The 105,994-nt window shown below is 42.0% G+C and overlaps 3 protein-coding genes across 4 annotated transcripts in view; 1 reads left to right on the plus strand and 2 right to left on the minus strand.

Annotated features, from left to right (window-relative positions):
- Positions 1 to 13,262: 13,262 nt before the first annotated feature.
- MOGAT1 (monoacylglycerol O-acyltransferase 1) lies at positions 13,263 to 45,215 on the minus strand. Of its 2 annotated transcripts, none has more exons than XM_027650654.1 (7): positions 44,880 to 45,215; positions 34,654 to 34,832; positions 34,036 to 34,237; positions 31,283 to 31,457; positions 27,840 to 28,039; positions 21,756 to 24,780; positions 13,263 to 13,273 (listed from the first exon to the last, which is right to left on the minus strand). In XM_027650654.1, the coding sequence occupies exons 1-6, from the start codon at positions 44,971 to 44,973 to the stop codon at positions 24,626 to 24,628; spliced, it is 1,005 nt and encodes a 334-aa protein (XP_027506455.1). In that variant the 5' UTR covers positions 44,974 to 45,215; the 3' UTR covers positions 13,263 to 13,273; positions 21,756 to 24,625. The 2 variants fall into 2 exon arrangements, with proteins under 2 accessions (XP_027506455.1, XP_027506454.1); XM_027650653.1 differs by having other exon boundaries at positions 34,138 to 34,237; positions 44,880 to 45,062.
- Positions 45,216 to 46,168: 953 nt separating this feature from the next.
- On the plus strand, positions 46,169 to 83,141 carry FARSB (phenylalanyl-tRNA synthetase subunit beta). The gene is made up of 17 exons (XM_027650637.1): positions 46,169 to 46,255; positions 47,201 to 47,256; positions 48,186 to 48,340; positions 48,864 to 48,936; positions 49,405 to 49,520; positions 49,958 to 50,108; positions 51,314 to 51,422; positions 53,653 to 53,723; positions 55,047 to 55,108; positions 55,192 to 55,243; positions 56,797 to 56,858; positions 57,259 to 57,466; positions 57,891 to 57,971; positions 59,882 to 59,974; positions 61,210 to 61,327; positions 66,580 to 66,732; positions 82,463 to 83,141. The coding sequence occupies exons 1-17, from the start codon at positions 46,198 to 46,200 to the stop codon at positions 82,612 to 82,614; spliced, it is 1,770 nt and encodes a 589-aa protein (XP_027506438.1). The 5' UTR covers positions 46,169 to 46,197; the 3' UTR covers positions 82,615 to 83,141.
- Positions 83,142 to 90,153: 7,012 nt separating this feature from the next.
- SGPP2 (sphingosine-1-phosphate phosphatase 2) overlaps positions 90,154 to 105,994 on the minus strand; it is a 35,331-nt gene continuing 19,490 nt past the window's right edge. Inside the window, exons 3-5 of the mRNA XM_027650744.1 lie at positions 99,509 to 99,688; positions 96,950 to 97,039; positions 90,154 to 90,961 (exon numbers count right to left, since the gene is read on the minus strand). Of these exons, the coding sequence (XP_027506545.1) occupies positions 90,419 to 90,961; positions 96,950 to 97,039; positions 99,509 to 99,688 (813 nt within the window). The 3' untranslated portion in view covers positions 90,154 to 90,418. The remainder of the gene's footprint in view (positions 90,962 to 96,949; positions 97,040 to 99,508; positions 99,689 to 105,994) is intronic.

Consider the following 105,994-nt stretch of genomic DNA (forward strand, 5'->3'; position numbering starts at 1 on the left):
CAGCCGCGGCCGGGCCGCCCCCCGCCGCCACCGCCGCGCGCGCTCATCCCGTATGCGCCACGGCGCCTCCTGGTTGGCCCGCGCCGAGTGGCGCGCGGGGCCGGGCTCCCGCGGCGCGGGGTTACTACAGGTCACCCGCGGCGGGGGCGGAGCCAACAGACATGAGGGGGCGGGGTCGGGGCCGTCCCCCCGCGCCCGCCGCGTCAGCCCCGCGGCCTGGCCGCGCTGCGCATGCGCGCCCGCGGGGCGGCCGGGGGCGCTGAGGCACGGCCGCGGTTCGGAACGAGCGGGACCCTCTTGGCCCCCCAGGGCTGCTCAGCTCCGTCACCGCGCCTCGTAATGGCCCCGGGCACGCCGCTAACGCCGCTGTCCGACGGGCGCTACGGTGGCGCCGGTACCGCGCGCAGGCGGGTGATGCTCCATGTGCCGCCGGCGCGCGTTAATGGGTGCTTTTTGACACGTGCCCCGGTCAAAGTCACCGCGGCAGAGCGCTGGACGTGCCTCGGCAGCTGCCCGGCTTGGGTCCAGAGGTGCTGCAGGAGCGCCAGGGCTCGAGGCTGCCGTTTGGGCTCCCCTGAAGTTGAGGTTTTAAGTGGCGGTGTTACCCGTGGCAGCTGCTGCAGAGGTTCTTGACCTGGATCTCTGCTGGCGGGACTGAGCAAAGATCGCTCCTTGCACATCAGAGCTGCCGTCACCTGCAGCGAGTTTCGGTCAGTGCTGCTCGAGGCTGGGTCCCTATTTAACAATTACTGAGGAGCCTCTTCTGTCAGTATTGATTTACCCGGGCCCTGCAAATGTTCCTGCAGAATTAGAGGTTTTCATTTAATCGCCCGTAATACAACGCTGAAAGATAAAAGAAATGAGCACCTGCCAAAGATAAGCAAAATAAAAACAACGAATGGGAGGAAGGTTCCAAAGCCCCGAGGAAAGATTTAGTTACGGCAGGTGCTGGGGTTGCCTTTGCAGTGGTGGCAGCCAGCATTGACACAAGGGGTAGGTTTGTTTTGAACAGTCTGTGCAGGTCAAGTGTCCCTGTCACAGCCCTTGGAGCTGAGCAGCCCAGAGGTCTGAGGAGAGGAGGATTGCAGTGCTGGCGACAGGAGCCTGAACACAGCTGTACCTACAGGTCATCGGGCAGTGAATTACTTTGTACCACCCCATAAACTGTGCAGGTGACACTGCCCATGGCATGTGTCCCACCTCCTTGCCCCTCGCTGACCCCATGTTTCAGAGGAAGAAGCACTGTTTGCATCTACAGTCATCTGCAGGGCACTTGAGTGGCAGGGAATATACTCACTCTTGCTAAGAGCAGATTAACAGGGTATATACTTCTAATCCAAAGACCAACTAAGTCAGTCACCTCAATGACTGGAAAAAGCGCTTCCAAGTGTTTAGAACTGGAACAGAAGAGATGGCCACTGACTGCTTTGAAAAGCAGGAAAACAGTAGCCACAGGAGTTGTCTGAGCTATAAAAGCCATGAGCTACTGAAGGTAGTGATGCTACCTGGATTATGGGTAGGAGCATGGAAGTGTTATATTTCAGTCTCACACTCACTGGAAAAAATGGAAAAGGATAAGAATCTCCTTCTCACGTGGAAGGAGAAGAATCTCATTTCTCAAAGATAGAAAATGTGGCCATTTGTGCAACAGGAGGGAATTCACGGGGCTTTCTGCCAAAATATTTACTTATATTGGTAGAGACAGGATAAAGTAAATAAATACGATGTGGATATTAGCACAAGGAAAGGAGTCCCAGATTTGTGTCACAGAATCACAGAATTACAGAATCACACCATCTTTCATTCAAAGCAAGGAAGGTTCAGAATAAAACTAGAAAAGCAATTTGATGTAAAGGAAGATTGGAGATAAAACACTGGACAGCACAGAGCTCATCTGCTCAGTGTCAGATCTCACACTGAACCCTCTGTTCTTGTTTGCTCCTGGGTAATCACCAGTGACTGACTGGTAAAACATCTCGGCAAAAGCCTCACTGTGAGAAATACATGGACCCCACAACTTGAAATTAAATGTGATCCTTATTAAACTGCTAGATCTGAATACTGTCAATTTTTATGAGAAGGAGATTCCAAAGAAACTTTAACTTCAAATACAGATTTGTCATAAACTTTGTATTTCAGTCTTACCTTTATTAGAGGGTGCATCTGTGTGCATGGTTTAAGTTTGCCTGAACTTTTGACTGATTTGAAATCCAAATGCTGTGTAAGTAGCTGTATTTACTCCAAATAGACCCAACTATTGGCTGTATCCCTAGCAGTCTTCAGGGTAAATAAGGAGTTCTAGGTGACATACCACCCCAGAGGGATGCTTTTTGAAAAATTGTGAGGCCTTTGGTGTTGATACCCCCCAGTTCTTACTGCTTGTCTGCAGGAGATAACAGCTACATCAGCCAAACTAGTACTCCAGGCCTGTAACTGGGGAGTGGGCAAACTGTTACAGACACCAAAGGACCTGAAGTACTTTAATTGCCCTCCCAATACCAACCATCCAACCTGCCAGGGTCTTCCTGTCCAGGACCACAGATAATCATCACAGAGCATCTCTTTTGTCTCAAAAAGCTGTCCAGTGCATTCCATATCTAAAGATAATTTAGGTATGAGCAAGACATTCAAATAACAATAACATTAGAACTAATTATTAAATTCTAAGAGGTTTTCAAGCTTTCTTTTTCAGCATTTAAACTAATTTCTAAGGAGTTACCATTAAAAAGACAAAACTGTGTTCAATCCACTAGTCTGCAATGACATTTCTTAAGCTTCTCCCTGTATCATTTGGTGCTGGTGGATGCTGGACACAGTACTCCTGACTGGATAGCCTGGTCCCTGGCAATCCCTGTGGTTCCTAATTCAGCTCAGCATCAGAAGTGAAACATAACTGCAGCCTACACTGATAAAGCAACTTCAATTTTACAGACCCCTAAGGCTTAAAAACGTACACACATACACAGAAACAACAACTTTGTTGTTAAGTATTGATTTAAATGGATTCCTACATGTATTCACTATTTTCTTGAGGTTCTTCATAGATTCCTGATGTTTACATACAGCATAGGCAAAGCTTTTCACGATATCAGAGATTTTACCACACCTTTTGCTTAAATGTAGATTTTACAGAGCAGAGCTTGGAAGATACTGGTATAATGTGGCACTTACACTAGCAATTTTCTTGTACAAGTCCATGCTGGGTATCCCATAGGAAAACCAAAGAATTTGGGGATAGGTAGTACACATAACAGTCACCAATAAAATTATGGATAATGTATGTTTATAATTGGAAATTTAAACTGCACAAGACACATGCTCTAGTGACTGTGAGATACAGTAACTTTGGCTACACAAGCCATGCATAGTGATGGGAAATTAAAACAGTATCTGATTTATCTTTTCATTAGAAAGGCAGCTAACAGAAATAAAGGAAGCAAATAAGTAGTTGTATCATTCTAGAGCATTCAGGCAGGGAAGGAGTATCAGTGAAAATATTCGTGGCTCCTACTAACCACATTCATGTATTCACAAATGCTTGTTTGGTTAGGGTTTTTGATTCCCAGAAGGAGAAGCTCATTAACTATTCTCGTTTTCCCTTTTAAAAAGTTTCAGGCATGCAGTCAAGGGGAAAAAAAACCACTGCCATATGTTTTGTTCAACAGTGGAGAATGAGTAGCAAGCAGTAAATAGCAGGGAAAATTGCAAGTGATCCTATGAAAATACTGATTTGGAAGTACAGTCAACTGACTCATTAGGAAAGAGAACACAAAGCCCATCTTATATTTGGCCAATTCTAACTAGTATCTAGAGGGAATTAATAAAAACAAAACCATGAACCACACTGAAAGAGGAGAGTCTGAATGGGTAAATGTGTGGAAGGCTGGCATTAATCCTTGATGAGCAGGCTGCTGCCCACTGATTCTTGGGAAGAAGCTAGAAGGTGAAAACCCAACAGTGTCACAGATATAACAGATGCAAGAGCTTTCAGCTAAAAATCCCTAGAGGGACACAAACAAAATTAAGTAGTATAGGACAGTACATATGGTTAAATTACAATCAAATTGACTTCTTATGTGAAATAACAGAGACCATTAAAGAAGGTTTGGAAGGAACAAAGCTCATGGTCTTGATGGAATATATGTCAGTGTACGCCTTCAGACCTGTGAAAATGAATGACTCTATAATTAGCAAACTTTCTCCATGACTCATTAAATAATTGAATGCTACAAATTAATACAGTGCTAGTCTAAATTAAATTAAATGTAACCGAAGAGAAGATAATATTTTTAAACTGTTTGCTTAGAACTTATTTTGCTTTAGCTACAAACAATACCAGTTCAACAAAGGGACAGGTATCCCTGGTAATTTTTAATTAAACAATCAAACTGACATTGTAATGTTTTATTTCTAGAGATATCCTGGTAGTGTGGCATTTTTAAACACCCTCTTAAAAGGTAGAGAGGGCTGAGTTACTACTGAAGGGGCAGGGAGAGCCAGCTGGGATGTGAGTTCTGGCAGCAGAAACAGCTTGTGTTCCTGATCATTCTCACAACTGTTAATTTTGGGGTGTTGTTTTAAAAGATGGAAAAACATTTCTAGCGCAAGCTAATGTACACGTGTACATATCAGTATATTTGACTCATTTTTATCCGTGAAGCTTTTTGTTTCTGAATAAAGAAATGAATGAGTAACTTGCTAAAATTAAATTGGAAAGCAGTAAACTCTGGCAACATGACCCAGTGATTAATTATTTAGCAGAACATCTGGTCATATGGGCATGCCCAGAGCCACTTCTTACAGAGAGAGATTGATGACATTAATAACAAGGTGATCAAGGGTATAGTGGAAAATTTATCACCACTTGACACAGTTCAGCTTTGTTAATGCTTGAGTACTTCTTTAAATTCCTAGCTTGTATTTTTTCATCCCACAGATCTGTTGCCAAGCCACTGCGATAAATCAAAGTGCCATTCAGGTATTAATAGTACAATAACCCCCAAACCTGAAATTTCCAAGTAGGGGAAAGCATGTAAACAGGTCAGGAACTGTAAAACAGGCTGCAAGGCAAGCTCTGTGACACCACCACACCCTGGAACTGCCATGCTGCGAGAAATTGTGTCACCCATGGAAAATGAAAGGAAGGATTAAAAATAGAATTTATTTCTGCTCTTGAACTTCCTTGCTCAAAAAGCCACCTGTCATTTTCCAGGCCAGCAAAACGTTACAGTAGAGCTGACAGCGCCAAAGGCAGCCAAGGGGAATCAAATCATCAAACAATGAATGATGACTCAAGCCTGCAGAAGAAAGGTGATCCCTGTGGGCTCCAAAGACAGTGGTGTCCTGAGAATCTTACAATACAATTTAATCACCAAATAGACCTTAAAAACATCTAAGCCCAGATCCAAATCCATGTCTGAGCCTTCCACACCGCTTGTGCCCCAGCGGCTGCCCAGACTGGACTCCCCCAAAACTTGCCCTGTGCTCAGATGTTATTCCATGGGCATGGATCCATTGGGCTTGCTGCAGCCCAGTCCAACACCCCTTCCAGCCTTGGCACAACACAAATTTAAGATTTGCTTCTTCATCCAAGCAGCACCAGGCACAGAGCCCTTTTGCTTTTTAGACCAGCATAGTTAAGACTCACCAGGTTTGTCTGGATTACCTTGCGTGCATTGATATTTGAGAAGGAAGGAAAAAGACACTTCCCAGGACAGACTTGCTTTCTTCTGCAATTCTGAATAACCATGGTAAACAAATACTATTACAGATAAAGCTGGCAGTTATAAATCTTGAAATGTGACACTAAGTGGCCAAAACAATCCGAGTGTTTTCCTGCTGTGGCAGGGGAAGGCTGCAAAGGCTTCCAGTAGTTTGCTTTTATTTAATGGGCTTTGTTTAGTCAACCACTGCGCAATGTTTTCATAAAACAAAACCATTTTACTGTCTTAAGACTTCAACCAGGAAACAAATGTGGCCAAGGGTTTCCAAAACAGAAGTTTAAATTTGGGCTCTTGTGTGAGTTGGATATTTGGGGTTATTTGAGAAAATTGAGGTAAACAACCACATATTTGGCAGCTTGGGAAATATATAACTCAGGTGGGTGCCCGACTTACCCAAGATGAATTCCATGAAACTTCAAAAGAATGGCTTTCAGTGTGTTTTCTAGAGGAGGGAACAGCATCTTCCCCCTTGCAGAGATATGGAAAGGAAGCCATTCCACTGATTGCATTAAGCTGAACTAGGGAATTCTTCAAAAAATAAGGGATGTAGCAGAGGTGTCTGATTTTGCAGGCTGAGCTGGTCACTGCCAGGCTGTCTGCTGGTTGGTACCTACAAGGCAATGCTTCATGACTGTTTATTTAAGTTTTGACTGATGGACACACTCCTTTGCTTCATAGCAATTACTTAGGTATCAAAAATATGGTATCAGAAACAGCAGACAATGAAACAGAACTTCTCTAGCAGCTAGGGCTTATATGCTTAAGAAAGTAATTGTGTGTTAAATAAAGTAATTGCCAAATTCAGTAATTCAATAACAGTAATTGTAAAATTCAACATATTTTAAGGCTATTCCACTGAAATACTAGAGAAAGAGATCACTGATTTAAAAAAAAAAAAAAGAAGAAATCCAAAGAAAAATAAATTCTAAATTAAATACTAATATGCTTACATACACTAATATTCCATTCTATACCATGAAAACATACTAGAAAACATATTAGAAAGCATAGAGAACTGAGAACTTGCAGTAACAAGTACAATCAGAAAATAAAAAGAAAATATGCATAGCATAAAGGCAGGAGGATTAAAGAGTACAGTCTCATTCAGGAATTCAGAGCTGAAGGTGGAATAATGAAAGTATGATTTTATAATCCTCCTACGTCTTGGCATTATTCTAAAGTAAATCTACGAAGGCATAAATAACTGAAGACAATGTGATCTCTTTGATGATTAAAGTGATACAACACTGAGTTCAGATATAGGGTGGTCTGGGTTTAGGGAAACTAGGCCAGTGGTAGCTGGGAGCACTTAGAGCATTCACCCTCACCTGACACAGGAAAGGTCTAAGGATTAGAAGGATTAAGATTAAGGAAGACAGTTCATGCGTGAGGAAGATTAAAACCACACTTTCTTAACAACACACCAAGAGAATGGCTACGTCTCATGATCTGCATCACTGCAAAATGGTTACTTATCAGCTAATGGAACATATGTATGTTCTTCCAGACACTGCATTCTGTACCTTTTCACTCCTCTGATATTTCAAAGACATGAGCATTTCTAAGAAATGAAAGTAGAATATATGCAAATGTATGTAAAAATTTGAAACAACCAATGCTTTGCATGTGCTGAGAATATTTTTAAGGGATAGCTCCCCTAAATCTTTCCCATAGGAGACTAAAACGCTATTACATTCACAGGAGAACACCATAATTCAAAGAAGTCTTAAATCCTGTAAGGGTGGTCCAGCTTGAACACAAGCAGCATCTCCTCCTGAATAACGTATGCTGGACCTTCCTGAGACAACCCATGCCAAGAAGTTCCAACCCCAGTCCAAATAGTCATTACCTTTGGCAAGAAGGTGATGAACATGAATTTATCCTTTCAAACTACACACCACTCACAAAATACATTTAGGGCTGGTCTTTTCCAGCCAGTTAAATTACAGGGCCAATATGCTCAGTACTGGGACCATTGCATTCCTGTGCAGCCAGGTGTCAGCTGACACCACCACACTACAGGTATTCACAAATCTTGTGGATTTAGTACAAGTTTCCACACATGCCAGCTTGGGAAAAACTGAACATACTTTAGCTAGAGATCACCTAGTTACTAATTGTAATATTTTTTAACTGTATCTACATTTTGTTTAGTGCTATTTGTGTTGTTTTAAACGCATTTTGTCTCATCTAATTCTCTGCTTGAGACAAAAGCCTGGAATTTTAAATCACAGTCATTAGCACAGCTCACCAAGGTCATGTTCTCACATAACCTGTTTTGCTCCTGGAAGACAGTTCTGAGAGCTCGACTGCATGCACTGAGTCAGCTCCATTTTCTTCCAGAATAGGATGTTAACACAGCAACAGCATTGTTTTTAATTGAAGCAAGGTATTACTGTTCACCAGGGGAGGGTATGGCAATAATTGCTTCTTATGTAAACAAGCAGAAATTAATACTGTTTTCTGTAGACCTAGATAAAAGTCTTGTAAATTACTTGGCGAGATGGATGGATGTAAAATCTCAGACCAGATAAATATTAGATCACTATACACTTAAAGTTCTATTTCATCTCTTATGTTAAAGAAATGAGAGCAATAGTTTTGTAGTACACGGATATGTTAGAAATGTCTGCAAACTACAGGGCTGACTTAGCACACAGTATTCTTACAATACATTAGAGCATGATTTTTTCAAGATTTTAAGTGTAATAGACAATTAGACTACTCAACTGACACTGTAATTACCATAATATAAAGGTAATAGTGAATAATGAATGATGCTACTGAAAGCATCTTGTGGAATAACTAATCAATGTGTGAAATCTGGATGCCTTTAGGTTATGATCAGCTAGAAAAACTGTCACCAAGTGTCATTTGCTTTATTCCATCTGAGGCAAAGAAAGCATGATATAAACCATTAAGAACTAATATTTATTAATAAACTTATTTTAAAAGGCTTTAAACTCTCCTTATTACTTCCTTAAAAATAAGGAAGTGCAAGGGATACCAGACTTTACTGCAATATTAAGTTTCCTCTGATTATCTCAAAGGATAAAACTCCTGGAAAAAATCTGTTTAATTGATCCATCTTTATTTCTATGCTTAACAGTTTTCAACACCAATTCATGAAGCCCTTTATACCTTTTTATTACTCCATTCATCCCCTCCTCAGTACCCAGCACTGAAGGTAACAATCAGCATCACAGTCATTACACCATGAAAAGAAGCTGATACTTTTTTAAGCAAGAGAAAAATCTAGCTTGGAGTTTGATTTTAGAAATTCATTGGTACTATTCTGCAAACATATAATCACGCAGTGTGGAACAGATTACACCCCATCACCCTTATTTAATGGTTTGGTATTATATTTAGTAATACCTTTTGCCTGCTGAAAGCACCATTCCCAAAGTGCTTTTAGCCCTCATAGTCACCCTTGGGGAACCCATGGTTTTCTTATGTTTCATTTACCAGAGACAAATACAAAATGAAAACTAGACTTCGTCTATAAAAACATCCCAGCAAATAAGACATCAGTGTTTCTATAAACAAAGTCTGAAATCTTGACAGGCTCCAAATCCACAGTGCAAAGGATGAATCCTAGATCTGCTATTAACATTTTTGTGGTGCAAGATTTTTTTTTTTTTAGATCGAGGCTTACAGTGTGGCTTTCAAGAGACACTTATTGCTTACAGAACCCAGTTCTTGGTTTAGGAAATATATATATGCTATGATATCATAGGAATTGGCTAACCTAAGTTCCCAAAAAGTCACATTTGAGATGCCAGCTGCAGAATAGCCCAGCTGTGGCCAGCTGGAAATGCTGGCAGGGGAACTCCACTGGTATTTAAGAGGAAGATGTTATATTTCAATGACAGCTCTTTTAAGAGGACAACAAAACTGGTACCAGGGAAGGGCAGGCCAACACACAGGTAATCCTCTTGTTGAATTAAATGTTTAGGTCCTGTGAAAATTCTGAATTTTCCCTTTCTGCAAGAACTGTAGTCATCATGTACAACTCAGCTGCTGTGACCCCTGCTCTCCATCATCTTCATCACTTATTGTGGTACCTGGAACACAGCTCTTGATTTACAGCAGTTGTGCTAGACTAGGATCAAAGTCTAGAGGCTGGCAAATTAGCATGTGAGGCTCCAGCCACAAGGAAAAGGCCTTTTCATACTTGGAAAACAATGTGCATACTTCTGCTGCCATGTAACTAAAAGCATAGTTATGTTTAGACACATGATGATGAGTAACAATGATACAGATTACTTGAGTGCATGGAGATGTGCTCACATCATCCAAAATGCTGACTGTGCCAGGATTCATCACTTGCTGTTAGTGACACCTCCCCCTACGTGCTTTTATTTTTCCACCATGAGCTAAAATTTCAAAATGTGGCAGCATGAGCTAGTTACGGGTGACCTGAACTGACAAGCAAGTAGTTATTCACAGAAAGCCAGATATATTTTAAAAAAATCAGAAGTTCATGCATCTCTATCCTATTTCGTCATCATTGCTTGTGGTAAAAGCCTGTCTACATGACAGGTTTAGTGATCACCTCTCATCAGCTGCATTCCCTGACCCTTAGCCCAGCTAGGCAGTGGCTGACAGCTTCTGCTGCAATGAGACAGGGAGGGAAGGTAAAACTGAGCCAGGTTCTTCAGGCCTTGGTGGGCCAGAGCAGCTCTTGGTCTTGATTTTCATTCAGTCCTTCATGGGTGATAAGGAAGGCAGGATAGTGGGCCTTTGATGTCATTTGCAGTGGTAATTCTGGGACCTGCAGCCAGTGTTGGCAGGATGACAGTTCTCACTGGGATCAGTGGAGGCACTGCTGCTCCCCAAAGCCAGTTATTTTAAGTCACATCTAAACAAGGAATTACGAGCTTAAGATCAGCCTTTCTCCCCCGCAGGAGGTTCAGTTAGATGCAAGACTTGGTAACTAAAAACCCAAATCACATCCCTCTCGCTTGAGCCAGACTGCTGTTGGGTTAGGAGGGTGTTGGCTCCTGCTGAACTGAAGAATTCACAGCCTGGCCGTAGGTATGTGGGTAAATACCTGGGAGGCTGACGTGCCTGGTGTGCCTCTTTGTTGCTGGCTACCAGCAAAGGGGGCCACAGCAGCCTCACTGCAGACAGTTCTCTGCATGCTAATGACTGACATCCTTGCCTGTGAGTGGGCAGGTGACTCCTCACCATTTCTTGTACCACCTGCCTGGCACCACCTCACTTTCTGGTAGTTTTTATTTGAGTCCTCTCTTACTCATATCCTGAGCAAAAATAAACAAACACTCCACCAAAAACTACCACTGGACTTTACACTTCACAGCCTGCCCCATGCATGCTCCTTTCCCTTCTCCCCTCCATACTTTGCATTTTCAGTGGGTATTTGCTACTCCAGCCATTGTGTATTTAGTGGCAGCATATCTGCACCAGCAGTTTGCATCACTGTTATAATCCAAGCAGAGCCTAAGAGCCCATTTCAGACAAGGTCTTAGAAACATGAAGAGGCTTGCAATAAGGGAAACAAACCAAAAATGCTCTTAACGCATCCATGGTTTTTTCTATCAGTCTATTTCATTACTTTTCTTTTTAATCCATCGCTAGTTCCCTATACAGTATTATTGCCCATTAAATAAAAATATTTACATACCAAAACAAAAAGACAACCAAATCTCAATCTCTTTATTTTTGCCAGGTCTTGCTCAGGAAAGCTTTTGCTGGGCTGTAGGGCTGAGCACCAGCCAGGGCCACCACCAGACATTTAAATTAGAGCCATCCCTGGGCAGTGATGGCCAGTTCCAAAGAGTGAAGCTAGGCCCTCCTTTTCTCACTGCTGAATTAAAAACAGCATGAGTAAATCCCCTTCCCCACAAGTCAGAGCATTTCTGTTAACATCTGTTAGATAAAAACTTCACTCTGTATCCAAATACCTCTGGCGTTCAGGCGGGTGCAGATCCAGGGATGACTCTCATGTCTTACTGAAATCCATGGCATTGCTTCTCAGCTTCCTTGCAGCATCACCAGCCCACATCTAAGGCTCAGGCTCCACCAGGCTTCTCCTCCAGCAAGGGGTGACCCCCTGGAGCCCCAACTCAGCTGCTGTGTCCTCAGCCCTGGTCAGCCCCTCAGCTCCTCCAACTCCTCTGGGTATGGCTGTCTTCCCAGGCAGATTTCTGAAATGATTCAGTTGAGGGAATAAACAAAATGGAGCTTCCTCCCTGTGGGAGAGGCATGAGCAGCAGGTGAGCAGTGAGAATACCAGCAACCTGCTGTCACAGCCTAAGACTGCCATACCTTACATTGCATGTAATTAAGGCTGCAGTTCAGCCACAGTGAATTAATTTGTTCAGTCCTCATTCACTTGCTGCTGAAATCATGGCATGGGTCCACTAACTATGCTTGGACTTCATATGTGAAGTCAGATTTGCACTCTTCAGACTTAAAACCAGAAAACCTCCATCCAGATCCCCTCTCTAGTTCTTTGTGCCTATTTCTTCAATTGCAAGGATTTGTTTGAAATTGATGATGAATCAGGACATTTTTGAGGGAACAGGAAAGAAATCCAGGTGAATTTTGTGTATATATACATTTTTAAAGGTTTCATCTAATTTCATCAGTATTGCTGTACTAAATGCAATAATCTTGAGAATCCAGGTGTGCACTTCATGTAAAAAGGTGGAACAAGCCTAGGACTGATGATGAGAGTGCTGATGGAACAAATGAACATTTTAAAAAAAAAACAAAACAAAAGAAACCAAACTTCCCTTCAATATTAATTTGATCTGGGCTATTGTAGATCAATGACAACCCTCAGATTGCTTCATACTTCAGTAGGTTAGACTTCAGTGCTTCATGAGAGAACTAAGAAAGCTCATGAAAAGAAACACCATCATTCAAAATTTCTAAGAGCTAATAAGAAATTAGCTACAGAAAGTTCTGCCATTTTATTACATACATGCACACACGTGCATGCAGAATTGCTTATTTACTCATTAATGAACTTTTTACATCTCCCATCCACTGTAGCTCCTTTGCTGCGAGCCCCTAACCAAAATTTAGAGGTAGCTGCACAGCCCTTTTCACATATTAACAGAATGTGGACATTATGTTATAATTCTTTGTATTTCAAATGGTTATAAATTATTAAAATAGGAGATCTAGCTGACTGTGGTGTAGAGAAATCACGTTTTACCTAAGCTCAGATTGTTTAACAATATTGTTTATTTCAATACCTCATAAACTCGAATATAGTGCCAGTGCACACACAAGGAAAAGCTATTTTTCTGTTGGAAATTTAATTGAAGGTTATCCCAAGTAATAATGAAAGCCCTTAGCAGCATTGGCATTACATCAAACGTCTGTCCTGGTGCATTACAAAGGTACCTCTGTATTAATCATGATCAAAAAAAAGATTAAGTGATATAGAGGGTCGGTTGGTGCTGTTTTAATAAATTCTGGCAACAGAGTTACAGCTCTGGACCCTGGCCAAGAGCATGGTTTTCCTGTGCAATCAAGGGTATAGCTTAAAACAGAGAAGGATACAAATCCTCCTCTGCAGCCAGGGCTGGAGAGGGGACAAGCCAGCAGGTGGCCATGATGGAGCCTCAGAAGCACGACTGGGGACAGTTGTACACTATACTCCAATTAATTTTCATATATATTTTTAATGCAAGTGATTAAAAGCGCAGCTGTCCATCTGCACTGCCCAATGACAGCTGGTTTTGCTTTCTCACAGATTAAGTAAAGACAATCAGTCTCCGTAGCCCTCTGAGACCACTTCCCATTGATGTCAGAGCCTGGCTCAGCCCCATTCCCACTCCACCCTTTGAATGGGAGCAGCAGGTGACTCCAGTGAGTCACTACCATGGCAAGGGCAATCTAGATGCCTTTGCAGACAGGCCAAGCTAAGCAGGCTGTGCCTGACTGCTCCTCAAGCACCACGGGGCAGAGCAGCCCTCCCGTTGTGTAGATGGGGTCAGGAGTGGCATCAAACTGACCAGGAATTGTGAATGAAGCAGAAGACATTGTATCCCACACCCTGGCCTTTGAGGAGCATCTTAAATCTCAGCACACAGCTGAAATGATGCCCTTTTACAAATATGACTTTGCCTTAAGCAAAGAAGTTGCATTTATATCAGAATGTGTCACAGGGGCCCTGCCATACAAATCTTCGTTGGAAGCAGAATCAGATTCTTTTGATGCAACTGTGTAAAATGTGCAATGGCACTGATGGGCAATTTTACATGGAAAGAGTCAATTTCATGCTCCTCTCTATTTTTTCTAGCTCTTACCATCTTGCACTGTGAAATCTTAGACAAACATAGCAATAGTCAAGCAATATTAGAAGAATAGCCTTGCAATACTGAAAAGGATACATCACATCTGTTAGCAAAATTTGTAATAATGCCATATAAATATCAAGCACGTCAACATTATTATCCAGCTGCCACCATGAAGGACTGTAGACAAATAGTGTGATAAACACTTTGAGAACTGCAGATTTCCATGCAGGTATCCAGACAGATTACCTTTTTCCCAAGGGTTCAGAGTGCTATCGTCATACATACAAAACCAAGTGAGGAGATTCCTGTAGAAACAAGACATGGGGTTTAGGATTCCAGTTCTAAAACAATTAATTTAACTTCAAAGTCATTTGATGTTATTACATTCATACTTTTGGTTTTGTTATTTCAAGTGTGGATTATTTTCTTACGTATTTTGGTTTTTTATTAATGGATAAATAACAATAATAATTAATAATGTGTCCATTTAATTTTTCCAACTCTTATAGAAAAGGTCAATTATGGAGTTTATACCAGCTTTTAAACCAAAAATTTTTGTCTGAGGAAGGAATCTAGGAGCTCTCTCTTCTATGAAGGTAAACTTCAATGCTTAAAAAAGATCCAGGTTGATGACAATATCACTTACTAGTTTTACCTCCACTGACAGCATGCCCAGACCGAGATAAGAATCACATCCATGGGTGGTTTCCATCAGAGGGGGATGAACTTCTCAAGATATTCCAGGTAGAGCTGCTCACCTTGCAGTGAGGGTCAGTGTTTCAGCACTGGATTTTGAGAGACAAGAAAAATCAGCATTTGCTGGGATCAGGCCCCTAAAACAGCTTTTCTCTTCACTTTTTACACCAGTGTTTGTACAGACTGGTTATTACAAGTGGGATCCCAGGTGCTGCAGGGGAAGCAGCCTGTCACACTGCCTGTCACACAGCCATACCTGCCAGTGAGTGCCAGCAGGTTTTGGGATCTAGCTACACCTCCAGCAGTTTGCAGCAGCAGATACTTGGGAAGCATTAATTATGCTCTGGCCAAAGAGGTAAACCGAGGCACAGAGGATGAGGGCCTATTCTGAATCCCAAGGCAATCAGTTAATGAACTCTGATTTGTTTATTACAAAACGGTTAGTCCTTTGTGAACCTGCTCCCTGTTTGCCAATCCACTGTCCTGACTTCTGGATCACATTCAGGCTACTGGACCAGACCCACTGTTACCTGGTTAAAAGGATTGAGAACAATTTCCCCTTTTGTATTTGCTTTTGCACAGGCAAGTTGTTGCACCATCATTACCTGTAAGTGAAATCCTCTTGAGCTGATTATCTGTTGGTGTGAGTAACTTCTCCCAAGGTTACTGCAGGTTTTTAAGACTTAAATGTGTCTCTCTGAAGTGCTTCATTCCCACAGGGTTTGTGGCTTTGCACTGAGGTCCATCATACCTAAGGGTTCTGTTTACTTCAGCTGTATGCATTTTCTCAGTGGCTCCCAAGACACGTGGACTGCTATGGGACTATCTGGGTGATGAGAAAACTTTCAGTGCTTTGCTCTGAAATGTCCAAAGACAACACTTCCAGAAAGGCAAAAAGGTCTTGACAACACATTCCTGTGAGGCTTGCAAGAGGATCCTGAGTCTAAAAGTTAAACAAACAAGAAACCCACACTGTCTACAAGTCAGACTGGATCAAAACTTTTTTCTCAAGGTATAGAAATTTCAGCTGACCTGCTGGTGACTTCTCACTTTTGCCTCATGTAAAATTGAAACAAGCTTCACACATAAGACCCAGGATAACATGCTGTATAGTGGGGAAGTGAAATCTTCTCAAGTTTTCCTGCTGACTTTGAGACCTTTACCCTGGAACCTTATGTTTTCAAAGAAAGAGAAATTGCTACAAGCAAATGCATTTTAACCTTCCCTGCTGTTCTTCTGATTCAAAGCAGATCTGAATAAGCTGCATCAGATACATTTAAGAGTTGCCATACACCAGTGAAAAGATACATTGCTTTGGACTTATTTCGTTAGTGCTTCTTGGGATGAATGCCTTAAAATCTACAGACATTTGGTCACAGAGCAGAACCCAGCACATGAGGATAGTGGCTGAGGGAGTTTATCGACATATGTACATTTTAGTTCAGCTTAGGGTTGCTCATTTGAACCAAATCTTTCAAGCACAGCAGTTCAGAATTAGTTGAAGGTATGGTTTGTGATGACTAAACACTATAAAACTAAAGAAGTAAGTTCCTGGATACAGCTTCACTTCTCACCTGGGAATAACACAACATAGAAATGAAGCCCTTCCTTCCATAGTTGAGTTGGTTCAGAGAGAGCTGTGGATACCAGTGCCCGTACTGCCCTTTCAACACACCTGTATGATACTCAGCATACCTCGACTCCTGAAAAAAATGACAACAGCCATTTCAGCTTGACCCCGTGCTTTCTCTCTCCAGCTCACTGTTGGCGGCTGGAATTTCAGCTTCTGTTTTCTTCTCCCCAACTTCATCCCCCCTCCCCTCCCCGCCCCGTGCTGACCCCCAGCTTACAGAGACTCTGTACCACAATATACAGGATGCACTGCAATTCAAAGGCCAAAAGTTGCTAAAGCGCTTATGCAAGTTAATTACTGTGCCTGTTTAATCCTATGTAATGCAGATTAGCGCTGTCAGCTACCGTTCGGAGAGCACTTAATGTTACGGGCTGGGCTGTCAGCAGGGAAACAGTCAGGAGCGGCACAGTCACTTGGAGTGAGGAGATGCTGACCAGTGCTGGGAAGAGAAACCTGTCGCACTGTTCCCTGGTTGCTGTCAGGATGGAGGAGTTGGACACAAAAACTACATATGAAAAACAGGCAGGTTTAAAGAGGGTATTGCATCCCTCATTTCAAAAGAAGATTGTCAGCTTTGACCCCGTGCCGCACTTCTGCACCTTCAGATGAAAAATTCCAGCAAAGAGATCCACGAAAGAAAGACATCCTTACACCAAGACACGAGCCATGGTGAAGTCAAGCCACTAGACACTATTTATATATCAAAGTCCTAAAACATGTTTCCTTCAAATGAAAGGTCACAGAAAGCTGTCCAGTTTGAAAGGCACACCATCTGTCAGGCAGGAGAAGGTAGAAAGGTGGAGTTCCTGGGAACTTCTACTTGTCACAACTTGTGTCCAATCTAATAGGATTAATTTACAGTCATTACTCAGGTAAAATGTCCTTTGGCAGCAGTGTGTGTTTACATAGGGCCTGCTTGTTCCCCGAAGGAGTCCAAATACAGTGTGTTCAGATGGCTCATTCAAAAAATTATTGACATGTAATATTTCAGAATTTCCAGCACTGCTTTTCCTATTCTTAAGTGTTAAAAAATATGGGTTACCTTGATTTGTAAGTGGTAGCCAGGACTACAGCATTTCATGCGATACCATTGGTAACCCAGCTACAGTAATAATGCCAATTTCCTCCACCCATGCGTTATATTACAGTTAAGCAAATATTTTCCACCTCAGCAGATTTTACAATCAAATGACAGACTTATCTCTTTCTGGTTCATGGCTGATAACACTTTGATTGATGGAGGTAATGATGACAGAATACGTGATAAGGTTGTCTATCACTGGCTGAGACTCAAGGCATGGGACACTAAACTTCTACGTTGTTAAAGCCCTTTTTATTCCATGTGACTTACAGATGCAGTAAATTTTAATCATTATTTTAAAAAGAGTATAATTAATTATAAATCACATCAATACTACTTTTACATTAGAAATCTAAGTCATTTGTATTCTAAAAAATTAGATTTTGCAAGCAAAAGAGATAAGAGATTAAAAGATGAACCAAGTGTCTAGAAATGTTTAATACTGCACTCAGCATGCTTCAGCCATTAGCCTCAATGCCTGAGCATGGACATTAAACTTCCAGCCATCTACCTCAAGCTGAATCAGATTTCCTTAAAATCTGCCTGCCAGCACCCCCACGTGCAGCACCACAGTGATGCTCTCCTGGGATGATGCTCACAGGTGAGCGCACTGAGTCTTGGTAACAGCCAGAGATGTTCCTGCCCACACCTGCCTCTTCCTCATGCCTCTGCCAGTCGCTGCCAGCCTGAGTTTCAATGAAGGCTTGAGGCAAGATGCCAGGCTGAGATGTGGACATGCATCTTGTCCTACCAGCTCTCCTTCAGGAGTGCTGACGTCCATCAGGGAGATGAGGAATGCAGCAGAGGTGACGTCTCAGCCACCACGGCAGGACCTGCAGCAGCTCAGGTACCAGACACCCCATTCCTCTCTGCTCATCCCCAAGGACAGTGGGTATCCAAAGAGGGGGGTTACCTGTGACTACGTAGGAGATGGCAGACAAAACATCTTGGCCAATCATCAGCAAAGCCACTCACTTCACAGCAGTGGGACAGGATACTGCAAATGAGGAAGGCAAAAGTATCCACAGGGAAAGGTGGCAAGTACAGAAGAGCAGAGTGGGGTAGGGAAAGTCACTCAAAAGGAGGAATACACTGAAAAATAAACCCCGGTACAATGTAAACAGGCTTCCAATTTGAGAATATTAAACATTTTTTCATAGGGTCTTTTTTTTCTTTTTGCTGAAGATCAAAAAGGAATTATCTATTTCAGTAGCTTCCAGAGCAGCAGCAGTTCTGTTACCTTTTCTGTGCCTTCCTTCCTCCTCCCAGCTTCAGGAATTAAAATGTCGAGCTTCAGAGTCATACGTAGAATTTTTTTCAGGTGAAACACTGAACCGGAAGGAAAACAGCCAGGGAACGAAGGCATTCGAGCAGCAGCACCTTCCTCAGAGCAGAAAACAAACACGCCAAATCCGGGCAGTCGGGAGGCAGAGTCTGCGTGTTTTAGCTCCATAGAGCCTGAGCAAACTGCCAGCCCCACAGCTCCAGCAGGCAGGAGAAGTAAGACAAACTCATCTCCTCCGCTGTTGCCTCTCATCCCACCTGCGCTGGCTTCCTGCTCTGCAGGCGAGTAGAACAGGGAGTCACGGCACCGCGGAGCGCACACCTGCGGCGTGGCAGGGCACGCTTCCATCCCTCCCGCTCTAGAAGCGTGAGAGAGCACATGCCTAAATCCTGGTATCCAGGGACAGAATTCTAAGGGCATCCCACCCTCTCCTGTCCCTGGAGATGAGGACCGGTTGCTGGTTCCTCCCCGCATCCCGGTCCCGCCGCCCGGAGGGTGCGGAGCCGCTCCCGCAACGCGCCGCGGGCGTCACCTGGCGGAGAGGGGGCTCCGTGAGCCCGCACGGCTCATCCCGGCTCAGCCCTTCCGAAACTTGAAAAGGCAATGCTGTGTCACTTACAGAAACTGCCACCGAAACGAGAAACGGCACAGATTTTAGCAACAAATAAACCACCTGGCTTCTGTTTTAACGTGGACTTCCAGTGCATTTTAAAGCACACAGATGTCCATATTATTATGTGTGAGAATTAGTCCTAAGCAGTTTCCCCAGGAAAACACTGTAGTTCGTGTCTCTAGAGGACAATCTGTGCTCTGCAAATAGGGCGAATGAGAATTTTCCACTCAACACACTTATTCTCTGTGTCTAAATACTGCTGCTGACTACAGAAGGGAAAGATGAGACCACTATTGACTCATGTTAGCCAAAAAAAAGCTCACAGCCAACGTGCCGGGTTCCTGGTCTGTTAATTAAATTTCAGCATAGCCATTCCAAAAGCAATGGGGCTCCATTCATGCCAGAAGGAAATTTAACTGAAAATAAATTCACAAACAGAAAATGCCCCTTGGCTAACAGTTGTAATTGTTAGTACTGCCCAAGATGGAAAAGGATCCAGGTTAGATGCCTGCCCAACTGGGTAACAAGTATCTCCTGATCCCAGCATGCTGTAAGGGAAGCTCTCAGTCTTTGCACCGCAAAAGGCTTTTCTCAAGCTTGCACTATTTGTGAAACTTATTGTACGGAAGGCAACCAAAAAGGATATGGTTCCTCACCTTCTTTTAGCTACTTTTTTAGATGGATATATTTCTCCAGCATGTGACTACATTAAGTAAATTAATTGCCTCTCTTTTGTTTTCTTCTCTTCCTTTTCTGCAGCTCTATTCTGCCTGTTAAACTGGAAAAAAACAAGGCTCTTCTGGGATCTGCACTATAGGCACTGCTCCAGCAGTTCAGCTGACAGGAAACTGATATCACGCTTAAGAAACATCAACTGAAAAACCACCTTACTATCACTGTATCACTTACCTGTCACAAGCAGTTGTGATCAGGATTTGTGTTGCTGCAGCACCTTGAGAAGCATGAATGTCCAGCTCCTCTCCATTCCTTGTTTTTCTCCATTTCTTGCTTTACAGGTATAACATGCTTCTTTCTAGTATTTCAGCAAAAACAGGATGTGATCTTGATCCATCGATGAACCATGCCACACCTCCAATTTACACATGCACACACATAATGGGACTACTTCAAAGCAATCCAAGGCCACTTTTTATCCATTTTTCCTTTTTACAGTATACTGAGATGCAAGATGGGATCATTGCACAAAGAAAGTACTAAAATGGTAACAAAATACAATTACCTTTTCCCAGGCTTTGGAATTCACACTTGTCACTGCAGCTGTTAGTGCTGTGTAACATTGCCCTACTTAAAAAAACCCAAACATTAAGTACATCACTGTTTTAAGTGGCTTTCCTCTTCCCAAAAGACAAATGCAACACATTTTTTACTCCAAACAGCTATTTAGTTCTCCAGTTCCTAGAGTTAAGCAGAGCCTCTGCAGGGTTTGTTCTTTCTAAGGTACAGTTACTAGGATTTGGACTCCTTGATGCAAGTTTCATATAAAATTCAAACTTGTCTTTAAATTGAAGTTGAATTCAACTCCAAAAACTATTATTTCACCAGCTCCTCAGGGGATTGCCCACCCTCCCATGCTCCAGCTTCCCTGTTGTGCCCTCTTGGCATTGAGCTCCTGGTTGTGGGCTGCTGCAGCCCAGCCCTTCCCTGCTGTGGGTCACTTGCTCCTCAGATCCTTTGGAACCCCAGCAGGAACCTCGTTTCTGGTGATCCTTCAGGAGACTGCAAGCAATCCATCCACCTTCCCTGCCCCCCTGATTTCTCAGCATGTTATGAGCACATATGACCCCCTGAGGAGCAGTGGTACATATCTGAATTTCAGTCAACACAAGCCCACTTTGATACAAACCTTTATTATCTCACATCTTGCCACAGCTATCATTGAAACAATTGATGTTCATATTTTACAGGCACCATAAAAAGTTACAAAGTGTAAAATATGCTTTGTAGTTCACAAAGTAAAAATACTTGAGGACTGACTTTCTGTAAACAAAATTTGGCACAGAGATGTTCACACACAAGGGAACAGGCAGGTACTGTTATCCTGAGCATGTTGGGGAAGCAGCATTTGTGTGGTATAGAGGCAGAGCATCTCTGTCAATGAGATTACCTGTGGCATTAAAATCCCTTCCCTGGGATTACCTATGGCATTAAAAGGCACAAAGAGAAACACACCACGAAGCAGACCCCAGTCAGTGTGGTCATCCCATCAGAAATCTAAGCACCACCCAATTCTTCTAGTCACAGCTGGGGAGGGGGTGTCACCATTCCTACTGGCTCTTGCTTTGTCCAGCATGAACTGCAACTGAAGACTGTGTTACTCCAACAAACATGGGCAGCCTCCTCATGGCTGCAGCAGTGGTGGGATTGGTGCCTCCACTGGCCAAAATGAGTCTCTGGCTTCCAGGACTCTGGCCTTTAAGCTACACACTAACACAGTAAAATTTTTAGATGATGCCATGTCTACCAGGTTTAGAGATGGAAATTCTATTTTAAAGTAGTCCTATAGACAACTGGTTAATAAAAGGTAGTTTGGAAGGACCATTATAAACTATAGGCAGCAGTTATTGAGCAACAATAAACATTTAAGTAGCTTGGAGATCTTGTTTTCCTTTTTTCTTTTTTCCATCTCCCTGTGTTACAAAGCAATGACAATATGAGTAGTCATAGTAACACAATCCCTACTTGTTCTACCTATGCCAGTTATGGATGGTATTCAGAGCCCACAGATAATTTTCTCAGGGAAAACACAGGTAAGCCTGTTTTTAAGGTACTCTCCGGACCAGATATTGCCCCCAAATCAGTATCATAATAATAATAAATAATGCATATTCCCTAGAAGTTTTGGTTAATTTGATCAACAAAAGTCCATTGATACTTCCCATCGTCAACCTCAACATTAATGTTTTTAAATTTACATACAGTCTGAGCTTCTATATCATAAGGTAATTGAAAAAGAACAAACAGAGAATGAGAGGAAATATCTCATTAGAGCAGATGATCTAGGAGAGAACAGGCTGACATGGACTTCAAATTCTTCTTTCATGAATAATCAGCACTACTCATCAAGGCAGGCAGCAAAGAAACAGATCCAAAGGAAATTTCACACAGCTGGTTAATGAAAAATGACTGCTCAGGGCTCATCACTTAGTACAATGCTTAGGACCCTACAGACCTCTGCCCAGGAAAAAACCTGCTGTGTTTGACCTCCCTAGAAACACGCCCTTCCAAGTGCTGAAACAATCCTGATCTTAAACTCCTGTCAAACCCGTACAGTCACAGTGCTTCCTCTTCTCAAACCCTGCTCCTAAAACCCATTTCTGCTGAATGAGAAGACACCACTCAATATTTTGCATGCACACAGTCCAGAGATCTCAACCCAGGGAAAGATGGACAGAGAGTGAGGAAGTAAGATGCCTACACCACAGTGATCATCAGGCAGCAAAGGCACGGGAAGGGAGGGCAAACACACATGGCAGCAAGAAAGCTCAATTAGAGGTGAATTATGGGCACATTTACAGCAGTCTGTCAGGGAAGAGGGGCTTCTTCAGGCAGTGCAAATTCCAGCCCTGGTTCCCAGAAAGACTCTATTGTCCAAGAGAAAATGAGAGCGGGATTCACTGGTGCATTGTTGCCTACATCCATACACTAAAAGGAAGAGCTCTCCTAAGGAAACCAACTTGTTGCTGGGGGATTTTTGGAACACATACATCTGCTCTGTCTGGCAGATACTTGTTTGGCTTTGGAGCTTTGGTTCATTAGGAGTTCACTCTGTAACAGAGTTGAGATCTTTCCACTCTTTTCTTTAAACATTTTCATCTTGCTAAGATACTTTCTTTACAGAGTTCTACCTTGTTCCCAAAGTCCTAACTGTGTTTCTTCAAAGAAGCCTCCAGCCCAGCAAGCACACAATGTGCCCAGTCCTGCTATTCCTGGAGCATCCCAGTGCTGAACTCTGAACCATTTGCAGATGCCTCAGGCTGCCTGACAACCCTGTGCACAACTTGCCAGAGCACCTAATCGATGTAATATTCAGGCACCAAAACTGCTTAAAGCAAAACAAACTGTTCATTAATATCAGATCTGCAAAGTCCACATGCAGATAGAAAGTATGTACAAACACAAGAATTTATCTCATAAAAAAAATCAGTAATATAACACAATTCTCTCCACACGCCATAATCTCCATGCATTTTAACTGAAAAACAGTTTGGCTTGGATTTTTTTCCTTTTTCTGAAATGGATATCCACATTTAGGATACAATTTTAGGCACCTGGTTTATATACAAAGCCTCCTCTTAACCTGCTGCACCCTACAGCTGTGCTCACATGCCTTGGCATTGCAGCTGTGTCACACTGCAGCACAGCTTTACACATACTTCCCCACATCTGTCAGTGGGGAAGAAAAAGGCATTATCAAGTACATTTTCCTTGGTGAAGATTCAGAACCAGACTGAGCAAACCAGGCTCCCATTCCTTCTGTGCAAGTACTTGACATAAGATCATTTTTACTTTGCACAAGGCATAAAGTTCACATGATTCCCTCACTTCTCCTGTCCTGTGCCTGACATCTCCTCTGAAGCTGGAACTATCAAACAGATGATTCAAAACACAGATTGTCCCAAAAAGTCACATCATTCAGTGCTTCCCACCACCCAGCACACACACACACACAAAAGCTCAACACACTGTTCTCCTCCAAACAGAAGGTTTGCTTTGCTTCATAACTCGGACAAACCACTTTTGCCAATATCCTATTCAGGGCTGAAAGCTCCTATTTATTCTTGAATTCTCATGTAAATGGTTTACAATACCCATCTGCTGAAAACACACACCTTCATTTCTGTGGAAGAGCAGCAGGGGTTTCTGGGATTCAGAGAACAACCTGATGCCACATTTGATAAATGCTGGAAAGTCTCTTAACTTCTAATCAAAGACTTCTTGGGTTTATACTTTTCCTGCTCATGATCTCATGCTGGGGCAATTTCCTGTGCTCAAGCTATGGGTAGGTACCATGGTGGTACGAACATCTGTGTGGGGTGTCTCACTTGCATTTCTGGTATAGATAAACCTAAAAGGACAACTCAAAACAGCACTGGCTTCGAGGCTTATATCCCAAAGATTTCCCCCCCACCCAAGGGTAAGATAAAAATCAAAAAATCATCTAATAATCCCTTCTTAAAAGTATTCCTTGCATAAGGATAATTACAGATTGCAAAATATGGATTGCAACAAAGATATCTTTCAGCAGATACTGTTTCTTTCCATGAGATTTTGAATTTCAAATTGTTAATTTGCTATTCGAAGATGAGAGATTTATGCTCAGGGATCCCATAATTTCTTTTGTGTTCTTCAAACAATTGCCTTAGTTTCTGTAGATACAGTGCATGTAGCTCATCAATCTCTTCAGTGGTGGGGTTCAAGCTCCGTTTCACAGGGATGGGGCTTCCCACTGCAAATCAAACATAACAGCAGCATTAGCTTCATTGACATCCCTTTTAAATTAGAACTGCTGTCCCTCTTGTAAAAGATGCTACACAGCTCCCAGGGAGATGGCAGAATCACAGCACAATTCTCTTGCCGTGGGGCCTGATCCTGCCTTTCACAAACCTGAGTCCTGGGTCTGGTTTTTCACTTGCTTTTGCTGAAGTTCAGGTAAAATCAGTTAAAACCTCCAGCGTTTCAGTTTGGCAGCAAAAGAGCAAGTGAGAAGGGGATTAAGTTCTAACTTGAAGGAGCAGTTTACACTTCAAGATACAATCCCACGGGTTATGTGCTGTCCACAAGTTCAACATAGTATTTAAAAAATGTACTTTCTCACAGTCTTCTGTTCTGATGGGAATACTAAAGCTATTCAGTGTGTGGGACATGCCTAAGACAACAGTGGTGCCCTCAACCACACAGTCACAAAACAGGACTGAAGGAAACACAGTTACCTTCCAGTTTTTTTCACAAGGGGTATCACTGAACCAGAAATGTTGTCAGTGACCTCAGCCTACGGTAGCATGTAAACTCCCAGACCCTCTAAGGTGTCTCTGAGCCATCCATTGCCCACAAATGTCATTGCAACCAAAATGTTCTCCAGGCACTGCAAAGTCTGCTACTCGCTCCATCAGAGTGAGAGCAAGAGGGAACATGGAAGTCCGGAGGGCAGTCTCCTCCTCTACAAAAAGCTATGGTTAAAAAGCCTGTGACGTGCTAAGAGAAGCTTCCCATGATCTCAGTCTTCCCTGTGTTGTTCAATCAATCACTGCAGATTTTGACAGCTGTTCTGGCACTGGAGGCACCAAGACCTTAACAGACCCAAACCTGGATTACAAAGAAAATCTGTAGAAAAGCAGAGAGTTAAAAGCACCCCCAGGAGCTTTTCCAGAGGCACCTGAAAATCCCTTTCAAGAGATGTTGCCACTTCAAATTGGATGGTGTTGATTATAGGGAAGCCTAGCCAGAAACACAAAGAGGCTGAGGCTGCATTTTCCTGCTGCAGCTTCAGCTGCCAACAGCTCTCAGGCCCTGTGTGGTGCTGAAATTCAGACTTTACGTGGATAGGACTGGGAACTCAGCCCTGGATTGAGCAATACCTTAGGGGGTATGAAATCAATATACATACAATACAGGATTTCCAGAAGCAAGACTGGAAACAGCAAACAAACCCCAAGCCCTTCTGCAACAGCCTCTTCTCCCAAGGGTGGAGATTTCTTGTGGAATTAGAAACTACACTCATCTCCCTAATTTAATGTGCAGCTTTAAGAAACCTGCTTAATTTGATATTTGAGAGTTGTTTCTATTTCTGAAAAGCAGTAACAATTTTCAGGAAAAACAGAAGTACCTCACTGATCAAGCCCAAAACACTCAGACTGCACAAACCTTGGCTTTTAGCTGAATGGCTTTAGGATCCATGACTTCTGAACCAGGAGTAAAACGCTGTCAACACAGCTAACTGATGATCCTTGTGGGTCCCTTCCAACTCAGGATACTCTGCAATCTGTGAACCTGGCTCAGGTAGAGCTCACTGTGACTCTGCAGCTCTCAGGAGCAGAGCCAGTGCTTTCCAAGCCATGTTGAGCCATACCAAGAATACCCCACACAGGCCTCCAAGGACACAAGGACATCGTGATAGTTCTCAAACATGAGGAAAGATAAAGGTAAAGGATTTCATCAGATCTTACGAGTTCTGTTGCAAGACTCTGGTCTTGCTGATTTGTAGCACTCCAGTGCTCTTGCCAGGGACCACCTCTGCACTTGCAGTAAATATTACAATGATGATTTGACTCAGAGTAAGACATTTTAAGCTTCAGAACAGTCTCAATGTCATCAGCCAAAGGAAAAATTGCAGAACATACATTTTAGGTCATCCAATACATCTCATTCCAATGCTTTCTTAACTTTAAAATAAATGACATTTTTAGCCTACCTGTGAACAACGTGGGCTTTAAAAATTAAATATTTTCAAAATATTTAACAGCATGAAGTGATAAAACACAGATCTGCATGAAATTTAACATAAAAAGAGCTACATTTTTGTCTTAAACATTTTTATTTGCTTCATACTAAAATCAAATCATCCCTCCATTAAAAAGAGGGCCACCTTAAATGTCCCTTGTGGAACACCAGAAAAGCTTGATTTACTTTTCTTTAGAAAAAGGCTTCATTAGCTCACTCCAGTCAGAATCTGGCAAAAAATTATTTGCCACAAAGTGTAAAGACTGAGAAGTATTGCTTTTGCATGATGCCCAGCATCACTTTTTTTTAAAAAGTGTGGTTGTCAATAGCACTAGTTAAAGCCATTAAAAATATATTCAGTTCCTCACTCCAGTGAGAGTAGATGACCAGTAATGAAAACTTCTGGGGAAAAACGCTCTTCCAAACTGCCTGTTTTGGCATGAACACTCAAAAGTAAACATGACTGGATCTTTCCATGGGGAAAAAACCAAAAGGGAAGAAAACACCCTAAAGACCAGCAAAGCCCAAGGGCTGTGGCAGAGGTGCTGCGAGGTGCCCTCTCCCTTTCCTCCTCCATCTTTCCCTCTGTCCTGATTAACACCAGGTCAGGACCACACAAGTTCCTTCCAGTAGCCTTGCTCCAGAGCACTGCTGTGGTGGCATCACCCAACTGCTACTTCTCTGCAGAGCTAAGAAATGAAGGTTCTGGGCTTCTAACATAATAACAGCAGCATCCAGAATCCACGGCAACAGCTGGAGAGCTGTGGCATCCCTCTGATATGGACTGGACAACCCTTGCATTTCCTTGTGGATTGCTAAGGATAGAAGCCTGTGAGTAACTGAGAATGAAGAGTAAGATATGGCCTAGGGGAAAGGGAGAAGGGGAGAAGCAAACCTCCCCTTTTAACTGGGAAGGATAGCAATTAAAAAAAAAAGTAGTTTAAACCTCACATACTGGTTTTAGATGCACAATAATCAATTCTTTCTATTATAACAAATTTATAAAGCAGCACACTGATGAATTTCTAAACATTTGCAAAAGCATTAGAAAAGGCACAGGGAACTTACCAACAGTATGAATAGGTTGCCTGTAAGGTATTAAGCCAAAACTGTATTGAAATACTCCTCTAGCATGAAATAGGGGTAAAGCAAAGCCCATTATCTTTTGCATCTTCTCCTGTATGTTTCTGAGCCACGAGCCTTTGGGGTTTGCAACTTGTTTGAATAGTTCATTTTCCCCAAAGGAAAACACCGGAACCAGATGAGCCCTGTAAAACAAAGAAGGCACTGAGAACCCCACATCAGCCTGCACTCACACTGCAGTTCACATCAGCAGCGTGGAAACAGTTTCACAATACCCAGCACAGAAAGCTTCAGCAGCTTTAGATTTCATCAGCAACAGGCATTCAACTCTTCTGATGTGCAGCTGCTTTTTGGATGCCTTGGGTGGTTTGTGTTTAAAAAAAAAAAAAATGATAGGCATACAACTAGCAACTAGCTTTTGGCAGTGTTTGGTTGGTACCTATTGCAACTTGTTATGACTGTTCGTAATCATAAAAGTGAGTAATTGTATATATCATAAGTACAAGTTTATCCACTTCTATTTCAGCAAGTCCACACTTGTTGCACTACATTTTCTCCATTGGGAAGCAAAGAAGCCTCATTTCTAACCTTATAATGCTCCCAGCTGAGTGGCATCAAAACCAGATCTTGGCTTGCCTTTGTCTTTTGACTGGCACAATGCATGCCCTTGATTTCAGCTTAAAAGCCATGATAAAAAACAGACATCCTCACAGACATGACTACACTGCCAAAGTTCTCCTCTGCTGTCCAATTCCCAGTGAAATCCTGCTTCTTCCAGACTTCTTTGAAAACACCAGCCTTAATCCACTATTACCAGAGGTCAAATCCTACCCAGAGAAATTACATGAACTCGCTTTGGCTCTTGTACAGCCTAATGAATTCTCATTCAGTTCATGAATTGGCTTGGCAGGAAAGGCAGTGACTCCTGGACAAACTACTTGGGTAAATGGAATCAGTGCAGTTGTCTGCAGCAGGTAAACCCACCATTATATTGAAAACCTTGACTGCAGTATGCTTTTTGAATAATGCTTAGTTTCATTAAATATTCTACAGAGTTTAGAGAAAAAAAGAGCAGGATAATGCTAAGCAGTCTCTGAAGGATTCATAGATGTTTCATTTGCTTTACTTAAGTCTTAGCTTCTATATTTTAGCTCCATGCAGCCCACGTTATCTTTGAGGAAAACCTTACTGTAAAATAGCAGCATTGCTACAATATTGTCAGGATGAATTTCTGCATGGCTCTGAATGCCTGAGGAGGATGGAGGATGCACTGAGGACAGAGCTGGCAGGAAAATACTGTGGACAATCAAAACCCACCAGTACAGAAAAAAATCAACTGCTTCAACAGCTTCTTTAGCCTGAGGAATCACACAGACTATCATTCCCACCTACTATTCTCACTGGTGTCTGCTCGAAGTTTCTTTCTCCAGTGGAGCACATATCAGCAGCCACCTGTAAAGGAAATACTATAAAGCCTGGTACTTACTGTGGCCATGTAAAAACTCCACTTTTTATTCCAACACTAAGACAAACAGGAATATCGTGTGGTGCAATAGTACCCTGACACTGTGGGATTTGTTTTAATCTGGTGAAGGCTTTTGCAAGATGCTATGTAGGAGGCTGAGACAGAGAAATAAGTAACTTATGGTTATGAAACTAAAGATAAGTTAGCTGATTCGCTGTTTGTTTCATGTCTTTAAGATTTCTTCACTTCATATCAGATATTTGTACTACCTTGGACCACAATATCTTTTGCAGAAGTGCAGGACTTCTGCTGACATATTCAGACCACTTTTGACAAGTTCCTAGCTGAGGAACACAGCTTTTCTGTGCTGGCAGCACAGGAGCCAGGGGCAGAGAGGACAGCTTTCTGCATTGCCCCTTCCTCTCTTGGTATTTGATGCTGCAGTTCATGAGCACCAGGAATGTGTGCAGGCACTGATGGCAGGTGGCTCTTCTCATCCGCGTCCGGCAAGCCTCCCTTACCCTTTCATTGCCACATTAGTTGGAAGCTTTCTTCACATTTTGTTACATTTTAGAAACAAAACATTAAAACCCGAAGCAATTAATGGATGCAGAATCTTTGGGCAAGAGCTCTGTTAGAGTCATATTGTCCCACAGCAGCCATTCCTGTGTTTTGTAAGCGTCCTGATCTTCTTGTTGTGTGTTAGAGATGCTTTTGAAATCAAGGCCACGACAGGCACAGGTATATCTGATTTCTCAATCCAAATCAATTTAGATGAGAGATAACGACCAGCCTTTGTGTTCTGACAGACCAGACATTTATCAACATGCCAAAAAAAAGAGAGAAAAAAAGGGCACTTAACTATTCTTCTAAACTTTATGTTTAAAACAAGTAAAAGCTACTGAGAGTGTTGAGGATCCCACTGAATTAATCAGCAGCTGAGCAGAAAATAAGTAAAGACTCATTTAGGTGCTAAAGTTCTAATTCAAATACACAAGAGGTGTTTCTGGGTGCAAATTAGACTAAAATGTTACTTTCTATTGGCAAACAGGTCCTTTATGAGTCTCCTAGTGATACGTATAAGAAACTCTCTTGGAATTTTGACACAGAAGAGTTTCTAGAACAGACCTTAGCATCCTGTGTGAAAACTTCTTGTAGACCACCTTTTTCCAATTAATAGCTTAAAAAGCTGTTCCAGATTTCTCAAGACTAGTATTTCTTTCTCATTGCTTCACATGTCAATATATAATCCTGGGAGCTTTTCAGAAAGCTTATCACGTCCAAGTCATTGGTTCCAATATTTCTAATATACAAGCCATCTAGACCAGTCCAGAACAAACACAATAGCTTCTAATATGTAAATCACTCAAAAGATAATATCATCTCTGTTTAGTTACACACTGATGGCTGCTTGATAATAAAAAGTAAGCTAGTTTTTCACCAAAAATTCCCAGGAACTTACTTTTGCAAATAACAATCTTCAAAAAGGAAGTCTTTAGAATAATGGTGAAAGCAGATCTTCCTCGACCACAGATTTTCAGTGATTTAATAAAACAGGGCCTGGCTTTTCGATTTGTTTGTTTGCTTAAACTGATAAGAAAAGTCTATCTTAATGTAACTTCAATTTACAGACCAGACAACAGAATGTTTGTTCTACTCAGCAAAACCAGCCAAGGTTTACTAATATTGTTTCATAATTCTTACTCTTTGCTAGTGCAAGAAACAAATGAAACAAAAGATATGCTAGTAACACCTACTGTTTACAAATTATGAAAGTCAAAGGGAGTTTTCAACACTCCCAGATAGGATCTAAGTGGATAGGCTCACTCCTGTGTCAGATATCTGCATGTTCTTAGACAAGGAACTCCTTCAAAGTCTCTAAGTTTATATAACACAAACTATATTTAAGAATCAATCTGCATTCAAAGCATGCTTACTACAGCAGCCTAAATGGGAAACCTACCCATGTTTCAGGGCCATTTTAATAAAGCCCTTCCTCTTGAGGATGTTCAGTGTTAGACTTCCAGGATGTGCATTCAGAGATTCCTCTGCTCCTCCGATCACAATGACGGACGCGTGGCCACCGCCTTCGTTATTCAGCACATAGGAGACACTCTCCTTGGATGCAGAAACCATTCCTTCAGGAGAAAACATTTTAAGAGTGACCACTGGATCTTCAAGTGCAAGTGCAATGGAATTTAAGAAATATTTTTAAATATCTAGATTGTGTTTCAAAATTATAACAACAGAAGACAGAGTTCAACTCTGCAACAAATTTGGTCTTATGCAAGCCCTTTGATTCACACTCATGAGCTAAATGCTGTTGACTACTGCAAGAGTTTTGAGTTCTCCAGTGTGCTCCTCTGCCAAGTTAACTCCCCCTCAGAGAGACTCTGTGCCTGGGAACAGAGGAGTTGAATGGCAGCAGATACTGCTGAGAGGCAGCAGCTAAAGCCATGCAGCAGGTGCATATAAACACAGGCACAGAGGGGTTAAAAGAATGAATAGAGGACTTGTTAACTCAATGGAGCTACAGCCAAGCTGATCTCCTTCATTCTTTTCAAAGCTATAAAGCAGCAGGTCCATTTAAGGCAATGGCCCGACAACATCAGAAGCAGCAGAACTTGTACCATTCCCAGTGATTCCAACAGCTCATTCTCCAGTAACCAGGCCCTGGCACTTACCAACCTATTTAGGCTAAAATAGCAGACTACATGGAGCTTTTGTGGTACTCCCACTGGTACTTCTAATCAGAGGCACGCTGCTGTATGAGCCTTTATCAATTATTTAGATCTTGCTCTGGACTTGGTGCTTTGAAAAATCCCCTTTCTAACAGATATGCACCTACCCCTTCCAGAGTTCCTTTGCGTCCTGATTTTCACTTCAAAGGCTCATAGTAGTACCATTTACCCAGATGTTAATGTTTAAATACACTGTGCTGAATTAATACAATCCAAATGATAATTTAGAGATCAAGTCTAATTGATGTTGTAGTTGGTTTTACAGAGCTGGTATCAAAATGCACTCTTTTGGATGTCCCGTTACTCGCTTGGGTGTTTTTCTCTCAGGGACATTACAATGTGGATTATAAAAAGTTCATAAAAAAGGAAAAATGACTGTCACCTCGTTTTGAGAGCTGGCCACCAAGAGGAATAGCTTGCTACTTGGAGAAAGTTCAGACCTCAGTAAAAAGCTACTTGCATTTGCCATATAGGCTTTCACAGTCACTTTTACTCTGAAAAATGCAGCTGACCTGAGTCTCACAAATAATTCAAGTGATGCTCGTTCACACATCAGCTTGCATCTTCTCTGGAAAGGAAAGCAAGGGCCACTGTCTTTCCCCAGGACAAATGTGTCCCACTGCTGAGGCCGAGATGTCAGCCTGCATGCAGGCACTGCTCCCTGCTCGCTCACAGCACAGCTCTGAATGACAACTCCAGCCTGGCAGGCTTTGGAGACAGGCAGAACAACACTGGGCAATGAAACAATGTGCTAGGAGCATGGCTTTCAGTACATAGAAGATTTTGTGTTCCATGACTTGACTGATAACCTGTATGACACCGAAGGTCCTCTCTGGTTTATCAGATGCATACCCGTGAAAACCAAGCTCCAATGCTGACTGTTCTTTAGCATGCTTTTTACTGCAGTTGTTTCCTATCCTGCAGGTAAATATTTGTTCCTGGGGGTCAAGATGCCAAAAACATGTAAAGCTGACTGCCAGCCTAGGAAGTTTAATAGGGTTTAAAAGACAGTATTTAAAATTGTCATATTCTACCACTGCCAATCCTTCACTTTGCAAGCCTCAAAGAATCCCCTCAGAAATAACATTTGCCTGGAAAGGCATTCTCTGCTATGTTGATGTATATGTAGATATGTAATTCTGATATTAATCTGAACAACCCCCTAGGTCTGTTTCTACAAATGGAGCAGCTGAACAGTTTATTGAGATCACACCACCTGTGTTACAGTCAGGAATAAAGTGACATCTCTATGTCCCAAACCTAGTCTTGTGCATCAGACCATACTCGAATACTCTAGTTGAGTGAATTTAAGTAAAATAACTCCTGTATTAAACCACTGTGGGCGAATGCTAGTCCTGATTTCATGACTCATTCTACTCTTCCCCCAACTTTATTGCTTATTTTTTATTATTGCAGTACTGGTCATGAATATCACCCCTTTATGACAAGTGCTGCTCAGAACAGAGAAAAAAGGATACTGTTTTTAGAGTTTACATCTCAATTAAAAGTACACAAATTTGCAATATGGGACGTCAGTCAGAAGCAAGTAATTAAGATCTGACTAGAAAGATATTTGTAATGAGTAAAACTTTAAGCTCCCTCAGGTAAGAGATTAGCCTGAATTTGTTTCACAAGTGCCTGCTCCATGACTAAATAACGTTATAAATGATTATGCCCTTCTCTTCTTGCATAAAATGAGTACTCACTACTGCTGTCTCACAGTTCAAGAGATAACCAGCAATTTTTTTTCAGAAAAGAAAAAAAAGCTCAGTGGTATAATTTAAAAAAACTGTTACTAAAACCTTCCAAATTGTTTTGCCACAACATTTCATCATAAAATACAGGTTAAATTTAGCATCAACACTCATCTTCCTGAAGTGAAATTACTTACCTTTATAAGTAGAGGAAAAGACCCTACATTTGAAGCAGAAGCTACAATATGGAGGAACAGCTGAGACATTCTGCTTTTACCTACCAGCACTCATTACGTATTCTCTGAAGAAGGGACAGCCAAACCAGATGGGCATGATATGAAGATATGGAGTAAGCCCAGGAAATAAATTTTTGAAACTTGTACCGGTGCAAAAGTTTCCGAAGGCTCCAGCTACCAGGACCCCATGAGGGTGAAAGCCAAGTAAGTAGTTGTGATTTGGGTTCAGATCTGAAGTTTTTATAAGCTGAAAAATAGAGTCAGTGGAGGACATTATAATACTTACCTCAAAAACAACAAGTATGGAGATTGCACATTGACAGGACACAGAACCGATGGCAATTCATCTCTTCTGAGCACTTTAAACTATTGTCCCATTTTACAGATGAACGAAGTTTAAATAGATGTCTCAAGATATCATGTCTAACATTTACTGTGCTGAGGCACTATTTTGTGACCCAACAGTCCAAGCAGAAAACCGGGCCCTGTCCCTTTTTGTCACTATATCTCAGATTTCCCATGTTTTAGAAAGAAGTTAAGTTCACCCTGGAGTAAGTATTAGATTTTTACCAAAGATGAGTCTTAGACAGTTGTCCATGCTCATGGCTATTCAAGCTGCCTCTGTTCCAATGTTTACAGTTCTGTGAGAAACCTCTTACTCACATGAATGGGAAAGTATTCTCTAAAGTACTTCCAAACAGTCCAGCTTCTGACCCATTGGGAGCGCCTGCCTCCAGCACATGGTGTTTCCCAGTCGAGGTAGAGCCACAGCAGATACAGAACAGCAAGGAACCAGAAGTTGCCCAGGATCAGGATCACAAAGAATCCACAGCAAAACTGTCCTGCAAGATACAAAAAGGGAAACCACAGCAAGCATTAATCACACTTGTCTCGTTTTAAGACCCTGAAAGTCCAGCCCTGATATTTTTATTATGGATGTTACTCACAAGGCATACAAATTGAACTCAACTTACTCCACATTGCATTGTTACCCTGATGGTGAAACATCTCATGGATATATCACCTCAGTCTATTATTTCTCCTTCTACTGCACAACAGGATATTTGGTAACTAATGTTTGGTAGAGAGCATCTGGTTTACCTAAGGCAGAATAAAAGGACATAGCAGGAGCTAACAAGGATGTGAAGCTCCAGGGAGTGAGAAGAAAGGAGAGCTGTGGAAGGAAAGAACAGAAAGGGGACCACAGCACCATCTCTTTTCTAATGAGAGCAGTGTTGGGCAATCATTCTTCTATTCTGTTTCTTAGTTTCTCTACCTATAACATGGGAATGGTAGTTCTAATCCCAGTCAAAAGTGCTGTCAGTGGTCAAGGAGACACAATAGACAAGATCAAAACATCAAGAGGTTCCACTTCAGCCACTAAACATGTCACTCACTCTAAGTGGAAGTTCACTACTGCTATGGAAACACAGCAGCAGTTTTAAGTCCTGATACATCCATAAGTACATCCTGCTACAATAATGATACATAAGAATTGTATTATACACAATTCAAAGAGCAAGAAAAAGCTGTTCAGTTAAACACAATGTGTTACTTTAGGACTCAACTCTCAAATAATTATTCAGGAAAACACTATGGAAACTTTATCTTTGTAGAACTTGCAGAATTTTACACTCTTGGAGCAACCTGAACAGCCCTGGGCAGCTCTGGCTGAAGAGCAGTACAGAGGTACCTGCTGCTCTCTGCCCTGTGGTACTCCCTGTAGCAGCCAGCTTGCTCTGACACCTCCTGAAAAACCCCATCAGGCTCATGGATCAGATCCTGAATTCCAGGTTTGAAAGGGAGCCAGGGCTTTAGCATCATATATTTATAGAATGGCAAGCAAAATAGGACCCAGTCCTCACTGGAAGACTCAACAGGTAGAGTTGTAGGAAACAGGCATTTTTCAGTGATGTTTTACAGAGGAGAAGTAGAACTTGATGTCTCCCAGTTGACTGGCTTTCATAGGGGAAATATCTTGTTATGTCCTAAAAGAAGTTATAGGAGTAAACCATGCTGAGCTAAATACACCAATAAATAGAGCAGAATTAAAACAAACAAACAAACAAACCAACCAACCAAACAAACAACCCAAAAGTACTTCAGGCAATAATTTGGCTAACACTAGGTAAATATCACCAGAACTGAAAACTTTGAAATAAGCAGATGGACCAACAGTAAAACCCACTCATCCTAGTTTAGATCACCTTCATTCAAGAGATATTACTTGGGCATTGAAAATTCACAGCAGATTTCCCAGACTAAGCAGGTTCTGAACTGTTGAAATTCAGAGCTTAACTTGGCCTGATGACACTCTTGTATTTCCTTCAACCTGAATACTTACTTTTTCTGAACTTCAGCCAACTTGTTCTTGTGCCTAGTTTGACTGTGCCTTCAGAACAGAAATTAATAGTCATGGGATAACTGAGAACTACCACAGAATCCAGAAGCAGACAGAGAAAGCAAAGTTGCTGGTTAGATTGAGTAGGAAAGAAAGGGATGAACATTCACATTTATAGCAGGGATATGAGCAGAAAAATAAGGAATTTCACTTGCTCTGAGGAAGCGATAAGGAAACAACCATAAACAAAACCAAGAGCTGGATCAAATCTACCATTTTGAAGGATACTCCATTCCTCAGTACAGAAGCTCATCGCTTCCTGCTCAAACAGGCAACCCCAGTTTTGCACAGAAAAGCACTTCAGTGAGAGCTCTTGAAAAATACAACTGCTAACTGAGACCCACAGACCTCCAAAGTCAATGTGGAAAACTCACAAGAGTTGCAACAAGTTCTAAGGAATGTCACTAATGAAGGACAAGTAACACAGGTGAAAGATGACACTGAATTCCACTGCTCCAGATGGAGAAATCATTGGGAATCCCACACCAGCATCACTTCAAAATACGGCACAGAAGTCTTTTGAGGAAAAGTCACTACCAGTTCTTTGAAGAAGAGATTCTGAAACTACAGGAATTTCTAGGAATGCTAATCTGGACAGGATGCTAAATTTCACAGTCTAAGTTTGAATAAGTATGAAAAGTTTTTTTAATCACCATAAATCTATTAGTTTCAAGTTGTTATGCAAAAATTGTCAAGTATTTATATTTGCTAGCCTTCCTTGCAGAAGCACTTTTGGCTCAGTGCAGAATCACATGGGTTTTTGGTATCAGTTTCCAAGCCAAATAGCTGAAAGGTGTTTTTTAATCAAAGCATCCTTGCTGTGAGACCTAATTAAATCAGCAGTGAGAAGGCCCCGATAGCAACACTTAATCCTATGCAGACAAACATACACGAGATCAACAAGCTCAATGCTTTGCTTTAGGTAGAACACATTCCTGAGTGCATGCAAGGTATGGGGAGATAAGTGTGCTGTTAGTACTTCCTAAGGAGAGCTCAGCATCTTGTAGGACAAAGTGGATTACTGCATTCCCTGTGAGACATGTGGCAAATTCCTTTTACCATACCTCCTTATTATTTCAATGCATTAGCAGCCTGCAAGGTGAGTTAAACAGCATGACTCAAACCCAATGAGCCTATAAACACAAACCGGGTGTTTTCTCCTTCAGACAAGACAGTGAGTAAACAAACTACAACCATTTTACCCAAATTCATAAACAAATTCCAGGCAAAAGGTCAATAACTTGGAATTCATCATTCTACTCTATCATTACATTCGTGGATGTAATCCAATGTATGCTGTAAGAATAATTTTTTGGTAGAACTTGAATTAAAGCTTTGAAAAATATCTCTATGGTGTATTGGAATAGTGGAGGGAAAAGGAAATATAGATTAAAAGAAAAATCACTGCCATGGGACTCTGAACATAGGGTTTTCCAGCCAATGTTGGTGAGTTCCTTTTCCTCCATTTCCCCATTTACATGTGGATATTCATCTGTTGCAACCAATGGATGTAGTGTTAGCACCACTGGAAGCCATCCTGCCCAATGATGTTTGAACCCCTTATGCTTTAATCATTGAACAGGCTCTGAGTTTGCAGCTGTGGGCACCAAATTCATAAAATAGTTAAAATACCACAGAGGTAGGAAGTAGGAAAACAGCATATTGGGGGACAAAATACAGGTGATGCCCGCAACTGGAAGATCGAAATGCATTTGTAGTTATTAAAGAGTCAAAAATATTTGAGTAATAACTAATGTGATGGCCACCAAATGTTAAGATTGTCCACTAGAAGAAAAGCCTCTCATTACTCTCAGAGCAGTCACAAACCATGCCCAGACAGCACAAGTGTGTCCTAGGTGCCAAGGGTGCTTGTCTCAATCCAACCAGCACTACAGGCTCTCTGTAGTGCCCCAAAAACCTATGCAAAGCAGCTCACTCCAAAACCCCCACACAGCCTGACAGCTCTGAACTACCAGCCAGTCCCTGCTGTTTCCCACATGCCATTAGCAAAGCTTTCTCTAAACACATTATGTTGCTATGCCTTAAATGAGATGAAGACTTTTAGAGTTCAGCACTTCGAACCCCATCCCACCACGACATGATAAATAAAACATCTTTATTCCGCTGGTATTCTACTGAATACACAGGTAAAGATGTGATTTTTAATACTATACTTCTCTGGGCTTTATGAGTACATGTGCATACCAACACACAAAGCAAGGTGAAAAGCTCATTTTTTACACCTGTGGACAAAGAGGGAAAAAAAAAAACAACAACAAAACAAAAGATGGCATATCCTTCAACAACCATGTTGATGTATCTACAATGGAACACCTTTAGTTTTCAGATCAGTGACTCTGAGCTGGGTTAGGAACAGAACATCGGAGGGAACACACAAAGAGAATTCCACAGTGATGTTTTCATCCCTAATGCTCTTCTCTATTATCCCTCAAGATACTACTGATAAGTTGATTTTGGCATTAAAAAAAATTACTTTCCCTGCTTAGTGGATGCTTTCACGCTGGAAAAGAAAAAAAAATCAGCTTTAATTTCTGGAAATACTTTCTGTATTATTTATAAATCATAAAGAAAGTGATTGAAATTTAAATCAAGCAACAAATACCACAAACAGACTCCAACAGTCCCACCAAAGTCAGACCTCAGACAATAGGCAACACCTGAAAGGAGGCAACCTGCTAGGGCAACAGTATCATGCCTCTGCAGCTTTTACAAAGAAAGTCTCTTTTTTAAAAAATAGAGTCATAATGTTAGTACTATCCTGTTTAAAGCCTACTAGTCTGTGCAATTCTGTCAATTTACAAATTTCCACCAGGAGCACAGGAACTTGCTGTCACTTTTTAATTATGGCAAAGAAAAAGCTGGGAATTTATTTAAACTAACCGCACTGGGAAGTTGTTGAAGCCCACAGGAATTTGGTATTCACCTCCAGGACTGAGGTGGTCAGGTGGCCAGCATTCGTTGAATATGTGCCATTCTCCTGTAGTGGAGGGCCTTTGTCAGGTTATTGGTTACAAATGGGAGCCCCAGTCAGAAGGATATTTCAGCATTCCTATCAAGGGAGCTGTATCTCAACAGTGGTGTGATAATGAATACAAACCACCCTAAGATGCAAGGTTTGAAAGCTTGTTTATGCCAAAATTTGGTTGCAGTTCCCAAGACCTTGCACTGGCAAATACTGATAAACTACAGATACAGAGCATTAAGCACTACTGACTTGCAGATAGTGTGGTCTGGATACCGTAAATCCCTCAGTTACTAATTACCAAATCCCAAACCAGCTTGCCAGATTTAGTCTACATATTTGCTGTTTCTTTTATTTCTCCTTAAGCATCCACTGTCAGTTATGCTCACACACAGGTTGCCAGGCCAGCGTCTCTGGCCTGACACAGCACAGTCATTTTCTCTTCTTATTCTTGAGAGATACAAACAAATATACACAGATATATGGTGAAATTCCCTCCCTAAGACAAAGGTAACAGAGCCAGCATTCCTAGAAATACTAGTCAGTCAGGCATCAGTAAGTATCACACTTCAGTCACTGCCCATGGGCCAGTAATAAATTTTATGGACAGATGAGTTCAGACTGATAAAAACATGTAGCAATACCAGCCTGCTTGCTAGGATAGGCTCATGGAGCTTAGCAGAGTTTTCTTAATTATTGAAAGAGGTTTTTTAAAAAAGGCTTTGAGGAAGAACAAGACCGTATTAGTTAGCCAGCTATCGCTGATGAATTAAATCAACAACAGATAACAAACAACCATGGCATGTTTGGGGAAAAAGTTATTATTTGCTTTAGCACATTACCTGCTTTCTCAACACAGAAATCACTTATTATTCCAGCAGCAATATCTCACCCTGTGGCAAATGTTTCATCATTCCTACTCTTTTGGGGAAGCCAGATCCACAAACCCAAACTGTGTCCAGCAAGTTCAATTAACAGACTGTTTCATCCTACATGCACAGAAGTTTAATCACTAGAAAACAGGATGTACTTTAATATATAACAATGTCTTCAACATATTATTTTGTGGCTTCATGCAGATTAAAGTATACCTTATATTACATACTCATTTTGTATGTATTTTGCTAGTAAACACAGGGGTGCCTACACAACAGTCACTTCCTAAATCCCCAGCGAGAAGAAGACCAGCTGGACCTCAAAAGTAAGCCTTAGAGGATGCATCCCCTACCACCACCTTGTCTCAGAGCAAAACACTGGTACCTCTGTCATAGGGTTAAACTCTCATTTTCCTCTCTCATCATCATCCAAGACACCACCCCTCCACCCAAGTTACCTAGTTATGCATTTGATTTTGTACATGCTCAAACTCCACTGTCCCTTTTCACATCAGCTGCACAGAAGCTAGCAGGAGAAAAGCTCACCAACCCATCTTCTAACTTTATTTTCTCCAAAATGCTGTCATTAGATTTGTGCACATAAGAAAGAAAGGAAAACAAAAGGCTAAAGCACCTGCCAAGCAGCACTTCAGTCAAATCTGATTGGTTTGTTGTTTTTTGTTTGGTTGGGGTTTTTTGTTTTGTTTTGGTTTTTTGTTTTGGTTTGGTTTGTTGTTTTGGTTTTTTTCTTAAATGGTTTTGTCTTTAAATGAACTGTTTGATCTACCTCCTGGCTAGGTACTGCTCACGTCCTGATACAAACTGAACCTCACTGACAGATGTGCAGTACTGAGGCACACAGCTCACACACCAAGGACAAATCACTGCCCAGTTACTTTGCCAGAAACAGAAACCCTGTTCCTAACAGGAGGATATTGGACAAAGTGGTAAACACATACAATTAATTCAAAGTTCTTGAGAAAATTATTTCCAAGCTTAAAAACAAAGATTTCATGTTAAACACTAGGGACATCCATTGCATTCATTGACAGCGACAATTCCTTTTGTGTGTGTACCATGAAACCTATGGCACAAAAATGTGAGTGATGTAACCTCTTTGCTTTGTTGGTCCAGTAGCACTTACAGGCTCGGAGATTTCATTTCTCCAGGTGCCTTTCTGCCTGGGGTTGGGCTGGACAACGGCACAGAGTGATCAAGAGCAGACAGCTTCACAGTGAGACATGATGTGGGTGCTGCATGAGCTTGGAACCGGGCCAGACCAGCCCAAGGACTGTCAGTCCCTGGCCAAGATGATGAGTTTCTAATAACAGTAATTACAGCCATAAAACTACCTATCAAAATGGTCTGCTTCGGCTTTTTTCCAAGGTAGGTGCTATGAAATTGCAAAACTTCATATATTTGCTGTTTCAGCAGTATAACACTAATCACTTGACATTATGATTCAGCCTGAAGCTCTTTTGGATACCTGCCTAATACTGCAAGTAACAGTATCATTTCAGCATTTCCTGATTTTTAGTTTCCATAGGTTTAGTTTTCTGGACTCCAGACTAATCACAACACTTTTCTTTCAAAAGAGGGAAGCTCATTTAAAACACCTTTTCATGGAACTTATAACTAAACTTTTTTGGCCTGCTGCACTTAGAGAACATAAGATAGGAAACCATATGGCAGTTTCAGCCAGCATACGGTGGGAATCTGTGAATGGACATTTCTCTCAACTAATCCAGTATTTCACAACTTATTTTTGCTTCTGGTGTCATGCCCTTGGATAACAAACAGACAAATCACTGTTACAATGAAAACTTGTCTTTTCCCTCTGAGGGTGAACTTTGGCAACTTGCAGCACAGAACAAGGAAGCACAGGAACTTACAGCCAGAATTTTAAAGAGGTTCCTTTTGTGTGTAATGAAATTCTATGCACATCTGTACAGCTTTTTTGAGGCAGAGGCATGTTTACTCTGCCTACGCTGTACAGCAGAAGCAATGTATCTGTAGTGCAGATCCAGCCTAAGTTGATATGCTGCATGAAGAAGCACAACTTTGCTCATACCATTCTGCTGCAGCTATTTTTTCAGTATTTTTTGACTGATTCGCTCTTTCTACAGTGGGGATAAGATTCAGACTTCACCAACTATTGCATCTATGCAACTATTGTATTTCAGATCAACTTGTGCACAACCTTTAGTCACACAAGCAAGAGGGCATTTTTAGTCATCAATTCCACAGTCTCAGAAAACCATGCAGCATTATGAGAAACCAAGCCTGGAGAGAAAGGGATTTTTACATTTCTCAGCCAGGGAGATAAAACCAATGCCTGATTTTCTGAGTCTTCTATCCAACTCACATTACAAATTCCAAGTCGAAATAGCCTCACATACCCGTTACAGCTTATTCAGTGTGCCAAATCACATTTTCACATGTCACTCCCCAGATTTAAAGGACATCATTAACCGATTAAGCTTTTGTCATTCAGGCCACTAATTTTTAGAGTTATCTTTATCTGTTAGTCCTACTGTTCATTTTACTAAGTTATGGCACCTCACCACATACTTAGATGGACAACTTTGGGAGCTAGAACAGTTCCCAGGTTATTCACTGCTCTAAACATAATACCTCTATCTATAATATGAATCATTAGTTATCATGGGGTGTTATCTGTTCATGTTTTCACATGTAGATATTTAACACAAGACAGACTGAATCTACATAAGATCTTACTTGCTATAAACTAGTTGCAGCCACATACAAACCCCCAAACAACACCTAAATCTCAAACGTCTCCTGCAATCAGCTCACACGGTATTTCAGTTGTACTGGGACACCCCCTCCATGATTTGAAAGTGTCACTTTTGAGTTCAAGAGCTTACAAACAGATAATGCTTCCCTATTTTATCTGCACAGCAGGAAAAAGAAAAAAAAGGACAAAAAATCCAGACATAGAAACAATTCAGAACTTCAGAAACCAGCCCTTTTTTCACTGCTTTAAGTCATTTAGGATTCAGCCACCTGAATTTTTCTGCAGCTAAATGAAACGTTTTGGCCAGATTACTATGATTGAAAGCTTACTTCTATGATATTAAAAGCTCATCTTGGATAGCCCTAAAGATAAGCATCCCCATGAAGCACAAGTAGATAATCATTATTAAAATCAATCTGTTCTCCAAAATTCAAACATTCTCGCAAACTGCTTTTTTGTGGTCGTGTACTCACTATACCAAACATAACCAGCCATAAGACCACCTCCTTGTTGATTTTCCTTGACATTAATTCCCAAACACCACCAGCTGCAGATGACAGCTGCTTACTTCTCCTGCTGAACTACAGCAAGAGTGGATTTTCTGCATCCCAATCACTTCTAGTAAGCTCAGAAGGATGTGTTTTTCTGCAGCAGCATTGCTACTCTAGGATAAAAAATTGCTTTCTTCCACTGCCACTGAACTTCCACTGCATTATGAGACTGGAAAAATGGCAGATGCCAAGATCTAATTCAATAACAGAAAATTAGAAGTACAGGCTATTTACCATGTAGACACAAACACAAACCGTTCATACTCCAACTACATATAATTTAGAGGTAAGAAAACAGCCAGATGCTAAGGATAAATCTATGAAGATGCTTCGTACCCTCCATGCTTCTCCCACATACGCATATCTTTCATGTGTGGGCTAACAGCCTAAAAAAAGAAGTCATCTGAAAGACATGAGACCATCTGAAGGATAATATATTTGTAAGACACACAAGGAAGATATGCACACATTCCTTTTCTCCTTGTAAGTCCTCTAGCACAGACAGTCGTCAAGCAATCCAACATTTCCAGTAAGGCACAGGTAATCAGTTGCTCTGTACCTCGGAACAGATTATTTGATAACCACTTCCCAATTTACACAATCCATGGCTTTAGTCTGAGAGAGTTAAGGCTTATCTTTCCTTATCAAGTGACCCATTCCACTGAGTTCAAGATAACTACCCATGTGAATAAGATTTGCTGCTGTCAATAGGTGTTTAGTAATAGGTGTCTATTAAGATATTATGAACATTAACTATAGAGGAACAATCAGTGCAAAAAGTTTATCAAGTAGAATTGTTACACTTTCTTAAAGTAAGTGAGGACATTTACAGAAATGGCTGCGTTTGAGCCAGTTCCTTGATGATCCCTATTAATTTTCATCACCTAGTTAAATGAGAATTTTATTGAACTGCAGGATATAAAGTTATTTTACACAATTACTAATGAAAACAGCATAAGTCATGTACAAGTCTTTATGCTCATGTTCAGTAAAAAGTTGCTGTCAGAAACCTACACAGCACCTCAATGCGAAGACACAGTCACTAGCTTTTTTGGATCTTATTTGAAAAAGAACCCATAGAAAGAAATAGACCCAAAAAGGAGGGAAAGCCATCCAGAACTTCAAGAGAAGGAAGAAGTGCGATGCTCTTCCCCGCCCAGGGATCGCCGGGGAGCTGCTCGCCTCCGGCCGCAGCCTCTGCACCCACGTGGAGACACGGGGTGGCACAGAGCGATGTACACAGGTAACGCCGGCCACGGCAAAAGCCGATTCTTAGCCCTTTTCCCTCTGGGGCAAGGGTAGGAAGGAGGAAGGCTGTTACCCAGCAGGAGGAAGGAGAAGATCCACTGCAGCACGGCGACTGTCTGGATCCTCCTCTTTAGGGGGATGTTGATGGGGGCAAACTCGACCTTCATGCTGACGGGCGGAGAGCAGCGCGGGGAAGCGCGGACCTGCCGGCTCCGGTTCCAGGCGCGGCTCCAGGCGCAGCCCCAGCCCGCCGCACCTGCCCGCTCCGCTCCGCTCCGCTCCTTTCTGCCGCGGCCCCGGTGGAGGACGCGCCCCTCCCGCCGCCGGCGCTGCCCACGGAGAGGCGGCACCGCCCGCCCCGGCCGTCGGAAACCCGATCCTGGAGCGGGAGTGGGACGGAGCCCGGGCGCGGCTGGTTCTGCTACGCCCCCTCCTCAGGGACGGCTCTCACGGCCCGGGACGCCGCGGCTGCACCCGGTCCTGAAGGGCACCGGGGCGGAGGCACCCGCGGCTTTATCGGAGCGAGCCCCGGGCCCGCGGAGCCAGGTGTGTCCGCGCCCCCTGCACCCGCGGAGCCAGGTGTGTCCGCACCCCCTGCACCTGCGCTGCCCTGACGGTCCGGGCCGGCGTTTCCTCTCGCAGCGGCCGGAGCGCCGGCGCTCCTGGGCGCGCTTAAGGCTCTTGCCATTAAAGAGCTTAAGCAGCTGACCCAGAACTTAAGAGTTCCTGCAGCGTTCGGGGTCAAGCCTTTTGTTTCTAACTAAACCAGCAAACGCACAGCCTCCTCCCGCTGCCGGGGTGTCCGTGACGGGGACCGTCCCAAACAAAAATGAAAAGTGAAAAAGAAAACACACTCCCGAAACTTGCACAGCGCTGCCCCGGCGGGGACGGCGGCAGCGCCCGGGACTCGTGGTCCAGTGTGGGGACAGGGACAGCGCCGGGAGTGATGGTCCCGTATGGGGACAGGGACAGGAACAGCGCCGGGACTGGCGGACCCATGTGGGAACGGGGAAAGGGACAGCGCCGGGACTCGTGGTGCCATGTAGGGACGGGGACAGGGACAGCGCCGACACAGCAGCAGTACCGGGACGCCCCATCCCCGCGGGCGGTGTCCCCGCCAACCCCTCCCGCCCCAGCGCCGCGGGTCCCGGCCGGCGGGCTGATGTCACGGCCGTAGCTGCCCGCCGCGCTGCCGGGGCCCGGCGCGCCGCTCGCCCCGTCCCCGGGCGCAGGGCACGGGCGGACCCTCCCCACGGCCGCCCGTCCGCGCCCCGTCCCCTCGGTGTCCGCGCCGTGTCCGCCCCGGGGGCCGCGGGGGGCGGCGGGCGAACCGCGGGCAGCGCGGCGGGGCCTGGCGCGCGGGCAGCGCAGGCGCGGTGCGAGCGGCCGCCATGCCGACCGTGAGCGTGAAGCGGGAGCTGCTGTTCCAGGCGCTGGGCAGGACCTACAGTGAGTGTCCCGGGATCCACGGCCGCGCCGCGGGGCTGCGTCCCGAGATCCCCCGGCCCCAGCACCGCGGCCGCCCGGGCTGCGATCGGCCCGGGCCGGCGAGCCCCTGGGTGGGCACAGCCCCGCCGGCCCCGTCTTCCGCGTGGTGTGTCCCGGGGGCCGAGCTGGGACCCCCCGGGGGAGCCCGGGCTGTGCTGGCGCATCACGGGTGCCCCCGAGCCCACCTGGCTGCTCCTCGGCACCACCGGCACGCCAGGCACGGCCTGGACCACATGGGCGCTGTTTGAGCCCAAATCTCTTGGGGAATCAGAACCAGGCGCTCCCAAATCGCGATTTCTGTCTGGGAGTTTCACTGACTGTTTTAGGAACTGGTTAAATCAAAAAGGAGAGAGAAGAGGTGGGAGTAGTCAAAACAAGGGGTGAACACCGTGGTTTTATTCAGTTCTCCTTTCCCGGCTCTTTAGAAACGTGACGCTTGGGCTGAAGGAGCGTTCAGGGCCATACAGCGGTTTATCCCACGCAGGGGCTGTGGCTCTTTAGACAAATCTCCATGGCCAGATCAGGGCTGTGTTACATGCTACGACGCTGTTGATGCAACCTCTGTATAACAAGCTGACAGGAGCAGTTGGCAGAAGCTGTCCAATTATTCCCTCCTGTTTTCATTATCTGTTCAGGCCAGAGTTGCTCTGACAAGCTTGTCTGAGGAGCTAAGCTCCAAGGCTCAGAAGCCCTTGCTGTGACTGTAAGAATACCACGTCAGTAAATGTACATATACTAAAGAAGCTGCCACTCAGATGCAAATACAAGCAAAATTCTTTAAATTACTGCTACGCATTTTTTTTTCAAAATATCATTCTTTACCTTGTTTGAAAACATTGAAAACAAACACACAAAAAAATTAAGTCTGAGATCTGCTTATTAACCAAAGTTCACCTTCCTTCACAGCGGATGAAGAATTTGATGAGCTTTGCTTTGAGTTTGGTTTGGAGCTCGATGAAATTGTAAGTAATGTTTTTATTTGTTGCTTTTTTGGTAGAGGTAGCGTGTTGACAGCGTTTATATTTGGTAAGAGTTTGTACTGCATTATATCCAGTGTATCCTGTGGTACAATATTGTAATGGATGTTGTAATGCAATGTTGTATTAACAGTGGTGTTTTGAATCTGAAAAAAATCCCCTGGTATACAAAAATTATTGCCGTGGAAGCAAGAGACTCCAAGGTGGCATATTACTGGACATTCTGGAGGTCAGCACTCTGTGCCACTTGTTCTTCAGTCTCTGGCCCCATTTTATTTAGCAGCATAAATATGGCCACAGACCATATACTGATTCTGTTTTACAAGATTTGTTTGTCTTTGTTTTGTATGCATTCTTTTGTGCAATGTCCACAAAAAGTATATTTGTCCTGTGCATTGTTACCTAAGTTGTAATTAATTCATATTTAAAGTTTTGATTTAGATTCTGTACTTGTGAAAATTTGATAGCCCTGATAAATGTATACATGTAAATCTTTTTCAAGTAAATCTTTTTCAAGTAGACCTGTTTTGGTTTTGATTTTTAATTTTAATTTATTGATCTTTTAATGACATTTGTCAAAAGACATCTGAACGTCATGTGTTATGATTTATTTCAGAATAGACTTGATTATAACAAGTTATTTGCCAATCTATTGCCAAAAATGTCTCAGTTATCTACTGGGATCTGACAGCCTGGAGACTCTTGCTTCTAAAATTTCTATTTTTAAAATAGTCTCTTAGTCTGAGAAAGATGGTATGTAGCTTCTCATATTTGGTGTGTCCACTTGTTGTATAAATCCAAATTACACTGTTAAACTTCTAATTAATACAGTCTTTTCTGACTGTGTTCTGACTGTCACACTCCTGTCAGTGATAAGTTATTTCAGGTTCAAAACATGTTTTTCTTAATTTCAGACATCTGAGAAAGACATTATAAGTAAAGAAAAAGGCGAAGAAAAGGCAAAGGGTGCCTCTGATGTTGTGCTCTACAAAATTGATGTTCCTGCCAACCGTTATGATCTCCTTTGCCTGGAAGGGCTGGTCCGAGGACTGCAGGTCTTTAAAGAAAGGTAAGGCAGAGTTGTGAGATTTTTGTGTGGTTGCTTATTTGTTGACATACAAGTCCATTTCTGATCAGTAAATAAACTTGCTACTTGCTTGGATTATGAATATGATTTCTTGTGTAGATGAGATTCACCAGATGTTCCTCTGGGCAGGATCTACTGTATAACTTAAAAAGACTAGACTGTTAACTGGGTTTTGGATCTGTTCTAAAAATTTTTCAGCTGCTGTTCCATTGAGACTTATCCTCTGTAAAGAACTCCTGCAGCAAAACCTCCTTATTATCCTTTGTAATAAATACCAAAACAAAGAATTTATTCTACTTTATCTTCTTGAGTCCTTCCTTTCTAGTTCAGTAATCTGTTTACCATCCCATAGAAAAGAAGTTTTGAACGGTTAACTAATTACATGTCGAGAAACGTTACTGAGGAAGTTTTGTACATATCATTGCTGCTACATTTCTAAAGTTTCGTGCCCTTGGGGAGCTTTTTTTTTTTTTCACTTACAAACTTACTTCTGGTTTTGTTCTAGGATAAATGTCCCTAGATATGAAAAGATAATACCAGCTGAGGGTGAAGGTCAGAAGCTGATTATCACTGAACAGGTAAAAGTGTTTACTGCACCTTTGTAAATGTATTGAGAGGTGCTGAAGCAGCAAGATCTGTATCAGTGCCAATTTTGTAAGAGCAGTGAGACTGGAAATCTTATTTGCAGACAAGAGCTAAGGAAATTAAAATATCTCTACTCATTGCGATTAATTTTTAGAGAAGTGGACAGGGAGGAACAATAGGCAAATTATCTTGGATGAACCTAATAGCAAATCAAATCAAAGTTTCAGGTGCTCACATTCCATTGACCTTCTGGACCATTACAGTATATTGCAAACCTCCTGGTCTCTACCGACCTGGATTGGGTTTATTTGGGTTTTTTCCCCTTTGGGGTTCAAATGTCTTTCCATGAATTTTCCTACTTTACAAAAGGGGATTTTATGAAGAAGAGTGCACATCTAATCAGTTGGAATTTTGTATTTTCTGTGTACTTGAAATTTACATGTTGCTGCTGTAATCTGCAGACTGTCCAAATCCGTCCTCACGCTGTAGCTGCCGTCCTCCGTAATATAACTTTTACCAAGGAACGTTATGAGAGTTTCATTGACCTCCAGGAGAAGCTACACCAAAATATTTGCAGGTTAGTGCTTAAAGTAGTATATAGTGTCTATGTGTATGATTTTATCACATGTTAAGACTGCACATCCCTGTTGCTGAGAGGCTTTATGGTTACACCCAGGGAAATCTTCTATAGCAGCTGTCTTTATCCTTCTCATTTCTTTGCCTATTTCTGCCCTCTAGCAATAATGTTCAACAAAAATAGCTGTTACAGCTCATACCACAGTTGAGACAGAAGCGTTTTACAGCATTCCCACTAGATTTACCTTGACTGTTATGTTGTTAACATTTGATAAAATGTGATTTGTGAAACAATTTCTGGGCTTCTCAAAATTATCCTTCTACTTTTTCAGTAGGTTCTATGAATGCATAGAAGTATAGAGCATCATGAGATGCTATTTCTAAGAAACTCCAAGTATTATTAGTAAAAACATTATTTTGTCTTCTTTTTCTTTGTAGGAAAAGAGCATTAGTAGCAATAGGTACCCATGACTTGGACACCATCTCTGGTCCATTTACTTTTACAGCCAAACCACCTTCAGAAATTAAATTCAAGCCCTTGAATCAGTCTCAGGAGTACACAGCCTCACAAATTATGGATCTGTATAGGGTAAGTGAGATTTTTCAGGCTTGTTGCACTAAATGCAGGAAGATAAATTTCCAAGACTTAACATCTCTAATATACTTGTTACTGAGAGTTGTTCTTACAAATAAAACACAGCTATTTTCTGTAGCTTCACAGACAGTGAAGAGTCCACGTTTTTTCATGAGAAATGCATGGTAATACTTTATTTTTATTGTCCATGAGGGATACATCGTGGTGTTCTGTGGCTAAGCACAGCTCTAAGAATAGTGAGTTTGATAGTAACCCTCTGATTTGTCAACACAAAAGCTGCTTTTTATGATGGTCTTATAATAGTGTAAAAGGGTTCTGTATTTATCTATCTACACTGGTAAAATACTCAGTGTAAAAAGCTGTGAAAAGTTTGGGATAAATATTATTTTTTAAATGTTACTTTCATTTGGCCAATTTATTTGTGGAAGATGTTGGATTGTTTACCCAACTGCATATCAGGCAAGCATAGCTGTGTGAAAGGCTCAAGTTAACTCTGGCACTGCTCTTGGCCCAGCATCCTGATGAAACCAGGCAAATGCTAGGAAAAGATTCTGTCAGGGCTAACTTATGATGTCTGTGTGTCCACTTTTAGTGCCAGCATTTGAAAATAATACTGTTACCACTATTGTTACAATATACAGCTGTGCTGGAGCACATGTACTGGCCATAGAGACAAATCCTCAAATATCTCTGACTGAAGATGAGTAAGAGCTAGGAAACAAGGGTTATCAGAGAGAATAAAAGGAAATTATGTTTTTGGCACAGCATATACTTATGTCACTGAAATAAATGTAAATTCTGAATCAAATTCAAGTGTGCCAGTGTGCAGCAACTTATAATTAAGAGAATTACAGTGCTAATTTTTATCACTTTTAAGGACAGTTCCCTTAAACTAACTATGTTTGGCAGTGAAATGTCTGCTGTGGTGAACAGGGGCATCCTCCAGACAGCAGGACTTATGCATGTTTGAGGAAATCCTGAAAGTAATAATTTTTAACGCTTCTGAAGAAAACCAAAAATCCAGTTCTCTCATTTCAAACTTCTCCTGCTGCTGAGAGCAAACAGCCTTTGCTAGTAAAGTATGTAGCTCTAAGACCAATCCTTCCTCCTTTCAAAATTCCCCTCAGTAAAGGTTTGTGGCACTACGGAAGTTCCCGTGTGAGCTGAAGTGAAATTTAGGTTGTGCTTTGTTTCTCCAGAAGGACAGCCACCTTCGGCACTATTTGCCCCTAATTGAGAACAAGCCACGTTATCCTGTCATTTATGACAGCAACGGTGTTGTTCTGTCCATGCCACCCATCATCAATGGTAAGATTAATTTGTGACTGGCTTGTACTCTCACTGCTGTTCTGTGTGTGTTTGTGTCTGACAGAAACACTGATGTGTAACAGAGATTATTGTGCTTTCTTAACATTGTTTCACTTATGGTTTCATATAATCTTCTTTCAATTTAAATGCAGCCAAACCTTTTGCTCCCTCCCTAGGCTGCTGCTGTTCCTTCTTCTGATCCTCATCAAGAGGATGTAAAAGTCCGACTGCAAACCTCTGCATTTAGCTTCTCATGCCCTTCTACAACTCAATAAAGTTCCCTGTGACAGGAATCTTTGTTAGGAAAGCATTTATCTAGCTAAAAGGAGCATGCAGTAAATTATTTTGTAAACTGATAACTGTAACTTTGTACCCCATTTTATGTGGTCACAGCAGAGAACATTTCACCTCTGCCTTAAGATTAGTATATTTATCAGCAGTGTGAACTAGTTTTTATGGATGCCTATTGCTATCACAAAAGTGACTTCAGGAGACTTTGATGGCTTAAAAATAGTAGATTGGTCTCGACTTTTTTTGCACTGTTTCTAAACATGGGTTCCTCTGAATGCAAAAGAAATGGGTGATTTTTGAGAACCACACTTACTGAAGCCATTTAATGGCATGACAAGAATTACTTCTTTAAGAAAGCTATTTCAGTATGTCTATATCTATATATACCTATATACTGAAATACAGGTCAAGAATCAGTAACTTTCCCTACACTGACCAATAAATCTGCAGTGATAATCTCTTTGGATGTATTTTTCCTAATTGACCTTATCCAGCTAACCCAAATCTTTGTTAAAAAGCAGCTCAAACTCTCTGGCAGGGACTGGTAAGAACAACTGTTGTGAACTGAAGCCGATGTCAACCACTGTGTCTGATCCTTTGCTGGGCTCATTCCAGCTTGGGTGTGTTCCATATATAAGTGTTACATATTGTTTATATTTTATCAATTAAAAATGTTGAACAGTATCTGAGAGAGGCTTCCAGGTTAAAGGTACTTTTTAAATGCAGTGTAAACATCACTATTGGTTGTTTGGGTTATCTACAAGCACTGAAGTGAAGGGTTATGTTTGCTTTGAAGTGGGTCCAGAAATGCCGAATACATTCCATCTACAAAGAGATGCAGCACAGCATTAAAGGGAATACAAGATCCCTCAGTCCTGGGATCTTCAGTGCATCAGTCTTTCAGTCTAGCTGTGACTTAGTTTCTTAGATAGGAAACTAAATCAGAGAAGCTGAATGACTTGCTCAGGATCAAACAGAGGAAGCAGGAATGCCGATGTGTATCCAAGTACTTCCCTTTGCCTCCAGTGGGGTGCATCTGCTTTAGCTAATGGTGCAGGGAAAGGCAAGAAGGAAAAGGAGGTTGGATTTGCCATGATCCCGTACAATTCTAGGACTCTGTATGCCCATGGTGCATGGTTACCAGCAATGGAATTCACTCAAGGTGTGCACTGCCCGTCTGTACCTAACAGGCAGTACCAGGATTGCGTGTGGCTTACTAACAGCCCCACTTCTGAACCAGCTACTGGGGGAGTTTGCATCCAGTTTGCAAGACAGACACTTTAGGTGCTTCTACCAGACAAGAAACAGTTTTGAGTGCATCAGGGATGTGCTTTAGTGCATACCTCATGGCTCTGAGGACAGACAAAGCAAATTCATGCCTAGAAGGAATCCATACTAGGACATAAATCACTAATGTAGAGCAACCTATAGTGTGTCAGCAGACAGTGTCTAGGGATCTTGATTATTCACAGAATTAGCTATTGATAGCCATTAGTCTAAAGTACTTCTTAAAAACCATTTCATTTATTCCTGCCCGAGGAAATGATGCACTTCACACATCTGATGCGAATGTGAGACTAAATCCAGGGACGATGGGATGCTGTGGCAGTGCAGAACCCCTTTGCTAACAGCAGATGGCCACTGTCCTGCTAGTTGCCTTTTTCAGCTGGGTATTGAGATGCCTGTAGATTCATGTGTCCTTTAGTGAAAGTCATGGCCCAGTCAGTGTGTTTGGTCTTGTCTTTTTCCTTTCTTTGATTCATAAATCATAAAGAGCTGCTATTCTGCCAAAAGTTGTGAATGTTGGTGCAGTAGACAGTGGCTTTTTTAAGCTGCGGAAGATGATAGTGATCTTTCTGAATCACAAACCGAGTCAGTATCAGTGTTATTGCAATAAAAGTAATATTTCTTAACATGTTTTTGTCTTCGCATCTTTTAGGAGATCATACAAAAATAAGCCTGAACACCAGAAATGTGTTTATTGAATGTACAGGCACAGATATTACAAAGGTAAACTAATCTTTCCTGCTTTTGATATGTATTAATATTATTGTTTCCCCTATGGGTGATAGGGCTGCAATACAAAGACCTACAATAACCAGGCATTTACTTCATGGAGCCAGCCTTCCAATTCAGAACGTGTAAGACTGTGGAATTCCCTCAACACAGTTTTAGAGTTGCTCAATAGAAAGCATTCTGTTTTCACAAAATTTTAATTTTCCTGTATCTTTACATGGACAGTAAGTGTTCAGCTTGTATGAGAAAGTAATTTAAGTAAATTAGGAACTGTTTGTTCTTGTTGTGTTCAGCACTTTTTCTAAATCTGAAAGGCTCTGAGAAGAGTAAAATTCACTAAGACTGTCTGTTTTGCCAGAATAGTCTTTGTAAATAATCATTTTGTCTCCTGCTGAAAATTTGGGCTGAGGGAAGGAAGGCAGCAATTTTTCTTCATAGTTATCTTTTTCAAACAGGGATGTTGTGCAAATAGTTGCCAGATTCAAGTCTTTCCATATGCAAATTCTGTAACTCAAAGCTGAAGCATGAAAGCCTAGCAATTATGATTGCCTGTTCTTGAATATAGGTTGTGCATTCATTGAGAGTCTCCCCAAAGTGTGTAACTTGATCCTTAAGAGCAAAACTGCTTTTAACTTACCCTACTACACAATTATATGTTAACAGCACAAATAAATCTGCACGTTGGGAGTGGCTTCTAAGCAAACTAATAAATAACTCCTTCTTGCTACTGCTTGCCTTGACAGTAAAAATAAAAATAGTGCTATTCTGTTTACATGAAGGAAATTATACTGTCAGGCATCAAAAAAAACCCCTTTGTAGGTGGAGAAGTTCATCTGAATCTCATGATTATGTTCTGCTATACTAATCTATTGAAATATTAACTGTAAAACAGAAAAATTTGCAGACAAGGTTATTTGATAATATATTACTAAGCAATGCACAGTCCTTCACCCTCTATGTCCTCACTTGAACTTCAATGAAATGACTAATTAGACTGAAGGTTAGGAAGACCCAGCTCCAAATGGTCATCAAGGCCCTGTGTATCTTCAGAACAGAATTAATAAAAGACAAACCAGTACTTCAGAACCACGAAAACCAAAGGTTTCAAGTTTTTGCACAAACGTCTTTGCGTCAGAAGAAAAACATCCATTAAAATTGAATCTAGTTTTCTACTGCTAGGATTTTGGTTAAGTTATTAGAATAGAATGAAAAGAGCGTAACACAAGATTTACCCTCCCATTTTTTGTTAAGATATTTTGTCTCCTTCAACACAAGTAGATGAGAGATTTCACTGGGATTATTTTCTTTATTTTGTAGGCAAAAATTGTTCTTGATATTATAGTCACGATGTTTAGTGAATATTGTGAGAAGCCATTCACGTGAGTATAAATCTGCAGTCGGAGAGACATTTGGGCCATGTGTTAAAAACATTTTTACTTCCATTTTTTTGTGTCTCTCTCAGTGTTGAAGCAGCAGAAGTAGTTTATCCCAATGGGAAGACCCACATCTATCCGGTAAGCATTGCATTATGATATCTCTGTGTCCTTAGGGAAAGGATTTTATTTACACTTGAGTTTGGTAAGAGTGACATTGGGGGTTTTTTTGTGCAGTGGAAGCATATGCTGGTTCTGAGGTGCAGTAAAAACTCAGCTTGGCACTATCTGTGTATTAGTGAGTCAGAGCCTTCTCTAACCCCATAGAAAATAACTCACTTCCTCTTATCTAGGAAACTCATATGTAGCTCCATTAATTTATAATAAGGCTAAAGATACAGACTTACTCACATAGCTTTGTACACCAGAAAAAAGGGTAGGGTTTAAAGTTACAAGTGGTAACTACTGTTATGTTTTAGAATGCATGTGATAGGAACTTCTTCAGGAAAAAATGAAAACTGCAATCAAAGGTCATAGTCTATGTCTAAAGCCTTTAAAACCTATGTGTTCCAAATCGGGAAAAATTAATTTAGGAAGAGGTTCTTCAGCCTTAAGCCCATGGACAGCTGAAATCAGCCTAAGCATAACTTACTTATCAGATCTGGAAGCTCTAATGCCCTTCAGTTAAAATAACCTTGTAACACTGCATTTTTCAGTCTTTCACTTCATAGACACCAACTATATAAAGGTCTGTAAGGCAGGATGTTGACTTCAAGTGCAGGTTGCCTGCATTCAGAGACCCAGACAGACCTCTTTGCAGTAATGGAGTCTTACATTTTTGTTCTCTTAATAAGTATAAAGAAAGCAATTCCTCGTGTTTCCTGAAAGTAACCAAAGACAGATCTGGTTGAGTTCCTAAAATCAGATATATCAAGCAAGTACAAACTGTTCAGAGGGAAAGTTATTTTTGTTGAGAGGTTTTCTAGTGGTATTTTAGCTTTTTCTTCTTTATAATGTCAGCTTTAATCAACAGAGGAAAGACCTTGAATCCTGAAGAGATATCCAACAAAACAGAAATCTCTGCAGACACCAATGTAGCTTCTCTAGATAAAACAGCGAAAAAAATCCCCAAAGTTTTGTATGCTATGGTTTTTAAGGATGTGTATATCAAGAAGCTTAGAAGCACACAAAATACATAAATACATACAAAATAACTTTCTAAAATATGGTGCAAACTTGCTAAGTAGATACTCGTAGATATTTTTTGCTAATATGGAAATAGAAAATATTCTTTCCTTTTCATCCTAAAAGTCACTTGATCTGTACTAGACTGTGAGATCTCATGCATTCAGTGCTTTAGGGCTTTGACTTAGGGTGAACTGGTGACCAGAAACTTTCAGTGACTCTGTTACTTGCATAGGTCAGAAATTATCAGAAGTTTCAATAACAGGGATTTCATGCTGCATTCAACCTTCTAGCTTAACCAAGACCAGCTTTTGCATCACATACTATAGTATGTTTTCAAGAATCCTGTTACCTTTAAAATACTAGGTTTAGCCCAATACTCCACATTTTCTTCTGTGGATGTCATTTTAATATGGCAGTTAGAAACTGGATTACTAAGATGTCAGCATTGAATCCTCTTAGGTGGAAATGGCAGGCACTGTGTATGCTTAAAAGCTTTCTCTTTTTAGGAACTGGCTTATCGAAAAGAGAAGGTGAAACCTGAAGTCATTAACAAGAAAATAGGAATCAGGTGTGTTATTGCAAATGAAAACAGTTTCCATTAATCATGAAAGAGGTACTAGAAGACACTGATTATTGCATTGTTTTAAAAATGTTTAGATTATGTGACTTTTTTAGTTTATAAAAAATTCAGGGGTAATTTCAATTACTCTGTAAGACTTCTCCTGTTCTCAACGGAAGGGAATGATTCTTTACGGTCCCACAAAACTGTTATGAAGTAAAGAAAAATGACCATCTCTAGAGTCAGAATCTGAGCTGGTTCTGATTGAATGCTAAGTCTATGTGCAGTCCATAAAACATTTGGAGATTCTTTAGGACATAAGGCAATGCAGCAGAAACATTGATTACTTTAAAAAGCCCGTCAATATAGTGCAAAATCCCTAAATTACTACTCTCTTGTTCTGTTTCAGTGAAACTCCATCAAGCCTTGCAAAGCTGCTGACCAGGATGTGTTTGAAGTCGCACGTCATAGGGAATGGGAACCATCTAGAGGTTGAAATCCCTCCTACCAGGGCAGACATTATCCATGCATGTGATATCATAGAAGATGCAGCAATAGCTTATGGTTATAACAACATTCAGATGGTTATTCCGAAAACGTACACCATAGCTAATCAAGTAAGATTGCCCCTTCAAATGAACGCTCTGTTGTCAGTAAATGACTGGTGCATGCCAGAAGGGCTTTGGGGAAAACAGAACCTAGGAATTAAATATTTTGACATGCTTTGCCTTGAGAAGTATTTACCATGGATGGGATACAAAACAGATGCCCCGCTGATTTGAATAAGTCCGAGACCAGTGGTTGCTGGTACTTGAAAAAAGACAGGGTTTAAGTAGGGAACCTGTATTAAATCTCTAACTGGGAGATTCATTTCCTCAGGCAAGCCTAAAGGCAGCTGGCTGATGCTTTCTAAAATTTTAAGCACACAAAGCATAGTCCTTCCTTAGTGAATTCACCGTCATGTAACAGGCAGAATCACCTCGGGGAAAAATAGCAAAGTGCTTTTACATGGAAGCTGAAAACTGTTCTGTTTCATTTTAGCTCCCTCTGAATAAGCTCTCAGAACTTCTGAGACTGGACCTGGCAGCTGCTGGATTCACTGAAGCACTCACTTTTGCCCTGGTATATTATATTGATTTCATACTTTTCTTAGTTGCATGTTGGAACAGCAGTGCAGTCAGAACTGCAGAGGACGGTGTGAAGATATGTTGTTGTATAAATGTACCAGTATTGTCCAGTACTGTTTTGGCAGCTGATTGTTTACTAGTGCTTTGGATTTATAGTATAATATATTTTGTAAGTTTGTAGGTCAGAGAAATTGAATGAATCACTGTTAATGTGGCATGGAGTTTTAAGCATAGAGGGGAAAATAGCTGCTGAAGTACTAGTTTGAGTTTAACTTGATAGGATGAAATTGTAAGACAGCAAGTCTCTCTTGAGACTTTGGTCACCAGTGAAATTCATCACAGTTCTATAATCTGGAAAACAAACATTTATACATTCTGGTATATATACATACTACTACAGTTTAGAGATTACCCAAAACAATAACTATTATTACTTCCTGCAGTGCTGGTATATGACAAAAGTATTCAGACCTGTGGTAGTACTGTGTTGGGGAAACCTGACATATTACATGGTCAAGCTTTTATAGTTTTTCTTATTTATTAATAAATGTAGTTAATTTTTTTCAGCATTGAATAGGTAATATGTTTAAAACATTTAATGTATTACATCGCTACAACTGAAAACCTTTTATGAACTGCAACAGCAGAATTTTTGAAGGTCATGCAGTATATCATGTTATCACATTACATATTTGTATTTCTGCTGTGGCAGGATGAAACCCACAGTCTGCTGTGTCACCAACACTATTAAAACACCAGTGTGAGGCCCATGACTATGATAACTATAATTTATGCTATAACATTCTGTAGCCCAGTGTTATATGATAAACAGTGCTTATGTATTTATGCCCTCAATCTGTTCCTTTGGTTAGATAAATTATACTTGTACACAATAACATTGCCTTCTGTGAGAAGCTTCAATTTAGCCAGAATGCATTTGGTTAAATCACAGCAACATGCTGTAGTTTAGATACACATCTGAAAACTGTTTAACACAGTTTTCTCCTCCTGAGTTCAGCATTCCTTGTGTTGCTTGGGGATTTTTATTATTCAGTCATCCATTTTTTCAGATGGTATCATCTGCTCATTTTTCTCACATTTGGTCTATCAACACACTTTTCAGAGTGCTGCCAGTGCAAAGGGAGCACTTCTGGGAGACTGCAGTATACAAGCAAATCCTCAATTACATGCCTAGTCTGCTATTGGTTTCTCTAATACATTAATAAAGCTATAAATTCTGGAAATCTGAAGGGTGGATCTTATCAGTAGCATCTATTGCTGTATGTGCACAGACAGTGTCTGAGCCTGATAAAGTGAATGCGTATTGTTTTACTGACCAGCATGAAAATACACTCTAGAATAAGGGCATTAAAAACACTCCAATTAAAAAAATTGAAAAGAACAAACTACAGGAGTCCTATGCAGCTCTGAAGATTGAAGTCTTGGCCATAGGACCTGTTTTTCATAGACAGTACTTCACTTGCTCCAAGTTTCCCCCAAAGGATTGTTTTCACAAGAAAGCTCAGGTACAGTCCCTTTACAAGTGTTATTTTCAGAACAAAATACTTCACCCACTGCAAGTCAGGGGGCACAATCTGAGCCTCTGTTTTTAAAACAGATGACAACAATCCATGACAGAAGCTGAAATAAACACTTTTTAAAAAAAAAACCCAGATTTATTTTGCTTAGTAATTAACATTTGTAAATAAACCAGTTTGCCTACTTAATCTTAGGACCAGAGCTTAATTTTTATTACGATTGGTTGTTGCTCATGAGAGCATATATATTATGGGGCCTCAGAGCCAGTGCTACAATTGCACTGTTCATTCTTGATATCAAATTCCATCACTGGCTTGCTGTCTGTTTTAACCACTTGACCTTGGTGGGGTTTTGTCTCGTTTTCAGTGTTCTCAAGAAGATATAGCAGATAAACTTGGCATGGATATGTCTGCAACAAATGCCGTGCGCATAGCAAACCCCAAAACCGCGGAATTTCAGGTGAGGTCACTGACATGGGGAGCAGTATTGTCACAGATTCTGTATTTAAAGAGGAGAGAAAGGAACCAACAGAAAGTAAAATTTATAAACTGGAACTACTTTTCCTACATTAAAGAGGTTGTGTTTATTTACATGCTGAACTTGCTAGCAACCATCTTCTGTTACTCCTTCACTGAGAAACACCTTTTCTGGTGCAAAATACTATTAGCTTTTCAATAAAGTAAAATACCATGTTCTGTGTACAGAATATGGCAAAATTGAGCAGTCTAACTGCAGAAAATTCCAGATGGTTGATCAACTCCCGCATTTAGAAAAATCTATTCAACATAAAAGGAACTATTACACCTGGCAATCCCTAAACTTCCTCAGCTCTGGATAGGAAACACTTGGATATTTTTTTAATTATTAACCATTTTTACTGCTTTGTTGGGGTTGCACAGTCCAGCTGAGTGTGCAGCTAGAACTCCTCATTGATTATGAAAAGTAGGATAAATAGGCAGAAATGCTACAGACCAAGGATAAGTAACTGTGGCTGAGCACATGGTAACTTGACCTGCAGTTGAGGAACACACAGTCACTCCCATCCCTCTTCTGTTAGATTTACTGAATTAGACTCTTCTGGTTTGACAAGTAAAAATGAAAAAGCTGCACTTCTAAGCAACTATTTGAATGGAGAACACAGGAAATGTTACTGTTCCTACAGATAAATTCACAGGTATGACTGTCTCTTGGTTGGTTCTTTGCATACTTTTTCCATGGATTTCAGGTTGTCCCTGACTGAATATATCCATTTTTGTTACTTAGCATATTCCTATATTGCTGATTGGTATCAAGAGGCATAAAGATAGTAGTTTTGATTGCACTTAATATTTCCAAAATAACACTTAGGATTTGCCTTTTGCATAGGTGAGAGTAAATTTCTGGGAATTTTTTGCACTTTACGTGTTATTTTTCTACCCTGCACTGCAGCTCAGGCACCTGTAAAATGGTACCTGTTCTTAAGGTCACATATAAGCTCTTTGAGAAAATGCAGTATAAAGAACATGCAGAGAATCTACATTTTCATGTTCAGTCATTCTAAATCAAAGATGCTTAAACATAAGAGATAAGTGCAGTATTTGCACCTGACTACTTTTAAACTCTTGTTACAAATGAGGAAAAAAAAAAAAGTGAAGAAAACGAACACGAGCTATTTTGGAAGGTATTTGACTTGCAGCATCATGTTTGTCCTGCAGGTGGCACGTACAACCCTCCTTCCTGGGCTGCTGAAAACTATTGCTGCCAACAGAAAGATGCCATTGCCTCTGAAACTCTTTGAGATTTCTGACATTGTAGTAAAAGATCCTAATACAGGTAAGAGAAGGTTCCTCAGAATCTTTGATAGTGGAAATATGCCTACATACCAAAAGGCAATAGTAAGTAAATCTGTATTTACTTAAAAGTAGTAATTTCAATAATAATAGTTATTACATACTACATAGGGGGTTTTATTTATATGCACAGGACAGGAGAGCTTGGTGGGCCAGGCTGGATTTTAGAGTGGCTAGAAACATGGTTCATTTTAGATGTTCTCTCAAAAGTACAAGTTAGGTAGATTGTAAATTTATAGGTATCTAAATATCACTTAAAATCTGTCAAGAAAACAGAAAGACTGCAAGGATAAACACAAGGCAATTTTGCACCAAGAAAGAACCTGCTCTAAAGTGCTTGTGTTGATGCACCTATTTTTACTTGCTCTGATCTAGGGCTCCTTTGGATTCTCATCAGGTATGTAATTGATATTCTTATCAGAGATGTAACTCAGAAGCTACCTGCTGGTAATGTTTTCAAGTGGCACAGTAAAGTAGTAAATACTGAAGCCATGCTGCTGTTACAGTCCTAGAGCCCTGAACCTCTGCAGATGTGCAGTGCTCTGCCAGCTGTAGAGCAGAATGTCTTGAGCCTGGGAATAGCAGGTTGTATTTGCAGACAGATTCTGTCCTGGAGAGCGGTGATTCAGAGGAAAATTTTGGGGTCAGTGTGCCTCAACATGAATCCCTTTTCCATCATCTTTAAACAGGATTGCTTGTATTTGTTTTCCAAAATTATGTTCTGGGAATCTGACAACAGATATGAAGAATGAGATTGGTAGCAGAGATACAGGGTAGAGAGTCTTTATACTTGCTCTTATACAAAGAGCAAGTCTTTGTATAAAACTGTATCAATAAATAAAAAAGCTCCACAGGACAGAACTTCCCCTCTCATCAATAAAAATATTTTCCTTATCTTTCCACTTCATCCAACTATGCTAAGAAAGTGTGGCTGCCCTGTGGTTTGGGCCTCTTTGCACTGATTTCACTGTACATGATCAAAATATCGAATTGCCTTTGTCTGGAAAAATGTATCACAGGAAAATGAAGTGTAAATATAGATTTTTAAGTGTTAAAAATTTTACTGATTAATTTCTTTTTTTATGGTATATTGAGGGAAAAGGAGGGCACAAGCTACAACTTCTGGGCAGAGTTACAAGTCTGAAAGGAGTTTTACCTCTCAGTGAAAAGGGCTGACATTACTTTAAATTCAGCAGTAGAAATGGTTCTGTTGTTTCATTATCTGGTTTCAGATTTTAATGGTTGTGTTTAAAGTATCTGGGATCTGCAAAACAAAGGTTTATGTAAGGCATAAACAAAATGGCAAGTAAATTGCTTTGGTGATGAATTTAATTTGTAGATTACCTTTTTTTTTTTTTTAAAGAAAAAAAAGGAGCTTTGCCAAGCAAAATAAGCAGTTTTAGCAAGCCATATCGACTTTTTTTTATTAAATACAGACAGTTTGGTGGTGCAACTCATTCCTTGTTGGGCATGCAGTTAGCTACAATGCAAAAAACGTGGTACAGATGGCAGAATAGCATCAGCATTCTTCAGGACCAAGAGTGGGGCTGTTTATCTTGGAGTAAGGAGAACATTTACTCTGGCATTATAACATTTGCAGGTTAAATTGTTACTTTTATTTTGTGTGTGTCAAGTGTAGCTCTTGAAGGGTTTCATTTATGTGGATGGCTGTTTAACAGTTCTATGAAGACTGATTTTGTGGTGTGCTTCATTTTGATGGGAATCATTGCATCATATAAAAGTTTTGAGGCAGCAGCTTTGTGCTCATGGGCAGCCCTCTCATGGACTGAGCACTTATAGACTCTGAGCAGTGTGTGAAATTGGTTTTAAGGTTGTGTTTAAAATAAAAACTACTGTCTTTCCCAAATTTACTTCCAAAATTAAACTTGGCCTAATAAACAGTTTGAAAGGGGGGGTGGGAAGAAAGGTAACTCTACAAACACTGAGAAATATGGGATTGTCCTCTCACATATGGAATGAGATTTCCCTCACAAGGCTTATGTCATCAGACTGAGTAATTTAATTTTATTATTTCATGATTTTGGCATGCAGAATTTCCAATTAATAATTTCAAAAGTATGGGTCAAAAGAGTACTGACATTAACTGTATTTGAAATGGCATGTTGTAGTCCTTCATATGTGAATGAACCAGTCTATTTTAAACACACTGGTTTTTAATAAAATACCTTCTTACACAGAACTTGTGCTTACCAAGGTGAATAGAACACATTTCTCTTCAGACATATCTGGAAGAAAGGTTTGATGTATTAAATTAGCAAAATGTGTGCCAGATTTAATGTAACTAAATGGAACCAAATCTGAGCAAAAATTTTTCTTCTCTGGGCAGGAGGAAATGTGCTGATTTTGAATATGTTGCACAATATTTGTGTGGTTAGCTTGTAACACCAGACAGTCTCTTCGGGTAGGATAGTTACACTAGATCAGGGCATAAATCATCATTTTTACCACCGAGCCTGACAGAGAATACCCTTTCACCACAACAAAAGAAATTAATCCATTAAAAAATCACCTCTGACTAGTGATCTTGGAGAATCTGGCAAGCTTATGGTAGCACACATTTGGCACAATTTACATCATTTGTGAGTACAGCTGCTGCCACATTTTGAAGCATTTTTCCAAACTGTCTGGAAGTGTTAGTTGTATGTAGAAAATAGTTTGGAAGGTGAAAAGACAGGTTTAAATGAGCAGGTGTCTCCTTTCAGATCACCAGGTCATTTTTCTGAAGCATCTCTAATTTGGAAGTGAACAGCACACAACTCTGCTTTATCTTCCTCTGTACTCTTTTGGCTCACATGTTCCTGAGCAGCTGCCCATCCTTTAGATTGTTTTTCGGCAGCATCCCCAGGAAGTGCTTTGAAGTCTCAGAAATATATACATATATATATATATGTATTTATAATTTAGGTTGGCAGGCTCATTTGAAAAATAGCAATGTTTCATGGCATGACACAAGAGATCTCTTAAGTGAGTTATAAAGAACTGAAGCATTTCTAACATCTGCCAGCTTTTGCCTACAATTCGTAATAGTTTCTTTTTTCTTCCTATCGCCTGTAAAGAACTTCCTGTGTTGTAATATAACTCTGTAAAGGAGTGAGTTTTATAACACAGCTTTTTTGAGTGCTTGAAAAAGCATTCTTTCCTTTACCAAAGATTTCTAAAGTTGAAAACATGAGGCATAAAAAAATGTTCTGTATGTTTATTTATGATGCTTTAATTAACAATTCTTATCTGAGGACACCATTGACTATCTTAATCATAATGAAACTGAAATTCAGATAGTTGTCACAAAATCTGCTAGCATAATGACTCACAGGAAAAAAAAGGAAATCATTTTACTGAATGTCTAGCCCAAAGAATGTGCTGTCTTAGGGAAGGAAAAAACCTTTTTTTTCTATTCTGTTGTTCAATACAACATTATCGACCATCCATGACTGCATTACTGATTGGTATCTTAGTAGAGCTGGGAAACAGAGACACATGTTATGGGGCTGAACAGTCAGTGTGCTCAGAGCCAAAATCAGATGCTGCCTTTATTCATACTTTCTCTGTAGCCTTTACTTTTTTGTGTTGCCACTTTAACTTCAAGACTGGATTCTGCAGCGTTATTTAACACTGCACGTTATTATCATGATAGGAAAAATATCCTGAGTGACAAAATACAGACTTACTGTCACAGTAAGTTCAGCTTTCAGTGACTGATTAGAGAAGTTGCAGCTGTGTTACCAAGTTGCTGCACTGGAAGCTTTGAATAACTTCTGGCTCAAAAAGGCTGAGCTTTCATCTTGTATGGAGGCTCTGCTCCTGTGTTTTCCTGTACTTTTTAACCTGTATTTCTAGTCATTTGTTAAATGTTTTCCTGTTTAGTTTCTGACAGATTTTTTGTTACTAAATGTTTAGTTGGAGCAAATAAACAAAGTGTAAATTTCATTTACTCTCTAATTTCTTATGTGGTAGATAATAACAGTTCAGGAAACACTCATGACTGTGAAAGTTTCTGTTGCTATTTCAGCTCACCCTGTGTCATGCACGAAGATTGGCTATGGGGAGTCAGACCAAAGCTCATTTAGCCCAGTGCCCTGCCTGTAACTCCTGCTAAAAGTGCTTGTCAGGGGAGAAGCATGAGAGCAAGTACACAGAAATAATTCTTTCAGAGAGCTCCCTGTTGTCTGGCCACGAGTAGCTCAGGGACTTCCCAACATAACACGGTTCTTTGTGCTAAGAAGTAGTAGATTTATCTGCTATGAACTTCATCTGCCTCCTCAGAGCTGTGTAAGCTCCTGGCACCCACAAAATCCTGTTGCAGAGAAGTTTCGCTACTTCACTCTATGCTGCCTGAAGAACCCAGTCCTTTTCTTGTTTCTTGCTTTGGGTTTGGTTCCTCTTGACTTTAATGAAAATGCTGAAACCCCCTCAAAAGTAGACCACGGTAGTCCTAAAGAGTGTGTAGTGCAATGAAGTAGCCTCAAAGTACAACAACATACTACCACATACTAATTTTGAAAATTTAAAAAGAGGGAGACCTATTTTGCTGAAATCAATAATGTAAGAAGGAATAAGGCAGGGTTTTTGCTTAAGGAATTGTCAAAAGTGGGAGATAATTGTTCAGTCACTGTCTTGAGTTTGTGTGGTGTAGCACAATTTTCATAATCACTTGGTTTCAGGGATATCCAAGATGATCACAAAAACCATCAGTTGTGATTTGAAACCCTCTGTGAATTTAGATCTTTTTACAGATCACCACGCTAATGTTATTACTCATGTCAGGTTGTGGGCTGGTTTTTTTGTAGTGGCAGTTGTTCTGCAGCCAAGTTCTATAAAGATTTAGCTTTCCCCTCAGCATCACAGGTTTCTCTATGCTTACTGAGTATTTGCATTTTGGCTAGTCCATTTTAAATTTCTTTAACACTTAACTATATGCTTGGTACCTGTCACTGCACAGAAGATACTCCTGTGTAACAACCCTCTTTCCTGCCCAAGGAATAGAGTACTTTAAATCTTTCTTTACATTTCGGACTATGAGAGTCCAGTGGGTTAAAGAAATACCATTATTTCCTCAGATTACATGACAAGTGTGTCAGAGAAGCCATTTTACATATTTATTTCTCCTTTCAACCACAAGTGCCTCACAGTACAGCAGAAGAAAACTGATGCAAAAGGCAAGGTTGAAAGTGTGATAAAGTTCCCAGATAGAGTAATTGTTTCCTCCTCCTTCAGATGTCGGTGCAAGAAACTACAGACATTTATGTGCGATTTACTACAACAAAAGCCCAGGCTTTGAGATCATCCATGGTTTGCTGGACAGGATCATGCAGGTTCTGGAAGTACCACCAAATGAAGAGAATGGCTACACAATCAAGGCAACTGAAGGTAAGGAAGACAGAACTGAAGTGTACAGCAGAGGTTGTTCCGCAGCTCAAATGTTCCTCTACAATCTGAGGTGAATTTTTGGTTGTTCTCAGCAGTAGACACTAAAGATTAATATCATTATATATGCTGTCATTTTGAGGCATGATGAAATGATAGTGAAAAGGCATTAATGGCATTCACTGATTGTAAGATGGAATTGCTGTCTTTCTGTGAGCTATTCTGAGTAGTTTTATGTAGTTTGTGAGTTGACAGCCTTTTAAGGAGACTTATAGTAAAGCAAATGCCATGAGCATCATGGACTGTTTATAACAAATTAATCTGCTGATGGCAAGGGTATGTAGGAATTCACTGAACTGATGAATATGCCAGGCACCCACTGTATGCTCCTTGGATAACAGAGGCTGGAAAAGACAACTTCTCACACCTTATCTTTTAGTTTAGAGCTTTATCCATAGCTTTTTTTCCTGTAGGTACGTTTTATTTATACATTCATATGAAGGTACATGCCTTATATATCTTTTATTCAGTCTTTGAGACTGACCCTGCTGTTTAGACAGTTTTATAACAGCCCTCTTCCTTCTCCATACAGGGTGAGCTGCATATGAATTAAAAATAACATCCTTAAGTGCAGAATCTCCTCTGTGTATGTGCCTGTGCATGTAAGAGAGAAAGCAAGCAGGTTGACCTGATTCCTTCATTGAGAAAGCATAGGTTGATGGAAGAGAGCAAGCACCAGCACTCATCTATTCTGCTGCCTAAAATAACAGCATAGAAAATACAAAATAGAAAAGCAAGACTGCAGGGATGGCAACTATGATTCTTCCTACATGTCATGCACTGATGTCCAGAGATAGGAGACACTGACTCAGCTTGCAGAAGTGCCTCCATTCTGCACTTCCTGGAGCAGAGGCACAGGGTCCCTGACAGCCTGACCAAGCTCGCCTGTTCACAGACCTTTAATGGAAAATTGTCAGATATCCCTGTTCTGCAGTGTGCTGCCAAGAAGCCAAACATCACACTTCAGCTAAGCAGTCTTCTGGCACTTCAGTGCACACTTCTATCAAATGTACTGACACATCTTCCCTCTTCTTTTTTTAAGAAAGTACTGTTTTGCTCAGTATTATTTAGACAGACTCTCAAAGAGTTTAGTAGAATATTGCTAATAGGATTCCCAGGTTGACCAGAGGAATGTTTAATACAATTATACTTCTTATTCTAATTCTACCAAGCACAGAATGGGTAAGCAAAGCTTCATATTTGGAAAGGGGGTGTGGTAGTGGGGAGTTAGAAGAGCCTCTGGGAGCTGGGTACTTGGCTGTCATTGAAGTTAAAACAAACTGCTGTACACCAATTAAAACTCTTCTGTAGCTGCTTTTTGAATAGACATATCAAGAATTTGCTTTAATACTGAAAAATATTTGCAAGTGGTTTTATATTCTGTATTGTAACATTTCAGCTGGCTGCAAGAAACAGGAAAAAGATCTCAAAAATAATCCTAACACAGGGAAGAAGTTATTTCTAGATATTAGTGCTGCTCAGTATTCCTGATGCTGTGAGATTTGTAATGCTCATTCAAAATCCCTGCATTCTCATGACATTACTCCACAATGCATTTAGTGTAAAGGGTGGATTATGCCTTGTCATGTGCAATATATTACAAGCAGTTTTGTGGCTGTTGGCTATAGCCAGAAAAAAGCCTCTACTACTTTCTGTTTCATCAGTGATTCAGAAACTCTCGTGGGATGGCACATAGATTCCTTGCAGTTCTCCTGACATTGGAATTTAACCTTGGTAACAATGCAGATGCCTGATACTCCAATGCCATAGCAAATGCAGTGTCACTGAACCAACTTATCTTCAAAGACCTTCACTGCTGAGATGGTTGGAAGTCAAAGTAGTTGGGGAATTTTGTTTGGGGCTTTTTGTTGTTCGTTTGTTGATTATTTTTGGGTTCTTTTAAACTTGCTTCACAATCTGTCAATTGAGCATGTGCCAGAGTGAAAATGTCAGCAGATGACAGAGTAAGGTCAATTGCTGAATGAAAAAAAAAGATATCCTGTAACATCTTAAAGAGACTGCAGGATACTGAAATAATTCATGAGAACACTGCAAGTTACTTCAGAGGTTTTAAATCAGGACATTACACATGGCAGGGATTTTTAGATGCATCTCTATGGAGCCTGGTTTTTTATTGCCTGTGCCAAATCTAAAATTTATACAGTGAGAAATGGGTTTATCCTGTGACTGGATTATTCTCTGATTTAGAGAGATTTAGAGGTACTTTCTCTGTATGTAATTTTAAGCAAAACTTGAGACTAGTGAGCAACAGAGTGTAAAAGTAGGGTTTTAGTCCAGTTGTTTTTATTCCTTGTGTAACTGATTAAAATAGTTCCAGTGATTATTGAAAAACATTACAGGGAATAAAATATTGCTCTGAACGAACAACTGAGAATCATGGCTAGGCTTTGTGAATGAAGATTTGGGGAACAACTGAGAATAGATAGAGATGTATTGGGGACATGTTTGTCACTTTTCCAAATTCACTTTGAAAAATGAAATGCCTGTACTGTAGTCCTGTTTGGTCCATATGTGCAAATCATGGTTATTTAAGCTCCTTCTGTTCCACCAACACCTAAGTGCCCTGTGATTTGACCTTAAGGTCAGAGTCTTTTTGCCTTCGTAGCAACACCTGTGAAAAAAGTACAGATGCTAGAAAATATGGGTGAAATTGTGATGTTCCCCTGGCCTTTGCACTAGGGTTTTGTGTAATCTGAGCTAGGTGATAAATGGAGAAGAGCTGTTTAGAGCAGCCTTAAGGAAGAGAGGGTTTTGAGTGACTGAATTCAAAGATTTCAACATACATTTGGCACTCATTGCCTTTCAGTTTCTTAAAAGTTACTAATGAGACCTTTTGGTTTTTTTCTTATTACCTCTAAACATACAAAATTAAAGTTTTAAAGGCAGAATTCTGAAATACAACCCATTGTTTTAAAATGCACAGAATTAACTTTTTGATGTGGTAGTGAATCCTACTGGCCAAGAAAAGCATTTTAGTTTTTCTCTTTGTTTTATGGCATAGGCATCCATAATCAAACATAGATTTGAGAAGAGTACAATCATTGCATCAATCCTCAAATTTGTATGTGCTCCATAATAAAAAATTTTTGCATAAAACTTTTGAGATTTTAACCAGTTCCATACCATTAATAAAATGTAAAGATCAGTGTGAATGTGTATGATTAGGAGGTAAACAAATAGAGTCAAACTTTTTAAAATATAAAAATATGGGTAGAAAAAGACAACAAAATATGGTCATATGTTGTCAGGTGATTTCATAACATCATTAAATTTTTAGTTCACTTTCATTGGTTTCAGTTCCCTTGAATTGAAAACTGGAGGCATTCTGATTATTGTATTGGAAGGTATTCCTAATTTCAAGTTTTAATCTCTTCAGGAATGGGTATGTTTTCTGCAACATTTTAGTGATCCTGTGCTTCTGGATGACCATCTGAGATGACTATTTTCTTCCAGAATTCAGGACAATGATCACAGGAGGTGCTGTTAATCATGGGATTTGGGTCCATAGTAAAGTCTTACTTAGGCTAAGAAGAATAAAGAAGGGCTTAGTAAATACTGACAGCAGATTATATATCACAGTCTTCAAAGGAGTGGTGTGAAGTCTAAGGTATAATTATCCTCACTCTTAATGTAACATTTAGAATGACTGTCCCTTATTTAAGGAAGAAACCCCTCGTTTTACAGTAACTTTGAAGCGTCCCCATACTTTGCAAATGAAATGTAATTGGGCACAAACTGTTTTAAAAGGGAAACAATATCCCTATTTTATAAAAAAGAAGCAATTTGACAGGTTCACAAAAAGTGAAAAATCTATATATAAAGAAAAAACCTATATATATATATATATATGCATGGATACTGCTTCACTGTCTCCCCCAACTGCCTTCCATGGTAAAACTGAAGTAGCATTCATTCATGTGAAAACAAACAATCCCTGAATAGTGTCAGCTTGTGACATGAGCTACTTTTTTGTACATGATTGATTCTTATGGATCTCAGCTAACTCTTGGATTTATTAATATTTTTTTTAACTAAATGTTCATGCCATTCATTCTTTTAGGGTAATCATCAGCTTAGCAAAGCTGGGAGGTCAGTCTGTATTCAGTATAAACATGTGCATAATAAATGCATACTAACTCTTGCTTCATTCAGTAACTGACAATTGTCTTTAAAAAAAAAAAAAAGAAACTGCACTCCCTTCTTTTTACTGCCCTTATTTAATTAAATGAAAGGTATGGTAAAGTGTAGAAAATTTTAATTCCACAGTAAATCATAGTAATAGCTTCTCATTTAGTAAGGTTTAGCTGTGAAATTAGAGATGTAATAGTTATCTCCATAACTAAGAACATCAGTAAACATTTGCTTTTATAATAATAATTATACAATAAACAACTTTAAAAGAAGATTTAGACCATGAACCTCAATTCACAAGACAAGAGGAGGGAAATCTGGGACTAATTCGAAGTTAGGTGGATAGAATTGAACCACAGCATCTATCTCTGGTGATCAGTTTAAACTGGGAGACTACAGTCTGTACAGATGTTTAATGCCCATGTTGAACTTGGCATTATTGATGCCTGGTTTATTTTAAGAAATTGTAGCTTGATGGCTTTTAATGGCAATCCTGGTCTTTCAGCTTTCAGTGTCTTGGCAGCCACTGCATTGCTCACAGATGTCAACAATTGTCTATTTACTCACAGATAACTAAAGGACATGTGCCAATTTTACTATGAAGCCTCCAGATATCATTTCTGACATACTAGGAGATGTCAGACAATTCTTGATCCATTTAACTGGCATTCAGAAATAGATACTTTATAGGTGCTATTGCATCCTTGTAATTGTATTTATAGTATTTCAGATTACAAGTTTGGTAGATAATCAGGTTTGTTTGAAAACATCTGTTCTCAACAAAAACATATCAGCTGGTAATTCAATGTATTCGAGTCCTCTTCATTTCACATTTGCCAATTCCCAAGATTTATTTTTTTGTCACCCAGGATCAATCTGGATCATCCACCTTGGAATACTGGCACTACATTGATGTTTTTCTAGTACTACTGAATTCTCAGTATTGTTACTGTAAGTTAACAGCAGTAGGCAGGATATTTGCTTTGAGAACTGTATCATAATTCTGACACCTAAGACTCCTAGTGTCTCAGAAACATCCTAATCCTGGTAGATGTAACCAGATATATTCTTAATTTTTTTCATATTCAAGAATACCTTTCCCCCCTGCCAGGTGAAAAGAAATATTTATTAAAAACCTAATACATTTCTGTCTCATGAAAAGTTCAGCCAGTCTTGTTAGCAAATGAAAGTGCTGTACCTACAATTTGTTTCCAGTACTCTTAAAAATCTTTCTAATACAGTCTTTATTGCAGCCAGTCATTAATCTTTCCTAATTTTTTCAGTTCCTTGATGAACTTCAGCCACTGTTATTAGTCACATTTTATCCACTGCAATTTATTTCTCTCATTCTTGTCTGTAAGTAGCTTTTCTGATTTTTGACCACATTCACTTCAGCACTAAATATGAATATTTAAAAGATATTCCTGTTTTTTGGTTGTGGAGCTGGTAGTACTCATTTGTCAAATAAATTGTTTGTGAAGATCTCCTGATCTGCCACTCCTGTTTCTCTGTTTAGTTCCCTCCTGGTCTCACAGTCGGCTTCATGAATTAACAACACAAGTAAGGACAGGTGCCTTTTTCTCTTTTTTCCCCTTTTTTTTTTTTTTTCCTCCAAATCTGACACTGCTTTTAATACATTTAAATGTATTACCACAATTCTGCAAGGGGTTTGAGGAATTCCAGCACTGATCATCAAAATGGCTTAATTATAAGGCATCTTGCAAACTTGGATGTTTGTCACTAGTTCTTGTGGCTTTTCCAGTGTTGGCCACTACTTTGAGATCTAATGAATTTCTAACTAATTTCTTATCCTTTTTACCTGAGCAGTTTTTCTGTAGCATCAAGGAAGCTTAGTTACATGAAGAACTGAAAGTTAAATTGTCTAATAAAGTGGGTGTGGGTGCTCACTTGGTATCCCTTTAAATTGTCTGTTATCTCTGCTCTTTATCTTCTTTCTGTAATACAGGTCTTCAGATTTATAGGAACTAAATCACTACATATTTAAGCCAAGCTTATTTCTGTTTTATCTAATATCTTCCCACTCTAGTGCTAATGCCTCGATTTTGGTTTTAAATGCATTAATACCCAAGGAGGTACCCAGGGCAGATATGAAATGGGAGAGTTGCTTATTTAGCCAAAACAGGAGTCTCCAGTGTCTGGAGTTTCTCCAGATAAACCTGGTTTATCAAACTTTGACAGCACAGTCTGGCACTGGACATCTCAGAGGTGTCTAGATGTTGGAAGTGATATAGGTAGGCCAAGCAACACAGAGTTTGTGGCAAAACCCATAGTTTGATTTTAGAAATAAGTCTCACTTCATTCCTTTGTGTTATACTGTTGATTTTTGTTATGAAAAAGAGGCTCTCAGAAGTGGGTTTGAGAAGGGCTTTTTCCATACCTGTGGCCATTTCAGCTTCTCTCTAAAAGTTTTTGAATGTTCCTTGCCAATACCCTTTGAGTATAATCTGTTTGTACAGCACTTATCCCCAAAAGTTGTATCAGTTAGAGGGAAAAATGCCTTATTTTAGCACAGCTTGGGATAATAAAAGGTTTTACGGGCTTTGACTTCTTTGTCTTTTAAACTTTCATCACCAAATTATGTTTGAGACACTTTTTTCCCCGCATATGAAATAAAATAAATTCTATTAGAAAAGAAAGGAAGCTATTTGTTTCTCAAACCCAGAAGATTATTTCAGAAGAAAAACTCCTTTGAACTGACTAATTTAGAAGTTTGTGTCCTGTGGTATAATCCCCCTGTAGGGAAGGGGAGGGGGAAGGGAATAAATCTGCAAAGGTAGAACTACAAGAATACTGCAAGCAGAAGTGTCAAGTCAGTTTGGAAAGACACACAAGCTACCTTATACCTTCCTCTTTTTGCAGGTACTAATACAGATTACAATGTTGTTCTTCCCATTGCATTTTATTCTGACAGATTAGGGGTGCTTCAAGAAGTGGTAGCATTTGTCATGACAGTTAAGAATTTTCATTTTCTATTGGTTTTTGTAAATTCCCTGAACCATCTAAATCACTGGCATTTGTGTTCCTTGAGCCTGAGGTGTCAGTGTCTTCTCCCTGACAATTCTCTGCTCTGCTGCTATTCCCTTACTGGGGGAATAAACTCCTCACAGTTTAATTCTTCTTTTTCCACCCCAAAGGCAACTCTCTTTTTTAATCACACATCATAACAAGTCTAACAGATAAAAATATTTCTTGCATCAAGAGTTTTAAATGTCTGGCACAGCTTTATATAATTATAGATTTAGGTAATTTCCATGTTTTCTGTCTGTTTCCTTACATTTTTAAATAGAAAATTACTTCTTAATCATAAACTATATTTTTAATGTTGCAAAGGCTTCTCTAGAAAAGAAATGATTCATCCAAGCAGAAATAGCAGCAATAGCACATCTCCTTTCTCAGTGAACAGGGGCAGTGATCTAAGCACTTGAGGGTCAGGGTGTTTGATCCTTCAATTCCATTTTCACCTGCACAGCCTGCTATAGCTAGAGGCAAACTAAGTGTGCATATGCTTTCATTTTCACTACCATATTAATATTAATGCCAGCAAATGTGAGCATGTCAATTTTATGCTTTATAGTTAAGCAGTTCTCCAGTCTGGTGTGATTTTTCAACTGTGATACGGGAGCAGAGGGGCAGTACTTCAAATTTAATCTTACTTTTTTTTTTAATGTCTGCAATTACATTTTAAACAGGAATTTGCAAGATATTGGCTCAAAGTTTTAGATCAATGTGAATGCAGGTTCCAAAGACTTCTGTTGCCCGTGGTGGAGGAACTGACTTTTATCTTGCTTGTGGTCTATATGTTAGAAAACAGTAGATAAACAAAGAAATGCTGAGCTAGGTCAGACTGAGCCCAGTACCTGTGTTGGGCACAGACCCTCCTGGTTTGGGACCTGAAGCAGAGCAGCCATATTTGTGCCAGGCCCTGGTCTTGGGCGAGCTCACACTCAGCCAGTTCAGGCGTTTCTGTTCCTGGTGGAGCAGCCGTGGTGCTCCAGCCCCAAGGCCTTGGTTTTGCAACAGAAACCCTAGCTGCTAAAACTTGAGTGATTAACAGTTCCACTGACTGCTGGAGTTCATCTTTTCATTATGTATTATTCCATGCTAGTTTGTCAAGTCATTTCCTGAAGGGCATGAAATGTGGTAGCTGTGAAAGCCAACATCAGGTGGCTGTTAGTTATCTCAGCAAGTGATGTCAGGTCACTGGGAGGGGAGGGCAGCTCGATCTGAGACATGAAGTGATTAAACAACATACAAACTAAGTGTGACATACTAAAGTAGACTTGCAGACTGACTTAGTGCTGGTTCTCGTTATTCTCTAATGCTTGTGTGAAAGCAGAGCCTAAAAGCTAAAACTGCTGCCTTACTGTGAGTACATAAAGTTCTACCCCCTACCATAAGGAATATGGTTTATTGTTTCCTAGTTTCTGACAGACTGTGATGTTTGCAAGGATGAATTATTCCTTTAGATATGCAAAGAGAGATAAAAAACAGTCATGGAACAGAAAGGAATTAAGTTTTTTAATACTGAAAGCTTTGTGTTCTCTGACTCAAGTGAAATAGCAAGACATCTAAAAAAAATAAAAAAAAAAAAAAGAGTGAGCTTTATCTGGGATTAGGAATTCCCTAGTTTTATCAATACAATACCAGCTTAGATTTGTGACTTTTAGAAAAGGCAAAGTATAACATTTCAGATAAATCTGGATAAATCAGATAAAACAGGCCTAAAAGCAAAGATTAGCTGTATAATGGTAACTCTGCAGTGCAGCTAAACTCCAGTGTAGAATTGCTGTTTCTCACAACTGCCCCACAAATGCAAAGTTTTTGAGCTTTAGACACAAACACTGATTTCTAGAAAAATACATGGAATTTGACAGATTTCTTTCTAGGTCTCCTACTGTAGTTTTTCTGTATGCAGTATTTAAACAACCACCCTGGTACTCCAGCACTGAATAAGAGAATCACTGTTACCCAAATCAGTGACCCAAAATGTCTGTGTTCCTTTAGCCTCAGCATCCACCCAAATATTACTCTCCATTAGGAAAGGCAGGAACACAGTGATAACAGTTTAAGTATCTGAGACTGCTGTAATCCTGAGGATAACATGGGCAGATAAACAGGTTCTCCAAACCTATTGCATTCTTGAACCATTTCCTGACATCCAGCAACACCAAACAGCCCCTGTTTCTAGAGCAATAATGAAAAATAAGTCAGGCTTATAGGGTTGTAGTATGACATAGAAGAGTTAATTTTTCTCACATCCTCCCTGAGATACAAATTAATAAAAACACAGCCATTGACTTAGTTGTAATATGAGAAGATGATTAATTGACTGACCACTGCAGATTTGTGGATGATTCTCCATGTTCCCTAGTCCTATTGTCTGCACAAGGACTCTAATATTCAGCTCTATTTTTGGATATCTAGTGTACCAGTCCAGGTAAATAATTGACTGTCTCTTCTGTTATGCCCTGTATGAGGAGGCTTTTGAAAAAGGAGGTTGTCAGAATGAAAAATGTCCTTTAGACAAGGACATATTCATTCCCATCATAAGGATATTTCTTCTGTCATTTTTTTCAGGTGTTAATTATTTTCCTGAGGGGGAGAATTAAGGCACATACCTGAAATTTGATTGTACTAATTTGAATTTCCTGATGTGTCATTACAGTTAGGTGTGATCTGGGGAGTGGCAGTTGTTGTGGCACAGCTGTAGTCAGGATTTACAAACCAAGGGACTAAAGTTAATAAATATTCTACTGTTCCCAAATTATGTTTTTTCTGGGCATGAGAATATAAGAGGGAAGAACTGCAGACACTGTGCAACTTAAAAGAACAATTGATCTCAATGTGTTCCAAAAATCATGCCAGATTTGAGATACCTGTGATTTAAAAAATTAGCTGAAGGTAAATTATCCCACAAAGAGATATGATTTTGAGGTTGCTGTTTTGCATAAGGTTCTGGGAGCTTGGCTGCACTGTGTGCATGGGCAAGAAAAGGTGCCTTTTAAAACACTGCCCAGTCTGATAGTGTCCTCTGACTCTGCATTCGATTTGTATTATCTGCCAAAAGAAAGAATTGGTTGAAAGTGTGAAGAACCTGATCCTAAAACCAACATCTAACCTCACAAAACTAAATTCCACTCAGTCCAGCACAGGCAAAATACTTCACCAGGTGAGTCAGGATGAGGTAGTGAAAGGGCAGCTGGATGACTAAAGGGGAGGAGAATTAAGATGAAAGACTACTGAGGCCAGATGAGCTCTGCTCTGTTACCTTCTTAAGCTTCAGCTTCCAGTGTTCCTTCAAATTACAGGAACAAACAAGTGGGTTTGAAGGCTTAGTGCAACTGTAGGCCTATAATACTACTTTAATCTATTTCTTTTTGAAAGGAAGGGAGAGTAAGGTAGAGAAAAGAGACTGTGCAAGGTGTTTGACAACAGAGAGTGCAGGGAACTCAGAGCTCTTTGAGGGTCAATTAGCCAGAAAATGTGCTAAAGACTACATGCTCTGTTGGATTATTGGCCAAAGAATTACCCCAGAGCAATCAAAGTGGCCCTGTTGCCTGAATACAGAAAGGCAATTACGGATTTTGAGGACATGCTACAGAAGCTTTAATTAAAGGTATTATTTCTACATCACTGAACATTGGAAATTAAATTCTTACTTGCAGCCATGAGAAGTAGCTTTTGTCTTTTACTGGCGTGTAGTATGTCAGCATAAGACACGGCCAGCTTTGGCATCTCTTCTTTAGGAACACATATTGTATTTCACCCCACCCCTTCTCCTAACTACCAATTATAGACCTGACATATTAAGAGGTGGATTTCCATTGCTAGACCTTCAGGCTTCCTCTGGCATTGTCTAGGTCTCAATCAGCAAGGACAATACAATCTGACCAGATTTCAAGGTGAAGTTTATGAAGTACTACTACTGTGTAGAGCAGAAAGGATTTACATACCAAGAATGATAAATCGGTTATCCTTAAAATAGAAGGTATAATAAACTACAATTTTTAAATTAATTTTGACTCTCCACAAACAACCAGACAGACCTACAAGAGCAGCCTTTCAGTATGACTGCACTAGCAGCAAACACAGTGCCCTCCTTGCACACCTACCAAGAGTGGGGCCTCCAGGTGTGCTTTAGTGGTTGCCTGACTAATGAAAGCTTCCTTCAAGAAGACCATACTCTTCACAACCATACTGTTCTTGCTGGCACTGCCTAGACAGATAAGACAAACTCTATGATGAACTACTGCTCAAAAGCTGCAGGTCACAGCTGCTAATGATTCTGGGAAGGCTCCTTTTGGCATCAATGCTTTATTGAAGCCTTAGAGCACTGGGCTTCACCTTATGGTGTGATTTGTTCAAACAGGGTAACACTGTGTGCATTTTTTTGCAGACTCCCCATATGTGCAAGTAGCATAAGCACCTGTCTTTCACACAGCCTGGACTCTCACTCTATAAAGTTTACTTCAGAAGTTGAAGTCATGTAACACTGTCTAGTACAAAACACAAGTTTTGCTAGAAATCTAAATCACCATTGCTATTTACTTGATAACACAAGAAACACACAAATTAGGATTAAAAAAGTCCTTACCTTTGTTTCCTGGTTATTTTGATGTACCCTCAGGTTTGCTGCCCTGTTCCATTGGTTGCTCAAGCCCTCCTGCAGCCTGTCCTCAGCACAGGTTCCTCTTGCTCAGGTCTCCTTTTGTGGTAGTGGTTGGTCCCTCAATCAAAGCCCTTCCCCCCCCCGCCGTGAAATGCTTTTTCCTTCCCCCCCCCCCCCCCCCCCCCCCCCCCCCCCCCGATTTTTGCTCAGGTTTTTCCTATTTCTTCTGAGATTTTTTTCCTTCTTTATGTGCTTCCCTTTCACTGTCTGAATTTTTTAATCTGAAATTTACATTTGCTCCAAATTCTGGTGCCCTGGCAACCACCATTACCCGGTCTGGTGCCTGAGACAACCTCCTTCTCTCTCCACCTGTGTGGTCAAAGGAAGAGTTCCTAAGATGAGGAAGGCTTTAGATCCCCCATGTGGGATGCAGTCTGGAGGCCCTTTTGGCAGGCAGGAATATACTTTGAAGCATTCTGTAGTGCAGCCAATTATCATAATAATAGTTCCATTATTAACCAGAGTTCATAAACTCTCTGTAAACCTGTTCCTCAGCTCATGTTTCTTTGGTGCAAGAGCCAAGTGTTAGCTGGACAGATGGGGGCTCTAAAGCTTTTAACAGGTTCTTTCATTTTTATTTGCTTATTGTCTGATCTTTTCCAGTCACAGAATTATGCCCTGCAACTGCCATGTCTGCAAAGCATCAGGCACAATGGTGACTGCCCTGTGAAGTAGCCAATGTTTCAGGGTTAGCTTAAACAGAAATGGAGACGTGATTTGAAGGTCCTATTGCCTGCATTTTGGGAACCAAAATGTTCCCCCTTCATATTAACTATCTATTTACCTCTTCACTCCACGGAAGTGCAAAGAAAAGTAACATCATGGTCCAGCATAAGTTGCTGCATGAGATGGAAAAATACTGCTGAATGTCTAACCTGTAGCCTGGAGCACCATGTTTGGAGCACACTGAATGTTTGGTTTCACAGCAAAGACCTTCAGCCAAATCAACAGCTTGTCCCACACTCCATCCCCCCTGCAGGTGTGGAGCCAGTCACCACCTGCTTCTGGCAGTAGTGATTCACTGGTTCATGTCTCTTGTGCTATGGAGCTGTGCTGTAAAGTCATGGGGAGAAGGGATAAATGTTATCAGTGTTTAGGTTCCAGCTAACACAGTCTTCACTTTATGCCATAATCACTAAGCCATTTCATAGTTTTTGATGCAATAGCATGAATTGCTTTCAGATTTCAAAATTTATCATAAATGCATGTTATTTAGTTAAATGCAAGGAAACTTCTCCTGAAGTTAACCTTCTAGGGAAGGTCAGTAGTGGTGGATGTGAGGGTTGGATAAGGCTTCAAGTCCCCCCACCACTTGTTCAGCTTCTGCCTGACTTCTGACTGGGAGACCAAAACTGGTGATGCCTGGATAGCAGAGCATTTCTTGTGCCTGAAAACTTAACAGTGTTTCACACAATGGGAAGTGCTACGGATCTGGGAAACTGCCCTTGACAGATTGACTGAGTGCAGTATTATTTTAGACCTCATCAGATGTCTATAAGTTTAAAAACAGTTAAGTCTCATGATATAGTTGGGTCTAGATGGGCAAGAAGATAAAATAACTTTCCCAAGACTACAGACAAGGCAGCTCAGAAGAACAGACAAGTCAGACTCATAGCTTTTTAACTGACCATACTGTCAGAGATCTTTTTTCCTATAAATTTATAGTGGGGTACCATGCCAACTTTATTAACTTGTGCTTGGTTCTTGCTCTTGTACCACTTTAATCTTGCAGTCCAGTTTCTAAAAGAATGTCACTGTGTGCTGCTCACATCTTTGGGACAATACTGGCTTTATTCACAAATAGGAAAGCCTTTACCACTGACTAAAAGGGGACTTTATTTTTAGGTTGTGTTTTCACCCACAATCTGCAGAGTGATCTGTATGTGTGGCATTTGTCTCTTTTCTAAATTTGTTTCATCAAGTTTTATTTTAACACTTGTTTTGAATAGTGCAGTTTGGCAGTTCAAGTGTCTGTTTGGCTGGAGTCATGTGCCAGTAACATCCAGGGTGAGATAATTTCACTGTTGTATGTCCAGTGTAAGTAGTTGGTATGTGCTTGTAGCTAAGACTGGAATCAGATCATTTAAAAGATGAGTATTTTTTAAAACAACCTTTAAGTAATGTTACTGTGGTCATTTACTACTGCCATCAGATTTCACAAGGTAGCCAAAACTGACATAAGATATTTAAGTTAATTTGCTCTTGCAGCAGCTTGGGCAAGAAAAAGACCTAATTGCTGTTCTTGTAGCTGCAGGTTACAACTACAAACCTCATAGGAGATACTTCTTAAATGAATTATTTCCATTGGAGAGCTAACAGGGAATATATCTCTACACTTGACCACTAGTGATCAGAGTGTCACGAAAGTGTTCCTGAGGTTTGAGATTCATTTGCACCTTTATTTCCTTTTAATTATCTCCTTTTTCACATAGTAGAGTGTCCTGGGCTTATCCTGAACCTTAAGTAGTACTTGGAACAACTAGAGAGTAAGTTGCTGTTAGGAAGTTCTTGTGATCTTTTTTCAAGAGGCAGAGGATGCTGAAGGGCTGAGAGCCACATCAGTAGCAAGCAGGGAGCAGGAGTGGGAGCAGCTCCTCAGCTCTTGTCTTCACACTGGCACAGAAACAAGTACAGCAGGGAGGTCCCTCATCCCCACTGATGCAACCTCACACACCCCCAATAACTGTCTCCTTCTGGTAGAAGATGCTTTGTTGGATTTTAGCTAAAGGTGCAGAGCACAGGGTGAGGGCAGGGAAGCTGACTGGTCCCCAGTGCTGACCCTACTGACTTGTTTAACTTCTGAGTGGAAATCCGGTAAAGAGCCCTTCCTCTCTGCAAGGGCAGCAAGCATGAAAAACATGGTGGAGGCAGCTTTCTGAGGAGGATCTGTAGGATGCAGTGGCCTTGTTTCATCCTCTCTCCTCCTTTGAGATCACAGCATCAGCTGCAGCACTACTCACTGGATATCCCACACCCTGTGCCTGGCTTCCACACACTTGTTCTGAAAGAGGTTGTTTCAGAAGGAGCAACTTGCTGGTTTGGTGGGTTTGCCTTTTGAAGGGCTATCAGGTGAAAATGCCTCTCACCTCAGACCAAAAATGCAAGTGTTGCTGCTCTAGAGAAGCTCGAACATGTTGCTGGTGTAGGCACCACACACAGGGAAGTTCCCATGTGGGAAGGCTTTCCATGAAAAAGTCTGCACAGCTCCTCCAAGTTCTTCATGACAAATTCAACTACTATTTTTTTAAAACTTCTAACTAACACTGAAAACCTGGGACTTGGGTTGAGGTAAGAGGAAGATGATCTTTGACTTCCTTGGAGTTGTTCATTGTTTCACAGTTTTACAGTGTACAGGAAACTGCCTAAAAGCTCTTCTCCAGATGAGGACTGTAGGTTGTTTCTAATTATGTGACATATAATCAAGGATGACATGCCTACTTACCCTTTAGATGACAGCAAGCTTTATTTCCTTAAACAGACTAAGGTGGGAAACATTCAGGTGTTAAATAGCCTAAAGGCTGCAAAAGTTCCTTATTTCAGTAGCCCTCTGACTCGACTTAACTGTGCTAATTTCTATTGCAGGAGCAACTTAGTCAAAACAACTGGAGTGTGAAAAATGCCCACGCTTTGGGCTTCACATTTTATTTTTAACTCAGTGTTTTCTCATTCTCTATCAATCATGACAACTGTTAATGCAAGAAAGTGAGAGCCCCTTCTTAGCATCTCAGCACAGAGAACAGTTTAATACTGAAAGCTTTGTTCTGCACGTTAAATGCCTATTGACTTCTCTGGCCCAAAGAAACATTGATTTTTCTCTCACTTTCTTTACAGGCTCTGCTTTCTTTCCTGGTCGCTGTGCTGAGGTCTTTGCCAAAGGTCAAAGCATTGGGAAACTTGGAGTTCTACACCCTGATGTTATCACCAAGTTTGAGCTCACCATGCCATGCTCTGCCCTGGAGATCAATATTGAGCCCTTCGTGTGAAGACATGACTTTTATCCTCCAACAGCTGTCCACTGTCACATGCAGCACCCTCTGGTCTTTTGTCTCCTTCCTGGGGGACATCGGCTGGTGCTTTTATGTTCCAATAAACTAGAAAAACAGACCCTGTCTCCCTGAGTAAATGTGTTCCTTACAGTCAATCTGGCTGGCTTCTGCAGGGAAAGAATGTGGCATCTCGGACTAGGCTGTACCATCAATGTTTTTAAAGGGCAGGGGGGAAGAAACAAGTTGGGTCAAAGCCCAGTGTTTTTCAAGAGAAATGTAATGGCAGAGCACATGATTAGTTTTCAAAATCAGAAATGTTCCACAGACACAGCTTCATACTGTAACTGATTATGGCTGCATAACAGGAATCTCATTCTTTTCTTATTGCATGAAATAAGATAATTGATTAGAGCAAATGTTGAGTGAATGTGAGCAGAACTAAGGAGTTGAGCTTTTATTCTGTACGGTTGTCATGTGCTCATCAATGGCTGGGGGAGGAAAATAAACTTGTTTCATGAAAACCAGAGCTATTTTGTAAGCAAGATGTGTGTAATATCTGCTCCCCTACTCCAGACATAACTGTTGATCCTTTATCATTCTAAATTCAGAAAGGAGAGGGGGTGGAATTAAATTTTTTCATGGTTGATGTAAGCCTAGCGGTTTTTGAAGCGCCAAACCAAATTGGGGAAGTGCATTTAAGAGCATATGCCCATGGTCTTTTGCATGAGGAGCAGAGCACTATCAAAGCCTTTGTCCTTCTGGGGCTGGCATGTTTGTCTGCAGAAGTCAGCGTGGGCCCGCTGCACTCACATCCCCCCAGTGGCTTTCTGGCCCCCAGCTGCACAGGGACCACGCAGCTTCGGGATAGGATTACTTCTCTTGAAGTTTTGCCCCTGCCAATACATGAGAACCTCTCATGGGTCAGGCTTTTCCTTCTAGGTGGCTTTCTGGCAGCAATTGTGCTGCAGCCTGGCGCATTGTGCCTCGGCTCTCTGGGAAAATGAGAAGCTCCATCCAGCACAGCAATGCCCAATCCAGCCTTTCTGCGGGAATGTCACCAAGTGGGTGGTCAGCTCAGTATGTTGAGGCAGCTCTTTACTCTCTGGCTTGTGAAGTTGGCTGTCCCTCCTATGCAATATTATAACCATTGCTAATGGTTGCAGGCTAACAATAGCCAGTATTTTATGTTATATCTGTATGCTGTGGCTCATTTCCACTGGGAGAGCCAGACAGCCCCTGATCCCAGGAGGGGACTGTCCAAAAGTGGGCATCTGGGAGATGCTGGAGAAGGGTGTTACAATGACTGCCTCACTGAGCAGAGGGATGTGCAATGGTGAGGGTGAGGTAAGCTCGCAGTTTTACGAGCTGCATGCCTGCACACACCCATATCACTGGACCCACGAGGGCTTTTCAATGGCAGCCCCGTCAATAATCTTAACAGGTGGGAGGGCAACAGGCAAGGCTTTTTGGTGTGAGTGCTAATCCAGTATGAAAAATGCACTACAGTTACTCATCTGGAAACCCTACGGTTCCCCTCAGATGGAAGTGTAGATTTTAATTATCTCTGCATGACAGACGTGAAATGAGAATATAGCTATTGCCATACGTTGCACGACTGGCTCCAGTGCCCACGGAGAGTGAGAAAACTGCAGCTCTCATTTTAAATCTCCCAAGGGATTAGCCAGCTTGCCGTTTGCAGGATATATCTCTCCGTGGTGCCTACACAACTGTAACCAAGCAAGCTCGCAGTGTGGGAAGCAATCTGTAACGCAGATGGTAAGTATTAACCCCCCCTGTTTATTGGTGTGTCATGCACGGGGATTAGGACGACAATAAGGCAGATTTGCATTGCAGCAGAGTGCAGGCATATTTGCGTGCACTAAATATATTTCTCTACACAAGATTTTCTGACTCTTTGGGTGTCCCAATTCTCCCGTGAATTTACTGTCCTTTGAGTTTAAAGACCAGATTAGGCTGGGACTAAGGGCTTGAGCTGCAGTGGCATGTGTTGCGAGGCTTTTAGGGATTGCTTCTTTTTCAAACTGTTTGCCCATGCATTGGCAGCTAAGTGCACCACAAACAGGACACTAACTCTGTCCCAGGTAAGTACCATTACTTGCTAAAAGTGGAGGATGAGAATCAAGATAAAGGTTAAAAAACCTATTTGGAGCCCCCGCCCCCCCCCAGCTAACTGTGGTGCCAGCCTTGCAGGGGCTGCTGTAGCAATGAAATTCAAGCTTTGCTGTAGTGCTGTGCTCAGGATTAACCGTGATTCCTGATGAGTGGGGCACTTCATGTAAGTCTGGTGTATTTATTGCAAGGCTTTGTCTTTCACAGCTCCAAACCAATTATCTGGTATTTACAGCCTGCTTGTAGCCGTATGCAGAACTCGAGGTAGCTATCACCCAGCTTCATGCTAGAGCGAGCCACTGTGAGCATTGAAATTTGCTTTTACCCTTTGCTGTAGCCATGGTCTCTGGCAAAGGAAATGTCTGCTGCTGGTGGTGGCTTCTGAGCAATTTTTTAACATCTTTTGAATTTGGTTTTCTTTTTAAAGAAGAGTTGGAAGTGGGATTTTTCACTACTGGTCCCGAGTTATGGATTACTTTTGGCCTGCTCCTGCTGCCTGTGCGTACTGGGTCATCGCTGGGGATCTGAACAGGAGCACAAAAGGCTGGAGAGCTGGTGACAGAGAGGTCAAAGCTGAGTTAGGGTGCTGTCCAGATGACTGCCAGGTTCCATTCTGCTGGACACGAGCACCTCTGGGTTTGTCCTTGCTGTGCTTTGGAGCTGTAAAGGTGATTTTCCAAAGGAGCAGAACCCTGAGACAGCCCGGCTGCAGCTCCCAGCACAGGCCCCTGTGCTCGCAGGTCACCCTTGCTATTGCACAAGAGTGTTTATGTAAAGGTGACACTTGGGACTGTTTCCATCTCCGTGCTGGCGTTGTGCTTGCTTGCAATTCAAATCATTCTTGGTTTGGCAGGTGAGTATGGAATAGGCTGAGCAAAAGCACCGGGCGCTGCCAGGAGGCTGCTGGGGGGTCATGACCTCTCACACGCGACACCTCTGACCGCCCGGAGACCTTGAAACCAAGCCTGGTGTGAGGGCGGCTGGGTGAGTGGGGCAGCAGCAGGGCGGCAGCAGGACAGTGGGCAGGCTGGCCATCACTGCCAGCCCACTGCCAGCCCCAGCAGATGACAGGGGAAGCGATGTGCTCTGGCAGGAGCAGGAGCTGGCTGGCAGCAAGCGAGGGCCTTCCTTTACATGGGTTTTAGCAAATGTGCAAGATCCCACACATATACCTCTGAACTGCACTTCCACCCTGTGCAGAGATGTACTCGCATTTCCTAACTTCTGCTTGTAGCACAGATATTAGAAGGGTCACAACTGAAACTCAGACCGTTGTATTCTATCCCCTAAATTACATCCCCTGTATCCAGAAAAGCAAGGCGCAAGCCTACTGGTGATTTTGCATAGAAATTTGGATGGATTAGGAGACTGAGGTCATGACAAAGTTACTGCTGGAAAATTAAAGCAGGAAAATTCAGTGCTTGCTGCTTTGAGTTTTAATCCCTGCCAAAAGGTCCAATACCATTTTGCTGCTGTCAGAGTAGCTGGTTCTGCACTAGGAGGCTGTCACACAGAGATGCCCCACGACAGGAGGAAGGCTGGGTTGGCACCACACAACCGAAAAGTGATTTGCAAAGTGAGCATTTCAGCAGGTAGCCTCAAGGCAGGACAGAGTGGACTGAGGTGAGGTGCCTGCTACATCCCTCTTGACAGAATAACGAAGGAAACTTAGAAACAGATTGCCTTGCACCATCCCTCCAGCTGTAGGCAGCCACAGGATGGAGACCTGTAGCACTGGACCAGGACAGACAGAATTCAACAGCCCAGGCTCCAAGGCTGATGCTCTGGAAGTTACCTCCTATCCTGTTCACATCAAACACAGTGTTTTACTCTAAAATCTGAGCATGCCTACTCAAGAGGATTCAGCTGGTGACTTTGTGAGAACAGAACATGACCAGCAAAACCACCACAAAACTCATTTTCTACCACCACACTGGAAATGCAGATGCACACACGCTGCAGGGATGAAGGGGTGGAGAGCATTTCCACAGACAGCAAAGACATACATTGGTTTGCCATGAGGACCTGGTTAATGAATACAGAAAGGGTGAAGTCTCTTGCCTTGTTAGAGGACTTGCCTCTCCAAGCCTAACCCTGTGGGAATGGCTGTGGTCCCATGAGCATCCCACAAGCACAGACACAACACAGAGCCTAGCTGAAACCTGTGCCTGGCCCAGGTGGCCCAGGGATGTTGCAGCAATTGGGTTCACTCTGATCAGCTGTGGGCACTTGGGGCCCAGGGCCATGCCACTTCCAGGCAAGGCATGATGCTGAGGGCAGGACATGGCTCTACCTGGTTTCAAATACACATCCTTGGCCACAAAACCTTGTTGGGCTGCTCAGCGAATGCAAAATATTCTTCAGTTCATGGTTTGACCCACTATAATTGCACATGTTAACTTAAATTGTCTTCCTATTAACTGTTTAGTCTATTAGAGGTAGATATTAGAGGTGAGGAAGATTCCACTGCCCAAACATCCCTTATCACTAATAACAGGCAACTTGTTCATTTCCATTTGCAAAGATTGTAACAAACAATCATTAGTAGATAAGCAGTCTTTTTTTTTTTTATATTTTAAAAAGAGCAGGATCTTGCTGTAGGAGCCAAAACTCTCAGCTGGACTGAACACGAGACAAGTGGCCACAAGCAGGACAGCTTGGGAAGAGAGGTGCATGGTTGCACTTGAGAATCTCTTTAAACTGTGACTCATTCCCCTCACATCAGTCATTTACAAGTAGCAATAGAGGACACAAAATGAACAGACAAACACCAAACTCTGCAAAATAGATATATTTTAAAATTTGAACCAAATACAGTTTGCATTTATTCCATGAATCACATGCAGGTTAATACTATAAAAATACCTGTGCAGCATTTATATATAATTTATAAAATCTTTGTAGCACAAAATAGCTGTGAATCAAAACAGAAATTTTACACATAAAGCTGCATGAATGTCCCTGTCAAACTACGCCTTTCTTGGGACTGATTCCACTCCCCAGCTTAAACACAGCTTGCTGCCAAGTTTTTTACCAGTTTTGGTCCCATCCACTGTGATATGGCCCCTCCACAGGGCTCCAGCTCTGCACAGCAGCTGTACATCATACAGCACTTCTAACACTGGGGTTTTAAAGGTGTTTTAAAGCCTGATGGCAGCACCTTTGTGGTGTGTGGGAGGGAGAGAGAGTGAGGATGGAACCCCATGGCTTTGATGGCCAGAGTCCAGCACTCACCCAAGGGCAAGTGTGACTGGGCATGTGCCATGCTGAAAGGCTCATTGAAGCTGTTGGCATGCACATGTGAAGTCCACACAACCCGATATAAAACAGTTTATCCACAGCCTGAACAAATCTAAAAGTGGTTAAAATTTCTGCCTGCATTTCTTCTGGAGATGGACACCCTGGGTTTTAAATTGGCACAGTCCTTTCATGTGCATGCCTCCCACTCCTCAGAAGAACTCCCAGGTACCATTTTGGAACTTGATTACATTTATCCAAGCAGTCAACTGATGGCAAAGAACCTCCTTTACATTCTTCAGGTTCATTTTCCTTGCAGCCAGGAAGACAAGTGTACATGGTTAAAAAGCTGGCTCTCACTGCACATTCTGCCAGGAAAGGCACGGGGGCCATGCTTGAAGCTCTGCAGCGATAGCATGGTAACATTTTTCTAGCCAAGCAGACCACATTCACCGCTGTATTTCTCAACAGCTCATTGGTCCAACAGCTGATATATATTTTTTTAAATAAGCAGCCTGAGTTATAGGGATGACCCTCCCATGAACACTCCTAACCTGCTATTCTACAAATGTACAAACAGTATTGCAGGATGCATGGAAGACCAACTGTGATGCTGTGCAGCACTAGAAAATGATAGCATCCTATTATTGCCACACGTTGCAGTCACCAGAGTCACTACTCAGCTCCCTCCACAACGCAGTTTTTGGACACTACTTGTCATCCCTGCACGATAGCAAGGACTTTTCCCTGCCCTTTAGACAGAGGAGATTAATCTGAGTTAAACAGTTTGAACACAAACATCAGTGTTGGGGTAATAACTCTGCTCAGTTGTATGTGGGCAAATGATCTCTTAGTGGAGGCTTTCTTACTAATATCCAAGATAAATTTGTTACAAATCACATAAAATGTTTTGTGTTAGATTTTCCTTGTGTTTTATGTTTGGGGGGGGGGGGGGGGTTTTGAACTGTAATGGGTAAAACCATCCACAAAGAACTAGCCAGCTCTGGCAGTGCCATCAGAAGACACTGTGAGATCTGCCTGATAATGGCACTTCACTCTGGGATGGTTGTCCTTCCCCCACACCACCAGTCACTTGTTCTCCCATACCCCAAATCTGAGCCCTTCCTTGGCTTGCTCTACTGTTTCAGCAGGAACAGGCCCACAGCTGGGCAGGGAGCAGCACAGCCACACTCCCTGGCACCCCGAACCCCATAGCAAACCAGCCACTGCTGCCACTCTGGGAGGGATTTTGGCTTTGTGCTTGTCATCTTTAGCCACCTGGACCAAGAGGTCTCTAGTTATGGGACACAGTGGGGGCAGTGATTTCTCACCCAAAGTTATCTGTGCCCAGCAATTCCTGCAACTCCTCCAAGTCAGCCAGTTGGGGTTTGTGTGGCAAGGTCATGGTAGTGAGGGGTGGCTTCTCTAAGAATGTGCCAGAAGCTTCCCCTGTGTCCAACAGAACCAGTGCCAGCCAGCTCCAAGACAGATCCACTGCTGGACAAGGCTGAGCCCCTCAGTAACAGTGGCAACACCTCTGGAATAACACAGCTAAGAAGGGGGAAAAAAACCTGTGCAACTGCAGCCAGAGAGAGGAGTGAAGATATGGGAGAGGAACAACTCTGCAGACACCAAGATCACTGAAGAAGGAGAAGTAAGAGGTGCTCTGGGTGCCAGAGCAGAGATTTCACTGCAGCTTGTGGCACAGACTATGTGAAGCAGCTGTCCCCCTGCAGCTCACGGAAGTCCATAGTGAAGCAGAGACCCACCTGCAGCTTGTGAAGATCCCACATGGGAGCAGGGGGATGCCCTAATGAGGCTGCAACCCTTTGGGAAGCCTACACTGGAGCAGTTAATGAAGAACTGTAGCCCACAGGAAAGACTCACATTGGAGAAGTTTTTGGAGAGGTGTCTTCTATGGGAAGGACCCCATACTGAAGCAGAGGAGGGGTGTGAGGAGTCCAACCCCCAAGGAAGAAGGAGAGCAGAAACATGTGATGAACCGACTGTAACCTCCATTCCCCATCCCCCTGTGATGGTGGGTGGAAGGATGTAGAGAATCTGGGGGCGAAGTTGAGCCTAGGAAGAAGGAAGGTGGAAGGTGTTTTTAATATTTTGTTTTATCTCTCATTTTCCTGCTCTGATTAGTTTGGTTCCCCAAGTCGTGACTGTTTTGCCTGTGACTGTAAGTGCTGAGAGATCTCTCCCTGTCCTTATCTCAACCGATGACCCTCTCATTATATTTTCTTTTCCCTGCCCAGCTGAGGAGTGATAGAGCGGCTTTGGTGAGCCCCTGGCATCCAGCCAGAGTCAACCCACCACACCAGTGCAGAAAGGCACAAAACACTTTTTGGTCAAGTTACCAGCCTTGATGGAGTTCTCGCGTCTCTGAAGTGGTGGTGCCGCCCGTCACTCAGTGAGGAAGGTGCTGATCTCACTTCAGCCCCAACAGCTCGTGCAGCAGCGGCACAATCACGGTAGCCGTGAAGCCAACTGAGGAGTATGTGATAAACTTATAGGGCACTTCAACTTCCAGTCGTCTCCGGGCTTCCAGGTCACGAATGGGAAACTTGTACCGATAACCCAGCACACCGAGGACCATGCTCTTCATGAGCCAGCGCGTCAGTAGAACAACTAAGATGCCTACAAAGAACCTGGCTAGTACAACCACCAATTTGCTGGTGATCAGAGGAAATCCAAGCTCCAAACTTTTGCTGGCATAGACTGGTGCAGTGTACTGGTTGGTTAACCAAAATCCCACAGTTGCTCCAGCTGTTGCTCCTAAGATAGTAGTGGTGTCTCCCCTAGTAGGGCTGTAATAGTCTAGTTTGGGGTAGTTGTAACATAAGACAAGAGGCACAACTATGGAAAGCAGTGGGCAGAAGGGACTAGTTAACAGCAAGTGATCTATCATGTCCCACGCAGGATACAAGAGCACGAGCAGCACGGCCGAAATCAGTGCTCCGCCGATCACATCCTGCAAAGAAATCACGTTTAGGAACTTTGTGAGACCTGGAAGGTAAACAAGATATTCAGGTGATGATAAAAGACCATTAGATGCATTGGTGGGTGCCCAGCAGTGGAGGAACACACTGAATTCACAGTGATGGCACTATTCATGTGCAGGGACAACCTGAAGCCTGTGCTAAACAAAACCCAACCCAGATACATACAGATGTGAATGTATCTGTGGACACATATATTTCCCCTGAACAAGTGAAATTCTCCCCCTCACCCACTCTCATGTTTTAAGGGCACTCTTCACCTACGACCTGAAAAGGCACACGCACAGCTCCACCTCAGGGACAACCTCGCAGTAAGCTGCCTTCACACAAACCCTTCCCCTCCCATTATCCTACAAGTAATTTCATCACATCAGCAGGATTATCATTCGCTTGCTTTGCATAAATGGGAAGATGCTGTCCTTTGTCAGAGACAAGCTCCCATCCTGGTAACACAAGCTCCAGGGATGAGAAGTGCAGAGCTGTGGGACGTGGTGCGTGTGCCATGATTTCTGCCAGCCTTGGCAAGAGGCAGGCACTGCCAGGCAGGAATACATCAAGAGGGAATTTGTTGCCCAAGCCACTGAAGTCTGGCTTTCAGTACAGTGCCTGAAGCAAGCACATAGTTAAACCCTAATTTATTAACAGAGGCAAATAAGGTGTTTTAAGAACTTGATTGTTGTCAGCTACAAAGCTGGGAAAGAAGACAGGAAGTAACCCTAACAAAAGCCGTGTGTATGAGAACAGCCAGGTAAAAAGCAATAAAACAAGTTTCCCTGTGCTGCTCTCAGAGGCAGCAGAGTTAGTACTCTAGTCACAAAATATACTGCAAAAGCTGAAGTTAGTCACAGACAGAAATGTCCCTCTTCTCAAGGTTGTTTCTTTTTCACCAAATCATGTCAGTGTGAATACTACCATGCTTGGTCACAGTCTGAAAATGAATTATTTATGCAAACTTCACTTTTAGTTAGGCAGGCATGAGGGGACTTTTTCACAACAGAAATATTTAATGGCATTCTGGTAAATGCATTACTCCAGTATGGCTGAACTTCAGCTCTTTACAACTTCCAGGTAATAGATTCACAGCATGTTTGGTTTTAAGCAACTTCAAGAGTCATTTTGCATATTCCTAATACAAATTTCCGCTTGCATTTATTCCCTCATTCATAACTTGAGGATAGCCATGGAAATACACAAAGTTGTTCACAGATATCTAGTATGTAAAATACTATTAGCTGTCCATATTTCATAATAATTCCTCTTTTTATATCAATTTTTAGGTGATAACTTTACATGCAAAGCATGTTTTGGCCCAACACTAAGTACCTCAACACAAAAGAGCTGAGGACTGCTCCCAGGACTGATGTTCAGAAATTCCATCCCCACTCTGTACCTCTATTTACCACCCTGTTATTTGTCCACCTCATATTAGAAGAAAAAGTCTTTCTAAATACCCCTCTATGGGTGATCAAGGAGTGAAGTCAAAAGCTGTTCACGTGCTTTTCTTTTCCAATTAAAGAGATGTAACTAAACATTATCATTCCCTCACAAAGGCTTTGCTCAGATTTAGCCAGCCAACTCCAGCAGTTCCCAACCCGGTTGCAGACAGTGTCTATTTACAAACCTGATTAAAGTTTTCTGAATTTTATTATCCTCCCCATTCAGCCCCAGTACAGTAACACAGCTGCTGTAGCTTTCAAGCAGGACCCAGATAACCAGCTCTGCCCCAACCAGTGGCTTATACCAGTGGTCTCCAAATGGGGTGCACAAGGCAACCCATTGGGCTGGGGGAAGAACATAGCTTTGGCACCACTAATGACTAAAATAAAATATACTTTTTTTTTTCAAAGTACTGTTTATTTGATTCTTCTCTTACATGTTTAAAGTCTATTTTGTGCATGTTTTATAACATATGTATCAGTACAGTAGTACATGTATGCAATTCCTAAGTAAATATACATGTATGTATAGGTGGTGTATGTTCAAAATTTTTTACTGAACAAAAAAGTTTGGAGGCCAGTGGTTTATTCCGTTTTTAACCCCTATCCACCAATATATGGGCTGCTCATATATTAGGAGCTTAAAGCTTATTAGAAGCTGCTGGAGAGCTCAGGACACACCCAGCCACGGCAGTCTGTGGTGACTTCCTTCGGTCCTGGTGTGCATGGACAGCTTTGAATTTTGAACACACAGAGATGTTCCAGACCAACCCTTTATACAGACATTTAGCAGTGAATTAATTATTTCCCCCCCTGCCTGTTAAACTAAGGAGTAAATGGGAAGAGGAGGGTCGGCTCCGATTTCTGCGAGAAACGCTGCTGTTCTGGACCCTCCCTGCTGTGCCCCCTGGAGCAGAACCCGAGTTTTTCCCGGGGGTGGAGCTGCTGTTAGCACTCCCAGGAAGCACATTCTTTCCTATACGCCTGTGTAAACAGATTAGCCTCTCGCCAAGCCCACAATTATAAAGGAATTTTTAAATAAGGGCAGGCACGAATTTTGCTCAAGGTGCAGTACTACCGGCAAAGCTTAAAATCCCCTGCTGGGATGCTCCAACTTCCTCAGCACAGATGAGCCCTCCACAGGCTCCATCTACCTCCCCAAAAGGCCTCCCACTGCTCTGCAGCTCGGCCCTCTCCCACATAGCACCAAACATCTGCCCCTTTTCAGCACCAGCGAGGCCTCGCTCTCATGGATTTTAAGTGGAGAGCTGCCAGTTTGCTTTGCTGCCCTAAGAACAGGCCACCGTGGGGTTTCTAATGCTGCACTCATTCAGATTGTTTTGCTGTGCACCAGGTACGTACAGAAAAACAACAGAGGCAAACACCCAGTTGCAGGTGATGCCTGGGATGCAGGACTGGGGGCTTCAAGATGCTCCCTGCCTGTCATCAGGGTCTGTGAGTACCATCACCAGCTGCCATTCTTGCTGGCTTTTTATTTCACTATGTCATAGAGCACAGTTTGGTGTAGGATTGAAAAAGCTTTCTGGAGGTGAGACCCTCCTACACTCTTCCCACTGAATCTACAGTTGGAATTGCAAACACTCACAAAATCCATCAGGCTATTAAACCGGCACAAACCTTCAAACGTTGGCACTCAAGCACCTTCCCTAATATTGCCAATCAAAGCAAAAATCACACTTTTCCCATTCTGTCTTGTGCATGGTCACCTATTGTCTGAGTTACCTTCATGTTTTCATTTAATGTGAAACTCCACCCGGTCTCCTAAAGATAAATATCTTATTTGGTTTCCATTCCTAAAGGTTACTTTATTTCACCCCCCAAGGACTGTACTGCACAGTGTGTAAAGTAATGTGAATATATTGTTTCTTGATCAGCTTTAAAATATTTAGGATAATTTCAGGATTAATGGTACTATTAAAAAACCTGCAATACAGCACAGGAAAGGGACAAAGTGGAGGCTCCAGAACACCCCCTCCTGAGCACAGTGTCATCAGTAGTAAATGCATCAACACTGAATCAGTGTATCTTGGGGGAAAAACAAGTGACTTTGTTTACAGAAACAACTTTCATGTTTCTTTTTGGTCATAAAAAGCGACCTTTTGACTCCTCCCCATACCCTGTACACAATGCTGGCCAGCACAAGGAATTATTGCTTGTAACTCAGGGCAGCTGCAGTACCAGTGAGGTTCTCACCACATCAGCTGTGGCTCTGGAGGGACAGGCTTCAGCAGCTGAGACAGGAAAACTTGTTCACTGCACTGAGGCAAGGACCAAAAACTGGGCCAATGTTTTAAGATGGCAAGCAAAGGGATATTTTCTAAAATACAATTCTCTGATGAAAAAAGCAAATGAAACAACCACCAGTCTTATTGTCTCCAATTGCTTTTTGTTCCATAAAAATAACTCCTAAAACCTTACGGATTCACTGTTTCAAAATGTGTCCAAATTTTTGCTTTGGCCTTTCCAGGTAACACCAGATTCCCTCTTTGCCAGGCCTTCATATTCCATCATCTAAGACCTAAAAGAAATGACCCTGCCTTTCCACACACATGGGACATTCTGGTGTTGAGGCGGTGAAGGTGGGTTGTTGTAACTAATTTATCTCTAAGCAGTGCAAGTGCATTGCTGGCACCCCATTCTTTGGCTGGGTGATGTTCTCCCAGTAACAGCCCAGGCAATGGGTGTTTATTCCCTTTTCCCTAAGCATAGTATTCATTCTGGTACAGCTATAATGGTGCAGATAGCTCTCATACCAGCTTACTACCTCTCCAGAAAGTCTTCAATGGTAACATCTCTTCTACTGACATGACTGTGCTTTCTGAGACCACTCTTGATTCAAAAGCGAGACCAGTGGTGCTGAAATACAAACTGATTTGTAGAGCTGAGACTCCAGAAGACAAGCTTCTGCACCCAAGCTACAGCTGTAGCAAAGCACAATGCAACCCTCCTTGTCACTCCTCTTGTGGTTCTTCAGACAGGAAAAATTCAGTTACATCAAGCTGGTGGATATATGTTACCCATCCACTTACTTTACTAAAATATGATAGTTAATACATAATTATATCCTTTGTATTAAAACCTCAGTTAAAAATCCAGAGGCTCTTCCAGCCAATGGCTTGGCTGAGCAGCTGCTGCACACTGCTGCAGGGAGAGGGGTTGCATTTGGGCAGCTGTGATCTTTGGGCCTCTCTCCATCTCAGTCCCCACCACAGCACATATGGGATGAAGACCCCAGCAAAGTACATTTGCCCTTTTGAAAGGCAGCATTGCTCCCACGTCAACTAAGGAGCTTTTTTTTGGTTATTTTAAAGCCCTTTTTTACCACGTCAAAAGCACAAAGGACGTTTTCTTCTTTACCCTAAAATCCATCTAAATTTAGAGAAGTCTTTCATTATAATGGACCAGCAAGAGAAGTATGCAAAGAATTTTTACTGATTGACTTAAGGTCACTAGCCAAGAAAGGGTGTCTCCAGCTTCGATATAAGTTATTGTTTTGATCCACTAGGCCTGAAAGGGAAGGTCAAGCTATATTTTATAGCTAACCCTAATCTCATAAGGGCTCCCTTTCTTACAGTCACCAAGTCTCATTACAAACATAATTACTGCTTAGTAAAAAAGATTAAATTATTTATGCACATGCAACCAACAATGCATATCAAACTCCTGCAGGGAAGAAGCCAGGATTTTTTATCCGTACTTGGGAAGCTGGACCACCACCCTGACCACTATATATAACAGATAAATAGTGTTTGCTCTTGTCAGGAAGGAACCAGTTACTGTGTTATCACAGGTACACTGAAATCTGTTCCTAAAACAGGACTGATGTCTCTAAGCAACTGTGCCCAACAAATCTGTCATATAAAGTCACAGATATTTTATGATTATTTTCAGACAAAGTATTTGCGCATCTTAGTCCTTTAAGAATTAGTTTCCTTCCAGCTGAAAACAAAAAACTTGTCATAATATTTTTATAAGTGCCCCTTGTATGGTAACAGGAGACCTGCTGACCCCCAGGCCCCCAAGGGCAGCTCACTTGCCATGGTTTACCCTCGTGACTCACCAACCTGCTATTCCTGCCCCGACACTCCCAGGCTAAACCAGCCCCGAGTATTTCTCGCTGAAAACAGTGATACTGTTGCACAAAAGGCTTAGCTAAGGATCAGCGTCAGTTACCCAAGTACATTCCTCACAATTAAAATTTCAAAATAGAGAACTACAATTGAGATGCCACCCCGACCTCACCCGGCTCCTCAACCTCCGCACGCTTGTGCTTCCCAAGTGCTATAAATCATTCCCCTGTGCACTCAAATAGCAATAGCCTGAGGGTTTCCTCACAGCTCCTTTGAATGCACAGCCTGAAATTCAGTGGCACAACTTTTATATCCCTGTGGTGGCATGGTCCAGGCAGGTCACACATCATTTGAAGAGTGGGAGATGGGAATCGCTGTAGGAAAGCAGAGCTGGAGGCACAACCAGCATGGGGTTGGTGCAGGGCATCCTTACCAGGACTGTGTGCATCCCCGTGTAGAGCCTGCTGAGACACACCAGGGTTGAAAACACAAACGCTGCTACCAGGCCGAGTTCAAATGGATACTGTGAAAAGGGAAAAAAATTAAAATAAATACACCCATTACACCAAGCAGCTGGACTGACCTAAGGATGTCTGCAAGGACCTCATGCTGGGAAGTGGCTCCTGACCTGTACTTTCCCAAAGAGATTAATCTGACCTGAAAAAAGACCCCACATCAGCCAACGTGCAATCCTGCTAGAAGGTCATTTCATTACCTGTGGTGCTGCTTTTGCAAAAATATAGTCTCAGTGTGGGGAATCCTGGGAAACAGATGGCATTTGCAGAGTTGTTCCCTTACAATATCTACCTTTAGCATGTTAGTGCTAAAGACCTTAAGAAAAAAGTCACAGTATGTAAAAAGGATGTCCAAGGTTGCACTGCAGCCTGAGCTCAGCCAAGGGGATTGTGACAGTCCCAGAGCCTGAGCAGATGTGTGATCAATAGTCCTCGAGCAGTGGGCTGAGAGGGGAGAATCAATGTCTGGGCTGAAACCACAATCCGGCTATTAGAGCAGTCAGGACCGCTCTTCCCCGTGACACTTAAAAGTTTAATCATCTTCTTATGAAGCTGTTTTTACTTAATTCCCTCTCCAAGTTGCCTGCAAACATGGAAAGAAGCATTTGAATAAGTCAATGTTTAAAAAGGAAAAAACCCTCCTACATTTGGTAAAGAATAAACTTAACATATTAGCCCTTAATCCACTCATTCAAATCCTGAAACCGAGTGGGCTGCTGGGTTCCTTTCAATCCAAAAAGGAGATTTTTCTGTAAAAAATAAACCAACTCAAAATACAAATAAATGAAATTAATTCACCCAATTTGACACAAAGTCTCCATCTTCTGCCAGAGGCTGCCAACTCACCAGGGTGGCCACAGGTCAGAGCAAAAATGCATCTGTGGAAATTTTAAGCATAACAACTCTCTTCTGACCCTTTCACCCAGCATATTCTAACCACCAAATAGAGAGCACAAATCCAGCTGCAGATGTCACTCCCAGTTCACAAAACACTACTTTTCCTCGCTTCTCTAAGCCTTCAGAGGATTTACACCCACTTTACCCCCCCCTCTTAGCGAGCAGCCTGGGAGCTAGTCCAGATCAGTAATTGATATTTAGGGTAGCTTGAGAAGATAGCAGCATAATGTTCTGGAAGATTTTTCTGTCCTAATAGAGGCAATTAAATCATTTAATTATTTGACAGTAGTTTTATTGTTTCATGGCAGCTTCCAAGAAGTGCCAGGCAGCCTGTGAAGAGCTGCATGTCCCAGTGGTCACTTGTTGATTAAAGAGGAGGAGAAGGTGCTGCTGACCAGGTCTTATTGGCAGCTCTGGCACATGGGATGGATCTGGTCTTCCAAGGATGACAAACATCCCATCTTATGGCTTCCTGTCCCCATCCCACTGTCAAGCTGTTCTGATCAGTTCCCACACAGTGATCAGGGAGCAGGGGGCTGGCAGCACAGCTTTGGGCACGACTGACCTGCTCACTTGTCCCCATGCTGTGGGCAGGAGAAAAGCCTGCTACTTCACAGCTGGGACCAGAGGGGTCTGGAAGTTAAATTGTCTCAGAGACCTCAGTGTAACTCAGAGATCCCCATTGCTATGAGCTGCAGTCCCAGGACGCAGTGAACAGTGGCCACCTTTCTCCCTGCACAGGGCTGGCACTGCAGGGGGGACACCCAGGGACACTGTGACAGCAAGACCCCTCTGGCTGTACTGCAAGCCCACTTGGTTACATGGATTTATCCTTGAAATACACTTGAGAGGGCTGAGAAACATGCTTAAGTACAATGCAGCCAGGAAGTTATTATGGCTAGAGTACAGGAAATGCATGCTTGGATTCATAAAATGAAATGAAAATAATCATCATGGAGAAATGAGTTTCTAGTAAATAAACCTTTTAGAAAGATAATGAGGGAAAATAATGATCAAACATCCCCAAGCAGCCTACAGCTCCAGTGCAGTGAAATTGCTGTTATTTCTCCGGCAAACAGGCTCTCAAATCATGTTGTATGCTGTTAGTCTAACATATGTTAGAGCCAGGGGATTTCCAAGGATGCTTTTCCTCTCATACAAAAAACAGGTGACACAGAGCTCCTTGGTTTCCCTGGGAGCTGGCCTGTCCTGACGTACAGCAGTGACTTGGCGGGCATGGGATGAGCACAAAATTCTGGCATTGGGCACCTTCCCTCCACGGTCACCCCATGTGAGAAAGCACAGTGAACTCACCAAACCATGGCAGGGCAGGGCAGCCTGCCCACAGTTCATGCTAAAGAAAGGAAATTTCCACTAAGTTTCTTTTTGTGTCTGTTATTGACCAGCTACAGGTAACCACAGGAAAGAATACATACACATCTGTGAAAATAAATACAGAGCTCCTCTGGAAGCGGCAACAGCTTTGGATTTGCCAGTTTTGTGTAGCTTGCTGGAAGCAGACACGTGCTTTTTTAAAGACATATATTTTCTTTTCCTTCCTTTCTTCTTGTACCCCCTACCTTGTACTGGTTCATGGTTGCAATGAAAAAGGAGAAGGAGATGGCTGTGGCTGCCATGGCGTGGGTGGAAGGCATCCCATACTCCGCGTTCGTCCTCATTTCCAGCTTGACGACAGGTGGTGAGAGAGGCCGAGGCCACTTCAGGATGTCCTTGGAGACCTGGCCTATGTACATCACTATCTGGGGACAGGAAAGGCCACAGGGCTGTCAGTCAGCACAGGCAACCGCCTGTCAGGCAGCCCACCCAACAACCACCTGTATTTCTGTGCTTTTTCCTGCAAAATCCACCCCTCCAAGTGCAGAATTTATCCCCTGAATTATTAAAGGGGTTTCCATTAGCTCAGTCAGCGAAGGAAGCAGTGGTTTTACTGCACCGTGTGGTAACCTGATCAGAAGTGGGACCAAAAGGAAGGTTGGCTGACGAGATGCAGCAATACAGGACAGTGTGAGACAGACAGCTGGCTCCCACCCCATGCCAGAGAAGTTTTAAGTTCCCTCCCTATCCCTCACACCCCCTCTCCTTCAAAGAAAACAGGTATAAGAGAAGTTTTCCCACCACCATCTTTGAATCACTGCCTTGCCCAGCCATGTCCCTCCCAGCTGCATGCAGCACCAGCTCCCCCATTCCCAGCAGCTCCCACTCCACCCACTGCACTAGGTGTTGCAGGAAACCCTCTGGGATGCACCACCCGTGTGGTTATTAAATTACAACCTCAGCATCCTTGGTGAGGCAGCAGAGGGAGAACTGGACAAGCAACATGAAGTACCAGTTCTCCTGCCTAACTCCCCAGTAAAAGGCTTTTGTTCCCTGCTTGGGATCCCAGAGGTTTAAGCAAAGACTCCATTAATTAGCTCCCAAGCAGAGCAACACTATTTTTGGCGGGAAATGTTGTATTCTCAGTTCAGCAACAGAAGCAGAGGCAAGGATGACCAGCATCCCTAAGAGGTGCAGTTCATCCAGCCATGCCCAGGGCACCCACTGTGTCGACATCCTCTGCTCCTTAGCAGCAGGCTCTTAGCATCCAGCGAGGACTGAGAAAAATCAGCCAGGCTGTCCCTGGAGGATGCATTTCCTTTCTATTTCCAGCCTCCTCCCTTTAGATAGTGTAGCCAGACATAGGCAAAGAAAGCTCTTCAAAACAAAGCAAACCTTTTTCCTTTTTTTTTTTAATATAAAAATCAGGTTAACTGATGTCTACCATGAAAGCTCAGTTGCTGTGTGAGACAGCTCACTGTTCTGCTTCTCACGCTTCCACTAGCAAAGGAGGGGTCTTAAAATAACATCCTTCCCATGCTGGTGTTAGCCATATGCTACAACAGCAACACGATCACCCAGTGCCACATTTGTCACCAGCCACATTACATCCCTCTCTCTCCCACCAGCCATTTAAAAAATGGCTTCACATTGAAAGAAAGACATCAGGATTCAGGATTCACATGTCAGGACCAGGAAAAAGCCAAAAGTCATGTCCTTTTCTCTACAGCAAAACACATGCTGTGGAGAGTGCTAGACTTACATCCAGCACCAGAGCCTGGAAAAGTGATTGCTGGTGGCTTTTCAGCCTTTATCCCTCATCATGTGAATCACGTTATTGCCTTATTATCAGCACCAGGTGTGACACTCCTGGCTGCTCCTACAGACACACAGGGCACAGAGCAGACAGCAAAGACCCTGCCCCAGACTGTCCACAGTAAAAAAAGGCTCAAGGAACAAATGTCTTTTAGAAAACACTGTGTGGGTTTATTTGGTTAATGCTACCAGTTTCCAAATGGATGCAGGCACATCTTTGGAAGTTAATTAAATTCTGGGGTAGAAAGCAAAATTACTCTCTCCAGCAGAACATAAAACATTGAGGCTGCTGTTTGTGATACCATCTGAGAGGCAAGGTAGAATGAGCCAGTTTATCAGCAGTCCTCTGTAATAATGACTTCCACTTGTGGAAGTATTATTAGTGCTGGTACGTAAGAGCATTACAGGAGAGGAAATGAGTCATCTCTAAAATGAAGGCTATGCTAGGACTCCTGTGATGGTGACAAACAGGCTGAATGCTTGAGGTGGTATGGGTAAGCAAAAATACCAGGCTTCCTCACAACACCCTCCTTCCTGGCATCCCAGATTAAATTCTGACCCTTCTACTTTTTAAAAACATGTATTGTACAGACGGTAAGGAGAGGTGAGACAACCTCTGTATAAACACGAAGAGGAATCCAGAATATGCTCAGGCTAAGCACTGATCTCTGACACACCAGACCTTTGCCTTTAGCTTATCTGGGTACTGTGCACGTGTCTTTACACACAATGTCCTGGATTATTTGGCAGAAGCAGCAGTTGTGGGTGCAGTAAAACATCCCCCACCAGCTGAACTGGCAGGCTTCCCCGAGAGGTGAAGTGCTCCTGTCTAAAGGCCACCCAGCACAGGTGTTGCTCTGCTTTGCCTGCACCCCACATGCTGCTCACACAAGCTGGAGGAGCCAGACTCAAACCACACTCATCTAAGATTTAAATAAAACCCATTCCAAAAGTTTTTCTGTACCCGTGTACATTTCCACCCAAGGGGTCTTCAAGCCCAAGGCTGAGCACTGGGGAAAAGAGGGAACAGGCCCTCGACCACAGAGCAAGCAGGTGCTGTTTGCTCTCTTGTAGGCATGGCAGAGAGCAAAACCTTGAAGCAAGTAATGCCTCCATGCTTAATTGTTCTGTTTGCTTCTTCCTTGCATTGCTGACATGTTTTGCCTGCCTAGAGTGCTGTATTACAGCTCTCAGTGCTGTTCTTCTGTGTTTATTTCTAGCACAGGCTCTTTTAAATAACCTGAGTTTCAAAGATGTATGGGTGAAAAAGGGGCACTGCTAAGGCTGGCAGGGAGGGAGGGGAGCTGAAGCTCAAGGATGGACAAGGGAAAAGTACCCAAAACCAGGCCCCAAACCTGGGCAGAAAGAAGCAATGTTCTTGAACATCAGATAGGTTCGCACAAGGAGCCCTTGTCCCAAGACCCTCACCACACTTTCCCACAGGAACCCCTGTTAAGGGACACTCAGGGACCCTGCTTTCCCTCTGCATTTTCCAGTCCTACAAGCTGTGGTTGAGACAAGAGCTACAGCGTGAGTCCTTATTAAGCAAATGATAGCAAAAGCAGGACCGTGGCCTGGGAGCAGAGGTGTGGTGGAGGGGTCACTGGCAACCATCATGCACATGCATAGCAGGGAAATGCCACCTTCCTGTCTGTGCTGAGGTGTGTGCATGCACACACAAGAAGTTGCTCCCATAGCATTGACATGGTGGGGACCCTCAGGAAGTTATGTCAGCTCCCTAACATTTGCAGGGTCACTTTACAGGGGCATGGCAGCACCAGCTGTGGGAAGTAAAGCACATCCCCTCAGTCCCTTCCTCCAAAGCCACAGGGGCACAGCCTGTCACCATGGGGCTATCCTCTGCCATCTTCCCAGGAGACCCTGGCCTCAGGCTGCACAGCTCTCACCTTAGTGCAGCACAAACCAGGCACTCCATTCATTGGCTGAATCTGTGAGCTGCACTCACAGGCAGAGGGAGAGCCCAGGGCAGGCTTTTCCTCTCAAGGACTCCTGCTCAGCACTGCACGGGAATGTGTTATCTGCATCTCACTCTGCTCCACAGCAAAGCAGTAAGCAACCCGGCTAACTGAGCCATGCTTGAAACCAAGAGTACAACTGCCCTAATCTGAACAGAAGTGAACAAGCCTCCTCTGTTTCTGCACTGCCAGGTGCTACCACACCAGTTCTGCAATTCCCATTCAGCTGGGAATGTGATGTGGCACAGACTGTGCCCGAGCTGCTGTCTCTCCCAAGGGTCTCGCATATATAACCACACAGGCTGAACACATGGGCCAGAGCAGCAAGCTGGACACACCAGTGTTTTTGTCTAAATCCAAGCCCATAGACACTGTCATTCAGTTTTGGATCCTGTGAATTTTCTGCTCTTTTCTCATACATATCCATGCCTTCCGAATGCAATGAAAATGACTCTGAAGTCTCCCAAGTTAAATCCTTACAAAAAAATGTAAGCATCGATAAAAAAAAAAACCTGGGTAAGGACTTCTTACTTGTTCCCCACTCAAAATTATTTTTTATTAATACTGTGGCAACTTAAAATCAAGACTTCCCTCCCTGGTGCCTACCAGTACAGCTGGGGTGGCCTGTGCTGTGTGAGGGCAATAACAATCATTTACAGTAAGCCAGGGTATCAGGTGAAGGAAAGGCAAAGCTTTATTGCCACTTTGGGTCAACAGCATTACATTTTACTACACAAAGGCAATTGGCAGTTGCTATAGCAGCACGACAGCCTCTGTAGTCTTTTTCTGAGAGCTTCCTCTTAATTTGCTCTGAGTCATATATATGGTCTGTCTCCAAAAATATATCCTCACCTGGGCCTTTACATCATGGTAAACAAGATGAATCTACCTTTGTCATTTTAACAGATCTTGCTTTATTGAACAATCACAGAGTTAAACTTGAGGCATTAGCATCCACACAGGTCCAGATGCCAATTCATTTGTTTCAACATCTGCAAGACTTCCCTCTGGGGTAAGAGACTGCTCCCTTCCCTCTGAACATTTTAGTCCCATAATGTGACCTGTCTCCTAGACATTTGCATACCTCTGGTATTGAGTCAATCATCTAAGAAGAGGTTTTTCTCACCTGCAGGTGTTGTCTGGCATTTGCAGTGGTTCTCCCTCACTCCTCTCTCAATTGCTGCAGGCAGCACTCTCGTGGCAGGAAGCAAGAGCGCTGCAAGCAGATTTACCGCCACAGTGCAGATGCACAAGAGGGCATACAGACACACAGCCAAGCCAGTTCTGCATGCAGAGGCACAGCACCAGTGCCTCAGGGCACGATTTCCCCTGCGGAACATTCCTATGGCAGCTGCCCAGACCCCGAGTCTGGCAGGATTGAGGAAACAGGCTCAGTGCTGCAGGTGTGCTGTGTGTGGCCATCCTCCATCACCCTTCCCCTGCCACGGCCTCCACACAGGGCTGGACACACCTGAGCCTCCCACAGGCATGTGAAGGTCAAGAGGACAACTCTTTTGTATTCTGTAATATTTCAGCTAACAAAGAGAAACCAGAACATGTTTATTTTCAACTTCTGATTTTATAGCTCTCCTATTTATGCTATTGATCTACTAAAAGGAGAAGATGAAATTCAAGAGGAGACATGGGGTCAAAAAGCATTGGCGACATCTTCTCCGAGACTCACAGTGTGGCAGCCTGGCTTTGAATCTGCTGTTTTGGCTCCAAAACAGAAACTCTATAACCTGGCTCTAGAAACCCTGGCCTGCAGTAGCATATGTCATCTTCTCAGAAAGGAAACTCACAGTTTGAAAACGATGTTGTTTTGGGTTTTTTTCCATAACATTATGCACTGATAAGAGTGACCAAGCACATCAGGGGAAAAAAGAAGGATGCACTATTAATAAACTGGCATTTGCAGATTAGTCAAGCAGAAGCAAAACTGTATGCGGTTGCCAAGGCAGGCATGACTTTCATTTACCATACAGGAATTAAACGAAGCACCCAGGCTGCACCATTCAGAGCTTCTGTTCTCAGCATCCCCCAGCGAAAGCTTAAGTGACCAGAGAAACACTGCAGCAGATAATAGCTGTGACTGTGTCCCTTGAGCATCCCTTGGTTCATGGGGAAAGAGGAGCAGGGAAAGGAAGAGAACGTTCTTGTGGAGATACTCCTCCTACCCCCAAGTCAATGCCAAGAACTACGGTTTGGCATCAGGAAAACACACCGTGAAAGTCACTGAGCAGCACTGCTGGCCTTTTGCCCTGGCAGCAGCCCATGTGGAGGAAGCCCTGTAGAGCAGAGGAGCCCCAGGCACCCCCAGCCTGGGGGGGCCCTAAGCCACCCTCTGATTTTATCCTGCTCCCCATCCCCTCCCTGAACCCCCTGGCTGCTCCCTGCATGCAGATATGCCAAGGGCTGGGATCCTCCTTGAGGCACACATGCCTTATGGGAGAGGGCAGCTGGCTGTGGGAACTCAAGGATCTGCCATTTCCAGCCTGGTTATTGCTTTTCAGAAAGTACATCAATCTTGTGCTAGCTGCACAGGAACTTTACATGTTTTCCAAGGGTTTAGTCAGGTCCAGTGGGACCTTCAAGGTCACACTGAGCTGGTGGGATGCTCAGACACTCGGGTTGTCCCAGCTCCATGATGGGAGCAGCAAATCTAGGAGGCAGGTCTCCAGCCCACCACAAGCATCTCAGCACACACGTCATGGCAAGGGTCAGCAGGAGACAGGGAGAGAGGAGAGACAGCATGGAAAGCTTCCTAGAGAAACTTATATATATATACATACATATGTATGTGTGTGTATATGTGTGTGTGTATATATGTGTGTGTGTGTGTATATATATGTGTGTGTGTGTGTATATATGTGTGTGTGTATATATGTGTGTGTGTATATATGTGTGTGTGTATGTATATATGTGTGTGTGTATGTATAT

The sequence above is a fragment of the Corapipo altera genome, unplaced genomic scaffold, assembly GCF_003945725.1.
Source record: "Corapipo altera isolate COAL_440 unplaced genomic scaffold, ASM394572v1 54, whole genome shotgun sequence".
NCBI lineage: Eukaryota > Metazoa > Chordata > Aves > Passeriformes > Pipridae > Corapipo > Corapipo altera.

Excerpts from the sequence above, each read along its gene's own strand:
- MOGAT1 (XM_027650654.1), bottom strand. The coding sequence starts at position 44,973 with ATGAAGGTCGAGTTTGCCCCCATCAACATCCCCCTAAAGAGGAGGATC. Across the intron at positions 34,238-34,653 it reads GAGAATACTTTCCCATTCAT|CTTATAAAAACTTCAGATCT; the intron begins GTGAGTAAGAGG and ends TCTATTTTTCAG. Across the intron at positions 28,040-31,282 it reads AAAATGGCCCTGAAACATGG|GGCTCATCTGGTTCCGGTGT; the intron begins GTAGGTTTCCCA and ends TTTGTTTTACAG.
- FARSB (XM_027650637.1), top strand. The coding sequence starts at position 46,198 with ATGCCGACCGTGAGCGTGAAGCGGGAGCTGCTGTTCCAGGCGCTGGGC. Across the intron at positions 46,256-47,200 it reads GGCGCTGGGCAGGACCTACA|CGGATGAAGAATTTGATGAG; the intron begins GTGAGTGTCCCG and ends CTTCCTTCACAG. Across the intron at positions 50,109-51,313 it reads AAATTATGGATCTGTATAGG|AAGGACAGCCACCTTCGGCA; the intron begins GTAAGTGAGATT and ends TTGTTTCTCCAG.